The sequence below is a fragment of the Puntigrus tetrazona genome, chromosome 16 (genome assembly GCF_018831695.1).
Source record: "Puntigrus tetrazona isolate hp1 chromosome 16, ASM1883169v1, whole genome shotgun sequence".
Lineage (NCBI taxonomy): Eukaryota > Metazoa > Chordata > Actinopteri > Cypriniformes > Cyprinidae > Puntigrus > Puntigrus tetrazona.
This window is the reverse complement of record NC_056714.1, coordinates 5,648,757-5,792,235: the sequence shown is the minus strand read 5'-3', so window position 1 is coordinate 5,792,235 and position 143,479 is coordinate 5,648,757. Positions and strand designations below refer to the sequence as shown.

The 143,479-nt window shown below is 39.0% G+C and overlaps 6 protein-coding genes and 1 long non-coding RNA gene across 8 annotated transcripts; 1 reads left to right on the top strand and 6 right to left on the bottom strand.

Moving 5' to 3' along the window:
• Nucleotides 1-1,701: 1,701 nt before the first annotated feature.
• On the top strand, nt 1,702-9,569 carry si:dkey-283b15.2 (neuronal pentraxin-1). 2 transcript variants are annotated; one of them, XM_043260424.1, is made up of 6 exons: nt 1,702-1,815; nt 4,132-4,961; nt 6,077-6,623; nt 6,794-7,038; nt 7,890-8,069; nt 8,663-9,569. In XM_043260424.1, the coding sequence occupies exons 2-6, from the start codon at nt 4,359-4,361 to the stop codon at nt 8,870-8,872; spliced, it is 1,785 nt and encodes a 594-aa protein (XP_043116359.1). In that variant the 5' UTR covers nt 1,702-1,815; nt 4,132-4,358; the 3' UTR covers nt 8,873-9,569. The 2 variants fall into 2 exon arrangements, with proteins under 2 accessions (XP_043116359.1, XP_043116358.1); XM_043260423.1 differs by lacking the exon at nt 1,702-1,815 and having other exon boundaries at nt 3,234-4,961.
• Nucleotides 9,570-10,383: 814 nt separating this feature from the next.
• On the bottom strand, nt 10,384-22,544 carry cyth2 (cytohesin 2). The gene is made up of 12 exons (XM_043261343.1): nt 22,366-22,544; nt 20,251-20,401; nt 19,945-20,011; nt 18,940-19,058; nt 18,556-18,636; nt 18,338-18,450; nt 18,022-18,170; nt 17,160-17,271; nt 15,191-15,267; nt 14,531-14,602; nt 14,203-14,357; nt 10,384-13,487 (listed from the first exon to the last, which is right to left on the bottom strand). The coding sequence occupies exons 1-12, from the start codon at nt 22,430-22,432 to the stop codon at nt 13,400-13,402; spliced, it is 1,251 nt and encodes a 416-aa protein (XP_043117278.1). The 5' UTR covers nt 22,433-22,544; the 3' UTR covers nt 10,384-13,399.
• Nucleotides 22,545-23,312: 768 nt separating this feature from the next.
• Nucleotides 23,313-28,625, bottom strand: zgc:91890 (solute carrier family 52, riboflavin transporter, member 3-B). Its single transcript, XM_043260156.1, is given in 8 exon segments — nt 23,313-23,996; nt 24,456-24,579; nt 24,664-25,012; nt 25,015-25,383; nt 25,386-25,475; nt 25,478-25,510; nt 25,513-25,741; nt 28,403-28,625. Coding segments are annotated over 7 exon segments (1,353 nt in total). The 5' UTR covers nt 25,688-25,741; nt 28,403-28,625; the 3' UTR covers nt 23,313-23,783.
• Nucleotides 28,626-34,350: 5,725 nt separating this feature from the next.
• Nucleotides 34,351-36,513, bottom strand: LOC122360095. Its single transcript, XR_006252762.1, has 3 exons — nt 36,447-36,513; nt 36,231-36,342; nt 34,351-35,350 (listed from the first exon to the last, which is right to left on the bottom strand). It is a non-coding gene; the product is annotated as an uncharacterized LOC122360095 (long non-coding RNA).
• A 433-nt stretch (nt 36,514-36,946) lies between these two features.
• LOC122360783 (microtubule-actin cross-linking factor 1-like) lies at nt 36,947-44,650 on the bottom strand (the record flags this gene model as incomplete). Its single annotated transcript, XM_043261651.1, has 13 exons — nt 44,533-44,650; nt 43,473-43,640; nt 42,580-42,739; nt 42,306-42,500; nt 41,534-41,659; nt 41,316-41,459; nt 40,712-40,900; nt 39,795-39,909; nt 39,544-39,710; nt 39,303-39,465; nt 38,385-38,539; nt 38,230-38,304; nt 36,947-36,979 (listed from the first exon to the last, which is right to left on the bottom strand). Coding segments are annotated over exons 2-13 (1,596 nt in total), but the record flags the coding sequence as incomplete, so codon positions are not given.
• A 3,621-nt stretch (nt 44,651-48,271) lies between these two features.
• Nucleotides 48,272-56,015, bottom strand: macf1b (microtubule actin crosslinking factor 1b). Its single transcript, XM_043261650.1, has 16 exons — nt 55,249-56,015; nt 55,041-55,096; nt 53,847-53,992; nt 53,531-53,721; nt 53,345-53,429; nt 53,010-53,251; nt 52,780-52,899; nt 52,573-52,680; nt 52,270-52,488; nt 51,845-52,048; nt 50,298-50,459; nt 49,883-50,134; nt 49,413-49,535; nt 49,219-49,320; nt 48,479-48,568; nt 48,272-48,385 (listed from the first exon to the last, which is right to left on the bottom strand). Exons 1-16 carry the CDS (start codon nt 55,810-55,812, stop codon nt 48,272-48,274), a joined length of 2,778 nt encoding a protein of 925 aa, XP_043117585.1. The 5' UTR covers nt 55,813-56,015.
• A 14,388-nt stretch (nt 56,016-70,403) lies between these two features.
• plecb (plectin b) lies at nt 70,404-133,266 on the bottom strand. The gene is given in 71 exon segments (XM_043261625.1): nt 70,404-71,247; nt 71,249-71,454; nt 71,457-71,550; nt 71,552-71,821; nt 71,823-72,092; nt 72,095-72,406; nt 72,409-72,615; nt 72,617-72,706; nt 72,708-72,806; nt 72,809-73,260; nt 73,263-73,854; nt 73,856-74,383; nt 74,385-74,872; nt 74,875-75,491; nt 75,493-75,966; nt 75,968-76,061; nt 76,064-76,387; nt 76,390-76,803; nt 76,806-76,936; nt 76,938-77,184; nt 77,187-77,331; nt 77,584-78,570; nt 78,572-78,905; nt 78,907-78,974; nt 78,976-79,012; nt 79,014-79,120; nt 79,122-79,196; nt 79,198-79,496; nt 79,499-79,540; nt 79,543-79,587; nt 79,590-79,629; nt 79,632-80,470; nt 80,473-80,700; nt 80,703-80,934; nt 83,013-83,114; nt 83,507-83,611; nt 83,705-83,804; nt 84,394-84,489; nt 84,491-84,569; nt 84,572-84,662; nt 84,664-84,726; nt 85,640-85,671; nt 85,674-85,777; nt 85,894-86,069; nt 86,766-86,875; nt 86,878-86,922; nt 87,734-87,754; nt 87,844-88,027; nt 88,364-88,490; nt 89,530-89,684; nt 89,755-89,904; nt 90,880-91,005; nt 91,102-91,197; nt 91,678-91,782; nt 91,882-92,043; nt 92,118-92,195; nt 93,113-93,440; nt 94,252-94,406; nt 95,074-95,167; nt 96,535-96,662; nt 96,770-96,865; nt 98,944-99,063; nt 100,363-100,469; nt 101,017-101,132; nt 103,050-103,216; nt 104,436-104,528; nt 104,884-104,961; nt 107,160-107,249; nt 108,720-108,734; nt 111,308-111,369; nt 128,804-133,266. Coding segments are annotated over 71 exon segments (17,535 nt in total). The 5' UTR covers nt 132,972-133,266; the 3' UTR covers nt 70,404-71,223.
• Nucleotides 133,267-143,479: the final 10,213 nt, after the last annotated feature.

The window sequence follows — 143,479 nt, the reverse complement described above, 5'->3', positions numbered from 1 at the left end:
TCTGAGCTGATTTCTTCCTGTCTTCCTGGAAACAGAAGCAGAGCTGACACACCACAGGTAACAACAAGCAGGTTAACTAACCTGACTGGAGAACAATGGGATAATGGGACACGTAGTGTACTTTCACGACTTGTTCAGTAGAGTTTCTGAGAGTCGTTTCTTACATTTTTGTGGTAGTTTTTCTCTTTTAAGTCTAGCCACCATATTTCATGTCACCGTTTGTTTTTCCAGTCACTGTTTTACATTTCTGTTCTGTCGAACTGAAAGACGAATAATTTTTTAAGCACAATCCAGTTTTTATCCTCATTGTTTGGCTCCGAATAATGGATTATCACACTGCGGTGTTTTCGGTGATCGTCCAAACTGTCTGTTACATTGTGACTGGACGGTAATTAATGAGTCACTAATGTGAGACAAAGTCTGTCCTGTTCACCTTTCTCTCGGTCTTTCTGTGCTTTGTGTTTGTGCATATTGCCTCTGACCTCAATCAGCGTCCATCTGTCTCGGTGGCTGCTGTGCTGGATTCTGCTCAGACTTTAATTAGGCCGGTTATCTTGTAAAGACCTGTGACAGCATGTGGCAAAACACAGCCTCCAGAGAGGAGCAAAGACTCCACGTCTACGGTCTGATACAGCGTGTCGGCCAAGCTGTGGTTGTGACGTGACTCAGACATATTTACAGGAAGTGTTGCTCGATGCTTCGATACAATAAAATCTATGAAAGCAGAAAAAGATCTCGGTTTGTCGTCTCAAATCCTGCAGCAGAACACGATGGTCAGGATGTATTTATTCAGCTTTTAAATCAAAGGTGAAGCATCGCATTTGTATGTTCATGTATGTTCATTTTTTAAAATTACAATCATGCATTAAGCAGACACTTTTATGCAAAGCGACACACAAAAAGGAACAAAAACTATATGTATAAAAAGTTTAAGCGAAATAAACTAAGAATGAACAATCCTTCTACATAATTTATTAATAGTTACTGCTAATTTCAACATTGACTAATGCATTATTAAAATCACAAGTTGTGTTTGTTAACATTAGTTATTGCTAACATGACGATCAGTGATTGTAGCAATATTAATTAACATTGACAAAGATTAATAAATGGATTGCTCATTGTTTGTTCATGTTAGTTAATACATTAAATGACACCTAAACTGTATATAACTGTATTTAAACTGAATATGTTTAAAAAAACTAAATCAAATGATCATACTAATTTAATATATCATTTAAAACTACAATAATAAAGATAGAAACAAGGTAACAAGGTATTTGCTGCTTCTTAATAGTTACTGCAGTAGTTGTTAGGTTTATGAGTAGAGTTAGTGATGTAGAATAAGGTCATGTAGAATATAACTTAATTAGCACTAATAAATGTCTAATATAATATGCATGCTAATAAGCCACTTATAGGCGTAACCATGTGATAAAATTGCTTATATATAAAGCCTGCTCTCTATATTGTCTCTTTGTCTATGCTCTATAATGTCAAACCTAGCACATCCCAAACATTTCATCTCATCATTTCATCACAACGGTGAAACTCTGTAATGAAATCACTAACTGCAAGCTCCTGAGATAGTCTGGGGTTAACGAGCGCAGGACAAAAGAGACTTTAATTGCTGTTGAGCAGCGGGGGCGACGGAAGAGAAGAGGCGGAGAGGGGCGTGTTAAACACACTCCACTGGATTAAGTCCCTTACAAGCCGTCTGGTGACTGATTTGGACTAACAGTACAGGACAAACCTGCAGGAGTCCACAGATACCCACAGCCTCGACACATCAGCCGCGGCGTCTGCGCTGTTACTGTAAGTCTCTGCTACTGACAGATTGTTTATGGCTGTCATGCACTGTTTGTGTTTTGTTGAGTGGAGATGGAGATGGTCTGATGATCTGATGCATACACTTCAGTTCTCCGATTCTCTCTTTAGATATGATTATATTTCATGAAGATGTATTTGATTGTTTGGCTGCTTATTTTCTTCAGATGCTAGAACTCTTTAGATGTTTTCTTGATCAATTGCGTCTTATTTGAGGTAGTGATTGAGGAGTTAACGATTAAAACATTTGCATTATTGGCACAAATATATATATAATGATCTTGTGTTGAACTTTACAGCACAATTGCAGCTCAACATAACTAATTAAAGTTTTAACTGTAGTGCATAATTCAGTAGTATATTAAAAATTGCAACAATAGCTATTATGATATTACATATAAGTGCTACTTAAATGGATTAAAAACACTCATGAATTACATACATTTTCATTTAATCGTCGATAAAGTTAATTGAATTAATTTCTCTTGGCTATAATTCTGAATGTGCTTTGTAAACGCTCTCAAATATCTGAGAAGAGCATCTGTGATATTTAAGTGAAAAATGACGTATTGCACATGAAATGGCTTTTTTTTATAAAGCAGAATTATCAAGCATCTGAAGATCCAGATGGTTCTTCACTAGACTAGATATAGTTGTTAATACTTTTTTTATGGATTCAGCAGAAAGCGCATTAAACTGCATTGCATGTGTCTGACTTAAAGTTCTGCCTTCATTCGAACCCCACAATCAGGCTAATCGTGTGGAATTAGACAGGAAGATAAACTGAGATGAAGTGAGGATTGAGAGAGAGCTTCACGCTGTTCTCAACCACGTCCATCTGTCACGCTTTCTAAGCTTGTGATCTTCTCACACACACATGCACACGATCTGTGGAGTCCAGATTTGATCATGTGCTTCATAACTCACCAGTCAGATATATATATATATATATGTGCACTTATTGTATATATTGTACTTCTTCCGCTTTCATCAGTGGTTGTCTGTCTCACAGCAGAATCCTTCCACTGTTGAACGCAGACCATTGGCAGACGCTCTCACCTCTTACTAGACAAACCTCAGGCAGAACCCACACTAACCGTCATCCAAGTTGTCTGTTGTGCGTCAGGGATGAGTAACATTGAGATCCAAAGAAAGGACTCTTTTCAGTTGACAAAAACTCTATTTGAATCGCAATGGCCAAACGCAACATATTGTTGAACTGAAGATGGAATTGGAAAGAGCCATTTATTCAAGTGCAGCACAAGGACATTCATCACACACACACACACACACACACACACACACACATATTGTAGACAACTTGTAGGAAGGAATGTAGACATTAAATTTCCATGGTAACAAATATGAACACAACTGATTATTTTAATTCATTTGGTGTTGGATTTTAATTTCAACTTCAATAATGACACAAGAATTAACAGCCATCACAACAAATTTGAATAAATTTGATAAACAGCATCACAAACACTTGCTACTTTTTCAGATAACTAAACAGAAGTACAGATTTCACATTTTAATCAGTTTTTTATACGCTGTTGTTTGGCTCAGACTTGGGTTATACATTATATTAATTGTCTGTTATAATACTTTTTATACACGAGTTTCTCTGCGTTATTTTCTTCAGTTTGAATCCTACTTCTTAATTTCTACATTCTGCATCCTCTTTTCCACTGATGCGGTACAGTCGTACCGAACGCTCCCTCTCTCCTTTACGTTGTGGACAGCGTGTGCGTCCAGCTGTCTTTCTGCCAGCCATCAGTCCGAGCACTTAATTAATCCAATTAATGGGTAAAGTTCAGCAGGTAGAGTAGATACATAACACTCTCTCTCTCTTTCTCAAACACACGCTAATCCTCCGCAGACCGTTGATGACGACTCTTTTCTTGATTTATCCTCATTAGGACAGACTCTGACGTACACACTTCCACTTGCCCGGCGTAAATGCCTGTCCTGTATTAATTTAGTAGCTTCGTGGAACTGATTATCCTGAACTCTTAAATGGAGCGTCCTTCTCGAAGACTCCTTTGAAGGCGTTCTTGGTGTTAAATTACAGATTAGTCCAATAGTTTCTGAGGTTTTTTAAAGTATCAGTAGATGCTTTTTAGAAGAACTAGAAAGTGTTAAAGCAAACTGAAGATCATATAAATATGTACCTACTTAAAATAGGAATTCAATAGAAATGACATTTAAGCAAATTTGTGTTTATGATAGGTCATAGTTTAACGTAAAAGATGTCTTTTGGGAATGTATCATGACAAGGGTTTTCTTGAACTCTTTCTCCAGGTTTCAGTCGGGCGGGATCATCAGACGGATTACATGTAAATACACATGCTCTCTGAACGGCTGGTGACCTTGGAGAGGAGGAGGCTGAGAAACACACAGTGAGCAGCAAGAGACAGGATTTAGACCGAAGAAGGTCTGCGCTCCTTCTCTTGAAGGTACGGATCTAGGAGCTTTAAACATCAAATAGCCGACTATTTGATCAGTTCGGCTGCATTAATCGCACAGAAATGCATCCGGCCAGCTCAAGAAAGAGCGAGGGGCTTTTCTCCTTCTTCTTCTGTGCCATCTGTCTTGCCGTGAGCGCTGGGACAGGAATGCCGGGTTCAGACTACAACCCTCATCCCCGCTTCATCTGCACCCCGATCCCGGCCGATGCCGATCCCGGGTGTTTTCCGTCAGCGGGCGGCCCCGGGGGCCCCGGGGGCCCGGGACACCACGGCGGGAACAGCAACGGCTGGTGGGGGATGTCCGAGGAGGCCAAAGCCACGATCCTGCACCTGCGGGAGAGTCTGGTGCAGCAGAAGGAAACCATCCTGGACCAGAGGGAGACCATCCGGGATCTGACGGCCAAACTGAACCTGTGCGAGGGTCTGAGCCGCACGCCTGCGCAGCTGGCCCATCACGCCCATCACGCCTACCCCACAGCACCCCACGCCGGGCCCCTCGGGCTGGAGCTGGGTCACTACGGCGACGTGGTCGGAGGGCATCACGCCGGGAAAGGTGCTCTGAGTGAGAAGCACGTGACGGAGGAGGTTCCTTCGCCCTCGTCCACGCCGGAGCAGATGAGCAAGATGCTGCAGAGTCTGAAGCAGCGGCTCGACAACCTGCAGGTATTTACAGTAACACACGGTTAATGTACAGTTACACCAGTTATGTTTTTCAAGTAACAAGTGTTCATTTTGCAAGTAATTAATAAGACTGTAGTTACTAATTGCAGTTTTCCCTTGAGAGAAATGTGTGCGCCGTGTGAACGTAATGTTACTGTAGTTATAGACTAAAACCTGTCATAACAATTGGTTCTTCAAATTGAGATTCATACATAATCTGAAAACTGAATAAATAAGCTTAAATAAGCTTTCTGTTAATGTATGGTTCAGTGTTCATCAGAATGAATCAAAACAGTGAAGCTCAGAATATGATGCAAACCTGTTTTATTAAACAATGTGTTTGCTGCTGACCTATATGAACGCAATAATAAGCTTTTTCACACCCTGCACTGTAAAAAATGACCATGATTTTAACAAAAAATGCTTGAGTAAAAACCTATTAAACGTTTAACGGTAAATTCCTAAAACGTAAATGGACTTTTCCAGAATTCCCTGCGTTGTATTTCAAATTTAGTTTGAATTTAATGTTTTTCTTAACAGTTATGTTTATTAGGGGCGAATGTTACATCTAATGTTGTTAAATTCATGTTTATTGCATATTTTAGTTTAATGTGTCTCACCATTATGGTGTTTAGTGTTTGTGTGAATGACACCGAGCACCTTCTATATACGTTCACTTCTAAAAGCTGCTTGTGAAGGAATGATAAGATGACATTGTTTTATTCACCATTCATCCATCGATCATTAAAAGGCAATTTAAAACATACAAGATATCCTCCTTCTATCAACTGCAATCTTCTAGACACATTAAATGTCATTATAGTAATATAATGATATTTAACATTATATTACTATATAATGTTAAATATGATACATTTTACAGCACCATGTGAAATCAAACCTGGAAAGAAACAAGAAGTTGGGGAGGTCTTTTTTGATCTTTTTTTTCACCAGATGGCTACAATTCTGCCCAAATCCATTTCAACTCATAGAACTATAGATTTGTACTGTAGTGAAGGTCCACAAGCTTGTTTATAGAAACGAAGGTAAAACTGAGAAATGCTTTATAATAGCACTGTACTATGCAATTAAAAAAACCTCTGTGATTGTGTTTGCAGACGAGAAACACCTCCAGCAGCTACTCCAGCTCACTGAAGGACCTCCTGCAGAGGAAGATCGGCGCTCTGGAGCAACAGATGCAGCACCATCACTCCACTCACAGCGACCACGAGGAGGATGAGGTCGGTCACCACGGCGACGATCACCATGACGACAGAGACCACGACGACAGCCACAGCGACCACGCCGATCCTCACGACGAGAGCCACCACGCTGATCACCATGATGACGATCACCACGGCGACGATCACCACGATGACGATGATGATCACCATGGCGACGAACACCACGATGGCAATCACCATGGCGACGATCGCTACGATGGCGATCGCTACGATGGCGATCACCATGGCGACGATCGCCACGATGACAGCCACCATGATGACAACAGCCACGACAACGGTCACCATGACAACGAGGCTTCGGAGCACGGCTCCGCGAGGTTGTCGTATAACCTGCAGGGTCACAGAGAAGCACAGGGTGCTGGAGCACACAGTAAACTGGACGCGGTGCTCAGTCAGCTTCAGCACAGGCTCACCGACACGGGTGAGAACCCAGCTTAAGACCACCTTAGTCGGATCAATCAGGCCGGTTTTGGTCCTTAGATGCTCCAGATGTTCATCATCTGGATGATAGACCTAAGTTCACATTTAATTGGTTTGCAAGTCCCTGATAAACTGCACGGTCCTGCCTGACTCTGATCATCATGTCCACAGGTTCTAGAAAGAAGAGCAAAGAGGCTTTCCAGATCGGCTTCCCCATGAGAACTAACTACATGTACGGGCGAGTGAAGCGCACGCTGCTGCACGAGATCTTCTCCTTCACACTGTGTCTGTGGATGAAGGCTGGCATCGCCCCGGGGCTCGGGACACCCTTCTCGTACTCCGTGCCTGGACAGGCCAACGAGCTGGTGCTCATCGAGTGGGGAAACAACCCCATGGAGCTGCTGGTGGATGACAGAGTGAGTGAAACTGCTGACAGTAGGCTTAAAATATTAGCCTGCTCATAGCTAAGGCGAGACAGCTAATTGATAAAAAGATGCAAAAAAAAAATGCTTTATGTTAGGCTTAAATATGCAAATAAGAATTCAAATGTTGTATATAATCAGGAATAAAAATGGAAAAAGTCTGGTGCTACTGAAGTGGAGATTTAAAAAGACTGATTACCCCTTGGCTAACTAGATCACTACAACAATTCATAGGATGTCTCTTGTTCTCAGTTAAGCTGTTACAGCGAAATAATATTGTAATTTAAAATAGCTGTTTTCTATGTGAATAGGCCTATATACGTCTCTAATTTATTCCCGTGATGCGCAGCTGAATTTTCAGGATCATTACTTCAGGCTTCAGTGTCACATGATCTTCAGAAATCAATCTAATATACTGATTCACTGCTTAAGAAACATTTCTTGATTATGTAGTGTTGTCCAGTATTTTTGTGGAAACCATTATGCATTTCATTGTTCGGGATCCACAGATGAACAGAAAGGACAGCAAATACTGTCTAGTTAAATGTCTCAGTTAAATAATGTTCAATATTTAATACACGTCTAAGTAATAAAAAGAATTTCAGTTCATCCAGCAGGATCGTATTTGAATTCAAGAGCATTCTATTTAATCCCATTTGAATCTTTTAAGATTCAACATTCCAAAAATGAGGCCAGTTCACATTCCATTAGGATTTTTTGGACTAGACAGATGGGGAAATAAGAGGAGAGAGAACAGAGCACAAAGATATCTGTGTGTAATACGAGAAGTGATATGCTCTTTGTTCTGGTCTGATGTGTGTGTGTGTGTGTGTGTGTGTTGACAGGCCGTCACTCTTCCGCTCTCAGTGAGTGATGGTAAATGGCACCATGTGTGTGTGACGTGGTCGACGCGGGACGGTCTGTGGGAGGCCTATCAGGACGGAGTGAAGAGAGGATCGGGAGAAAACCTGTCACCCTGGCATCCCATCAAACCTGGAGGAGTCTTCATACTGGGACAGGAGCAGGTAACGTCATATTTAGCCTTTTTCTTTGGATGTTAAGCAAAAGATACGAACACACGAATAGCAACAGCTGGTATATATCGCTGCAAAGGAAGAAAGATGCTAAAGTGTATTTCTTTTTCACAAAATTATTCAAATACTGCATTCGTGAGCCTGGAGAGCAGTCATAAGTAGCACAGGGATATTTGTGGCAATAGCAAAAAATACGTTGTATGGGTCCAAATGATCAACTTGATCCCATGTAAAGCATTTGAAAGGTATTTTGTTTCCTACCATAAATCTATCAAAACTTAATTTTCGATGAGTAATATGCATGGCCAAGATCTTCATTTGGACAGTTTTCTCAATATTTCGATTTTTTTGCATCGTCGGATTTTATATTTTAGTTGTATCTCGGCCAAATGTCATCTTATCCTAACAAACCATACATCAATGGAAAAGTCTTGACTGGTTTTGTGATTAATCGCAAATGTGATTAGTAAGCAAAAAGTTTCATTCATGAAGCTGGCTTTATGTATAAAGTTAGGCGAAGTGCAAGTGTAAGACGCACTAAACTCTGAATCTAATATAACGCTCGCCGATCTCGTTCTGCTTAGGACACACTGGGCGGCCGCTTCGATGCGACGCAGGCGTTCGTTGGTGAAGTCTCAGACGTTCAGATGTGGTCTCACGTTCTCACGCCGCATGACATCTACAGCCTGGCGTCGTGCGGGGGTCACATGACCGGCGACATCATCGCCTGGGCGGAGTCAGTGGTGGAGCTGCACGGCGGGGTCACCAAATACCCCTTCGACCCCTGCCATTAAAGTGCTCTGACGACTCGTAATCCGGTTTCGATGCGAAATTCGTTCATAATCACTTCAAATATATTGCCTTCCGTTTATACAAGAAACTTGAATGACCCCGTGACCTCCAGGATTTCAGCAGGGACCCGTTTTGTATTGTTTTAGTGTTTTGCTCAGAGAATGTTTTCTTACTGAACTTTTATATTTGTATTCTATAAATGGCTTTTCGGTGCCATTGAACGTTCGATGCAAGCATATGCCATATTGTCATAACTTGAATAGAAAAGCGTAGATCACGAATAGGACAGAAGTGCTATGAATGTAGATGTAAAAAAATAGAGAAGAACTCTAGCTGAGCAGTTCAAAGACTGATTTTCTTGTACTGTAAGAAGAATCTGAAGATACAGCGACACCAAAGAGAAGAGTCATGTGTTTGTACATTGTTTTGTTTTTTCTATAATTAAAGTGTAATTGAAATCGGTATTTCCTAGGTTTGACTGTACTGTCCAGACGTTCAAATATTTAGCCACCTCGAAACAGAGCTAAATAAGCAGCTGTTCTGAGATGCTTTACAGATTGTTGTGATTCGATTTAGGTTTAATGTGCTGTTAATTTACTTAAAAGATCATTTTACACTAACGTTTGCGTATCTGTATGTATGTTTTGATTAACCTGTTTTCATTTGTTTACAGTTTTGAAAGCAGAAATGCAATAAAGCAACTAAGACATTTTTTCATAGCAATTTCATGGCTCCTGACCAATTCGTGATTGATTTCCATTGCATTTCTAGAGTGAAGACTTCATGTAGTCCCTTATGTAGACTCTTTAAACTGCTCTTCATTGCTATTATTAGAAACTAAGCTAATTAAGTACGTGGAGCGTTTGATAGGGACCTGCAGAAAATACAGACGCTCTTTTATTTTTGCTGGTGATCACGTTGGTGATTTTTCTGTAAAGCTTCTTAAAAGCCTTCAACACACGGCAATAGCGTTCCAGAAGTAAAAAAAACCCACAATCATTATATATAAAAATGTTTTCTGACATGACGTTGGCAACAGATTTCTTAATAATTTCGTCTGGAAGTGAACTGAAGTGCATGTGTTTGCGTTTACTGTGGCATTATGGGAAGCCTGTGCTCTGCTGAGGAACAGGATAACAAGATTAGGCCGTGCTAATCGTTCTGGTTATCAGTCAGGAAATGAGCTAACAAGCTAAAGCTAAGCAGGATGAAAAACATGACACCACGGTAACACACTTCATGTTCAGACCAATGGAGCAAACATAAGCAACATCATCAACTATCAAGAGCTCGCTTTATATCCGTCTACAGGTGTCCAACACTGAATGATGTAGTTTGCAATAACGTTAAAGTCAAATATATGTCATTTAAATACTCTGACCTGCCAACAATTTGGTGGCAAATTTCGTCACGCATTTGTACGACCAACGCTAAAACCAAAATGAACAAACAAAGCGATAATCATGAGATACAAGACCGATATTTCAATGAATAAAACACACGACGTGAATGCTTTTTGTTTTTTTATCCATTTTGTTTATTAGAGTTGATTGGCACCAGTGTACCATAACTGAGTTTTCATTTTGCTACATGAATTTTCCAACAATCTGTACCATTCTGTGGCCAATCAGAAGCCGGGAGAGAAAACAAAGAGGAGGAAGAGGAAATGCTTTCATTTGTCCTGCTGTACTCACAGACTAGCTGAAAGGCTTTGGCACCTTTGCACTTCTCATCAACAATGCCCCGGATTTCTCCAACACATATTCAAGTCACTCTAGCGTCTTCATCGGACCACGTCATGCTCGAAAGATGAGTTTAAACGCATAGCTTATATCAAGGAATGTACTGTTGCAGTCAGCAGCTGATGCCATTTAACACTTGGAGTCTCTTAGTCACATACGATACAATGTGAAGCAGATCACTTCAAACGATTCGGCACGGATGCTGGATACTGGCATCCTTTACGTGTGCAGCAAAGCTTAAACCAGTTAAGAACTGCAGTGCTAGTTACGCACTCGTAGAGAGGAAAAACGAGTCGTGATTTAGTCGAAACTGTGCTGAACTCTAGTAAAGTGCCATATAAACACGGATTCTAACCCCAAACTATTAAATAGGTCTCAATTACTACAGCCAAGCTTTATATTAATCGGGAAAAATCACAAAAGTCAAGCAAAATGCACTGCTAAACAACTCTCAGTATCGACCGTTTCATAATTAGTATATTTAAATAGAGCGGTTATTATGTTAGACTACAGACGCTATTAGTGTTCCGTATGATCAGTCGTTTTAAAGATCGTTACAGATTGGATTCGTTTGCGATTTTATAATCAGTAGCCTATTTTAACAGCGGTTGCGATTCTTCGAGCGAGTTGAGTTTAGAAATACAGAACGCTAATAGTCGCCCGAAAGACGCTTCGGTTCAGTACAACATGCAACCCCCGTCCTTATTTCTCACATAGAAAGAAAGAACTGAAAAACAATAAATTAAAAAAAACGCTATCGATTCGTGTCGTAAACAAACAGAACAACATGTATTTACAAACGGAAAAGGCAAAATATCATGTACATCGGAAAAAGCTGCCATGGACTCCTCTGGGTACGAGGAGCGACTAGTGTTTCACACAAGCAACAATACAATACAGCTCACCGCATCGTCTGGCACGCATCTTAGGATCGGGGACAAGAAGAAAACATCTTTTCAAAGGGAAAAAGCAGCAAAGACATTCTGAAAGATAGGACTTCAAATTGAAACAGCTCACGCAAAAAGGAACTGAAAATGTACTTCCTCTCACAGATTTGGATCACGGTCCCAGCAATGGATGCCCTGCAGTGAATGGGTGCCGTCAGAACGAGAACCCCCACAATAATCCAGAGTGCTCCAGTTCATCAGTTAACATCTGGAGAAGACAAAAGCTGATACTAATCCAGCACTAAGATGTTTTTAACTACTTTTTATAAATCCATAGTCTACAATTACTGGAAATCCAGCTATACATTTGTTTAGATCTGTTTTGGATCGTAAACGGGGCTTGATTTCTCTCCTTATTCAGACTGATTCACAGCATGAACAGTTTGAAGTCGAACAAATCCATTTCTGATTGACTTTATCGGCTCTTTCTGACGGCACCCATTCACTGCAGAGACACATTTGTACAAATCTGATAAAGAAACATCTTGGACTGTGGGGGAGTACATTTTCATCATGAGCAGTCCTTTAATAACATTTTTAATTCATTAATTTTTTTTTTCTTGTAGTAGGAAATAGTAAGAGAGCAAATCTCACCAAATCTGTCAAGATCATGACTCAAATTTCAAAGAAATAATAATAATAATAATAATAATAATAATAATAAAAAAAGATTTCATTCCACCAAACGCCTGTATGCATCTAGGAGGAAATGTGCTTCGTTATGGAAACAATGCCAAACAATAATAATAAATAAAAATCTTGAAAATCAGCCTTTTTATTACACAAATTCACATTTCTTAGTGTGCTGCATAATCTGGACATGTTTTCGTGAGATTTTCTCTAGAACAGTTTTGCAGCCCCTGTGGTTGAGTTTAAACCTAGTTAGTTTAGTTGAAACACTAGTGTAAGAACATTCAGAAACAGGGCCGAGGGACTTTTAAGGCTCTTTTTTTTTAAGGTGAAGGAGCTTATTCAAGGATTCACAAAAAATGATGAGTGTTTCTCCGGATGTTCTGATGGGTTAGTGAAGTGTAACACGGCCGTGCACAGGAAGTGACATCGCCGGGGGGCCGATACCAACATTAGTGTAACTCGTATCCGGTCTCACAGATATAGTGATATGTCACTAACAGGTAAACGGAAGTGACACGCTGAGCTCAGTAACACTCGATATGTGGCGTGAACAGCAATGACCTTCATGTACATCTTCATTCATAACATGTAAATAAACTCGAAAGAGTCAGAGATAAATAGTGTCAGTTGAGATTAAATAACGTTAAGACGGGCAGCAGAAAAGACTCAGTAAGTCAACAGCGAGGGTCAGCGTGAACAAAACATCCCACTCTTTTCTGCTAAAGCTTCGGTTAGGTCTGCCCCTGGTGGTGATGATGATGATGATGGTGGTGGTGGTGATGAAGAATACGTCAGGCTGTTTGGTCGTCTACCCTGTTTGTGTAAGAACTTCACAGTAAAACGCTGTCAATAGCAGGAGGGAGCGTGAGATGAGGATGGAGCGTTACATGAACGTTAGTGAAGTCCTATAGAAAGTCAGCGTAATATAGTGAGTGTCTGTACAGACTAGCGTGATAGTGAGGAACACTGTAGTGTGCAAGTGTAGGAGAAGTGTGGAAATAAACGATGCAGTCAAGACCACCGAAATCCAAACTGAAGATGATGAAGACGACGAAGGCGATGTTCTGGTTTCCCAATGACATCCATCTCTCCATAAAACCAGAATAACAGATTGATCTGACGAGAGCTACCTTGATGAAGGATCATTGGTTTCCCAGAGAATGGAGGGAGCGCATGGATGGATGGAGTGAGGAGGAACGGGGGACTTTCAGGGCTGCTCTTCTTTCTTCTTTAGGGAAATGCGTTTCTTCCTGGCGGCGAGCATCTCGTAGAAGGGGTCCACGCTCACGGCAGATCTGAAACAAAACACAAGCTCATCTCAGGTGCCATGCCTAAACCTGTAAGGTGTACTGTATCGTGATTCATACGCACGCTTCTGATTCCTCTCGTTTATTTTATCAAGCGAATGCTCTTTTAGTGCAATCGCTTCAGCTGGTGCTTCATGTGTCTTTTTGCTGTAAATCTTGGTTGATGTGTAAGAAAAATGTTATCTTTACATTAAATATGTTTATATATAAATTGACTATAAATATTTACCTGTAAAAATATACTGAATGTGTGTGTCTGTGCAAACATAATGAATATACACATTATGTAAACGGAAACTATTCTGGATGTCATTAATTGTTTGATAGCACTAAACGGTAGTAACATTTACAGATGAGCCCTTACTGAACCGAAGCAGCACGGCTACAGCTATCATTTTCTTCAAAAATATCAGCTCGTCTCAAATCTGATCATCTTTTGAGGGACGTTTACTTGTGCAAGACATTACTGGAGATATAGCGTGCTAACTGACACTTAAATAACTTCATGTAAGTTTCTGCTGTGCTGTTATTGAAGTATCAGAATTAAAATAACTACACCGGCATATATACTGCCATTCCTATCAGGAAATGCAAATATACTTCAGTTATGCAAACATTTGCCCGGGGCTGATAAAAGTCAGGTTTAACTCCTTCCCATGCCTGAGATCGTCATGAAGCCCTTCGGTGCTGGTGGTTTACTCACTTGATGCTGTGGATCCATTCGTCCTTCTCCTCCGGGGTGGGAGCGGAGATCCGGTACACCATGTGGTTTCCCTCCACCACTCGGCCGTCGGCCTCGGTCTTACACGCTTTAATCAGCTGCCCGCGGTTATTAGGGATGTAGAGTTCAAAACAGTTCTGCACAGAAAACACATCTCCGTCAACAAGCGGAGCCCACAAACTGTCTCTGATATACGGCCCAGCCCTGAAGGCCAATAAAGAAACCCGCAGGTGAGCTATAAAAAGTGTCATGGAAACTGTTGTTTAATTAGCTGTATTTGCCTGTTTAATGAGAACCTCAACAGACTTACTGGCTTTCTGGGATCTTCAACCTCTCGAATACTCAGATTCTCCAATGGTATAATGCCTCTGGGCTCCTTATCCTACACACACACACACACACACACACATATATTTTAATGTATATACGGTCACTTTTCACCAATTTAATACATTAATTTCATCTAGTTTATGAACAGTAGCCTAGATAAGTGATAATAAGCAGTTACTACAAGGATCTCTGGATGGTCTCAGATAATTATGCTGAACTGTCTGGAGCTAGGGGTTTCCTATATAGTTATATCTAATCTCTTATATTACCATACAATAGGTTGATGTCCATTTATTTATTCAATTTAATGTCAGGGCCCTACTTTTGATATGACAATTATCATGATTCATTATGCTGCTTCATAAATGGATGATTACCAAAAACCATTTCAGAGAGCTGCACATGAAGAGTTCGTTTGCGAAAACAGATAGCTCCTTTTTAACAATTCTCATTTTTTCATTGTGCATTCCAACTAATCCCAATCAAACCGCAGCCGAGTGATTTTAGGTAAAACAACAACTAATACTAGGGCTAATTAACACAATAATAACATGACAGATTTTAAAAAATTGACTTTTTAAAACAAAGTGATCTGTTTTTGCAAATAAACTGAAATACAGCTGCGTGGTCCTTGACTTACTGTTGTGTATTCAAAGTAATAGAGGCAGTTGTCAGTCAGAATGAACCACCGTCTCTTCCATGTTTTCACACGACCTCCTGAGAAAGAAGATTACATGGATTAGAGGTGTAAACCACACAAGAAATGAATCATTTCCTCTGTCGGCCTGCTGCACCAGACACGTCTACACACGCTACTGCCTTAAAAATCCAAACTCAGTTTCTTCTAGATTCACGTGAGGATTAGGCCTGGACTGGGCCAGCCAACTCTGATCAGGTTCACGTGATTGCCTGAGTACTCGTTAGTTGCTGTTGTTTACTGGTAAAAGTCAAAGAGCTCATCTCCAGGTCTCTGTGAATATTTATGTGATTAAAACATCCTTTATAAACCTTTTGCAGATGATACGTTTTTGAACGCGTAATATACTAAATGCAGTTAAAACGTTAAGTGTCTGTTTAATGTTTTATTTCATTCATTTGTGCTACTGGATAAGGGATATTCAATGGCTAGCCGTGCTTTAAAAGAGTTTAAATGCACAAGGTGGAAGCTAAGATCTGCCCGACGCTAACAGCCAATCAGAATAGAGTATTGTTGTTTTATGCCGCTTCAGTGGTCAAGCCAATGCAAAAATAATAAATTGTCCTTTTTATTATACAAATGTGTCATTAAAATGTACCTTTTTTTTTAAATTGCATTTTTTTATTACATAGAGAATTATAAAAAATTACAATTCCTCCAATTCGGACAATTTGTTGAAAATGAGTTGCCGTATATACAGATGTCACTTCCCACTATGTTTCTTAAATTGTCGTTTTTTTCCACTAACCTTAATGTGTCACATTAAATTCTTGTTTATATTGTTATAATTAGTTTAGAATAAGGCATTGTAGAGCTGTTACCATTCTAATTAAATTAGTATGAAAAAACTGCTGAAACAGAAGCTGCATCTGAAGGACCATTAGATGTATTTAAACAAAGTGTTTGATGAAGCCAGGGTGCCATAAATGGTTACGCTTCAAAATTATGAATGCATAAAGAAGATTGACGTTTTAAATATTTTTTAGACTTACAAATAAGAAATGTGGGGGAAAATGCTATAAAAGTTTTAAATATGAAACCAAACTAGTAGGCAGTACGTGACCGTTTGAATGAGTGAGTCGGTGTATACTGAACAGATTCGTTCAAACAGCTGAATCGTTCAAAAACAAGGCAAGTGACTACTTTATGAATGGGCCACGGAATCATTGACTCAATTGATTCATTCAAAGTCTGGATTCATTCAGTACGGAAAACACCGCCATGCTGCTCTGAGACACAAAACTCTGCCGATTACGACTATTTTTCAATTTTGTGTCCAACTTGTAATTTTAACTTCTTGTTTACAATCAACTGCAATCGTCTTGAGACATTTTCATCATGCAATGTTGCGTAACTAAATAATATTTAGCAAATTCCTTTTTTGTAAGCCTCTATAAGTTTCTGTGAGTGGTGTTGTGCTGATTTGTATGTTTGATGTCAATCGGTGCATCTCGACCACGAATAACGCCATTTAACCTCAATCTGAGACGTCAGAGCTTCTCTGCGAGATGTTCTAGTGAGGGAGAAGAGGCTGTACGTACCTCCTGAAGGGTGGACAGCACCAGCATCAGCAGAGAAATCACAGGTCAAGCAGAGCGGGAGCCAGAAGAGATGGGAAAGAGGGATCACAGGAAACAGAAACACAGAGACACGGGGAGAGGGAAGAAGATTTAAAAGCTTTTAGTGCTTGAGAGATCACAGAGCCGCCATGCAGAAAGAAAGTAAATCTCTGAAAGTGCCAAACACATTAGAAGCCATGTTTCTTTCGCCGTTTCGTTTAGTTTTTTTTTTGGAAAACAGAGCAAAGCACAGCAATGAAATCACAGAAAATCATGCGACGGCAATGATAGAGACCCTGCCAACAACGTGGGTTAAACAGAAACACTCCGGGAGAACATCGGGACGGACTCACCCAGCTTGAGGAGCCAGCCTTCTCTGTCCGGGTTAAAGAAAGTGTGCGTCAGGTCATTCCCATCATCCTCTGGGATCTTGAAGGGCTCGTTCTTGATGCTGTCATACAGATTCTGATGAAAACAATAACAGTCAGCATTTTTTTTTAAAAATCAAACGTAAAGCATTATAATAAAAAAATAATAATTCTCTCACACTGACTGTGATTTGGGGCGACACATGGACCCAAACTCTGCCCAAATTTAGTTAGATTTTTTTCTAATTTTTTTTTTCTTTCATTTTTCTTCAATTTGTTCCCATTGTAATTTTTCTGGACTATATTTTAGCAGTATTTAGTGATCAAAAATCATGTCAAAACTTGTACAACCGGACAACAGTTTATTAAGTTTAACTCTTTTTTTTTTTTTTTTTTGTCCCCGTTTAAAATGTTTGATTCAACTGCAACAAAAAACATTAATTCGTAGAACAATATACAGAATGGTTTATTTTTCAGAAAATGTATGCTGTGTGTTTTAATTTTACCGCATTTAACAAATTTATTACCAAAAATGGTGGTAATCAAATAAAGGCATAAAAAAGTTTTTGAGTATACTGGTAAAATTAAAACATGGAAGAAAATTGTAGGATATTTCTTAAAAATAGTTGATAATTTTTATTGTTATTAATATTATTCTGACTTTGAAAAGCGCATCGTGTCTTTGTGCATTTTAATATTCACTAGACCATAATATCAAGATTTATTTTTCAAATTATTTATGTAAATTCTATTTTTATTACTCAGTGTTCCACATGACAGAAATCAAAGGGCGCTGCTGAAGTCATTTGTGTTCATTACTGTAACATGGTTCAGAACGCTGACTCACTCGGAGCAGCTCCTCCGGTAAATCTCCTCCGTCGTTGATGCCTCTGTTCATGCTGATGAAGCGCTCCACCGTGGGCTTGTCCCGCACGTTGGGGTTGTGCAGGCTGGTGTTCAACATGATGATTGCGAACGACAGCACGTAACAGGTGTCTGCGAGGAGAACACAGACTTCAAGGCCAACTCTCCAATGATAAAACACTCCTGAACCTTTAGCAGAGACAGGTTCTGAAATGTTCTCTGGGCTACACAAGCAGCTGCTCATTCGTGGCTATACCGTGCAGTGTGCGTTTCTGACTAAACATGTCTGCGTGTATGACCTGTGCTCTGGAAGACTCCAGGATTGCAGTGACAGTATCTCTGTGCGAAGGCCTCCATCATCCTGTCGATCTTCTGAGCCTCGCCGGGCAAGCGGAAGCTCCACAGAAACTGCCTGCAGCGAGCAGAAACGCATCAGGAACAAGAGCGCTGCACGACAACTGTATCTTTACGAAGAAACATCCAGAAAAGTTGCAATTGTAAACATCCGCCGACTTACCGAAGTGCTTGTACCAAGTTCAGATCCGTGAATTCGTGAAGATCAACAAAAGCTTGCAATACTTTAATATTGAAGTCATCCCTGAAAGAGAGGGAGTCGTATTTTACCAAGCAAGTAACAAGCAAGGCTAGTTTTATATTATTCAAAAATACTGTAATTAGCATTTAACTCTTTAGCTGTTAGACAGTTTGCAAAACCTTCACAGAAGACCGTCTTTAAATTCATCTCTAATGCACTGCCACTTCTGCACATCAACCATTAGATGCAATGCTTTTTATTTCAACATATAGTTTTTATACAGTTTTGTATGTGTTTGAGACAAAAAACGTCTTTTTTCACCACTTAGAATTTCTTGATTCTTGATAATTGTAGCATGTACAATACCTTTCACCCAGATAGTCTCCTATTGCAGTTTTATTGAGGCCTTCTCCTTTGTAGAGAAACTGGGCGATGTCCTCTGGAGTGTGTCTGAGAAGCTCATTCTCCACTAGGAATACAATGCCCTGGTCACAGAAATAAATAACATTTTAACACGTTTCAATTTAAATAATACCACACAATTTAGCCATTTTTATTGTATTTCTGATCAAATAAATTGCAGGCTCGGTCAGCTAAGGAGACAAAAACATAATAAAAATCTACGTGCACCCTGCAGAATATTAATAATCTTAACAAAATAAGAGGGATCGTAAAAATTGCATTTTATCCTCTACGTAGCACTGTCCCGAATGACATATATTCGCCAAAGGACCTACATTTATAAAAATGGCCCCATTATACCCTTGAATCTTAATAATCTGTGTTTCCCGGATGATTAATGCCTATTTTTATATTTTATGATAGTTGGTCATGAGTCCCTCGCTGGTCCTGAGCAGGTCAACAGTTGGTGTACGAGTCCTTTTTATACAGTCACTGCTGAAAAGGGTTTAATTATGCAGAAGATGCACGCTTTGGAAAACCCAAGAACGTGAAGGAGCTGGGGATTTTTTTAATGGAGAACAGCAGGCACTCGACCTGCTCATAAATCAATAAATCATCCAGGAAACGACGCAGTATTATGATTCACGGCTATGTAGACTTTAGGTTTTTCCTTATTTGCTAAAGATGATTGATTCATTACAGCAGAGCCCAAGATATGGCCATTAAAATAAAAATTAGCAGGGCGTAGGTGTGCAAACTTTTGAACAGGTCTGCTTTTTTATGAATCCAGTTATTACAATGTCTTGTGGAGTACATGTAGATATTCACGACCCCTCTTATTTAGTTTATATACTGCATAAGTTACGAAATCTTACGAGCACAGCTGTGTATATTAAAAGGCAACCCTGTGATATAATTTCTGAGTAAGCGATGGCTCAATTTTTCCTTTTTTAAAACAGCGTGGCTTACCTTTTTCGGGTCCATGTTGAATTTCTTCCTGCCCATGGCCACATGCCGACTCTTCTGTAACGTTTTACTGCGAACAAAAACAGAGAGGAAGTCAATACTGTTTTGTCGTCTGAGGGGAGAAGCACAAGGACCCACTTTGAGCGTCCTACAAACCTACAGCACGCAGAGTTCAAGTTCATGTCAAAGACCGCGCTGTACACACAGCTACTGACAGATAACGTCCGAGTGCTTTTATTCGAGCGCTATCTCTCAGAGGAGGCAAATTGGAGAACAAACCGGTTCCCATCAATAAAATGTGAGCCTCACCTGCCCTCCGTGCTGCTCTCCAGGCCCTCCACCTCTATAATGGCTTCTCTCAGCTCCTCTTTCAGTCTCTGGATCTCCAGAAGCAGCGCTCCTTTCCTGCGGCGGATCTCCTCCAGCTCGGAGCGCTCCTCCGGGCTCAGGTCCGCTGGGACTGTGCAGAGACAGAGAACCCAGCGAAATGAGGACACTGGGTCTGAGCAGGCTTTTCGCTTCCGCTCCCATTCACTATACACCCTGGCCCCTTTCTCTCGCCGCCTGTGTCTAATATCATTCGCTTTACGACGCGAGACGGAAATGCACACACACGATTCAGGGCCGAGCGCATTCGGGAGACATTCATATTCAGATCATCTGCGGGCTAACGGACGACTCCAGCTGGTGTTTGGAGGGTTTAAAAGGAGCAGGCCGGGACAGAACGGAGCCAAACCCACAGCGGCTCGGAAAGCAGCGCCTGCAGGCAGAGACACATACTCTCACGTTCCTTGCAAAACAAATTTTCACAATCTTCAGCTCGAATCCTCAAGCCAAAAGAAAAAAAGACACTATGAGCTCCTGAGTCAGTGAGATACAGTACAATGTTGCGTAACGGATGAGAAATGCTTGCACTTTGCATTTTTCTACTTCTTACAATTTGTTTACACGGCGCTTAAAAGATCAGAATGACAGCTTTGGCATTCTACTAACTATAAGTGACTTCGTAACTACACGTCAACCAGTTCTCACTAACTAACAACTACATGTCTAGTATCTCTCAGAGAAGACTGTTAGGGCTGGTTCAGGGTTAGTAGAAGAAGTTGTATTACATATAATGTAACGTTTCTGACAATCAGTATGATGTGGGCTCATAAAAATAAGTGTTAGAAGACATTAAGCAGACCGTCTACTAATACTCTAATGACTGCTAGTTGACGTGTAGTTAAGAAGTCGTTTACTGTTAGTAGAATATTTTAAGTGGACTACCAAAATAAAGTGTTACAGACCATTTTGTTACAACAGAACTAAACGCACCTAGCCACTTCAACCCCTTTCCTCTAAACTCCACCTTGTTTCAAGCATTTTAATTAAAAAAAGGTCAAATTTAATCCATGTTTTATTCTAAAACAGCAACTTAAAAAAAAAAATCTAATAATCCAAGTTTAATAATGTCATCTTGTCATTTCATCCTAATTTTGCACAAAGACTAAAAAAAGTTCTTTCTTTTCTCTGTGAAAATATAATGAATATATAATTCAGCCAAAAGTACCACCAATCCCTTATTTCTAACTCTGTGTTTTCATTTCAAATAGGAACATTTGAACACACATGTAAACAATTTAGAAGATTTTTTTGTCAGTTTATCATTTCATGTGCAAATTCTACATTTGTACGTATATACTTCATCAAGTTGGATAAATAATAATAACATGAATGTCACGAGGACCACGTTCACCAGCGTCATCTGATCCAAAGATCCTCAACAGAAGAAAATCTCCAAAACAGATCGATCACACCTATTTTCTTCCATCTGATTAGTAACAGAGAAATAAAAGTATTGTGTTCATAACAATGCATCTTTTTTGTTTAAAGTTCAGGTTTTTAATGCGGCCTCGTCACTTTAGGTAGGCCTCCAGCTTATCTTCAAGATCTTCCAGCAAGGTATGAAGCGAGCGTGATGATGACGACAGATGACGAGCACTATCAAGTGAAGATTTCACTAAAAATGAAGGCATGACAAGTCTGCATCTGAATAAGGATCTCAAAAGATACTGTTCAAGAATATCACCTAACAGATACATAATGAACAGCTGAAAAATATAACATGAGGCCTGTAAGACACACAATGTTGACATTAATGTATTCAGGCTCTGATGATAAAACCAAATAGACACATAACAGATGTAAACAACTGAAGGAGGCCAGACATGAATGAATCCATGAACAATGGCTGCTGATGAGAGACTGAATCATATACTGCGGCTGCAGAAACCATAGATGCGACAACAAACCGATTAAATTAGAGTTCAAGCATTTAAAACACCGAAGCATCCTTCTACATTACGCCTTTCCAGAGCTCCTGTGAATAAGGAAACAGTCGTGATGCGGCACTGAACACAACGCTCAAACAGCTTTACTTACTGTAGTCCAGATCATCCATTTTGGGGGCTTTGCTTTTAGGCATATATGTGTCGGAATCGAATGTCATTCAATAACCGAGAGATAAGGATATATAAAAATATACCCCACAAACGAAAAGGAAATAAATAAATAACTAGGCGGAGGACCGAAAGGACTCAGACAAAGGAGGAGTCGAGAGCGGAAGTTGCGACTCAGCCAGTAAAATTCACGACCCGGAAGGGCGGCCATCTTGGTAAGGGCTTCTTCTGTTAATTTAGAGGCAGTTTCTAATCTAAATATTATGTAATAGTATAATTTGTATTACTAGTAGTAAGGTGATAAGACATTTATTTAAATTTGAACATGTTTATTTTTAAAATTTAGCTATTTATTTTGTAAATAAAAAAAATGCCAAACCCCATTAACTCCTTCCCCAGGTCTACAACATTTCAAGGTCTTTGTTTCAAAAAGGTACAAAATACAAAATAAACGTTGTCTGACCTCCCCTATAGGTCTGATTATTTAGTGTGTAGTCCTACTAATTATTATATATAGGCTTACAATAAGAAAAATGTATTGAACCAAATGTTCTAAATAAATATAACAACTTACTGAAATTTAATATATATATTATGTGAGTTGATTATTTAACTAGGTGATTTGTTTTTGTCCAAAATGACCTGTTTGATTCAGGCTTTCTTTCTCATGTCACTCCTTAGGGCTTTTTTAGCTTTTAGCACAAGCTTTTTAGCTTTTGGGCGCTTTTTAGACATTGGCACACTACTCAGGCGTTTGGCTTTTCTAAAGCTAATTTATGTAAATATGTAGAGTTAAAAAGAGCTACATCAAGAGTCTGATGACTTATGGAAATGGAAATTCTGCCACATTTGCCGATATAATGTATGCTGTTTCCCTATTCATCAATTAAATGTTCGAAGAAATCATCATAACACAACTGTATTGTTTGAGAAAAATATTTATTAATTTATTTTACCAATCTTAATAAAGTTTTGAAAACAAAGAAAGGAATAGGATTGGCAAAGCTTATATAAAATCATAAATATGTTCCAATTCTTTAAAAAAAAGTGACCTCTGGCTTTAAAAACAGTTCAATATGATAACATAAACAATACATATCAAGTATAATGACATCAAAAATAACAAAAATGTCATAACTGACAAGTTACACTGTAACTATAAGGCAGTGCCAGATATTACAGAAGGTTATGAAGGTTGTTTTGTCATGATGTAACAGTACTATGAACTATGTGACCATATGATAACCATAAGAAAAGGGTTGTTAGTACATTGGCTGAGATTTGTGTTTTATGTAAATGTGAAAAAAAGTATAATGAGAAAAGGTGTGTGGTCTTATATCTGTGTATTATTCAGCCTTGTTCGCTAACATATTAGTGTTTTACTCTGAATAATGATTGCTTTTATTTAGGGCACTTGGTATTACAGTAATCTCCTGACTGGAAAAGTCTGTAAACACTAACCAAAGGGAACATTGAGAGGGCACCTAACATAGAACCCAGCTGCACCACAGCTCCACACCACACGAGGGCGCTATGGCCTTCATCTCGCAGGATCACTCCAATAATCACCTTCACATAGGACAAAGTCAGGACAAATATGACCCAGGTTATGACCTAAAGATAAAAGTAGAGAGAGAAAATGAAGATTATGTGTGTTTTGTAGGCTTAACATTAAGTGTTTGCTTAAGTATGTAGTAGTATGCACACTTAGTAGTATATGAAGAGTTCAGATGCAAAAGCCTCTAAAGATGAGATAATGATACTGAGTGAATGCTCTCCACACGTAGTATATGTTTATTAAATACTTTCATTTTAAATGCCAGCCTCAAGCCACTGAGAAGTGCTAGCACTTACATGGGAATCTATTTCCAATTAGCCAGAAAGAAATGCTAATTCTAAAGAAAAACATCAGACATATTTAGAGGCTTTTGCATCTGAACTGTGAAGGGGTTTTTATTTTTTATTTTTTGGAATGGTGCTACCTTCTTTTTTAAGAATGTTAATTCTAGTGGCAGTAAATTTACTTTGCTTATGGAACAACCTAGACCAATGAAAAGCGTGTGTGAGTCTTACAATGAGTGCTGCTCCTAGGTCATGATTGATCAGCGGAGGGCAAGGGCTTAGTGCTGCCATTGCCATTATATATGTTGCAAACCCAGTGCCAGTCACTGTCAGAACCCCCATCAGCACCAGAGACCTTTGACAAAGAAAGCATGACAGCCAGTCAAAAGCAATCCAGACATGAAATAGTTGCATGAATTTAGCTCATCATTGTTCTCACCTGATTGGCACAAACATGGCAATGAAGCAAGCCACCGGATTGGCTACCGAAGACAAAGTGGCTGCAAGATGATAGGCCTGATTTCCATATGGCAAACAGGAGTAAGGCTGGACTGAGGGCAAGACTGCATTGGTCAGTGCGTTTACCCAGGCCAGAACTACAAATATGAAGACCAGCTGCATTCTGCTGTAGGTTCCTTTTCCAAACGAACTGTGTCGCTTTAAAACAGGTCCTTCTGTGAAATCCAGCATGGGCTTTTGTTCTGGAGCTTCATTATTTGGGGACTGGCTCATATCAATCTTCTCCACTTGCTGAGAATCATCAGTATAACATTTGCTCTTGTGTTCCGCACCACAGCTGGGTGGAAGTTGAGTAACAAGAAAGCTCCCAGGCACACGAACATCATCGCACTGAGGAACAGGAAGAAACCCTGAGCAGAGAAGTTGGCTGGTTGATATTGTTCCTGAAGTGCTCCATCGAAGCCCCAGGATGAGTTCCCCATGCTAAAGTTTGCATTAGCACTGGCATTTTGCAGTGGATCACCTACGCCTTGGATAAGAGCCACCAGTGCTGGGACCAGGCCACTTAGACCCTCTCCAATGAAGTAGGTGGTGAGGTACCGAGGCTGTAGACGCATCATGAAGGGTAGAAAGGTAACAGACGAGGTGCAGTCTACCACAGACAGCAGGAAGCTGAGGGACAGTAGGGCAGCGCTATGTTTGCCTCCTCAAAAGAAAGCGTGTGGTTCCAGAAGAAGGCCAGGAGGAAGGTGGCCACCAGACCGACCGTCACGATGGTGTAGATAACAGGCGCTCGTCCAGCATGCCCGGTCTGAAGCGGTGCATGGCGTGATGAAGAGAGGCCCGATGTTAGCCATCTGGATAATGATAGTGAGGTAGGAGGGCAGGTACCACCCCTCCGGAATAGAGGGGACGATCAGAGGCAGCTCCACCCACATCCCGTTAATGGCCACCCATGATCCGATGCCAAAGAGACAGGCCAACAAGTGTGTGAACAGTGACATGATGAAGGCACTGAGGTCCACACGCCAAAAAGGCGACTGGTTTTTAAAGGTTATCTGAAACATTAAAGTAAAAGGGAAAAACATTAGTTTTGCAATAGCCATTACATTTCCAATGTGGTCAGAAAACATATATACATGTACTCAAATGAAGCAGTGCTTATACTACTTTAACATCATACTGTGAGGACAGAAGTTGAGAAGCTCAGATTTCATGATACCACAATGGCAGTCTCAGCTGAACATCTGATGCATGTTGCACACACAATAAAGGTACAAATTAGTACTTATTGTTGTATATATTTGAACCTAATAGGTACAGAAGTATACCTTTTGATATATGCAAAGTGACTGTTTTTGTGTACGTCATCAATCGGATTGATTGAATTATACAGGATTTCTGGGAGATGTGTGTGTCGCATAAAACTAAACATGATTGGTTGCTTTATCTGTCTGTTATAAGGTCTCTTGGGCAGTCCTTTCAAAGCAGCCAAGGTTCCCAGACCTACTGTAATCTTGAAGGTCTAGCTGCACAAGACTACCACAATATTATGGTGGTTTCAAGGTGTTTCTAAGTGATTGCTAGGTTTTGTAGAGTGGTTGTTAGTAGGGCTGCAAAATTCTTGCTAAAATGTGAATCACAATTTTTTTTCTCAAAGCGAATTGAGATAACAGTTTACGATTCTCATAAAAAAAAAAATAAAATAAATAATCTATTTCACTCAAGTACAAAAAAACAAAAACCTGTACATTCAGTACAATGAAGTGCTGGAGTAACAAAAAAGAGTATCTTTTAAAGTGAAATGTAAATGCTTTTAACATAAGTTTTTGAACATAAGAGAATGTTAACAATAAAAAAATAAAAATAACTAAACAGAACCTGTTCTTTTTGCTTCTTTTAGACCTTAAAGGTTCTTGCCCAAGAAAACTAACCTATCAACACTTTGAGTTTTCAGGGAGGAACCTCACCTATTTTGTGGTGACAATTGAGATAATTGTATGGATTAGTATTGTTAATCGTCTGTGCATCATCTGCATTATGGGCCTTTCACATAGGATTCAGAATGAACTGGGCCATTCAAGTGTTCTGAACTTTAATGACGATGCAGCGACAAACCGTCTTAGCATAGCGCAAGCCATCGAAATTAATAAGTGAGGGAGAGGAGATATTGATCGATTGGTAAACTCCTGAATGCAGATAAATGCACAGAAGTGAATCGCTATCATTTAGAAATGAGATTGCATTTATGAAATAAATCGAGGTTGTAAATCTTTTTTTCAAGTATTTGTGTAGCCCTAGTTGTTAGCGTGTTATGATTTCTTGGGTGGTTGTAGGCGGTTGCTTGCTATTGCTTACCAGTCTCTCATCTCATGGTAGCTCCTTCAATGTAAATCTTTGTGACTGCTTTTCAGCACTTTTATCCTACATGGGCGTATTTATTGTATAGTCATATGATTTGCTGCTTAGTTACCATTCCATCGTTGTAGGAGAAACCAACTGAGGTGATCTTTTATCACATGCTTAGGTGGTGGAGAACTAGTTAATTTACGCAAACAACAGAAAGCCATTAGTTTTTTTATTAATATGCAGTTTACTTTGATTCAATGAGCATGTGGTTCATCCAGTCAACAGCTCTCTCTGTAACATCATTTCTTTAAGATACTACTGTAAAAAACACGGCATCTGATAACTACTTCAATAATTTTGTTCTCAATTGTTTTCCTTTATTTGATTTTTGATTTATCACAGGATCCCTCTTCACATCATTCTTTCCCTTACACATTTATACACTTGCACACAAATGTTTATGCATGGTAATTTGCATGCAAACATTTAATGGAATGAAACGTGTTATTGAGGGATATCAAATTAATTGTTAGTTTGCTTATTGTGACCTCATGTCACACTCACAAAGAAACTATGCTCCAATTACAGGTCAGGGGCTGTAGCTCAGACCGCACAAGTTTGCCATATGGTTTGTTGAAACTTTGGCTTTGGAAAATATAGAATCTTTAAACTATGTTGGTAATGTAGTCAATACCATAGCTGGCTAACAAAACTTTGACAAACTAATACAAAAATGACAAATTCATCGTCCTGCCGGGTTTAGCTACAAAAAAACACCTGCCTCTAAAAGTCTGCAGTGATCGTGAAGACCTCGATTAGTTGGTTCAGATGTAATTAATCAGGACTGGAGCTAAACTCCAGTGGCCCCCTGGGAGCAAGACTGGACTTTCCTAAGCATAGTGACATTTGCATGTATAAATAATTGCACAAAGATATAATGTATAAAAAAACATTACTTCCCTTTAGCAAGTCTTGTTTTTAGTGTTATTAATTTTTGCAGTTTTATGTTTTTAGTAATGTGGTTTGAAACCACATTCTGAATCAAAAATGTCACATGACCTTTCCCAAACTTACAGTACTAAACAGATTACACATAAACTCACCAGGCTTAATACTACACCAACAGTTCCAGTAATTACCACTGTATTAACTCTCTGCTCACCTTCCTTGTTTTATGACATAAATGTTTCCTTCCGCCTGACTATGTTATCAGTTCACCCCATTCACAACAACCAGTTTGAGCTCATACCAGTGCCTATGGACTCTTCCGTGCCCTTGAATTTCTTTTGGCTCATGGATTATAAAACACCACTTTTTGTTTAAGTGGACTAAACTGGCTAATCTCAAAAACACACACATACACGTCCTACCTGATTGTCTTGAGGTTTCAGTACATTCTGACAGCAGTTTCTTCACCCTTCAGCGTGAGAGTCTGAGCTCTTTATGTTCCAGTTGGCTGTAATATTCACCTGATGGTAATAGGAGCACGCAGGCGCGAGCTGTGTGAAGCAGGGGTCCTTTATCCCAGTGGGCTAACATTCAAAACCATGTGCTTGACTGCCCGGCGGAGAGTGAACGGGGAAGGCAAGAGTAAGCATGACGCAGCGACTCCTCCCCTCTCCTCTCTCTCTCTCTCTCTCTCTCTCTCTCTCTTTCTCTCTCTCTCTAACAACTCTGACGTTGAGCTGAAGCAGGAAGTGACAGAGGCTGGAGCAGCTGACGTTCAAATGATCCTTTAACCCTCACTGTAAACTTTGCACAAATATAATTGAATATTGTTGAATGTGCACTTGTAGTGTACCCCAGATCTTAAAGATAATTAAAAAGCTGTTTTTGCAGAATAAATAACATTAATGAAATAAAAGGCTACTTAAGTAAACTGAAAGAGAGACACTAAAAAGTTAAAAGTATACACTTAAAAGTTAAGAAGTTAAATAAATTATGTTATTCTTTTCTTGGGTTTTAATAAGATACATTTATTTTGATACATTAAATACTAACGCACATGTAAAGTACTTAACTATACATTTTTCAAAATTCTATTTTTAAGATTTAAGCGCACGCACACTCTACGATCAAATCTGCTTTATAAATGAGGCCCTATATCTGTGAATTCTCATACTTATGCAAAAAGAGATTCTTTTTGATAATGGCCTTTAAATTTGAAAATTAGCTCAGAAGAACTGCTTTTATCATCTCAGATCTATAGCAATATTGAAAGGGCTTTTACTTTCTCCAGGCTGGACTAGTAACTAAGTCCTCCCTATCTGCCTTCCAGTAGAACAAAGCCACACTTCTTACTGGAGCTAGAAAAAGGAGCATCTCACCAGCACTGGCTTCTTTTCATTGGCTGCGGTTGAATACCGTGTTAAATTTAAAGGGTCACTTTGTACATGATTGTTTTACCTTTTAGATTGCACTGCACATTGGTCAGCACCTGCTGTTTTAAATGTGTTTTAGAAATAAAATGCCTTGGCTTGTCTTAATGCAAAACTTGTCAGACTTGCATAAGGAAGCTGAAATCCTCCCATCATTGTTTTAATCTCCTGGTATGTTAACTGCTCTGAGGAGACTGCAGAGAGAGGCGTGTGATTTCTAGAAGCAGGCGGAGTCCGAGATGACCGGAGAAAAGTATAGCTTAAAGAATTAGTTCATATGAAACTCATGATGTTTTGTCCCAGACACACAACTTTCTGTCAACTCTTTTAAAACAACTGTTTATAGTTACCATATCTATCAAGCGTCAGTGAGGTAAAAAATAAGTACATGGTGTAAGAAAGAGCACTTGTTATGGAAATAATATACCTTAACAGAATATTCCTAATGCGAACTGTATATATGTTATTTATAATGAAATGAAAATTAAGTATAGCTTAAATTTATGTTAAAATGGCTTAACTATTTTATATGTATTTTCATAATTAGTTCTATTGTTTATTGATATGGTTAAAATTGCTACTACCGAATGCACTGACAGGCATTTATGATGAACGATAATTTATTACTATAATTTGTAACTTTACGTGTGCTCTAGTTAGTTAGTGAAGAAATCACAATAAATGTATTCTTTAAAACATTGCAAAAGATTAATAAAACAAAAAGGTTTTAAAATGTACTTTCTAGTAAAATGATTTAATTTGAAATTGCAATTTTTTTAAAAGGTGTGCTTAAGTGTGTTTAGAAACATGAAACTGTCTATTCTTCACGCAGAGCTATCGTATGACATAGGAAGACGTGTTATATGATATGTTAATGGTGTTTTGGAGCCTAATGGAAGTGGTCTCTCTGAGCTGCCATCGAAAGGCTGTTAGAGGCTTCTCTTTTCAAGGTTTTATGCACTGCATGTTGCCGAATAAATTTCTATGAATTATTTATTTTAACTGTTCTCTTGACGCTGATGTGTTCTTGCTGTGAACTTTTTCTGAACAACTTCTGCCAAGAGTCCAGCTCCGTGGTCACTTGTTAAGACGGGCTCCTTTAAAGGCCTCGCCGTGAGAGCTGTCAACATTTATAATAACCTTGAGCGGCATGGAGTGTAAATCAGTCGTAGCCCGCAGTGTTTGGATTTTGTAAGCACACGAAGAATGTTGAGGCTAGAGAAGATAATTTCAGAAGAAACAATTCTCCAAAAAAACGTAAGCAGCCCAAAATGAACACGTTACATTTAACAACCTTGCAGTGCTGAAGGTTTACAGTGCCATACTGTAAATATATCCTGTCACATGAGGAAAAACATCTTTCAGCTGCACATTTCACAGTTTAAAATGCTAAATTACAAAAAAAAGTTACACTTTCTGCTGAACTATCAAGGCTTCACTGCTATTAAAACCAGTTTTTACTTTTCTAATATACTGACATATAAAACATACAATTAATTAAAACGTATAACGAGTAGCTTTCTCAATAGCTGAGGTAAAGCTGAATAGAATAGAAGGTGCAAATAAACAAAAACAGAACACTAAAATAACATTCAGTCAGCGTTAGCTCACTGCCTAAACATTTTTTGGTAACTTGACAATATATTTCTTGTTGAAACAACTTCTCATTAGTGTGGAATTCAGTTAACCAATATTCTCAAGTTAACTTGACTAATGTTTCTAGTTAACCTAAATCATGTTGTGTCCGTTACGAAACGGACCAAGACACGAAGGTGATTAAAACGATAATGATGTTTATTGATATAAATGTAGCACGGAGATCAATGGCAGGTCAGTAATGGATGTTTGGGGAGTTTAGATGGACGGCGGCCGAGACTCAACTTGGTTTTCGGTCTTCACAGGAACTTGTATCTGAACACGGAGAGACTGGAGCACACAGACAGTGACTGGGAACTGGAGGAGAAGTCAAGAGGTACGTTTTAATAGGCTCAGTCCACTTCGTGTAGCAACAAGACCAAACACTGAAGGAACTGTGATGTGTGCTTTTATGCAGAGCGTTGATGAGCTGGTGATGGGATTCAGGTGCGGCTGGTTAGTATTCAGGTGACAGGAAGCGTTGTGGTTGGCTGGCAGTGGTGCTGGATGGTGGTTGGCTGGTGGAAGAGCCTGGCAGATCTGTAACAGTGCCAACTTGAATTGATAAACAAGCTCATTTGTTACACCACCGCCTTAACATTTTTAAATAATGGTGAAAAAACATTTTTCTTTAATTTATTTAATGATAGAGACAACACTTTCATTCGCATTTTAATTATACAAGCGATTTTCTGTCAACACATCAACTATCAATTGAAAAAAATTGCAAAATACAAACACACACATACACTTATAAAGTACTTAACTGACACTTAAAAGTGTGCCGTTTGCAAAACCTTGGCATGGGACTGAGAAATATTAATAGTTGCATTTCAGTTTGTCACATCAAGGATTATATTTTAATTTTAAGTTTAGACTAAGTAGACCAGATAGAAAATGTTGAACTGGTAGGAAAAGGGAGGCATTTTTTGACCCTTTCAGATTCAATTCTAAAAACAATTGTAAAAGTCAGCATTAACATGCATTTCTGAACTGGACAGGAACATTAGGCATCTGTAGAACTGACAGTAGCTCTCAATGAATTTAGTGCAGAAAGAGGAAATGTTTAATATGTAGATTTATTTTAACCTTCCATTTTCATTATCCGTTAAGGAGGAAAATATCTGTAAAGGAGGATCTTTTGAAAAAGCTGTTTTGGGTTACCATTGACTTCCATAGCATTTTTTTTCCTACTATGGAAGTCGGTGTTGACCCAAAACAGCCTGGTCTAAAATTTTCAGAACATCTTATTTTGTGTTCAGGAGAACAAAGAAACTCATGCAGATGTAGTTCATGCAGACTATACTCAAGGGTGAGTAAATGATGGCAGAATTGACATTTTTGGGTGAACTACTTCTTTAAGTTTAAGCACATTTCCTTTAACGCTAGGGAGGCGATACGTGCCATTTTTTTTCCGATATGTCCTTGCCAGGATTTCTGTGTTGCTTTGATTCAAAGTACCTCAAGAGCATTTGAAAACATAATGGGTCTGCAAGCAAACAAAGACTAAACCTAAGTATTTTAGGCATTATACAAATCCTAGCCACGACTCGTCTGAGAAATATGGCTCTCATGATCACCCTATTCACCACCAAAATACAACATGAAACGTAATCTAAATATGGCAAAACCAGCTGTGAAAAATTAATGTGGAAAATTCTTACCACAGTACATCAGCCTGAGACTTTTCATTTAGAAAAAAAAATCAGTTTATTGACCATTTTTTTACACAACGTTCTATGAAACATTTTATCTGAACAGATTTATAATTACAAGAAATGTTATGATTAGTGTCATTCCACAGCTAGGCCTAAAAGTAATTCAGCGCTGATCAAAAATTCTATGTAACCTTGTTTTACCAGATCAGAAAGGTACAGTAAATAAGCAATAATGCTACTGAACATACCATTATTTACAGCATCAGAGATTTACAGTACAGTAATAGCAGGTGCATAGCAGAAGAGGATCTCTTTCAGAAATGGATCATATAAACCAGCATTTATTAGGTGGTGAATAACAGAAGTGAAATGGATTTTGAGTGTCAAATGGATTTTGCATAGATAATCAATCACTGCCAGACATTATTATTTCTTGCCGGGCAATAAGACAATCATCACAGTCCATTCAACAGCACCGCTCAATCACTAAACGCTGACCAACTCAATATGCAAATATATATGCCATATTTTATCATCAGCGCCTTCATTTAAAGATTCTCAGATGGAGCAGGGAGAAGCAAAGCAAAAAGCTAAAGAAAAGTGTGCCTGCTAAGAAATATACTCTAATGTTGCAATGAACTCAAAACCCATTTCAGCTCTTCAAACTCAAGAGAACCTGAGACCGCGTATGCACAAAATTAAAAGTCACACATATTTGATATGTAATTCCAATCAAATGCTACATCCATAACACTTGGTACAATGGTATAAGAATTTAACCCACAACATTCACAAATAGGTTTAAGGCAAAAAATGAACACAGCAGACTTTGCCCTGAGCAGGACACCGTAAAAAAGCAGGTCGTATCAATGTGGATTTGTTTTGGCTCAAATAAAAGTCAAAAATCAAAGCTGGTGCTGATAAAAGAGCATTTGTGATAAGTATTAATTCAGCTAATCTCATTGAGACCTACACTTTCATATCCTCAAAGGAAGTTATTACGACCGGTAGGCATGATTGTTCAAAATCAAATACGTTTTTTATGGGGAGAAAAACAAACAAATATACTATAGATATATGTCTATATGCTGAAAATTACACTAATATATATTTTACAAACACTGAGGTGTAAAATTAGAGAGACACACAATAAACACAGTGCTAAAAAGCTAAAGAACATCCCTAAAACAGACTCGAAGTATCTAAAGACCTCAAGAAACATCCGTTTAAATCTTCTCTGTTGACTTGTTTGTCCAAGTCATGTTGGAATGATTGTATTCACACAGCGTGAAGTTATAGTTAGCAGGATTTTAAGATCTTAAGATCCAACTTTGTTGAGTTGGTAACGTGTTTATCAAACAATCATGGCAGATGTTTTGTTTTTGATTAGGCTATAATATGACTATGAATATAACACGACTCTGCTTACATTTCTGCAGAACCACATTTGACAGCAGTTTCCAGATGAAATGAACACTAGAGGCAGCGATGGTTCTTCATATCCACACAAATAAAGTTGATGATTGTTAAATAAATGCTTATTTTTGCATGTTGTCTTGCACAATGCTCTGTTATGAATACAGAATACTTTTACCATGGTGCATTATTTATAAACTAATATATTTTGTTATTTCTTGTGATGACAAAATGAATATGCATACATAATCAGCTCCATGTGTGGCATATTTGCTTGAGCCAATGGGTTTTTATCTCACATTTGCTTTTGTAAACAATATATGTTAGATTTTATTGATTAAAAAGGAAGCCACAATATGTACAGCCACCAACGTAATGAAACATTGCCACAGTTACATTTAATTGTTTTGGAGACAAACAAGCTATTTAGCACCAGACACTAGACCTTTCAATTTAAAACTGCCATGAAATGTGCTAACCAACAATATTATTTAGCAATATCAGACCACAACAAGGTTTTTTTCCAGTTTTTCTGTTTGCTATTTACACATTTCAAGAAATGTAGGCATAGTCATGTATTCCTTGAGATCTTTTACCACCGTTAGCCTAGTTGGCTATTTGCTAGTGGAGACGGGTGATATATTTCATGTGGTCTTTAAATCCATACTCTAGACCCTAAAATATTCCAGCACTTCAGACCTGAGGATATAATAGCCACACTTACACAAAACAATCACACGGACCCCAAAAGCTCAGATTATCATAAAGCCTAAACCATAAAACAGCAGTTTTTTGGTTCTGTTTTAACTGTGGGGTGGAACTGATACAAAGGCAGTGGCTTTATTCTTCGGGACGCAGTGTCAGACTGAACATCGTCCCTACATCAGGCAACAACAGAAAATAAAGAGATCTGTGTATATAGTATGCTGTGTAAAGCACTACATAAGCTATTGCTCTTTGATACTACAGGCGCCATGCTGCTCAAACCCATGCAAAACATTCCAGCGGTCTCTCGTTACACACAAAGCGGGGAGTCCGTTGGGTAAAAACAAAGTCTGCGAAGGTAAAAAGTCAGTGTAATGTTATGAAACGGATGGTGTAAGACACCTCAGAGCACTAGGGACCAGCCATGAACGTGGCCTGCTGGGGTGGTTTTCTGTCCATCCGCCTGCCTGGTTGAGCTCGTGGTATGGGACGAGATGTGGTCATGTTGGCGGTCTTTCTGCCTCTTCTGAAGAAAAAAACAAACAAACACAAAATCACTCAATGTGCTAATAATCTAAAGTCACGAAATGTGACAAAATTACCTCTAGACAGTGAAAACAGGACATAATAATCTTGTTTTTCAGTATTATAATATTATTTAAAAGTATGCATGACATGCAGGACAAAAAAAATAAAAAATCTTGCCCATGATTGATTCCTAAATAATTCATTTATCTGTCTTCATTCTCATAAATCGATGTAGATGCCTTTCATTTGATTACCAACTCCAAATAAAACTCAATTAAAGTGTCAATAGCATAACATAACAACTGGAACAGATTATGGTCCCACTTTATATAAAGTGGCCCTAACTATTAAGCAATTACATCAAAAAAATGAGTGAAATGTACTTATTGTAGTCATATTGTATTATTGCTATTGGGGTGAGATACTGGTAAGGTTAGGGACAGGATTGGTGGTATGTTTAAGGGTGGGTTAAGATGTAAGGCATGGGGCTCAACAGTGTAATCCTAAATGTAATTACAGAAATTAATTATATATGTCATTACATATAGCTATTTTTAAAAATATAAGTACAATGTAATAACGTGTGTAAGCAATAAGTGAGCAATAAGTGTGCCAAATGATTCATTTAAATGCATGCACATAGTAGTTAAGGCCACCTAATAAAAGTTGGACCCAAATTATTATTTAGTATGAATGATTTATTACATTGAGACAATGAATTACTAAATTGGGTGTACAGATTACTTTTCCCCCTTTGCATGTCATGGGGTTCTGTGTACAAAAGTATGGGATACTTTATCATTTTGCATCTAGACATTTTTACATGAAAACAAGACAAATATGGTAAATGCAGACTGCAAGCAGGCGCCGAGTTTAACCTGTAGGTGAAGGTGAGTCGATGTCTGCAGAGAAGTGGTCACTTCCTAAAGCTGCAATAGAGCTCCTGGGTCGAATGCACCTCTCACCAGAGAAACTTCTGCGTAGTAATGCCTATATCAGCAAATAAAGAGATGCTTTATACGAATCAGTCTGATCATTGACACACAGAGCATCTCAGTATTGTGTGCTGGTTAGTTAACGGTTAGCTGGTGTACCTTGCGGGTCAGCGGGCTGCTGGGAGCAAGCGCTGCTGTATAAACTCAGGCTGGAGTTGGATCTGCTGGACGGTCAGGCCTTTAGCACTGCCTCTGCGGCCTGGCGCCTCGAACGCGTCCGGAGAGAGATACTTCTCCTTTATCTTCAGGTTCGTGCGTCCCTTTACTGTTTGTGCAAGCAATGATCAAAAGTCTTTACTAACACTAAAATGCAGCCTTGCTGAATAAGTATTATTATTAAACAAGAATTAGGAATTATGGGCAAAAATAAGTAGCTAATAGGGAGAATTAGTCTCAAAATAAAGTGTGAGCCATTAGATAATATTACACAGAAAATAGCAATTTCTTCTAAGCTGTTGACATATTGTTTGTCTTCTGATTTCATCTTTAATAAGAATAGTTGTGAGATATTGACCTCTGCAGGGGTCGTTCTTCACTAGAAACTCATCTAATGCTGTCCATCCACCACCAACTCGCACCATCAGAGTGCTTCTGAGAATCTGAACCATCCATAACTGCTGAGAGTCTCCAAACTGGTGAAAATCATAGAAATATTGTCATGTCCCATTTACACCTGGTACCAACATCTGATTTGAGCATAAGGCTGCGCATACACTCGTTGATTCTGGTTTTAGTGCATTTAATCCTGGGCTGTGTTTCTCAAAAGCTGATCTTAAAGGGTTAGTTTACTCCAAAATGAAAATGTTGTCTTTAATTACTCTCCTCGTGTCGTTTCCAAACCCGTAAGGCCTAAGGTGTCTCTTCAGAACACAAGTAAAGATATTTTAGATTAAATCAGAGAGCTATCTGACCCTCTATAGACAACGATCCCGGATCCAGAAACATAGTAAGTAAACATTTCAAGTGACATCTGTGGCTTAACTTCAGTTTTATGACGCGACGCTAAGAAATTAAAAACAAAAATAACACAATTTACTCAACCATTCTTTCCACCCCAATTCCATTGGTTTATAACACGGCAAGTCTTAATTAACAAATCTAACTCTAGAAACATAGGTCTTATTTATTATCTGTTTAGCAACTGTCTTTAGTAACAAATCTGGGTAATGAGCTTCTGTTCACTCACCCCAGAGGTCACCCACACACCACTGTTGGACTTCATTTCCCATACTCCATTAAATGACACACTCTCACCTGATTACACAGCTGCTTCCAAACAGACTCACTCTATATCAATTACTCCGAGTATTGTTTAGCGTTTATCATTCTGTTGATAGCTACTTTACAGAGCCTGGTCTGTTCATAGTCCTTCCTTTCTATGTTTAGAATATAGCCCGTGCACCATGGATTCTTTCTTCATCTTGCCGTTTGGATTGCGTTTGCAGAAAATAGTTGAATTGCTATTTTTGTTTTCTCTATATTTTTGTATTCTCCTAGCACTGCAACAGTGAAGTTGAGCCACAGATGTCACATGGACTCTTTACTCATGTTTCTGGACCTGGATCATTTCATTTGTATTGCTGTCTATGGAGGGTCAGACAGCAGAGGTATTATGGGTTTGGAATGATATGTGGGTGAGAAATTAATGACAGATTTTTCATTTTTGGGTGAACTAGCCCTTCAAATGTATCCCAACAGACCAACATTTCCTATGATGAGAAGAACCGTATATGCTGGTTCAATCTCGTTTCCTGTTTTGGTTCCTTTAGATGTCTTTGGTCTGTGTCGAACCGCACCAGAATTGTGATCAGATCACCCAAGGCCAGGTGTTAATATTAGCTATAAACCACATTATTTGTACTGAGAGTAGATTTTCACGTACCCTGTAGCGATTTGCGCTTATTTGCTCTACTTGAAATCTCTTTGGGCAGTTGCACTGAGAGACTTGACGACTCACCTGCAGAAATGAGGGTTTTGTTATTCGTCTTACAGAAATACTGAATGCAGGTAAGAAAGTAAAAACAGAGCTACACATGCCTCCTCATTGATTTGGTCTACATCTATCGTCTTTCTGTAAGGGTCTCGGCTTGGATGGAGGGCACTCACAAACTCATAGTAGTCAATGAATCCATCACCGTTAACATCAAATATGTTAGCAACCGCTGTCATTTCCAGGGAGTTGGTGGGAAATTCTGTACATACGCAAAGTCAAATTTAGCAAAGTTACATATATACCCATATACAAGGTGGTTTAAATTTTCACATACTCTCCAGGTGGATGAATATATGCTTATCACATATCTAAAATCATGTACACGATTAGTGATATCTATATGATGATATTTATATAAGCCTTATTATGCAACAATCTATGTCAGGAATATGCACACGCACATATATGTATTTATTTATTTGTAAATAGATGTCTTTTTTTTTATTTACTCATAATATCAAAATGTATTGACTGGTATTAAGATGGACATAAAAATATTCATAGATGTATATATTATCTAATGTATGCTATATATATATATATATATATATATATATATATATATATATATATATATATATATATATATATAGAATACATACACATATTTGTGCTAATGCTGTCAAATGCTAAAAGTTGTTGTTTACATAATATGTAATGAGTGTGTACTGTGTATATTTATTATGCATGTATGTAAATACACACACATGCATGTATATATTTAGGAAAAATATGTTACATTTATACAGTTTATTTCATATTATTTATATATGATATAATTACTACAAACATATACATGTAAATACTAAATACATACAGCAAAATATGCTGTTAGTGTTTATCTTTTACATATATTTACACAGTAAACACATATAGTATGAAAAAATATATATACTTTGGTTAATCGCGATTAATATCTTGAAAGAGCTAAAAAATCAGCAACCAAGAGTTTTAATGCTCACTAGAGGCCAGAACGCTGTCGATGAACTCCTTGTGAGTGATTCGTCCATCCTGGTCTCGATCAATGCTACGGAAAACATCCAGTATCCGGGATTTGAGGTGACTTATCCACTGCATGTATCTTTTTCGCCAGATGTTGAAGTCAAAATTTGCAAACTCCTCCAGCTGCATGTGCCAAAGAGATTCTTAAACAGCCATACGGATTCAGACATAAAGTGGTTGTTTTATAAAAGTCATGATCACCTCTTTCAGCTTCTGCAGATGCTCCTCTAGTCTGCTCTGTCTGCCATGAGCCAGGAGCCAGAGTTTCCTCCATTGACTCACCAGCTGAATCATCATGGGCGTCTGAGGGTCCAGCTTCTCCAGCGGAAGAGGCACTGACGGCGGGGGCTTTGCTGTGCCTCTCCTCCCTTTGTGTTAATACAGTCAACGGAGATTACAGCTGAATACATGCACACAATAATCATAGCAACCAATCACGATGCTTTACTCACTTGCTGGTGCTTTGCGACTCGGGGAAACCTGCTGCTTGGGAACCAGCTTGTGTTTACAGGATTTTGTAGTGTTTTCTATTTCAGGTACCTTCCCTTTGATCTCATTCATGAAATCCTTAAAAAGGAAACAGTAACATTTCTTGACCTTCATCGTGGTTTTGTTTTTTTAGAGGCAGATCTGCTCTGATTTTTAAAGTACTTACTAACTAAATATTAACCAAGTATTTAATATAGGGTTTAGTATAGATTTAAGGTTATTGCATGCAGTTGTGAATCATTTTGTGCTAATACCATAGTAATTATGTGTAACAACAATGGCTTAAAAATGTTGTGTCTATGTCTTCATGTTAATGTTCCATTTTCATTTTAATATGTCTATATAGTTGTTATTGATATAGCTTTAGTCGTTTTATAACTAGTTTATTTAGTTATTTTAAGCTAAACGAAAAATAAGTCTTAGGCAGTTAGCTGAAATTAAACAAGATACTTTTTATTTTATTTTAGTTAACATTTATTATATTTCAAGAAAAAAAATAGCAAAACAGTTTTATATAATTTTAGTCAAATAATAACTGTGATGCACATATGCATCCGATATTTTGTGTATCAATATTAATTTTCTGATTTTTAAAGTAAAAAAAAAAAAAACTTGACAGGACCTTCAGGATAAAAACTGGTTGATTTTTTTTGCTGATTTTATAAAGGGTTTTTGAAATAGATACACAGATGTCAAACCTTATGAAAACTTGTCAGGACATTGCAGTATATTCTTAAAGGGACAGTTCACTCAGAAATGAAAATTCTGTCATCATTTACTCAGCTTTATGTTGTTTCAAAATTGCATTTTTACAGCAGAAGAAAGTAAGTGAGTAAATTAGGACAGAATTGTTGAATCTGAATAGATTGGCTATTATTACCGTGTGCTGAGTGATGAGCTCTGCAGTGAGCTCTAGGTCTTCAGGCAGCGGCTCCTGCTCCTTCAGATTGAGAGACTCTTCAGCAGACGAGATCCAGTCCAGTAATCTCTGTATCTCCTCTCTCTCTGCCTCGAGAGCAGACAGTGTGCTCTGGATCCTCTCGGCCTGCTGCTTCGCCCACGTCTGGACCTGAGCCGTCAAATCACACATATACCATTATTCTGTATTCAGCTCTAAAGCAGCTCAGCTTTACTTTATTATCTACACGTTTATTTTTTTTTTAAGGGAGTCTCAAATATGATCAACAGGTTTTTAAAAAAAATTTATTTTGCTCATTTCTCATTGTGTTGCATTGCATTATATGTGTTGATAATTAAACTATCATCTTACTAGTGACTGATTTTTATCTGAAGTACTGTTATAAACATCTTTTTCATTTACGTGACAAGATATTCATCATTGTGTTGATTCCATCACTTCAATTACCATGCCTTTATAGAAGAAAATGAGTGAGACTTCCAGAGCCTGATGGTTCTGTTCAACCACAACTCTCAACAGATTTCAACTGATTAACATCTAGTGATCATAGTCTAACTGGACTCACCTCTTCATAGCGAGTCTTTGTGATGCTGATCCATGATTTGATGGTGATGACCGAGTCTGGATGGCAGGACGACAGAATCTCCTCACCCAGTTTGCGAATGTTCTCAAGTGCTGTCTGCTGAGCGTTTAAAAAACTCATCGACTCCTGCAGATCACAAAGACCATGAAGTAATAAGATACCAATCTCTGGAATAATAAATGAGTCCATATCCACCTTACCTGATGACAGCTACGAAATGCCAGAAGAGCCTGCTCTTCCTCAGGCAGCACTCCATACTTTAGGACCCTCTCAACATCAGAAAGATGATCCAGAAACGAGTGAACCATTCCATCAAACTCTTCTGCCTGAGAACAAATATGTTGTGAATATCAAATATGTGTGAATGTACAACCCAAATGTTGGGCTGTTATTAAATTTAAATAAAATGTAGACTTAAAGACTTTCACGTGCGAATGTTTAAACTGAGAAATTTTACACTTTTATCCACTAAATGAGCTCATTTCAAATTTGATGCCTGCTACAAAAAAGTTGGCATGGTGGCAACAAAGGAATTTGGAAAAGATTCAGCTTGGAGAACATCTACCAACTACTTGAGTCAACTGGCATCAGGTCTGTATCATAATTTGCTACAAAAGGGTCTTAGAAAGGCAGAGTCTCTCAGAAGTACAGATAGTCAGAGGCTATCAACGTTCAAGGTCAGACCGCAAAGGCTTGGCAAATCTCAACGTCTATAGTGCAACATCATCAAAAGATTCAGAGAAACTGGAGAAATCTCAGTGTAAGGGAGAAAGCCCAAGATCTCTGTTGGATGCCCATGGTCTCAGGCCCTCATACAACACTCATCACTCATGATTCTGTCATTGACATTACTGAATGGGACCAGAAACCACTGTCGGTAAACACATTCCTCCGCACCATCTACAAATGGCAACTAAAACTTGTGAACTTGTGAATGAAGGTCCTGTCATTATCAACGATGTATGCTAGTACCTGTTGCAGCGCGGCCTCTAGTCGAGTCTGTCTGGACACCGAGAGCTTGCACACGGACTCCCAGCGGCCCTCCAGCTCCTCCATCTGCTCCTGCAGCCAGTGAGCATCGGCCGTGCTGCTCCGAGTCAGATCCCTGACCGAGCGCTTCAGCGTGCGGATACAGCTGGCACGCTTCCCGAGCTCCCGCTGGAACACCTGTGCGTCAGAGGAGTACAGAGCTCACCTGTAGCACACTATAACACTCCTAGTTTGTATATCCTGAGATGTGCTGTACCTTGTGCTTGTCAATCAGATTGTTGATCAGGTCTTTTTCACCGCAGACAGGCACATCTTCAGCCAGCTGTGGCTCGGCTCTGTACAGCCAATCATTAAGAGCCTGCAGAGCGTCAGTGAATCTGCCTGAAAACAGCAGAGCCTCTTCCAGCTTGTGTTGCCTTGGGACAAAAAAGCAGTTAGAGCTAAAATAAAATAAAATGACAATCACAAAATGACTTAAAAAATACAGTGCAATCAGTTCGTCACAGATGCACAGCTAAACAGATGGGCTTTGAGTCTGGATTTAAATGTGAATGTGTTAGCACGTCTGATCTCTTCTGGTTTCAACTGCAAGCAGCATAATAGCTAAAAGCAGACTTCCCCTGTTTTGTGAGAACCCTTGGTATTTCTAACTGACTCGATCCTAATGAATTCAGTGGTCTGTTTATATTCAGTGAGCATATATGCAATGTATTTAGGTCCTACGTTTTGGTACATCCAACTGTTAATTTCATCAGTGCATTGGCAGAGGGAATCAATTGGGATGTAGTCATTTGGAGATAAGGCTTGGTAAAGCTGGGTGTCAACTACATAGCTGTGATAGGCAGTTTGGTTCTTTCTCATTATATGACTTAGGCTAAACAGGAGAGGTGCTAGAACTGAGCCTTGTGGGACTCCGCATGTCATGGACCTCCACTTAGACTTATGCACTCCTAAACTCACATAATAACCTCTCCCTTCTAAATATAACCTGAACTATTTGAATTAAAGCAAATCTAATTTATTATCTTTATGAGCGCTGTCTCTGTGCTGTGATGCAGTCAGAAAACAAATTAAAAATTGTCCAGGTATCCATTTGGGTTTAAGTAGTTGTTCAGCTGATTAAAAACTACAAAGCTCCCATAGCCTCACCTCTCGCTGGATTTGCCGCTGATGGTGTCCCATGAGTCTCTGAGCTCAGACACCATGTTCTCCAGGTGCTGCATGTCTTGAGAACTCTGAGCTTTCTCCTGCAGCGGCGGCCACTCTTCAGACAGGCCTCGTACATCGGCGCTTTGAGCGGAGCAGTTTCTGGAACTCCTGAAAACATAAATTCACCTTATAAATGAACTGACTCAACTGACTGCTTCTGTGGTGAAATTTCCAGTGTGGTTTATACGTTTTGTTTTACTGTACTGAGAAGTTTTACAGCAAATTTGAATGTGCCATCATCAGAAATAACATCTTAGGTATCTGTTAGTTTACATCTTGATTTATTTTATTTTTATTTTTGGATATTTCAATTTTTATTATTTTTTACAAAAGGTTACTGCAACTTTTTATTTCACAGCTTGGATATATTTTCTTACATTTGCAAGGTTACGTTTATATCTTACAGTTCTGACAGTTTGAGAGTTTGTATCATTCTCTCTCTAATTCTCTCTAATTCCTTTTAATTTTAGAGAGTTAAAATTAATAAATTATTACACTGTCAGCTGACATTGATATTTGTTGTTTTTAGCTTGTGTAACCAAAATCAAACATTAAGTCAATGTCAAATTGGTGTCAAATACTGAATTAAACCCAATTTTCATTCTCAGCAAAATGCAACATCAACCTGACGTTATATTGATGTCCTATGCCTGTTGAGAAGTGACACTGTTATCTGATATTTTCTTTTAGTTGGGACGCTGATTGAGCAACTATTAATATGATAATGCGTTATTGCTTTAACTAGACCCTGAAGGCTGATAGATCAAATAATTGCTTTTACTGGTTGACATCGATTATTGGCTGATACACTGATGAGTTCCTAATTCATTTTCAATCCTACACCATGTAAAATATCAAAGAATACCAAAGTTTGCCATAAATTATTATTATTATCAGTGTCAGTGTAGCACTGGCCTAAAGACCAAACTGTCACCTGACTCCGAAACTCTCTGACACTGGCCAGCAGACCATTGTTGCCGAGTCCTGAGATGTGAAGTACCTTTTGTTCAGTGAGCTGCTGTTTGATCTCTTCCTGTGACACTGCAATCTCTTTGTGTGTATCCAGTGTCTGTTCGACCTCCGTCATCCAGTCCACCAGTAGGTGCCATGACTCATTGAACTGTGGAGGAGAAAAGCACAGAAGCTTAGTATTTGCCAAATGATTTCCTAAGAAAAAAGGTCTTTCTGTCAGTGTTTTAGCTCTTATGCGAAGTCAATACCTGTTTAGCTTGTCTTTTGATGTCCTCGAGTGTTTTCCCCCTGTCTGTGGTGTGCTGGAGGAGTTTCTTGTATCTGTCCTGGACGGTCATGATCAAGTTCTGGACCACATCGCAGTCTTCCTTCCTGCTGAGCTCTGTCAGACGCATGGCAGCGGTTTCCACACTCGTCTTCCTCTCCCCATAAGACTGCACCTCACCTATCAGCACCTAGAAACCACAGGACTGAATCACACAGACGCTCACCTCAGCGCACACACACACACACACACACACACACACATACCCTGTGCTCCTGAAGCTGAGAGCAGACGGTGTCCAGGATGAAGCTGGGAGCAGGCAGAGTGTTTATAGTCTCCTCACACTTGGCCATTTTGGTCAGCAGGTCCTGGACATTACTGTTAAACTCCTTTGCAAGACCAAGTCCCTCTGTTAACTTTGCCTAAAAAACAGGTACATTATAGTGACAGATTTAACTGAAATAAACTAGTTGATGTAGTTACTTATAGTTAGTAGAATGTGCAAACTGGACTATCAAGTTTAACCAAGCATTCAGTAAATGTTAATGTCAAAAGTGATACCTTTTAATATTATTTATTCCTTTAGACTGACACAAATAGTAGTATTTTTAACTAAAATTAATGGAACTAATCTTAATAAAGATGGGTAAATGCTGAAACAAATGCATTGCTTATTGTAGTTTTTGTTAGTTAATTTATCTATTAATATTAACTAATGGAACCATAATGTAAAGTGTTAACCTAATTTATAATTTGGTCACACTTTGTTTGAGCTCCATTCTATTAACTATGACTATCATAATTATCTGTTTATTAAGTTTAACCAAGCATTCAGTAAATGTTAATGTCAGAAGTGATAACCTTTTAATATTATTATTATTCCTTTGGCATGAGCCTGTAGATGGCTATAATTATGCAGAATATCACCTTTCTTTCTTGCATTTTAGCATAGACAGCGCTCCACTTCTGCTCCAGTATGCATAAGCTGTGCTCTGTGCTGGAGCCCGGGACACTTCTCTGCCCTCCAGCATCCTGTGGATGGCGTTGCGCACATTTGTGTAGGCGTGCATTTTGGAATCCATCTCATTACACAACTCCTGCAAGATACAGAAACGAGACTTCAGTGTAGGATCAAGTTTTCTAAACACAGCTTGCAGGGTTAAGTCTCCACGTTCAGCACTCAGCATTCGAGTTCTCCTTACCAAATGAGCATTCAGTCTTTCATTGGCAGAGTCTGGCATTCCCCACACCGTCTTACTGGACGACAGCCTCAGGTCTGTGTGCTCCAGCCACTGCAGGAGATCCTGGATCTCCATGGTTACGTCCTGAACCTGCAATCCAGTTATAAGGGTTTATGACACACACACACACACACACACACACATACAAATTTCTATTGCATTTCATTGAATCCTCTCACATGTAAATATAAAAAATTATTTGATTTCTCATTTCATGACCCATTTGACTGGAGACTCATTTTGACTCTAGAACAGCTGTAATCAGATCATGAATAAATCACTCAATGCAACTTTTGACCTGGAGAGGAATTTATTTTTCAGCTACTGTATGTTATTGCATTGGACTCAGTGAATTAGTTCAAGCACAACTTCACTCTCAAAGAAATTGGTTAATGTTAGGTGTTCCTTTTAAATATCTCACTATGCTGCGTTCTGCCAAATATTCATTTGAATCCTTTTGTCACAGGTTTTACTTCATTTTGGAACTAAGTTTGAGTGATAATATAGCATAATAAAATATTTAAAAGCAAATGCCAGTCATTTTTGACTGAGCACCAAATAATACTCAGCACAGCACAAGGGTTATGGATTATATCTCTATAATGAGACCAACTAAAACCATTCTGTTTTCATGAATTCTGTAATCTGGCGTGTTCTCTGGTGTTTGTGGTCACCTGACTGAGGTTATTCTCCAGCTCTAGCTGTCTGCGCTCTGTCTCACAGCGCACAAATTCCCAGTGTTCGTTCAGCTGTTCCAGACGAGTCTGCAGGACATGTGAGCTGTCTCCTGCCCCAGACTCCATCAGGTTTCTGCCGGCCTGGTTCAGAGAGTCTACCGTCTGGACATGTGACATCACATCATTCCGCAAAACCTAAAGACACATGACAACGACCGCTTCTGTTTTAAAAGCAGCAGCCAGTATACAGTACTGTCAATACAGTCTGTGTAAAAACTGATGCGGTTAGAGTCAGCACGACTTCAAGTTCAACATTATAGTTCACTAATCCCAAGCGAGGCATGAAGGACATGTCAGATTTAAGATTTCAACAAGGGTTGCATGCTTTTGGTGGGACAATCTGAATAATTTATAGGGATTTCTCTTGTTCTGATTGGATGAGGATGTAATCACATAATGATGTTCCAACCATGTAAGTTATCTGTTTGTGTTCTTCCAGAGAATTGTTTATAAAACATCACGTAATCTGAAGAACCTTCTTTTGCCATAAAGCACTTTTTGTGAAACAGAACAATTTAGACAAAAAGGTTCTTCTATGGCACCATGAATCACCTTTTTTTAAGAGTGTAGGGCTAGGGTAAGGTCTATGGTTCATTCAGGAACATGTTTTACATTGCCCATACTATTTTTTAAAGCAAAAATATGTTTAATGATGTTTATAACAGTTAGTGATAAGGTAGTAATTTAATTATGTTTTAAAACTTTTATTTTTATATGAACATTAAAAGGAAACATGCAAACATTTTAGATTTTTTTCAACAAGTACACTGAAAATTTTGTGTTATTGAATTTATTAAATGTTTTTAAGTGGTTGTAATCTACTTATTTTAGCTACATTTAAATAAACTAATTTAGTTCAACATTCTTTTTATTTAAATGTAGCTAAAATAATTTCTTTGCAACCTTTCCTTAAAAAATTATCTTTTTTCTTACTTATAGTATATAAAAAAAAATGCTAGAACATCCGACTAAAATGTTTCTGAAATGAAACAACATTCCATGAGTTTTTAGATGTGTCACACTGTTCATAACTCTGAGAGAACCTTTATAGAACGTTAGGTTATAAAATTCTAGCATAACTTGTGAGTTGGGATACAGTAGATCTATGCAGCATTCAGTAAGCTGTACAGTAGTGTTTCATTTGAAATTAGCAAAAATCACTGCGAAAGTGAGGACACGTCATGGCCAAGAATGTGCATACATAAACATGCCATGGACAACTTGTAGTGTGTGTTTGTACCTTGTGCTTGGCTAGCTCTATCTCACAGGTTTGCAGGTCAATGCTGATTGGCTGAGAGGCCTGCAGTAGGTCAGCCGTGTGGGCGAGCCAGGCGTGCAGCTCATCAAGAGTGTTCTGGAACTGACCCAAGCCCAGCAGTGCACACTCCAGCTGGTGCTGCTCGAAAACACAGTGCTCTCTGTGAAGCACCATTATGATAAAATGTTATTTATATTTTAATTTAGCAGAGATTTTACCTGTCTGCTGACAGTCTCTGACTCAGATTGTCCCATCGCTGCCGGAAGTCACACAGTGAGAAATGGACCCAGGCCGCTCAGTGCCCGGGGAAAGCGGCACACAAAGCGATGGTTGAGACTTTCAATCTCGATCTTCTTCTGATAGAGCTCTCGCTTAAATTCCTGAAAAGAGAGGCAATGGCATCACCACAGATTTGTTTGTGATACATTTTCGGGTTCTCAAGGTATGTTTGCGTGGTCTTACCTTCAGGTCACATAGCTGCTCTTTAACTGATCCCAGGTCAGATCCACTGAGAACTCCTTGGTGGATTTCAGCTCTGCAGACTTCAGCCACTCAAAGAGTCCCTTCAAGAGAAGGTCATACGTATTTATAGATTTGCTTATGCTTTGTTCTCCTGAACTACTCTACAGTATATGAATATTCATAAGTGCACATTGTCAGTTTCTTCTATTGTCTCATGAAGTCAGCACAACCAAGAAGAGGATTCACTGAAATATGCTGACTTTAATCCAAATTTTATATAGCGAACATTGGTCTCTCTAGAAGGGCATCCAAAAGTCCTGCCAATTGGCAGGAAGTTGCCAGTCTGTTAGAGACTCATCGCTACAACCACATGGAGGCATGAAAACTGAAATACTATAACTGTAGACTACCAGCACCACTTGATGAGACAAGACAGAAAAAGTAACAAATAGACCATTCTTTGTGATTGTGTTTGGAAGTTTCTACAGTAGGTACAAACTTTATTAGGAAGGGTGACATTACATGCTTTTTCTAAACTGCTATTATAAATGTCTTGGTTTTACTATTGTTTCATGCATGCATAAAATTTATGAGGTCAGTAAAAAGAACATCAAATAAATGAAAATAAATCTAAACCCTGGAAATTATAGAAAACAGTTTCAGAGCATGTCTATTCTGGAAAATTTAGGTCAACCTAGATTAGGAATAGAAAGTTAAAGGAATTGAAACTTGTTTCTTGCTGCTAACTCACCTGCATACTGTCCTTATAATGGAGCGCCACTCGTAGACATTCTTCTAACTTACTGTTGCACTCTGTCCAAATCTTACTGAGATTGTTCCATGTGCCATAAAGCTGCAGAAAACAAACAGCTGGATAGTGAGATGTCAACAAATGACTACACAATGACTGCAAGAATTAGTCACAATTTAGTTTTAAATACAAACCTCATCCAAACATTTGGTGACCTCTGGCTTGTCTGTGTCACCACAAGCTGACATGAGTTCCATTCCCAGAATTCCTAGTGTGTCCAGGTCACCTTGCAGAGAATCAATATCCTCCCTCAATGTCTGAGAAGGAAGCATAAGAGAGTTTGGATGGTATGAGGCTTTGCATTGATTCAAAACTTTCAAAAAGCAATGAGGAAATATCCTTAAATAACCCGTTGAAAGAACAAAGCCAAGTAATGAGCACAGTTCTGGGCGCTGGTCCTTCTAAAAGCTGCTAAAATGAAATATATATATATATATATAACATAACAATATACATAACAATATATATAACAATATTACATAGGTCAACCAGCTTCTCCAGCATTTCTGGTTTACCAGCTAGATCAACACTACACCAGCAAGAGCCAGCCTGGATCAGCATAGAGCAGAGAAGCACTGGCCACAGTATCATTTTTGTAGCCTACCTGCATGGTCTCCAAGCTCTGTCGAATGGTCTCTGAATCTGATCGACTAGAGTTGAGGTCCAGAACAGCTTGCTGGGCGTCATTAAGTCCAGATGTCATGTAACTCACATCATTCCAGAACCTGACTGCCAAATCTAGAAGATTGAGAAGCCACTTCTCCCTCTCCTGAGCTTGCCTTTGAGCCTCCTCCCAGCGGCTTGTTAGACTGCAAACCCGGTCTTTAATAGCTGAAATTACCAAGATCATGACAGACTGACCAGTGTTATGAAACAAAAGTGTTTATCAAAAGTTTTAGGATATAAAGCTGTATGTGCTCAAAGATGTATGCAGTTCCTGTTTAAGGTACCTGTGCAAATGGAACTGTCCCCAAGAGCCCCTGTGTTGGTCAGGAGCTCCTGAGCCTGTGTCCTCACACTGCCAAGGTCCAGATCCATTTTGAGAGCTCAGACAATGTGTGCTTGTTGTCCTGTAGCTGCTCCTGTATTCGTGGGGTGAGGCCTTGAAGAGCCATTGAGGCCTGCAGGTGACTACACAGACGCGCCAGTCTCTCTCCAATCAGTGTAATCCTCTCATTAAGCTGACATGGACATACAGAGTTTCAAAAGTGAGCTTGTATTTATGCAGCTAAAATGTGGAGATTTTGTCTTTCTATACTACTTTAGCAATGTAAAACTGATATACTGTAAGTTATGAAAAAGCTTTTAATAACAGGTTAATCTTTTAAACATTCTTTTAAACAAGTGTACAGTAAACTAGTCTCAGCATATACATTGTAGTTGGGGAATTCATCAAACTAACTTTTTCGACCTCTGATTTATAGCTACAGACCATGGCAAACCAGATTTAAGCATAAGAATCCATTGTTGCTGGATTCTCCAGTATGTGTTATGGAGAAAACGCTTCTCTGTCTTGCAAAAGGATGCTGATTGAGGCACAGTTCAAGAAGTCAAAACTGGACTTTACTGCAAAAAGACAAATCTGAGACCTGTGCAGAACATCTGACTTACTCACAGCTCATCCTTATTGCAGATGTTCTCCTCCCAATACTCCCTAACTCTTCACCTCATGAAATGGTCTCTTGTTCTTTTGTAAAGGGTGGCAGACTATGTAGAAACATATCACAAAGTGACTATTTGTTGTATTTGCCTCTTTTTTATCTAAAAACATGTTGAAGGCCATGTAGCTGAAATTTATTATCACTGTGGATGCCAAAGAGCCAAAGGATTCCATGAGCCAAAATCCCATTCTTTCCCATGCAACTTCTCCAACAGTCATGTAGACCAAGAGGCCTTTAAAACACATCAGTTTTACAGTATTCAAACTACAATTCTACAACTGGACAACAGCATAAACAAACGTTACTTTGCATGCATGCTTTTGTGTCCCTAACTTAACTTCAGGTAGACATCGCAATAGTATCAGTAACAACAGTTAAATCCTTCTAGAGTAGATTTTTTACTTGATAACAAGCAAAATATGTTTGCCACGTAAATCAGACAGATTTATTAAAAATGCTAATTCATTCTCTGCCAGCAGGGACGTGCTTTAAGTGTGAGAAATAGAGGTTTCCCTTGTAAGGGCTGTAGACAAAGCAGCTATGAGCTTACAAGCGCTGAGCTTACAAACATGCAAAATAAAATTCAAATTAAATTTTCTAAAGACAGTCTTCCTTCAGAAATACAATGATATAGAAATGCCTTGGTTTGATTTTTAAACCTGCATTATGTGCACATGTTTATTTAACAAAGCCTTTTAAAAAATTGGTCAGTTTTGATATTGTGGCAGGTCGCCACAAATAAATAATTGTATTGAACACATCCTACAGCACAATAATCTGAGAGACCAACTTGTATTGCTCATCATTAGCTGCATTTGTTGCTGGCAGCATTAACCACACCGATAAATACAGACCAGAAGTTAAATTAGGGCCAGGCGCATGTGCAAATACGAATCGTGTGTTACCTGTGTATAGCGGGGCAGAGACTCCTCCAGTACTCCAGCAGCTTCTCGAACCCTATCTCTGATGGCAAGGTGTTGCTCTTCAGTGTCCCTGGCTTTCTGGCAGAACTCCTCTCCCTGAACTGCATTCAGGTCGGATAGACGCTGGGCCAACATGATCAGCCGTGCTATCAGAGGCTTATGCTCTGCTATGGACTCCCTGATGCTCTATTTGGAAGTTATGGAGCAACATGGTCAAACATTGATATATGTATTAGTTTATCTAAAACAATGAATTAAGACCAATGATCACAATACAAAGTTAATGTATTGAACAGTGTGATGACTTTTAAGATTCAATTTGTTTGAACTTGTACTATATGAAATGGGAGTAAAAAAATAGCATCTGTTGTTAATATCTAGCTCTGAAGAAGCAAGTTTATAAGTACCTGTAAGAGGTCCTGTTGTTCTCGGAAAGCCTCATAGCTGATGTTGTTCAGGGTAAACTGGCCAATAAGGGCTTTGGTTTCCTGTAACCATGGTAACACCTCAGCAAAGCCCTCTGAGAACTGAGACAAGAGCGACTGAGCATGCTCCAGTTGAAGTAAGACTTGGGAATTAGTGGCAGTAGTGACCTGGCACTGCTCTTGTAAAGTGTCTAGGGAAGACTTTGGGGAGGGAAAGAAAGTGATATTATCTTAGTTCTTATGTCAATATATAAAAAAAGGTATAAAGAATGAATATTAGCTTACCTCAAGTGTCAGTGTCTTCCCATCCTCAGTGTACATCTGCAGAAGTTCCAAAATCTTCACCATTTTCTCAATGTTAAATTTGTGCTGCAGAATCTCTACAGCAAGTATCTACAAAAAAAAGAGACATTACAAAGATTATTCTGAAGAATTTTACAGAATTTCTAGTATATGCACGAAGAACATCATTGTGAATGTGCAGCATCTCACTTTTTGCTCATTGAGCTGGGATGCAATGATGTCTGGTTCCAGATTAATGGCTCTGAGTTCTTCCAGTGCCAGGGAGGTATCTCTAAACCAAGACAACTCCTTCTCAACGGCCTGTTCCAGCTGATCAAATGCAAATAGGCTGATAGGTAAGCAGGCATTTAGCAGCTGTATTTGTCCAAAGTGACATACAGTACATTTCAAGCAATCCAATATCTCCACCTTTCTCTTACCTTCTGCCTCTCAGAAGAACACAAGACTGCATCCACAGCCTGATTCTGGGCAGCAGGAGCCAGCAGCTCTCTCTCTATTCTACCAAGCCACAGGTGGAGGTCTTCTTGACTGGAGGTACATCGACTAGATGCCTCCAAAGCCTGTTCCAGTCTCTGCAAGACATCAGCACTACCCAGACTCATCACAGAGTACCGGATACGCAGACTGTCTACTCGCTCCTGCACCAGCTGGGTTTCCTCCTCTTTAGATAAGCATGAGAAAGATTGAAACATGCTTGAAACTTGTCCTTGTGGGCTTAAAGTTTTAAATAGCTCAAAATAGGATGAAACACCACCTGAAATATTTTCCATGAGCTCATGAGCACATTGTTGGAGTTTCCCCAGGTCGATACTCTTAGCTTTTATCTCTTCCATGATTGCCTAAAAGTTGATCGAGAAAGGCAAGTTCATTCCGCACTAAAATCTTGTAGTATACAAATTTATTAATGGATAAACAAAACCTTTTCTAATGTTTTGGTGACCTTTGCCTGTCCTGTGGCTTCTTGCAGATGGAGCATCCCTCTCTCTGCAGAACGGAGCTCAGCTAAGTCCTGATCCACAGATATAAGCCATTGCTGTAGTCTGTCTGTCTTCTCCTGGAATAGCTGAGCTCTTGGCAAAATGTCCTCCAGAATCATGTGTCTGTGAATTGTCAAAACAAAACGTTCCTTTACTAATGTCAGATTAAAAGCATCAGGTAAAAAAGATTGCTGCTAGCTTTTTATTTCTGCCAAACAGCCCCATTTAAGTGAGTCTTCCTGGGACCAAATTGTGAACCAAAGTGTTAACTAGACTGACCTGCTGCTGGCACCTGAAGTAGAGCCTCCCACTTGAGCTTGAGCTGAGCAAGCTGCACTTTGGTCTTTTCACTGTCATTTCCTGAAGCCCCTCTGCCAGGTTTGGACCCTCCTGCATCATGGTCTCCATACTGGGTCTCCTGTCCGCTAGGAGGCTGTGTAAGAGCTGCATGACAACAAATAAAACTATTATGTTTATTATGCTTTCTCCAAGGGCAAGGACCAGCAAGAAAGTAGTTCTCAATCTTGGGATGCTTCTTATTATTTATTTTCCTTGCTTTTTCGTCCATGAACCTGTATCTTGAAGGACATCTCAATTCCTTTGAGTAAAGAAGCTTCCAGAGGAGCTATGAGCTAGGATACATAAGTATGTCCTATGTGGGAGTCCTGACGCAGGAAAATGTGCTGTTGTTGATAGGACCACAACTTTAGTAGACTCTCTTATGGGTCGTATTTCAGGAAAGCAACAAACGACCAATACAGTTAGAGGACATGTTGGGAACTGGCTTGATAGAACACCCTCTTTTGCGTCTTCAAAGATGCTTTGTATGAGGAAATAGAAATAGAGGTGTCATAGAGGTTCTCCATATGAGAATCTAAAAGATTTATAATGCACCTTGTTCTCTCTTTGTGGTACTTAAGCCAAACACTTGTATCATGTGTCAGAAGATCATTGTGGACATTCAGGTGTGTTTTACCTTACTCACTAAGCTAACAAAGATCTCAAAAAGGTGAATTTCTTTTCCCCCACCTATTCCCATATCATACACAAAGGCATTCAAAACTTAAATGAATGAACTTATACAGTATGCTTCTCAGTTTAAAGATGGGGTAAGAAATGACATAACAAGGGTTTAAAATAGCCTTTTATCAATACTTAATGTGAATAATAATGTATTAATATATTATTTGTTTGTTTATATAGCAACAGCTGGGTTTTTAACATACCTTCTGTTCTTGCAGCTGTGCTTTCACCACTTTAAACTCTGAGGATGGTGGTTTTGATTAGCTGTGAGCTCCTCAATCTACGCAGACCCACGTCAGTAGCGTTTCCAGATATTGCTGGAATTTCAGCGGATCCCTGAACTCATCTTTCAGAGCCAAAACACTTCTGCCATCCTTGACACAAGATCAGACATATGCTATTACGTTTTCTTAAAAAGTTACAGGTTAAGGAAAGATCAGTGAACTGTACCTTCCATTGATCAGACTTGATTCCTGGTCTGAACTTGATTGACCGTCACTCTGCAGCTGTGAATCGGAACAATTTTAAATTGGAAAAAGAATAAATTGGTTAATCATTGTTGACTCATTGACTTCAAAATCAGTTAAATGAAAATGGTAGTGATGGTAAAAAAAATATAAAGAAAAACATTAAATTAAAATAAATGAAATTGAGTAACCTCTGCAAGTTCCTCAGCAGCTCCAGTAAGGACTCTAACAGTTCTAGTAACAATAGGGTCACCTCCTTTCCCTGCAGGAGGATACTCTGTCACCTCTACAATCTCGGTAACAATTGTCTCTGTCACTTCTGTGACCTCAGTAACCTCTCGAGTGTTCAGAGGCTTCCAGGACCAGGGACTTCCAGAATCCCTTCTCTGGAGGCTGGCTCTCCTGTCCACAGATCCATACTGACTCAGAGGGGATCTTCTATACTCTGGAACATTACACCTTCTCGGCAAAGACCCATTTCGTGGTGTTTTTACTGGGGACGGAGTGCTTCGCCAGGCATTGTCCAGAGTGCTGGTAGTGGTGACAGTAGGAGCAGGGGAACTCCTTTGCTTGTCCGGTGTCGGAGTTTGTTGAAGAACCTCTTCCTCATCTTCCTTCTTTGTTTCTTCTCTAGGAGGCTCTGGGAGCGGCCATTCTCTCCGTTGCTGGTAGCACTCTTTCAAGACGCTTTCCTCTGACTTAACTTGTTTGGACTTTTGTCCCAAACAGCTAGGTCTGCTAATGAGGTTACCCATGATTCTTCAATCCACGGGTTAATTGGGTCTCTTTGCCATACATACAGGCATCACCTAAACTACCTACAACACAAGGAAGGTCAAAGTGAGAAGACGCTCTTTAAACACCTATACCCTTTTGAGGAAATAGTAGCCCAATAGTTTCCAGTTTCCACTGGAGTCTTCAAAAGACATTCATCCAGCTCTGACAAAGACCACTAAGCTTAAATCTCAATTAGATTCCTTGCTGTCCTACAAAGGAGAGTGTTTTACCACTTTCACGCCAACAAACACCACCGCCATTATTTATACGGTAGAGATGGTAATACTTGACTGAGGCTCTGTCCTGACCAAGAGGGGCCAGATTACTGCTGGAAAAGTACAATATGAACACAGAATTGCTAGTACTATCCATACAAATGCAAGTGACAAGCCTGTTTATGAGGGCAGTCTCCTCCAGGATACCCACGGCTCCTCCTGGCAGCCATAGCCACTGTTCTCTGCCAAGACTATCTGCGGGATGGCCTGGAAACCATTTAGCTACTGATCAGATATGACAGGCATGGAAATGCTGCTTCATTTCTTTGCCACAAAAGAAAGAACAGTGTTTTTTTAGTGCACGTGTTCACGGTTTACTGGGAAACACAGACTGCATGCCTAAGGAGCGGGACAGCGATGAACACGTAGACACACACCGAATTTAATGTTAGAAAGACTTTTGTAAATATATATTTTTACTTAAGGTGTATGTGTGTGGTTGAAATTTAGTGGTCATTGCTGGTTAAATTACTGTCCTGATGAATAGGAAATGTGTATATTAGTAAAATAAAAGATTACAGGCTGCTTTGTGTGGATTACAATGGCGCAGTAAAAAAGCAGTGCTATTTCAGTGCTGACATAATCTGCCTGAAGATTGCAGGTGTTTAGTGAATAAGCACCTGTTTAGTGAAGAATGATTGCTTTAGTGATGTCAAACACACTGATCACATCTAAAATAAAAGTTTTTGTTTACGTAATATGTGAGCATGTACTATGTATATTTATTATATATCCAAACACATGCATGTATATATGTTTATATATTGAATATATTTATATATAATATTAAATATAATAATATAAACATATACATTTGTATGCTTGTAAAAATTTTCTAAAATATATGCTAAATAAACACAGTACATATACAAAAATTTTAATTTTGGATTTAATTAATGGATAGATGTACTCTGACTGGTTTCCTGAAATGCATAGTGTCTGAAATCTCAGAATTTCATAATATCTGTGCAAAGTTTGTGATTTTGTGGAGATTTCTTCTGAAACTACAGGAGACGTGAGCTTACTGGGGTCTAATCAAAAGAAAATTCTCTTTTAAATCAATTTTAATATCATTCCTGTCTAGGAGACATATCTAATTTCTGATTTATTTTTTCCTTATGGATTAAAAAAGCTAAATGATTTAAACTTAAATTTGCAAATCTTATATTTAAAGAATGCAAATGACATGTTAACCTTTGGGCTGATGGTTTTGTTTGTCCAGGAAATACAAAGCTCTGTTGAATCCAGATAAGCGAGCATGTTAATTGCACAGGTGATCTGGGTCAGTCCAGGTCATTGTGGTTCACTGCATGCTAATGGCGAGTGCTGAGGATCTGGCTCCAGACAGCAGACAGACTCAGTGTTTCTAGACCACTGGAGCAGAAGACTTAGTATCAGCCCACATTCTAGCAGAGTGGATTAGCTTGTATAATGTGTGAATTGAGATTGCTAAAACGTGACAGGAAATACTGTAATGATGAGTTGGATGCCCTGATTAATCTAAAGAATCTCTATGAAATTGCTTGATTTATACTCATTGTTCATGTTTTTACAACACTACAGCAGATATACTGGTGAATATTACATTTTCATTCATTTGGTTTCCATCTTATAAAATCTATATAACAGTACTGTCAAACGATTATGTGTTTAATCACATTCAAAAATCAAAAGTTTTTTTGTTTAAACAATATATGTATGTGTACTGTGCATAATTATAATTCTATACAAATGCACACATACAGTAAATATAAAATCATTATTATATATTATATATAAATATATTTAAAATGTACACATTTCCATAAATATATACATACATGTGCATGTATTTATATATACATAAAAATATACACGTATACAAACACATATATTATGCAAACAAAAACGTTGATTTTGGATGTGATTAATCGTGATTAATCATTTGACAGCACTAATACGTAATCAATCTGAACAATATCACCATCGACAAATGCACTTCCTCAAATCAAGTTTAATTATATTACATCTCACTCCCAGCCTACATGCTTGATGGATTACACAAGCTGAAACAGTCAGTGAAGCTTTGCCATTTTGAATATAAAGGTTTGCAAGCATCATCACACCTGGAATGGCTGTTTCTATGGTGTTAGAGTTGACACAACATTTCACACCTCAGTGCTGAACATTTCAATAGAGGTGCTGTTATTTTCCGCATCTGATCGTCAAAACACTAGTTTAGGGTATAGTATAATATCCAGGCTGGTTTATCTTGGTGCTGTTGTAACTGGTGTAAAAATGAGCTAGCGATGTCAGTCAGTCTAGAAGGTTTAGCATCAAACTAAGATCTCAAAACCGAAACATACAGAGCGATGGTGACTGAACAGATTAAGCGTAATTGTCCAAAGCTTGAGATAAAGCGATACCGATTGATTTTCCTTTGCTTGTTTATCAAGGTTTATCTGAAGCAGCCGCCCTCTTAACCAAAGCCTAAAGTATTCTTTGATTTAAGACCACCCCGTGTAGCCTCTTGATATTGATTTATGAGGCATGTCACAGACTGACCCCCGGTGAGCTAGATTAACCTCTGTGATGGACAGCTTTGTGCATCAACAATCCATAAAGGATGATTAATATAGTTGAAACAATTGACTCAAATGGGAAAGATTCTTGCCTTATTCTAATGAGCGATATGTCAAAGAAAGAAAGTGGCAGAGATGCTCGATGGTGTGGGTACTGTCAGAGAGCTCCATGACAATACCCTTTCCTAATCTGACCTCAATATGGCAGACAGGCAGCGTATACTGGTGTCATGCCATGCTCTGCTGGTGGAGTAACTTCGTATATGCAGCAGCAAGAGGGTGTGTTCATGTCTTTTATGGATTTCGGAATAGTCATAAATCAACGTTCTCTGTGTGAGCAAATTTGTGCCCTGATCATGAGAATGGTTTCTCTAATTAACAGTGCATAACAATGCATAACATAAATAAACTGTATAACTACTATACTGTATTTTAGTTGCACTGATGTGCAGGAAATATACAATTATATTATATATTTAGCAGTAGCAATGAATATATGTGAGCCTGTGGAACATTCTTAAATATACAGGTGTATATATATATATATATATATATTGTTGAGTCAAATATATATATTTATTGAGTGAAAATAAAATGGACATTTTTCATTTAGGCCAAAATCATTAGGATATTAAGTAAAGATAATGTTCCAATCATGTAAAATACATCTAAACTAAAGTAACAGTTAAATAGTTGTATCTCAGCCAAATATTGTCCAATCCTAACAAACCATCAATGAAACTTATTCAGCGTTTAGATCATGCATTTAAAAAGGATTCTAATGACTGGTTTTGTGGTCCATAGCCACATATATCACATGCATGTATTAATTCAATATAAATAAATACTCACAGTACAGTGAAATGACCTAATTACATCCAAATCCCCACTTTCAGTGGTATTCAAGTGGTTCTGATAGCATCACTGTCCGGCCGCATCCAAAGCAGCTGCTGGTTTCAGTGAGAAACACAGATGAGTCCAGAAAGAGCTGGTGGTTGTGGCGGTTGGGGTGCATACTTACCCCGTGCATAGAGGAGGACAAGCGGCCAAGCGAGACAATTCCACAAGTTCCTCCGTCATCATTCAAGCAGGAGAACAAAAAACCTGTCTTCTCTCAGCATCCTTTCAGAGGCCTTCCTTTTCCAGGCGTATAAACATCAGAAACCTTCACATTCACTTGCTCAAACAGGACCTCACTTGCTCACAAATCCCGGTTTAAACACACACACACTCACACACACACACACACACACACACACACAGTTTATGCAAGATGACCCATGCTTTTCCGTCGCCCAGACCACAAGCAAACAATGTCCCTCTCTCCCTCCGGCTGCCCCTCCCGTCAAGCGGTATTCTCTCTCTCCTGCCTTTGTTGTGCACGGTCCCGTAGAGAATTCCTTGCTGGGGCGACCCACAGGATGTTCATCTGCTGGAAAAGTCCCGTATACCGTGTTCTCTGAGCTCCAGGGTGGCAGTGTTCCCCGTGCTGGTTTTGCTATGGAGTTAAGGCAGGTCTGTAAGTCGGCAGCCTGTTGTGTGAACTCTTGTGCCAGACATTTTAGACAGAGGGAGCAGTGCCTTCCCTCCCAGCCTTAGCCCCTCCCCCAGCTCCTCTTTTGGCTCACAAACTCTGCTTCAAATGAAAACGAGGAGATAAAAAGCTTTCTAAAGACCACGGGCTGCTCCCGAACATTCACATGTTAAGTGACAGCTGCCTCAGCCCCTCGGCTCTCGTTTTCCTCTCCTCCTCCGGGGCAGGCGAGGCGGGCTACAAAGGAGCCAACCATCCGCACAAAGCCCCCAGCACCATTCAGCCCCATGCCACGGCCACAAAGGCGACTAAGTACTGTAAGACATCTCTGATTACTTTTCACGTCACTTTCGCTCCCAAAATCCCCAAACAAACAAGAACAGTAGAGAAACCAGCAGAGCGGAGGTTTTCACCGCGGGACTTGCAGTGATGCTCCGTCTCCAGCTTTAGAGAATAGAGCAGCTGCGTTAGAATGGGCTTCTATCGCCACTATGTCTATGGGTGTCAGGTCTCAAATAATCCCACTCTGATTGGTTCCCGTGGGGCGAGGAGGAGAGTGACAGGTGTGTGTATAGCAGGTGCAGTGAGAGACTCAGGTGTGTAAGATACACAATCGCCTCTTTCTTTCACCACACAAAAGACTCCCAGCAGCACCTGCATACTTAACCTTCAGCCAGCTCACATGAGAAGCCTTTCGATTGCACAATAGAACAGGTCACTAACTTTTACGGGTTTATTATAGAAGTATTACACAGATGACAAAACCTGGCACTTCTTTTACACTGTGCAATTATATACTTTCAATTCTATACTCATCCAGTTACAACTGGTAATATATCATTACATTTTGACCACATAATTGTGACCTTTTACGACTTTTTGTAGACCGTGCAGGTGTTTTGTGTGTCAGGGTGCAGAGTGTTCCCGTCAATATAGTCATCTCTGTTTCATAAATGATCACAGAGACAGCGGTGTATTTGACCTTGGGTAACCCAGTAGGCCGGGTGGCCAGCGGAGAGAGACAGCGGGACACACCCCCAGACTGAAGTGAAAACAGAGGAGAATGAAGAAGAGCGGCAGAGGCACATCCACTTTGCGATACAGATATACCTCAAATTCAGTAAGGGACCTGCAGAAGAGGACAACAGCACTACACTAACCACAACGCTTCAATTATTACTTGGCCCATCCCCGCCTGGGCAGCAAAATAACACAGACAATAAGAGAGAGACCAAGAAAAAGAAGGAGCAGCAACCAATGCCTCTCACCCTGACTGTCCTGAGAGGGAATTCAGTGCAGGCAGGAGGTCAAGATATTTAACCTGAGCAAGGTCAGCCAAACAGTGTCTGAGTTATGCTCCTAAGACAAGACCACCTCCGGAAATCTGAAAATATAATCTCTGAAAAGGTTTTTGTAGTGTATATGAACACAAATTTGGGTAACAAATCATATATATATATAGGAGTATTTTTTTAAATAGTCAGAACTGCTAAAATAACACCAAATTGCAATTTGCATGACACTTAAAAGCATAAAAATTATTTTTTATTAGTTTTATATATTATATATATATATATATATATATATATATATATATATATATATATATATATATTTTTTTTTTTTTTTGCTTGTTTATCAATCATAATATATCTCATGCATAAAGTGCACATAATATCATGCTCATAATCAACTTGCAAAAGATTTCTAATCCAAATAGTACTATTACTTTCTATCCATCAAAAACCTAAAAAACTGCATCATAGAAGCAAATCAACGTATTAGAATAATTTCTGAAGGGCATGTGGATGTTTTTATCAAAGAATACATTTACATTTCAATGTACAGTATATTCCCACATAGAAAAACTATATGATATATATATATATATATATATATATATATATATATATATATATATATATATATAAGCCAAGAGATACAAAATCATCAGTTGTCCATTTGGCTGTGCTGAACTGCCATTATATGACAGAAAGGCCTGGTTACTCACAGGGAAAATCTAATTGTCCTCCCGTTTCATTTTAGCAGTGTATAAATCATATAACATTCAAGGCGATTTTTACTCATATAGCAATGTAATCTTACAAATTCAGCTTATATACTTATGAGTTCCTCCAAAATCCTATTACTTAAAATGCCCTACCCAGTTCATGCATATATATACTGTATATATTGGGCTTAATGGACTGTATAAACTCACAATCCCGAGTAATATATCAGCCTGGATCTGTGTGTACTGCACATGTAGCTTGTATGTTCAGAGAGCAGCAGATGAATCAGCGTAATGCCAAATGTCTTGCAGATGTGGCCAAATGTGATCACGGGTCCCCTGTGTGCAAGCTACCCAGAGAGAGCCTAAAGTGGATTAATCCACAGACGTTCTCCTCCCCATACTCTGCTTCAAATCAATAACACACAGGCTCCTCTGGTATATAATTGCTTTTACTCTGTCCGTGTTTTCACGACGACTACCACACTCGTCCACTATACGACTGAAAATATCAAACCTGGCGGTGTATCACAGTAACGGTCACTTCCGCTGACGCTCATTGCTTAAAGAGCTTCCCTGCTGGGATACTGAAATGAACCCATCACAGAGGATCAAACACAAAAGAAGCTGACAGAGTAAACCACAGTCCTATTAACCTTTTGATGGAGCAGTTATTATGCAATCAATCACAGTCTCTGCATAAGCCCGAGCTAGTAAAAGGGGCAATAATCTTTTAAAATAATCAGAAAAGTCTTTATCTCATGCGAAACAATGAGGATTCGTGTGTGAGAAGGTTCTTCAGCAACTCCACAGAAGAATCATTTTAGAATCATCCAGGTCAAAAAGAAACCATCTCTTTCTTACCTTTTTATAATCTGGAGAACAGACAAAAGGAGTTCTTCAGATATTAAAGGTTCTTTATGGAACCATTCAGACAAAAATGTTCTTCTATGACACTGTGTTTTCAAACTCAACGAATCGTATTTCAAATAAACTCATTTATTGCGAAATACCTGACTTCTAATAAAAACTACAACATGACCAGCCACTGAATCGCCTTTTGAGACGGCCTTCATTTATGGGTTGTCAGAAACAACCAAAAGACCAGGACAGCCCTAAGAAATCTTTAGGAACTAGAATTATTTGCATAATGCTGGGACGAGTATGATGAGTATTTAATTATTATCTAGTTGATATTGAATACACATTTTAATATATGAAGTACTATGCAACACACAACAATAAAATGCAATGGTATGCTATATTGTTGTTATATGTTCATGCTGAATGTATAATTCAGCAAAAGCATTAAATTATGACACAATACATTGACTGAAAGCAACTTCTTTTTGCACACGTGTTTAGTCATAGCTCCTTACTGGAAAAGTTGTGTATTGAAAATTATTTTGAGAAACATCAATGATACTTAAAGTAGTTAAGTTAGTAAGTGCCTAGTAAGTGTTAAAGAGCCATACCGGTCATACATTTATTTTGTTGATGTAACCTGAATTTAACGATGTTAAATAATTACATTAAAAACAATTCATTATTAATGCAGTTTTATATTATCGGTGTACTTTACAGAAAGCTGATCATTAGCGACGCATCTAAAAGCTGATCTGATACACAGATGTGAATATGGTAATTAAAGAGACTAGACACACCTGAGTCGATGGCCAGGTGCCAGACAGAGTCCCCAGAATACTGACAGTGTGAACACAAGCACTTCTAGTGTGCATTACCAGGACACGATTACCTTAAAGATGCTAGATTCCCTCAAAATTAAAACCTGTCATCGCTCACTCTTGCACAAACCGGCACAAACCCCTTTCCCCAATTTTTTAAAAATATCTGGCCAATGACAGGATTTTCATTCTTAGACTTTACGTGATTGATTATGCACAGATGTGTATGATGTGCGGCATTATGAATAATATGATGATAAAAAATTTGTGGTAGCACTTTTAAAATAAGGTTCCATGTGTTAGTGTTAGTTAACAACACCAGGTCACGTAAACGAATGATGAAAAATAATTCTACACCATTTATTAGTTATTGCCAATTTAAACTTACATTGAATAATTGTAACAAAAATGAACAAACAATAAATAATGCCATACTGTAAAAGTGGTACACCTTATTTTACCGTCTCCTATTAACTTCATTAGCATGCAGTTCCCTTAATCCTTAAATTCCATACTAAACCTAACAACTACTTTACTAACTACTTAGGTTACACTTTATTTTGTTAGTCCAATTTAGACATTCTGCTAGCTATACTATAAGTAGCTAATTTAATAGACCAATTCTCCTTTCATTTGCAACTACTAACTCTCAGAGTAACTGTTTAGGGTTAGTAGTTTAGGGTTAGTAGAATAAGTTGACTCTATACTTGTGAAGTTTCTGATTGTATGTAGTATGCTGTGCTAGGAGATATTAAGCAGACAGTCTACAAATACTCTGCTAGTTGACGTGTAGTTACTTACTGTTAGTAGAATACTTGAAGTGGACTATTGATGTAAAGTGTTTTGGAAAAAGTTGGCATTTACTGAGGCAAAAGTCAACAGTGAGAATCAATTTTCTTTTAACAGTGTATGAAGCTTAACATCACTGTGTGTGTGCCAAGTTCATTAAGAGTTCTCATATTAAGAGTAAAAATAAACAGGCTCTCTTACTGAAAGAGTAAAACACTTGAGAAGAAATGAGAAGAAAAAGCGTGTTTGTCTGAGGAGCTCTAAGCAGAGGAGGAGGCTGTCATTAGAAGGGTCCGGTCGGGGAGAAGGAGACCATGCTGTGCCGTGACCCTTCACCCCGCTCCATCACGGCTCTGTTTACAGGTTATGTGTGCGAGGCTCATTTGAGATGCAGAGTTTGCCACAGGCTCAGGATAAAGACACACAGACACACAAAGACTTCACCGTTAGTAGGAAGCAGCGGATGAGGCCCTGGGCAAGAGTCAGAGCTGCAGACTCCACACTGAAAGACAAAACCAAAACTCAAAATAAAGCTTGCTACAAGTGAATAACTCATACTGATACTAACCTAAGGATGTTCACCTGTAAACCAAACACCAGGTGAAATCGAAACAATATACCTGCAACAGTCCCACAGACTGAGACAGAAGGAGGGGCCCGAGCCATGTTTGGGAACCAGACCAGATCACAGATACTCTATATCTGTTTTATTACCAGATAATAAAAATTAATAAATAATTGCTACATTTTATCTTTCAGTTTGGGCCTTTTCTCATAATTATGTTTTTTCTTACGGTTGCACATTTATATCTCAAATTAGATTTTTTTTCTTAGATTGAGAGATGAACATTTTTAATTGCGAGTCACTAAAGTTCAATTCTGATGAAAAGAAATGTCCTTTTAATTAGAATTCATGTCAGCAATTTCCTTTTTATTTCATTTTTATTTTGTGTTTTTACACAGTGACAGAAACGCTCCATGCGTATTCACCACGAGATAAAAAGCTGATTTAAAATCACGATTTGGCCTTTTTTTTTTGGCAATTCAGAATTGTGAAATTTAAACGTACCTTATTTAAGCGTAAAAGTCGAATTATGAGATTAATAACTGCAAATTACAATTGTTATTTTTTTTCTTGCAAGGTGTTTTTGTTGCAACTCACTTTATAAGAATTGCGAATATACTGCATTCCGGTATATGTGAAAAACGGTGAAATTATGAATTGCAATTACCTTTTGAATTTAATACTTTTTAAATATATTCTGAATTTGATCAGTTTCTCGCAATTTGAGATTAAAGCCACGCAATGACTCTCATCCTAAGCCACGATCTTTCTTCAGATCAGTTATCATTTACCTGAGCGAGACACTGAGGGATAAAGCAGAGAGAGGAGTGTTACAACATTTCCATTGTGGACAGATAAGAGAAGGTTCACTGTAAGACGCTGTGTTTTCCTGCGGTCCGTCAGCGGCTCATCGGAGTCTAATGTGCTTTCAGAGTGCTCTCTCATGTGTGCCCGGGGCCCCTCACAAACCTGGAGCCCGCTCTCCTCCAACAAAAGAGCTGTCCTCTGAGGAGTTTCTCCTCTCGCAGGGCTCGCCGATTTATGGCCATAGCTCAAGCATATTCTTTGAGCATATTTGATAAGGATGCTTATCCCAGCACCATGGGGACAGTGTGTGCTACAAGCTCTCTAGCACCGCCGCTTTGATCAGCTTTTTTCTCATCAAAAAAGGCCCTGCCCATACAATTACCACTCAACAAAGAGGCCGGCGTGAGTCCGGACTCGCTTTTTTCTTCCCAGGTGGTCACGATGAAGAATACCACATTGCATAAACGTCTCTCCACTTTTCTCCAAACCTTAATGTTCTTCTCCTTACAGTGTGATGTCACGAGAAGTGAGATGTACTTCATCACAAGACAAAAGAATGGAAAGCCTGGGTGGAGACGGTTAAAAAGACTCGGTAGCGGAACAAAAGAAACTCGAGGTTATTCGATATTCCGATAGGAAGTCGTAACAGAAGATAATAAAGCGACAACCGTGAAAGGTATGTTTTGTATGAAGAGGATACAGTGGATCACCACCGCAGCAAATCAAATTTCACATCACATTTGTTTAGCAATTGAAAATGCAATAATGGTTTCTTACTAAATTTGTAGTATCTATTCAAGCATCAAACTTTCTCACAAAATATGGGGCTTTTTGTCGAAATGTTGTTGCTTTTACCATTTTGTTATTGCTGTCTTCCTCTGAGCGTGTGATGTTTATTGGGGCATTCTCTAATAAAAACAATTCAATATTTTGAAATAAATACATCTCTCTCTGTCTCTCTCTCTCTCTCTCTCTCTCTCTCTCTCTCTCTCTCTCTCTCTCTCTCTCTCTCTCTCTCTCTCTCTCTCTCTCTCTCTCTCTCTCTCTCTCTCTCTCTCTCTCTCTCTCTCTCTCTCTCTCTCTCTCTCTCTCTCTGTCTCTCTGTCTCTCTCTCTCTGTCTCTCTCTCTCTCTCTCTCTCTCTCTCTCTCTCTCTCTGTTCCCTCTCTCTCTCTCTCTGTCTCTCCTGCCCGGGGGTGTACAGGTTGTAAGAGACTCACAGCAGGGTCGAGCTGGAGGGAGTTCCCTTTCTCCATGGTCTTCAGCCAGTGTCTCAGAGCCCTGATCTGGACTCCTCTCTGAACTCACTCTGCCACTGACTCCACTCCTCTGCATCCATCCTACAACAGTACAAGAACACAGACCGATACATGTATATCAAATCATAAATATCAAATACATATAGAATTTTATGTTTTAGTCACTACATCGGAATGATATTTCATGTGTGTTTCTATTGCTCTTAAAATGTAGAAAATATCTTATGCATGCTGAGAGGAACAATATCTGAGTGACATTATGAGTGTTCCTTTTTGGCCATGCTTTTGTGAAGGTCTCGCCTTTAACAATCCATTAACTACGATTTTTGCTTCAAAGTCCTAATTCGCTGCTTATTAATATTTAGTAATAGGGTGGTTATTAAATTTAGGTATTGGGCAGATTAGTGTTAGTAGAAAATGGTTGTGTAGCATTAAGCATTAATAAACAGCACTAAGCATGCTAATAAGCAAACTTAGAAGCTATTATTGGTTCCTATATTAAAGTATCGTTTCATATTTTATAGATATTTTGACAACAGGCCCTTTAATGTGTCATAACAGAATTAGAATAACTGTATTGTGAATTTTGTTAGTCGTGACAGAGAGTGGAGTGACTATATATTCAGCTTTGCCTTAATAATTTAATACAATTATAACACAGGGCTTTCTTTGGACATGTGAAAAGTCCTGCTGGAAGAAGAAGAAGAAGAAAAGAGCAGGCTGAGATGGCTTGCTGATCTTAGTTGTAGTTTTGTCTGGTCTTGCTGGTCTCAGTTTCAGAGAGCCGGGTAAGACCAGACAATCAATCTAAGGTTTCTTTAGGCTGGATTTTCAGCAGGTGTATCATAGCTGTTATATCATGGATTTTGAGAGCTGGCAGAGCTTGCATCTAAAACATGTCAGTAATATTAATGTGTAAATAACATCAGTTTAGGTGAAATCTCCATCAATGAGTTAAAGCCTGTAAATCACAATCACTGTGAAGATGAATTCAATGGAAAAGCATAATGATCATCTCATAATATAATATAATATGAGTCTATAGTCTTTAGCCCAGACATGACCTACAGCCTTTGTGGAATGTAATTGAAAATATACTGGGGTTTATTATTAAATTAAAATATAAAATGGCAAAAATGAACATTAGGCCTATATGTTTAATTCAACCGATTGCACTGCCTTTCTTTCTTGGAGCAGCTGCTTCCTGAAACACAGGGACATCAACCGAACACACGCTTATTGATTCATTCACAATGAACTATTGATTGCATAAGAAACATTTTCAAATAACCTTTTTAAACGACTTTAAGAAGATTAATTCTATTTTTTGTGCTGATCTGAAGACGTACCACAGAGCCACCATCATGCACGGGCACAGTTAATGCAGGAGGAGCAGAGAGGCTGTCGGATGTGTAATGGCACAAAGGAAGGCCATCCATAAGTGTGTCTCCTTCTGGGTTCTGTCTTTCATCCTAAAGATTTAACATAATGTCATCTGAACCCGTCATTCCACTTCCCCACCACCAGAGGACAGCATGCACAGAACACTGACTGTTTCTCTGATTAGCAACATACTTCCTGTCTGTATAATGTAATATATAGTCTGGCGATTACTTATTTTGTAAAAGTATTCAGATATACGATTGCTAGAAATATGTGTAATGTATTGTTTTTTACATGTCATAGTGACATGGATGATGATTTCGACTAAAAACAAGATAAAAGATAAACACAAACTCTACAAAGTCTGGAACTGATTTTTCCAAAATATATTTATTTACACTTGAGTATAGTGTTATTAACTCACACTTTATTACCAGCATTTCTAAAGGAAAAAGTTCATCCACCAGTTAGTATTTCATACATCTTTTACTCATATAATCTTCCATATATTTAATTGTAAATTCAAAAATCTATTCTTCATCTTTTAGAACACTTTATAGCAAGTTAGTAAAACATGCAAAAATATATTTTATATATACAACATCAAAAAGAAAAACAAACAAAAGCAAAAGAAAGAAAAAATCAAGTACAATTAATATAAAAACAAGCAAAGAAATACATAGGAGGAAAAAATGAGCAAAATGCGTTGTTGCTGTTTTTTTGTGGCACAGGAAATGTAAAAATAACAAAATTAATTGCCATACACTTAATGAGCCTCTAAATACATTCAGTCAAAGATGTAATCTGTATTTATTTGTATTATGTAAATGTGCAATGCAGTACGATGGTTTGCATACTGTATCTAATGCATTGAGTGCTTTATTAAAATCTCATATTGGGGCTAAAATCAATATATGCAATAGAACTAAATAAAAGTCCATATTAAGGTCAATTTAATGGATCCAATTCTTGTGTTTGAATGATTTTGTGTAACTCCAAAGTCCAGCTCCCAGCTGATGTCCACTAAAGTGTCAGTTCTTGATATGATATCCAAGGCAAACTTCAAGGTAGCCCTAGCTGCCTAGTGTCTTCATGCAAATGGCAGATGCAATGGAAGGAGGAAACCCTCAGTGAGACTCTAAAAACAACATTGAAAATATACTGTGAAGCTAAACAAAATGACAAAAGGGCAACAAAACAGTGAATGAAGGGAAACTAAAATATCAAACGTAGGTACATACAAGGCAAAATAATAGAGAGATGGTGAATTTTGAATGAATACCTGAATGTGTAAGAATGTGGGCTGCTGATGAGCATCATTCACCTCCAGAAGTTGTCCATAACTAGTAACCGATGATCTCTCATGAGAAAAAAACACAACAAAACAGACACTAGCATTTTAGAAGCATACATACGGTATTGCATTCAATTTTTATACAAAAAAAGACTGATAGGTGTTGAGACAATGAAAATAATATATAAAAGTAAAATCAATGTGCTCATTAGGAATCAGCGACAATATACGTAAATTTAGTTCAACTTACAAGTACTACATTTCATCCAGCTCTGCCCAGATGTTATGAGTGAGGTATGGATCAGACACCTGAGACATCTGAAATCTTCACTGGATATCACATCAGTGGAGGACTGAGAGTAAATCTGGGCCTTGAGGACTCCTTTATAGGGTAGTCAGGAGCATTAAAAAGGACTTTGGAGATGGACTGGATCCAGTAAATGTAAAATGGACTTTCATAACAAAAATAACATTTTGTTTTAGGGGACTTTAAAATTGGCCTGTTGTACAAAGTGCTTGCTCCTCCTTTAGTGTGTATGTATGTTAAATGCATAGGTGTAGTGTTTTTACATTCTGCTAAAACCAGCGGCATCTTTTATTTGATATGATGGCTAGCATCCTCTAATATATCCATCTATCAAATCTATACAAGTATGTAAAAACAACCACACTTTGTCTACTGACTTTTTTTTTTTTGTAAAACTTGGTATATTTTTCTGGTACATTATGCTTAAATAAACTTAAGTACAAAAAGAATTTCCTAAAATAACATGTAGAAATGTAATAGTAAGTAAATACAGTCTAATTAGAGTTTGACAAAAAAAAATAAAAATCTCCAAAATGTAATTTGCTGAATTTTTTACGTTTCAGATTTTAGATGATGTAATTAAGTATAAAAAGAAAGAAAAAAATATCAATTTCAAAATATGCAGTATCTTTATGAACTGAAATAAATCAAAACTAGACAACTACTGTATGATTAAAGATAACCAGGTAATGGTTCTCAGGCATCCAAAATACATAAAATGGGAACTTAACCATCGCCAGACAGATACTGGTAGTTTTTGGAATGCATTTTCCTATACCAAACACATGCAAAGCAGAATAAAGTGATTCTTTTTTTTTTCTTTGAATTATTTCTGTGTCTTATGTAACTGTAGTGTATAAAGTCAGCATTGAATATGAAAGCTGCAGGACCATGTGGTAGGTTTGTTGTAAGGTCCGGCTTTAAAATCTGCGGCTGTAACTAGAGGGAAGTATACGAGGATGAGGAGATGTTCATGCTGAATCCAGAGCCAGTAGCATCAAAGCTGCCTCTTCTTGAACCTGACCTAGAGCCTGTCCTGGATCCAGACCGAGAACCAGAAGCAGATGCAGCACCACTGACATTGTAAGGGCTGTAAAGACCTTTACTGGATACTGAGGAAGCTTCCAGAAGCCTAAGACCAGATCCCTCTCAACCATGCTTCTGTCCATGGCATCTTTGTAGGAGATCTTCAGTTTGGTTTTAGGGCACGTAAGGTATTTTGTGTAAGCACTCACATCTCTGAGCTTTTTGTGCTGTACGGCCATCAATAGCAGCTTTTCTGATCGCCTCCTCAAGGGAGATTCGTCCCTCAACCTCTGGCTCAATTAGACCACCAGTAAGATACTGCACTTCCAGGAAACGTTGCCCTGCCTCATAGTAAAGCCAGCCTTTCTTGAGAGCCTGAGCAGCAGACATTCTGACTTTTGTACGAGGATCCTCAAACCCATGGAAAGCTTTCTGGGCCAAGTTGAGTCTGTCAACCATTATCTTGTCAATAAGACCCTTCTCTGTGGCTTCCGGCAACTGAGAATTTCTCTCCAGTAGATGGGTCTATTATGCCACCAGTGCAAGCCTGTGCCTCCAACAGTCTCTGGCCAGTTATAGAATCCACTAAGTTCCTACGCATGGCTTCAGTGACAGAAACTTTTTCTAGACTATCTGTATCAAGGATTCCAGCCACAGGACCAGTCTCCTCAGTTGGATCATTCCATACAGTTGCAGGAGTTTTGATGGAAGGTATGGGGCTCATTGGAAAAGAGGAGGTGGATCCAAAAGAGGAGGAGCGAGGAACGTGAAGCCACTCATGTTTCCAGATAACATATCAGCAAATTCTGTGATAGAGAGGGTGCCAGCACGGTACTGCTCAATTGCACTCTGGTCAATAAGACCTCTTGAGATAGCATCATCAATGTCATACTGGCGACCTGATCTTCGGTCAATGAGTATAGACTTTTCAACCCCTTCTGAAGATGTCATTGTGATTTCTTCCCACTCACATTCCTGCTCTGAAAGTTCAATGTAAGTCTGATGGTCAATTAGTCCTTTGCGGTAGGCTTCATACACAGACATCTCTTTGCCTGAGTCAGGATCAACAATGACTACTTCTGCGCTTGCGTAACAGAGGATTTAGAAGAAGTCTTTCTCTCACGCTTTTCTTTAAGGAGCAAGAGCACAAGACCTGTGTCTGGGTCAACAATGCACCTGTCCATCAGTTGCAGGTAGGTAAGATTCTCCTCTGTGTTTGGGTCAAAGAAGCCCTTTGTGTCATCCGATGGGTCACTGAGGATCTCATTCATCTCCTCATCGAAAAAAGCCTCGGTTGTAAGCCACTTCAACTGGCAGTCGGTGACTCTGCTCAGGGTCAATGATTCCTCCAGTAGCAATCTGGGCCTCAAGAAGACGGCAATCCATGGTCTCTCAAAATCAGGCCCTTTTTCATGGCCTGAAACAGTGAAATCATTTTGCCTGTATATGGATCTCTATAGCCAGTCACAGCCCTCTCTCAGCAGACAGGAGCTTGTCTTTGAACTCTGGACCGACGATTCCCATCTTGACTGCTTCATTTACAGTTAACTTGAGGTTCTTAATAGGGTCAATGATATAACCTGTGGCTGCTTGGGCTTCCAGCAACTCAAAAGCAGTGCCTGGCCTAATCATATTCTTTTTCATGGCTTGGTAGATAGATAGTCTGTCTTTAGTAGACTCCACAAACACACCAGCAATACAGCTTGAGCCTTCAAGATATTTTCGCAAGCTATCGCTCACCTCCTCCACCGTTAGTAGTCCCTCATTAAGCTTGCTGACTGTTTGTTAAGTCTATGATTTTTGAGCGAATAACTCTTCTATTGTTATTTCTTTTCTGAGACCTTTGAAGAGCAGTCTTTTGTCTCCTAGAGACAACAAATATTGCCCATCTTTGTCTACCTTGCATCTTTTCAGAAGCTGAGAATATGAAACTTTTCATCAGTCAATGGGTCGACGTATCCTTTAACCTCATCGGAGAGCTTTTCATTTATCTCTTTGTTAATATATCCACGTTGTGTGGCAATCTCTGTTGGCAAGTGGAAGTTATATTCTGGATCAATGATGCCACCTGTTGCTGTTTGAGCTTCAAGAAGTTTTAGGGCATAGTCCTCTGGGACAAGGTCCTTTTTCATTGCTTGGAAGAGGGAGATAACCTTTCCACTATATGGGTCCTTATAGCCAGTGACTGCTCTCTCTGCAGACAGGAGCTTATCATGAAGTTCTGGGCCCACTACGCCTTTACGCACTGCTTCATCTACAGTGAGCATTTCATTTCTGACAGGATCAATTATAAATCCAGTGGCTGCTTGAGCCTCCAAGAGGCCATTGCAATGTCTGGCTTCATCAGCTCTCTTCATTGCTTGATAAATGCTCATCTTGGCATTTGAATCAGTCACCACACCAGCAACACTGCCAGTTCCATACAAATACTGCTTAACACTTTGCAACTCCATTACATCACGCATAGTCTTATTCTCTTTCTTTAGCAGGTTGTAAGTCTCAAGGTCGATGATACGAGCATTGTAAAAGATCTTCAATAGTGATTTGACGTCTTCTTGTGCTCCCAGTCTGGGTGCCCCCCTGTAATTATTTTCTCTGCTCCAGAATCTCAATTATAATGATAATCATTCGTTCCTTTGTTAAATTGCCAGAACGATATTCTTCTAGAAGCCGAGCCCTCTGATCCTCAGGTATTAGATTTGAATTCATGACATCCCAGAGAGACATAGAGCCCTGACCTTCGATAGGTAGGTCAATCTGGGTATTGGATAGATCACTCTGGGTTTGTTCTTCACTGTAAAGGTATGTCTTCTCCACAACTGTTGGGGCCTGTGGTTTGGAGAGCTTCAGTAGATGTAAGCCTGTATTGGAATCTGTCATGCACTTGTCTTTCAACTGTTTGTATGATACACTCTCATCAGATGCAGGGTCAGAGAAGTACTTGCTTTCAGCGATGCTGCTGGCCAGCTGTTTGGTAACATACCCACGCTGGATTGCGTTTTCAACAGGAATGCGATGACTGTTTACTGGATCAATAATTCCACCAGATGCCAGTTTGCGCCTCCAAGAGAGGCATAGCATGTTCTTTGGGGATGAGGTCTTTGTCCATAGCTTGATATAGGGAGATCTTATTGCCCGTGAATGGGTCTTTATATCCAGTGACGGCTTTTTCAGCAGAGAGAAGTTTCTCATGAAGCTCTGGGCCAACAAGACCTGCTTTAACAGCATCATCCACAGTGAGACATTCATTTCTTGATGGATCCACAATAAATCCTGTGGCAGCTTGAGCTTCAAGCAAGGAAATACCTGTGTTCTGTCTGAGGAATTTCCTTTTCATTGCTTGATAGATGCTAATTTTCTCTTTTGTAGGCTCAAGGTAAACTCCAGCAATGCTCTCAGAGCCTTGAAGATACTTGTTGACTGATGCATTTTTGCTGACCTCCTTTGGAGACTTTTTACCTTGTTCGAGCAAATCAAAGGTAGACTTATCAATGATTTTGGAGTCAAATAATGACTTAGCTGGAACTGGTGCCCTAAGTCCTTAAAGCAGCCCTCTTCTTGCTTCTTGGCCTCTGTCTTGGTAACAATTTCAATTAAAATCTTTATAATCTTCTCAATTGTCATTTTCCCAGATCTGTATTGTCTTATTAGGTCAAGCCTTTGCTCTTCAGTGATATAGTCAAAGTTAATGAGCTCCCATAAGGTAATTTTTCTCCCTTTGAACGGTCCACTTTGAAGTTCAACAGTTGCCTGAGTCATTGCATCCTTGGTCTGGGCATCAGTGTACTTCATCTCCTCTTTGGCATTGATCGCTTGTTCAGACAAAGGCAGAAGCTGAAAACCAGTCTTTTTGTCAGTGACACAACGTTTATATAGCTGTGGATATGTCAGATATTCCTGAGTGTTTGGGTCAAAGTATCCCTTAACTTCATCACTTTGGCTGCTCAAAAACTTTTGGGTTGCATCATCAAAGCAGCCCTTTGCGCAGGAAATGTCATGTGGAATACGGTGACTTTGAACGGGATCAATGATGCCTCCGGGTTGCGAAGCAGCGTCAAGCAGTCGGATTCCTTGTTCCTTCATGATCAGATCTTTCTTCATAGCCTCAAACAGAGAAATAGTTTTTCCAGTGTAAGGATCTTTATAGCCTGTGACAGCTCTCTGCAGACAGTAGTTTTTCATGAAGTTCTGGACCTACAACACCTGCCTTGACAGCTTCATCTACAGTAAGTTTTTGGTTTTTAACAGGATCTACGACATATCCAGTGGCAGCTTGCGCTTCCAAGAGATTTAGAGCAGGCCCAGGTCTCATCATGTCTCTTTTCATGGCATCATAAAATGACATTGTTTGTTTGGTTGAGTCAATAATTACTCCAGCAATGCAGTTAGTGCCCTTTAAGGCATTGCGCACATGCTCCATCTCAGACACGTCTTTTACCAGAAGTTGTCCTTTCTGCAATTTGTTATAGAGGTCTTTGTCAATAACTTTTGTTTCAAGAAGTTTTGAAGCAGGTACAGGTGCTCTCAGACCATCAAATGCAAGCTCATTCTTTTTCTCTTTTTCCTCTGCCACCGTTAGGACAATTTTGATGATCTTTTCAACTGTAATTTTTCCCGTTTTGTACTGGCGGATAAGATCTTTTCTGGTCTTCAGTGAAGTACTCTGAGTTTATAATCTCCCATATGGTCACAGTCTTTCCTTTTAAACGGCCAAATGGCACAGACACAGTTGTCTTGTCAAAACATCTCTTGTTTCCTCGTCTGTGAATATCCTGGCATTTTGAGCAGCCTCCTCAGAAATTGGCAAAAGAAGAATTCCTGTCCCTGGATCACTGACACACCTTTCTAGTAGTTGTTGGTACATCAGATTTTCTTGGGTGTTTGGATCATAAAATCCTTTGACATCATCGGTTGGATTTTGTAGGACTTTATTGGTGGCTGCATCAAACTGACCCTGCTTATAAGCTATTTCATTTGGCACACGGTGACTATTGACTGGATCAATAATGCCACCTGTTGCTATCTGAGCCTCAAGCAACCTGATGGCATGATCCTCCCAATGAGACCCTTCTTCATAGCTTCAAAGAGGGAGATCTTTGCCTCTGTGTATGGATCCTTGTAGCCAGTGACAGCTCTCTCTGCAGACAACATCTTGTTGTGAAGTTCAGGTCCAATTAAACCTTCTTTAACTGCTTCATTGACAGAGAGTTTCTTGCTTTGAACTGGGTCTATTATGTATCCAGAAGCAGCCTGTGCCTCCAGCAGCACTAGCCCTGTCCCAGGAGCAATCTTCTTCTCCTTGACAGCTTGATAGATGGGCATTTTTTGATTTGGATGCACAAGCAGGCCACCAATGCAGTTTTTGCCCTGAAGAACTGTTTTAAGTTTGTCTGTCTTGCTAAGTTCTTCGACTGTGGTTTCACCGTTCTGAAGCTTATCATAATCCGATTTGCTTAAAAGTCCTACTTCAAAAGTCTACTTGCAGGGACCTTCTCACGAATGCCATCGAAGGATAATGGAGAGAAACCATGTGTGCTGTCAACCTCATCAGTAATACTTTGACCATTAAGGACTTTTTGCATTCTGTCTGGATGTGAATCTCCTGGGTGATTTTTGAGCAACCTCCATCTGCTGAAGTTTCTCACGTAGTTTCTGGTTTTCTTCAGCAAGAACCCTCTCTTGTTCAAGCCTTTTCCTCTCAATTTCTTGCATCTCTTTCTGCTTAATGAGCATCTCTTGTTCGGCCTCTTTCTGTTTGATCAGAGCAGCATTCATAGTTGCCTTCAGTTTCATCTTTTCATCCTCCATTTGTTTTCTTTGTCGTTCCTGCTCATCCTTAAGGGCTTTTGACTTTTGACCTCTTCTTCAAATTGGCTCTCTAACTTCTTCTTTTCATCCTCAATTTGTTTTTCCTTCTTCAACAGCATCTCCTTTTCTGACAAAAATGTCTGTTGGAGAATTGTTTTCTCCTGTTTAATTTGTTCTTGCTGAGCATTCGCCATCTATAAAAGAAGAAACAATAAACAAAGTTAAAACAATGTAAAAACGCCAAAACACTAATAACACTAACAACGAAAGACAAATAATTTTCAATGATGGAAATATACAATTTTAAGATTAATGAGAAATCAATAGGGAATATAATCAAAGATTGGAACAATTGTAACAAAAAGCTGTTTTAAAGCAATGTTAGTTTTCGGAGAGAGGGTTAACAATGACATGAGCAGCAATTTATGCCATCTTTCACACAATACCTCTTTGGACTTTTTCTGTAACTCTTCAGCCTCTTTTTTCAATTTTGCCTTCTCTTTCTCAAGATCAGTAATGGATTTGCGCAAGTCATCGGCTTCTTTGTTACTGCTTAATCTCTGTATTTCCAGTGTTTCAACAATTGTCATTTTCTCTTTGGTAGCAAGCTCTGTGTCATGAAGTCGGGCACTTATCTCATCTGCCTGCTTCCTGAATTTCTTGGCTTCCTCCTCAGCTCTTGACTGGGCATCACTGAGCCGGGACACCTGAAGTCTAAGTTTCTCTGCCTCTGCTGTTATCTCCAACTGTCTTCTGCGCTCAGCCTCCAATGATTTTTGGAAGCCCTCGGTTTCCTCCTCCAGTCGTTGCTGCATCAGTTGGTTGTCTTCAAGTAGCTTTTGAGCTTGCTCTTGGGCAAGGTCTTTCTGCCTCTGTAGCATTTCTGCCTCTGCTTTAAGTCTAGAGGCTTCCTGAATGGCTTGCATCTTTTCTTTAAGCATCTTTTCAGCAAGTGCTCTTTGTTCAGCAAGGTCAGTCTCTGCAATGTGTCTCATGCGAGCAGTCTCCTGGGCCTCTATACTAAGCCTAGCTGCATCTTCTGCAAGCTTTTTCATGTTCTCAGCCTCCTCAGCCAAGAACTTTTGAGTATTATCTTTGTCCTTCTGGATGAGGCGTTGGTTCTCCTCTTCAATTCTAAGCTTGAGTTTAATGAGCTCCTCCATTTGAATCTTGACTTTGAACAGTTCCTCCTCTACCTGGGCTTTCTGTTTAACGGCGTCACCAACCTCATCCTTCAGGCGATGAAGCTCATCATCCAGGAGAGTCTTCTGTTTGTCAGTGTCATCCAACCGCAGTTTCACTTTAGCAAGCTCTTGCTCAACCTGAGATTTCTGCTTAAGTGTTTGCTCTGCAAGTGTCTTGTGCCTAGCCATCTCCTCATCAGCCAGCTGTTTCTGTTTCAGCGCTGCTGCCTCTGCCTGGGCACGCTTTTTCTGCCTCTAGCTCTGCCTCTTTTCTGAGCCTCTCAGCAGCCTCTTGGGCTTTGGCCTGATTGGCTGCCTCAACCTCAGCGGCCTGACGCTGACGCTCTGCATCTTCTGCTTGTTGGCGGAGCAGGGCAGCCTCTTTTTCTGCCTTATCTTTGGCCTTTCCTGCTTCTTACTTGCAAGCTTTTGGCTTTTCAAACTCTTCCTTGAGCCTTTTCTGTACCAAGCTGTCCTCTTTCTGCTGAACAAGAACACTTTGAACTTGCTGTTCAGCTGTAATTGCTTTCTCAGCAGCTTCTTGGGCAGCATGTATTTGCCTTTCAGCTTCTTTGTCAGCATCTTCTTTTGCTTTCTGGCCTCATCTGCTTTCTTTTGAGACGCTCAACTTCATCTTGAGCAGCCTGGCGCTGTCAGAGCTGCCTCCTGCTCTGCAGCAGTAATCTTTTCAGTTTTCTTCAGCCTCCTTCTTCTGTTTTTCTTCCTCAAGGGCAAGCTTGCGCAGTTTCTCAGCTTCCTCCTCAGCTCGCAGTTTGCTTTGTTGTGTTTCCTCTGCAATGTTCTTTCAGCTTATTCAGTTCAAGCTCCAAATCAAGCTTGCCGGATGAAGCCTTCTCAAAGTTCACTTTCAAGATACTGAATCTCCTCCTCAACTATTCGTTTCTGTTTAAGAGTTTCATCCACAATTGATTTCTGTCTGTCTAGTTCCATTTCAGAGGACTTCTTGAGCTGTTCAATCTTCTGATCAATGTCTTGCTTGTGCTGGCTTGCCTGATCTTCAAGAGCTTTTCTCTGGTAAGCCTCATCCTCAGCTTTCCTTCTCAGGCGTTCATTTTCGGCCTCTTTTTCTTTTAGAGCTATCTCTGCTTCTGTTTTCAAGCGAGTGGCCTCATTAATGGCAGCAAGTTTCTCTTTGAGTATTCTCTCAGCTTCGCTCTCTGTCTCGCTGCTTCTTCCTCAGCTACCTGCCTCTGCCTTTTGCCTCTTCAGCAATGGCACGGAGTTTGGCTGCTTCATCTGCAAGATCCTCAGTTTAGCAGCTTCTGCTTCCAGGAGTTGTTTACTCTTTTTTCGGTGGTGGACATGCTGTCCTTTTCAGCTTTAGACTTCAGCTGCAAAAGTATGTCCATTTCACTTCTAACTTTAGAAAGCTCATCTTCAAGCTGCTTTCTCTGCTGCTCTGCAGCACTAACCTCATTCTTAAGACGGTACAGTTCATCGTCGAGCAGTGATCTCTGTTGCTCGGCATGATCAAAATCAGCTCTCAAGCGGATCAGCTCTTGCTCTGCAGAAAGCTTCTGTTGCGCTGTGCTTTCTGCAAGCTTCCTCTGCCTCTCCAGCTCTTGCTCAGCCATGTCTTTCTGTTTGAGGGCAGACTCTTCAGCTTTGGCTCGTTTTTTGGCCTCACGCTCAGCTTCGTCTTTTTGTTTTTCAGCATCTTCCTGTGCAAGACTCTTTTTGTGGGCTTCTTCCTCTGCCTGGAGCCTTAGACGAAGGGCCTCATTGGCTTTTTGCCTCCACTTTTCAAGCTCCTTCTCAGCCTCCTCTCTTGCTTTGTCTGCCTCTTCCTGTTGCTTCTTGAGGCGTTCTGCCTCCTCCTGCAGTTGCATGACAGTTCCATGCTTTTCTCTGAGCGATTCCTCAAGTTTAGAGGTCTTCTCAACAAAGGACATACGCTTACTTTGCAGCTCAGCAGCGGCACTTTTCTGAGCTGCGTCTTGAGCGAGCTTGATTTGTCTGTCTTTTTCGATCTCAGCCTGCTTCATGTGTCTTTCTGCCTCCTCGGCCTGCATCTTGAGTTTCCCAAGGTCATCCAGGGCTTTCTGCTTCTGTCTGGCAGCCTCTTTCTCTGCTTCAAACTTCAGCTTCAACTCTTCCTCTGCCACCCGCTTCTTCTGGGTCTCTCGTTAACCTGCTTGCGAAGTTTCTCAGCCTCTTCCTGAGCAGCTTTGCGAAGTCTCTCCGCCTCTGCAGCCTTGTCTCTAAGCTGTCTGAGCTCATCCTCTGCAGTTGACTTTTGCTTCACTGTAGTTTCCAGCTGAAGTCTTATGATGCGGATCTCTTCCTCTATTTTGGACCGGCTTAGCAGAGCATCCTCCACTTGTTGACTCTTTGATTTGATCTGTTGTTCTGAGAGGTTTTGAGCTCATGCAGCTCTAACTGGATGTACTGTTTTTGTCTTTCAGCATCCACAGCAACAATCTCTCGTTTGCTAACCTCCTCTTGCATCATGAGCTTGAGCTCTTGTGCCTCTTTTTCAGCTTTGGCAATGGCCTTGGCATGAGCTTCAGCTAGCTGCTTCTGTTTCTCTAACTCTGCCTGCATCTCAGCCATTTTTTTCCTCTCTTCTGCTTTAAGTTTCTCAGCAGCTTTCTGTATTAGTGGAAGTAAATCGTAAAGAAAATCATGATTAAGATAAAGCATGACCAGGTGTTAAAGGAGAAGTTTACCCAAAAATGAAAATTCTGTTATTATTTACTCACCCTGTCATTCCAAAACTGTACTGACAATTTTTTTACTTTCTTCTATGGAACACAAAAGGTGATGTGTGGGATACGAACACACACACATATATACATGCATATGATGTATCTCTGCCACTTTTTAAAAATAATAAGTAAATGATAACAGCAGAACTGTCAAATGTAATAAAGATGATGATGCTAGCTTTGTTTGAGGTGCAGATCATCAATCAGCAAGTTGCTATTCACTAGAATATGTTTTACAGAATACATTTTAACCTAATTGAATATCTTAAAAAAAAAATTTGTGGAGGACTGTTTGATCACTTTTGAAGTTTGATAGCGTCAGATCCAATTCATTATTGAATGTTCCTTTTATGTTCCATGGAAGCAAGACATTTAGGGTTTGGAATAACATGAGGATGAGCAAATGATGAAAGAAGTTTGCATTTTCAGTGAACTAATTCTTTAAGTGTTAAAGTGATTATTTGGCTCAAAGAAAGACAGGCTTGGATGCAATCATGACAAACGGGGTTAAGATAAATTAACAGTGAAAAATCATATGCAATCATTTGGATCATGGCAAGATGATATAATTAATGTATGGAGACACAAGACATTGGTTTATAACACTACACTCTCACAACATGCAAAAACAATTGCATTATGAAAACATTTTACTGCATTCCAGTTAAACAAAGTGATTTAAAAGCAAAATCTCTGGAATAGAATGTATAGTCTATTCAATATGCTGTTGCTATAAACTAAATGTCTGGATGAAAACTGAGTACTCAATTAATACAAACTTCTAGTGTGTCAAAACAATTCTGCCTTCCTAAAGATTTATCATTGTTAAGTATAAGAACTTGATTTGGTGGCCTGAAAAATGGTGAGAAAAACAGAACAACTAAATACTCACAGTGCAAGCAAGTACTGTAGTTAGCAATGCAAAATGAACTACAAGTGTTAAAAGAAATGATTCAGGCAGACAAGCAGGTCCTTATCCACAGAAAAGAAAATTATCTAAAAAACATTAAAATATAAAAAAGGAAAGTAGGAATCTGATTCTCAAATAAGATTATTTACACATATACAGTATTACAACAAAATAATTAAAATACACAAATATATTAAATATAAACGTAATTGTGTTAATTGCAGCTACTTACTACTTATTACATTTAAGCTATGTATATGAAGTTATTAAGTTATTGAGGTATTGTGGAGACCGTTTAAGGTCATTAAAAATAAATAATTTTTAATCTACCATATGAGCAATGAGAATCAGAAAACTACAATGAACAAAAGTATCATAACGTTTACTAGAAAGGGTAAATCAAAAAAGCTTGATGAAAGAAAATGCTGAATATTCATGAAGAAGGATACTGGAATATTGGTATGAAACTACTATAGCATAATAAAAAAGTTTTACCTCTTTAGAGCCCAAAAAAGTTCAAGCAATCATCAAGACAAAGCACTGGCAAGCAGTTAAGAGAAGCAAAGAAATCAAAGGTTAGGGTTTGAAAGACATACAGTAGTGAGAAAAGAGAAAAGTATATAGGAAAGTTGGGCCTCATATGACATGCTCTTGTGTATGAGATACTGTCTGATTTTTATAACATTTACTGTTCTGTTAAAATATGTATTTGCAAATTAATCATCATAAGCTATTTCTTTCTTATATTTTTGCAAAAAAAAATAAAAATAAAATAAATAGCCCTTAACAGATAAAGTGATTATTAATCCTTTATATTGCATGATTAGCAGAGGATGTATTCAAATGTGTTCTACCTGTCACATATATCTATTTCTGATTCCTATAGCTAGGATACTATTGGAAATAATTTTATTTGTGCCCAAAATGACATGTCGAGTCAACCATACATGAATTATATCTAGATGTTTTTTTCTGATGAGTGGTTGGTTGGGTTGGTTAATGTTAGGTGTTGGATTAGTTTGGTATGAACAGGGTCCCCTGATGTCACGCACCTCCTCGTCCCCTCGCGCGCCACAGCATATGTCTGTGATGAACTTGATGTACTGACTGGTCAGCGTCATCAGTTCACTATAGCGGGTTCTCAGAGTGACATACTACAGAAAACACACAGAATATTGGAAAATTACAAAACATTTAAATCAAAGTTGTTAGGAACACAGATCTACGGCTGGGTTGTTCCCGTGACAACGAATGCAGCATGATGTGTGTTCATTTATTTACATTTTTATATATATATAAAAAGCGTCTTATTATATTAGCATAATTTAAAATATAAAATTCATGTTTATTTGCAACAGTTGTCATTATCTGAAGACGATGAGGAAATTACCTCGCTCCCTAAGTGCTTTTTAAACTACTAAATAATGACACTCATGTGCTCTGCTCACTCAAGTATATATGATCGCTTTGATTTGGAAAATGACCATACATGAACATCCCTACAAATAATGCAAATGTGTAAGAAGTGATCTGAGCTCTTGCTAACCTCTTGAATGATGTTATCAGAGGCAGACTCCATCTTGGTTTTCTTCAAAGGAGAAGTCAGAGGTTCGACCTGAGCTTTGTAGGCAACCAACTGAAGTTCATAGTCCTGGAAAAAAAATGAAGACTGTAGCACTCCAACCGCAAACTGTAGATAGATAATAAATAAGTGTGTACACTCTCTCTTATTGAACTGTCTTACCTTAATGGTATCGATGTAAGCTTTGGCGTACTTCTGGCATTCATCAACTTTCTCTTTGTTTTTCTCAATCTCTTCAAGCAGTTTCTTTGAAAAAAAAACCCTGCATATTATACCTTTGCAGCAGGTTAACAAAAATAATCTCATCGCAATGTATGTCAGACAACTAATGCACTTAAATTAATATTATTCTGAATATTTTTCCATTTCTATAACTTGTTCTCTTTCTGTATAAATTCAGTCACTTAAATCAACCTCTGTCACATACTACACAAAATAATACTTTATTTACTATATTTGATGTCACTGGTTCTTTGAAATTTGTAATTGAAACTGAAACGAGCTTAATGATAAATATCTGATGACATAAAGTGAGGCATTTAATAAGTTGGTGTTGGGTATAACTTGTCATAGCATTAATGCTGTCTACCTTTGGATAGTAGGGCTGGGACAATACATCGATTGTGGATCGATTTTAGGTGTAACGATTTGGAACCAAGCCGAGCACGGCGCTGAATATAATGCATTCGTAAAATGTCTTAATCGATGCTGAAAAATTTCACGATTTGCGATGCACCGATGTATTGTCCCATCCCTATTGGATAGGCAACTTAGATGATCGCTAAAAAAGCACGAAGAATTCACTATCTGTTAACCCAGGGTTAAGTTCAGTACCTTCTCCTGGAGCCAGCTGCTCTTTGAGCGTCTTGCTGTCGATGATGGGCACGGCCTGGATCTTCTCCTGCCGCTGCTTGGCGTCTGCGATCCAGCGGATGAGCCAGTCGTAGCTCTCTGTAGTAGCCCAGCTGCCGGCCCAGCTGCTCCAGCTCACGCTGCCGGAGGTCGATCTGAGCGAGACGGCGCGCCAGCGGTCCTGCAGGCTGCCCAGGAGCTGCCGGTAGTGATCTAGCTCTGCGTCCCGCTCGCTGTGAACCTGAGCCATGCGCTGGCTGACCGCCGTGGGCCTTGGACAGCTCGCTCTCCATGTCATCAAACACGGGCCGCTGGGTTTCTGCGCATGCACGCTGAAACGCATAACGCTGAACACAAGAGAACAAGTTGCCTTAATCCCAAATTTGTTGTAACAATGGCATTATGCAGCAACAGTAGACTAGCAGGTACAGCAGGTAAAATAAGTACTAAACACGTCAGTAAATATATTTCTAATGGAACTGTCGACTTGATTTCCATATCAGTAACAACTCAAGTAATCCAAGACAAATAAGTTCAGAAATTAAGCTATGTGTAATAAAATAAAATGACTGTTCACCAAACCAATGGCAGAGTGGGAAACCTGTTGAACAACAGTCATTATTTTTGCACTTGCATTCAGTGTCGGAGATATAGTACATTTAACCATTAATATCTTCTAAGCTCAGCCTTTTAAACACAGTTTTACACTAATTTGTCTTACTCATACATCTACATCAGTGGTTCTAAAGAGACTTGAATGCTTTCTTTATTATAAAATACTACAAAACAAGCATTAAAATACGATAAAACAAAACTGAGATTATTTTAATTACTAAAATAGCAGCTAAAATTAGGCTATATGAGGAAGCCTCATTTTAAAAGTGTTAAAGGATTTCTAAAGCTGGCTCCATAGACATTTTTATAAAGAATATACATTTTGTATTTATGCCAAGCACTAAATGTCATTTAAGGTAAATTGTGAGTACACTTTTTTTTAATCCCTACCCTTTATGCTTGTCCAGTAAACCACAAACAACTGGAAACATCACATAAATTAATTGGTTAAAAGATCAGGATCCTCAAAGAACATTCAGCTCTTAAAACCTCGGAAATGCTCAAATTTAATTTAACTAGAAATGTCAGGAACATTTTTGTGGACAACGGAGGGCCTAAAGGATGAGAACCACTGACCTACATCTTTGTACATAATGCTAGCATTATAGAAAACAAAGCTTCAAGCATTACCTTGAGCTCGGAGCAGTAGTTCTCCACCTCCTGGACGTTTGTGGGACCGTGTGAACCTCACGCAGAGCGGTTCTCATATTTCTTCACCACATCTTCTGTCCCCTGCGTGTTCGGATCACAACCTCTATTGTCTTCAGTCTACAAAAAAAAAAAAAAAGAATCAAATGATTAGGATTTTTAGCACATAAAATGAATAAGAGCATGAAGGACAAGCGGCAGTAGATTTGCTGTGCACAGGTGAGAGCGCTCCGTGCTTCTCCAGGTAGATGGAGGACAGGTTGTAGGTTTGGTCCATCTTCTGCAGGGCGATGTCCAGCTCCGAGCGCAGGACTGGAGAGCTGGACTGCTCTGGAGAGGACAGCACCTCCTCAGCTTTCTGAGACACTCGGTCCAGGTTCTTCTTAATTCCGTCCAGCTCTATCTGCACTTTCTGTTTGAGACAGAAACCAAAAACACAAGGATTCATTTGGTTAAACACCACAAAGAACATGGTCATAATTCATATCATAATCAAAATATAGAATTATATTCAGAGGTAATGTTAATTACAACTAAAACTCATACTGTTAAAACTAAAATTGTTGCTTGGAATAAAATAAATATAAACTGATCAAAAAAAAAAAAAAAAAAAAAATATATATATATATTATTTTCAATATAATATTTTCATTTTTAGTTTAATTTTTTAGTTTAAAGGTAAAAATGACTAAAACTCAAATAAAAACATCTAAAATCTCTATAGACAGTGGCAAAACCCAACAAAATTACTATAATTTTAACAAAATGAAAATGGAAATATGATTCGAAATATTAATAAAAATATTAATAAAACTGTAATAGTAAAAACACTAAAATAACACTGATTATATCGTGAGACATTTAAGCACAAATTTCAATACTGTAACTTGAGGTAAAATCTAATCACTCTAATTTATTGATATCTAATATTGTTGTATTTTAGATTGTGTTACAGCAATAAGCATTACAATAATCACAATAAATCGCAATGAAAAACATGTATCATCTCAGTCAAATGTGCTTAAATGGCACAAAAATGATATCGCAAAGCAAAAAATGTTAATGTTCATAAATTGTGATTGTAAATAAGGAGGGTTTTGTGGCATACTCTCTGATCAGCGGTCTTCTGCAGGCAGTCTCTGAGAGCATCTTTATCCACTGGCTGCGGATACGGGCCACTGTCACGAGACTCGCAGTCTTCGATCTGCAGCCGCAGGTTTTGATTTGGGTGATGTATGACTTGCATATGGATTCATCCTGCTCCCTTTAAACAAGAAAAGATTTGTTATTACACTTTTCTAACAACACCAAAGGGGGTTTATTTCTCCATTTATCTGTCTGCTGCAGCCAGCATTCATGACACTTCACACACATTCCGTCTGTGTTAGTGGCTCACATTTCATCCCAAAATCAAAAGAAAAAAAAAAGACAAACATTTAATGTGCAAGAAGAAAATGAGGCATATTTCAAGGAACCCTTACAGCTTATACCAGTAAAATATACAACAAGCACTACCATGATGCAAAATACTACACAGAATATAGACAACTTCAATAAAATAGCTCATATGGGTCAATTTTGTAAAAATGTTTCCATTGATGTATGGTTTGTTAGGATAGGACAATATTAGGAAATATTGAGAAAATAACTTTAAAGTTGTCCAGATGTTGTCCAGATGTCCTCAGCAATGCATATTGCTACTCAAAAACTAAGTTGTGATATATTAAAAATAGGAAAAGTACAAAATATCTTCATGGAATATATTTTTTTCTTATTATCCTAACGATTTTTTGCATAAAAGAAAAATCTATAATTCTGACTCATAAAATTAAGATTGTTTCTGTGCTCCTGGCTCACATACATACAAAAAAGTGACATTAGCGCAATTTAAAAAATATGTTTTGTCATCTAAGTGAAAACTACAGTTTGCCCAGCTATACGACTATGATACGACTGTGTTGAATGTTTCGGCACATGCACACTCTGTAGAGATGAGCACAGGAAACAAACGGCGACACAAGCCGACACTACATGTTTTTCCATCCTAGAGCGGCTCATCCACGATAACGAACTCACCCTGCGCTCTGACAGCTGCTCCTGAAACGTGAATTCAACAGTTACCCGACATCAACAGAAAGGCCACCCTCATGTGTGAGTCTCTGGCGTCGTCAGTAATGTGTCCGTACCTTTCTCCAGGGTGCGGAGCAGGCTGTCGTAATGCTGCACGGTCTCCTTGTAGTCCCTCTCGATCTGCATGCTGTCGTTGGCATCGAAGAGCTCGGAGTCCTGGCTGTCTTTCAGGAAGTCCTGGTAATGCAGCTGGAGGTTCCTCAGCATCAGCTGGTACTCGTCTGGCTTCATCGTCTTGAACTGAAACGTACGAGACACACGTGGCTACTTTTACAATCGAAATGGATCTTTTACAATAGCGCTTAATAATCGTGATCTAGCCTCTTCTTAAAACTGTTTTCAGATGTTAAAACAGCAGAGTCACGTCTGCTCTTTAATTCGTTTAGAAGAGCTCTTGAAGGTCTTGTTATTCAATGAAGCAATTTTGCTAGTTTCCTAAATATAACCCGCTCCGTCTGCATCCTAACAATCAGGTTACTGGTAAAAGCCCATGTTGTTTACCGTGTTTTTTTCTTTCAGAGTCAAATTAAGTTTCACAGCATATATGCACTGATCTCTTTGAGCAGCAGAACGCACCATGGTGATGTTCCACGAGCGGATGAGGTGGATGTCTTTCATCAGGTATTGCCAGGAGAGCAGACTCCTGAGGTCCACGTGAAGCTTCTGCCACAGAGACAGAGTCTGCTGGTGACCGGCCTCCAGACTGACAGAAACAAGAAGAAAACACCACGTCAAAACCTTACAACACGGTTCAGGTCATACTGCGTGCCAAGGGAAGACAAATCTCTTATCTTACGTTTATTTATTTCAGCCGGTTGCCAAGGCAACATTTCCCTCGCTTTTAGTTTAACTTCAATTATTTCAAAAACTACCACTGATACAGAAAATAATAAGTAAACATAAAAATAAATAGAGTACTTTTTTCAGCTAGTTTCCTTTTTATTTCAGCTAGTTGCCTAGGGAACATTTCTAAAATATATATGGGTCAAAGACGAAAAAAATTAACTGCAATTTTATTTTTGTTTTTCTGAGCCAAAAATAAATAAATCACACATTTTCCCCGATTTACTAAATTTACCGTCATTCGGTCTATCAATCTCAACATGCACATTTACAACAAAAATTCATTTGTGACACACTAAAAGATAAATTAATTACTATTTGTAAATTTTTTTTATTTGCCACTATCCTCACGTTTAACTCTATTCATCAGTATTTTATGTCCAAATCAGAATGAGCATGTTTGCATTTTCTGCATAAATATTATGTTACACTGAATGAAAATGTAACATTATTTCAACCAAATTTGACATTTTATTCTCCAAAGATTTATGGAAAACTTTAAAAGTAAACACTTTACTTAGCTTTCTATGGGCCTAAAATCACTTTTGTGACATCTTAACATCTTTGACCCACATACATGTTTAACACTAATAAAATGAAACGAATACAGAACAAACTTGAAAACTAAAAAATTAAAATGGGATTCACTCGTATGGTAAGATAACACTGCTATACAGGTTGGTGCTCCAGGAAACGCTCTTTCTCTAACGTTCATTGTTTTCATGTCTTTTTTTTGTAGTTCGACCACAGATTTCTCTGTCTGTGTGTTACGTTTTGATTGTTTTGTTTTTGTTCCTGTGTTCTCATTAATTGGTTCCCGTGCATTGTTTGATACAACAGCCCCGATGTCGCCCTTGTTGTTGGTGCAGTATTGAACTGTGTTTCTGTGTGTAACGCACCTGGACACGTTCTCGACAGCCTCCTTGTTGAGGGGCGGCACGAGGAAGCAGATGGACGGCACCACGGCCTCGTTTCCCGAGCGGTTCAGGACCTTCCACTTGAAGGGCTGTGAGTTGTTGATGAGCGCGCACTCGTCGCCCTTGTGCATGGTGATCTGTGACGAGAAACAGGGCTTAAGCGTGGCGCCAGCGCAGCGTGTGTGTGTGTGCCCGGCGAGCCTCTACCTCCATCTGTTTGAAGTCACACACGGCCTGGATGGGCAGCTTCCTCTGAAGGGGTTGTAGGTTGCGTGGCTTCAGCTGGACGATGGACTTGGCTCTCTTGTTCAGGCCGGAGATGTCCGACTTGAACTCGTTCAGCTGCTCTCTTTCCTCCTGCGTTCAAACTCACTCAGTCAGCCTAACCTTAAAAATCTTACTTCTTCATTTTAATACTGTTATAAGAAATGCTTTTGCTTTGAAATGAAATCTTTAAAAGACAGCCATAATTAATAGTGATATAATTTTGTAGATGTAATATTAAATGAATAAAAATAATAATATCTATTTTTTATTTTACTAAACTATTGCAATACTTTTATTTCTTAATGTTTCAATTTAGTCATTTTTTATTTAATATTACTACTACCACTTATTATTATTATTACTATTTATTATTATGTAATGTCCTTTTAGTGAATTATTATTTATTTTTAAATTGTATCTGGCTGTTTTTGTGTACATTGCTTTTCACGATACAAATCGTTGCAAATCAGCTTTACAGAAAATGTTATGTTTATACTATATTTAGGAGTGGGTTATTAGAGGTGATTATGGCAGAAATGTACAGTAGAAATCATGCTGTTCTTTACAAATTACATGTAATTAACTGCAATGTTTATATATGTTATGATTAAACTTTGCCCTTTCATTTTAATTATTTTATTTTATTTATATTAAATATATTAATTTTAGTCTATTTTATTTTTAATAACAGCATGTTAGCAAAACTGAAAAAAAAAAAAAAAAAAAAATCTGTAGAATTTCCAGCAAAAACAGCTGCTATTGTTGCCGGAATTTGATTTTAAAAAATACGGTAACAACATTTTAGGTTTTACGGTTTTAAGTTAAATTTACATTTAATTACCGTAATTGAATTAACTGACATAACGTTAATATACCAAACTATTAAAGTACTGAAATCTGTTTTGTACCTTTGAAATGTACTGATAACCACCAAAAAGCAGGTGGTGATGAAAAAGTCACAAGCACAAGCAGCTTTTAAATACGAACATATATAGAAGGCCCACAGTATCAGTATTTTTTACAGTTAAAAACATGGCCATCTTTACAGTTTGGTTTATAACTCACGACAGCGTCCTGCAGCAGGTCCTCCAGGCGAGTGGCAGTGGTGCTCCGGTCACACATGTACTTCTTCTTCATGGTCTCCTGCATCTTCTTCATCCTCTCCTCAGCATCTCTCACATCAGCAAAGAACTACGGGCAGAACAGGAGGAGACAGAGAAGCACGCTGCTTATACACGACTGACCGACACAGAACTGCACACGGTTGCAGAGATACCGACGCTGTACCTGGAAGTATGCAGTGTTTTCTTTCAGATGAGTTTCGATGCAACAGCACACCTGCAGGATCCAGCTCCACTGCGTCTGCAGAGCTGCGGTGAACGCCTGCACATCGACACAACACACATCTCACACTCACTAGCGTTCAGAACCGTTCAGAATCACCACAGATGCCCGAGCTGATTTCTGAAGATCATGTGACACTGAAGACTGGAGTAACGAAGCTGAAAAATCAGCTCTGCGTCCCAAAAATAAATGAATGTTTAACAGACATTCATACAGAAAATAGCTGTTTTAAATTGTAATAATATTACTTTTAATCAAATAAATGCAGCCTCGATAAGCAGAAGCGTCTTTGGTAACGCTTTACTTCAATGCATTATAAAAGTAGTTTAATGCATTCATCATGCCTTGCAGATCTTTTGATTAATTATATTAATCACAGGAAGTGTAGTAATTGCACTGTGCATTTTAAAATAGTTAATAATTATTTTCAACAAGATAGAATGCGTCACAATGCACATTATGAAGTATTATGAAGTGTTAGCATTTCTTCTTTTAATGACATGAATGTTGACTCTGTACCTCAACAGTCTTCTTGCCCGGATGTCCGTCTTTAATGAGTCGGTCTCCAGTTGCCTGGATGTCGTTGATCTTCTTCTCTCTAAGTTCCAGTTCTCGCATGAGTCCCTGAGGAATTAATTAGACCATGAAAAACAAGCTTTACGCCAGGTTCAACTCTAACGAGCGACAGGCAAAGCCTCATGAAATGCTGGTTTTGGCTCTTACTGAGTAGTTCTCTTTCTTCGCAGCCATGTTGGTGTTGCGCTCGCTCCAGTCGTAGTTGGTCTCCTCCTCCTCTTTGTCATTGAGCCACATCAGTTCTTTGGTGGCGGCGCTGACGAAGTTGTACAGCTGGTCAAGGTTTCTCAGACGGGACTTGGAGGAGTTCTGGAGAGAAGAGGAGTATGCTGACACTCCGCAAGCCCTAGTGATTTTTACTAGCTGCCAGTTAAAAGACTCACCAGTAGTTTGGTGTACTGCAGATCCAGTTTGCCCAGATATTCTCTGTATGTGCCTTTACTAGCAGGAGAGAGCTGGCTCTGAAACACACACAGAGGAAGAGATGTCATCTAAAGCATCTAATTTATTTGTATTGAGATTTCATGCCTTATGGGCTGCTCACACCAACTATCAAGTTTTTAGTATTGTTGTAATTTGATGAGAACATCATAGTCTCCACAACATTTAAAACGATTGCGAGAAAGAGCGAGATATCAGAGATATCAGATATCACCATCCTGCTTTAAAGAGCTTCACTATTTAAAGCGGCAGGCAACAAAACTACAGCTTATAATAAACAGATGATTAATAAACGGTATATTTGTTGGTAAAAATGAACGTTTATATCTTCAACTTTAAATATAGAGCTATGCAAAAAAAAAAAGTTTATATTTTGTGACAGTATAAACAATAAGCAGTTGAGATTTGCATAATAATTGTACATATTTACATCAGTATACAGTATAAACGCAGGTAAAGTTGAATAGATTTATAGTAGTTTAGTAGGAGTAATTATTTAAAATAAGAATTCATTTGTAAATTACTTTTAATTATTCATACTATTTTTTTACTAGAATTTTAAACAAACTCGATAATTTCTCATTTCTTTGCTTATATGGTATATGGTTATATGGTAGTGGCTATATTCCATGAAACAGAAATAAAAATGAAATGAAGGGTAAATTAAAAAAAAAAAATATATATATATATATATATATATATATATATATATATATATATATATAATATAAAAAAATAAAAAAAAAAAAAGATAAAAAAAAACTACCACAAAAAATTTTCATAAAAGTCTAATAGAAAGTCCAAGAGGAGTCTATTAAAATATGCTTCAAAGATAATGGGCTTTAGCATACAGGAGATATTTCATACGAAAAGTAGTCCAAAGTAGCACGAAAACGTAAGTCAACCTGTGAGATAAAAAGTGAAGAATCTGAAGTACCTGCGTCTGTTAAATGCGCTCGTCGATCTTAGCCTTGAAGTCCTCGATGGTTTGGTGAAGTCCTCTGTGGCTGCCCAGCTGAGACTCCACCGAGGGCAGATCGATGCCCCACTCGGCCGAGTCGATCCTGCGCTGGTTCTCCTCCACCCACGCCAGCAGGTCCTGCGCGTAACGCAGCGTGACCTCATCCAGCTCGGGCCGCGCACGCTGCACGGGCTTCTGGGAAATGTGTGTGATGGAGACGTGAGAGGCCGTGCTGACGCTGGGCTTAAGCCTCAGATTATAGTCGCTGCGCAAGTTCACCAAGCGCTCGTGTAAGCGGTAGACCCTGAGAAAAGAAAACCGGTGCGCTTAAATTATTTGTTGATTTCAGTGTCGTTTCATCCAGAAGAATTACTTACTAGAATAGAAATATCCCTTTTAACTCTTTCCCCTCCAGTAAAATATTTTGACCCCCACAACATCTGAAACATCTGAACATGAGGAGTTTAATGGTTCACAAAACTCACGGTTCAGTTTAATTGAATACGATACGGGGTAACTGTTTACTATGGAAATTAATAGACATAACTGCTTATGTTGAAAATATTTAAACCATGAATCAGATTAACATCAATTGATATCACGTAACCAACGAGCAAACTTGGCACAAGATTATGCCGCAATGAACATTATGTCTCATACCAATTCATCTCTTTTAATAGGATTAGCCCAACGAATCATGAATACTTAAATGATGGTAAGGTTCATAAAAAAAGAAACATTTTGAGCAACATCTGGATCGTTTTCGGAGCAAAGATGCAGTAGATGGTTTCCATCATCACCACTAATGCTTGCACAGTCCTTTATTAATTTCTGGATCCACATTTCACTCTATAACATTAGGCAGTTTTCATTTATATGCTGCTTATTATTGATGATTGCATTATTTGTGATGTACATATGCACACTGCTTGTTTCTGCGTCTTCCTCGTCCGTGTTCTTGATCGGCCCTTTCTAGACTTATTCATGAGACGCATAATAACACCCCTTAGAGTACAACAGGAAGCCAGAAGATTGGAGGAAAAAAAGAAGATTGGAGGAGAAAGAGTTAATGCACTGAAGTCTACAGTAGTGGTACTGTAGTAGTACGGACTGACCTGCGATACATCTGCTCGGCCTGCAGGTGGCGCCCGTCTTTGAGCAGCTGAACGTCGTTGAAGAGGAGCCGGATCATGCCGTCGGCTTTGTCCAGATCCCTCTCCACCTCGACCGTGTGCTGCGCTGGTTTCCCGGCACTCAGGAGACGGAGATCCTGCACGGAAGCGAAGGTCACTACAGCTCACAGTTTACACCTTTTACACTTTTTATTGTTACTTTTTTTTCTGAATGAATTGATGTACGTTGTAAGGACAGGACAATAATTGGGTAATATTTAAAAATCTGGAATCAAATCTCGAAAAAAATATATTGAAAAAAATCGACTGCTTTTAAGTTTTGATGTATTTGCGGTTGGAAATATACAAAATATCTTCAAGAAACATGATCTTTAATTAATATCCTAATGTTTTTTGGCATAAATATAAAAATATATCATTTCAACCATACCCTGGACAGGTTTTGTGCTCCAGACTCACAGCAGTCTGTTACGCCACCAGTTTATGCCACTGAATGCATAATTATTATATAACAGCATAATAATGCAAGAACTCCTACACACTTTCAAATTACAAAAAAAAAATCTAAATATTTAGCTCATGGAAATGAAGTATCAAAAGATCTCTGTATGCACAAAAAACTGAACGAGCGCCTCATGGCTAAAGCACATTATGTAAGAGAAGCTGCGAAAGGCATAGGAACAAGTGGAATGCAACATTTTTTTATAATGTTTTTTATGTAAATATAACGGGCGATATATTGCATACGATTGAGGTCATGTACATATATTGATTATTGTGATTATTGAGGATGTATAATCTCACCGTCTGCAGGAGGGACTCGGTCTGGTTGAGCTGTTCCTCGCACATGCCTGACTCCATCTGCACTTTACTGACGATCTGCTGGAGACGCTCCAACCTGCAAACAATCACAGACAATTCAAAATTCTAATTCATTTTTATTTTCGAAATTGGCAGCGCTACGCCGATTAGTCAAAGGTCTGAGACTATTACGCAACGACTGGAAGATTTTTCAATAAAACGAAGCGACAGGACTAAAATAATACGAACAATACGACGAGTGCGACAAATCCCCCGGACGTGAGCCGCTTACAAATAATTGGAAAAAACCAAAAACAAGCAGGTAACTCACAGTTTTCCACGACGAAGCAAATACTCTAAACGATACGGGTCTGTCACAAAGGCCATTTTTTACAGTCCGACAGCACGCAAGACTCCCCAAAATGAATAAAAAACATGTTTTTCTTGTTATAATTCTGTCATGGGACTCGGACAGACCAAACCACAGCCAGGATGCAGTTGTTGTGGCTCACAGTCCATAAAGAAACAGCGTGCTGCGTATTACTCAAGAAGCAGCATTGTCTTGTGACAGGGGACGTGTCCTGGTGCGGACGATACTCCCTCTCCTTCAAGACGTGGACATCGACGACCATCCCTTTTTTTTATTCAAATCAGAATTGAATCACAGCATTCTTTTTCAGGTCTGAACGAAATCGCTAAACTGCTTCCCAGAAACTGAAGAAAAGAATCAGTACTTTTACTTGGAAATCACTCATGCGATTAAAAGATTAAAAGGCAGAATTCATAAAGTCTGGAGTGTCCTTAGGACTATAATAATCACACAAAAGCAAAATCTAAACTGAAAAACTAAACGCTTTTCTCCATTCTCCTTTATTTCTTGCATCAAAACAGCTAGAATTTACTCAGTTCTGTAATAGAGATATCTATACTGTACTGTATATTATCTCAGTTATGACTGTATAAAAACACTTTGCAGTTCATTCATTAGAGTAATAAATATGTAAATATAGTTCATGATTATGGCAGTTTTGAAAGATTAAACAAAAAGTGATGGGAAAACACACGAACAGGGTTTCGACTTGTTTATATGTGCTGGGACCAACTAAAAATCACCAAAACAGCAGCTGATTACAAGTCACTAAGCAAAATCGAAGAAGAAGAGCGAAGAAAGAAGCTCTGTTTGTGGATACCAGTTTTTGATAATAGATATCTTGTATCAAATGCAATAAAACGCATGCATTTTTAGCGCTGAAGTGATACGTCTGGTTCTCACGCAGCTCTCATTAGTCTAGAATGGCCCTCATTGTGTTATAACGGCTGATGTGATGTCAGATTTTGGACTGGCAGGCGGCTCTATTCCAGTCAGGTTGTCATTTCGTCACACACCCGTTACATTCCCATATTCTCAATGACCACAGAAACAAAACCATGACCAAACCAGGATAGGTCTGACGGCTTGCTCACCTCTCAAACTCTATCCGGAGAAGTCTCTCCCTCTCCAGGATAGCCACATGTAGACGGCCCCATTCCTTCTCAACGTCAATGGGATGATAACCAGGAGGAACCTTGACCTGACCAGCGTGGACCGCGCTCTGTGAGGAGATGGTGGCGAATGGTGATAAACACTTAAACTACTTTCACATTTCATGATTCAACCTCCATGACTGTAGCGTAATACATTCTGTTCTTGTGTACGAACCTCGAAGGTCTGGTAGAGGTGTTTGGAGCGGCTCTTGTCCAGTTCTTTTGTGGGAAGCTCGGTTTCTTTGAATTTCAGAAATTGACGCCACAGAATCTGAAAAATAGCCACACGAGCAAATGAATAAAAACACACAGATATCTAACATGGTGCAAGAGACTAGTCCTGGACTACAATAGAAGTCTGAGCTGTTTTAACCGAAAAGGAACTTGATCTTGAAGTATATCAGTGCGTTTGTTTTGTCTCGAGATGAACACCAGTAATGATTTCCTGCTAAGGCGTGATTTTAAAAATGACTTAAATGTCTAAATTGAAGTACAGTCTAATCCTGGATTAGACTAAGACTAAACTAAGACTAAAACAAAAACCATACTAAAACCACATCTTCAATCATTTCAATAAAATAAACTGTAACTGTAATAAAATGTAAAATTATAAAAAAGAAACCATTTTATTGTAGCTGAAGTACTAAATAACAAACCAAACTAAAACTTAAAAACTATTAGGCCATTTAAAGATCTGTTGTAACGCTTTATAACCTAACATCCTCAGTTAACCTTAGCTAACTACGTAAGTTAACTGAGGCAAAAGTCTTAATAGTGAGAATTGGTCGCCAAACAGAAGTGTGGTGCATATTTAATGAACCGGAGCTAACAGGAACAAACAATGAACAGGCGTATTTTTATTAACTAACATTAACAAAGATTCAGAAGTGCTGCAACAAATGTATTGTTCGTTGTCAGTTAATGCTAGTTAACTAAGGAGGGTCATTGTAAAAAGTGTTAAAAGTGACAAAAACACAACAAAATTACTAAACCTTTAACTGAAATTTAAATGAAACCTGAATATATCAAAAAAATCAGAAAAACTACAAGAGTACACCAATGACAGTAAAATAACACTATAGGGAGCAGGGTGGTATATGACTGAAATATAAAGCATGTAAAGAGCAGCGTGACCCTCGATGACCCCAGGAAGATAGATCTGGATAGTTCAGTGAGTATTTGTCAAGGGCCAGCTTTGTTATTCCTCCAGCATGGAGTGACATGACTGAGGACAAGCTTCACGAAGCTGGTAATATAAGTAGCTGTTTTCAGATCAAGATGATACGCATCACACAGCCGCCACACCCAGAGACACAGCCATACAAACTCAGACAAAGCAGAGCCGTGATGCGGTGTCATGTGACATGACTCATGCTCCGCAGAGAAGGGTTTCCTCCGATAACATGCCCTCGGATGAGGAGGAATAGATCTCTCTCTGTTATTAGCAGAGCTGGGATCAACTTTTAGGTTGTTCGCCAAGCTACAGGTTCCTCAAAGCTAGCCTGTTTTTTAAAAAAAGTATATTTTAAGTATAAAAACTATATTTAAACAAATATATTTAAACTCCTTTTGGAGGTGGGTTCAAACATGCATAAAGAATGGTTTTGGCTCTTTTACCGTTCTTTTTTGTTGTAAATGACATATTATCATTATTTCTAGAGATATCGAGGGAAATATTTTTGGGGTTTTTTTCTTTCGCATGCTTTTACAGGGTGTGACAACACCAGCATCAACACTTACAGATAGTGTTATGTTTTCTTCATTTACTTTTTCCTTATTTATTTATGTTTATTTATTATTGCTTATGTGCTGCTTGTGTTTTTTTATTTGAAGACGATTCATGTGACGATATATTAAAAACATGCTGTTAACTTGGAAAGCATACTGTTATGTTAATATTGATTAAACGTGTCAAAACATTTAATGAAATTAAATAAATGCTTATATTTTTGTTTGAAATATGAAATGTCACATCAAATATAAGACTATTAAATAATGAAATACAAAAAAGCTAAATAATAAACAATACATTTGTAATAGTACTAAATGCAATAACACAATTCTATTTGAGTTATAATAGTTACTATCATTTGGTCTAATTGTTAAATCAGCATTACCATGCATCTGACCAGCGAAATCTATAGGTTAAAACTGGTCGACCAGCATGGATTTTGCTGGCTAAACTAGTTAGAACTCAAGCATTCGATGCACTCTCCAATTCTGGTCCTTTAAAGGACATTGACCCAGATATAATTCAACACAAAACCAACACCCAGCTCTCAGACAGGACAGCACGACAGACAGTCTGCAATTCATTCAATAACCGAACTAGCAGCAACCCAGACTCACCTCGACCTCCTCATAGCTGCTGGGAAACTTCCTCTCCTCGAAGATGAGAACGTGATGTCTGATCCACTGGAGAAGAACGCTGACCAGCTCGTAATACTCCTGCCAGCGCAGCTCCAGCTCCTGCAAGACCGAACAAAAATGGAACAGGAACTCTAAGTCACTTACCACATTCACTCAATTAGGTGTCAACAGTAGCAGCCTTGTCTGATAACAGCATATGAAGGGAGGGACCAATCAAAGCACAGAAATAGCTGATCCAGGTTTATTGATGGTTTGTGACACATCTCACAGATCATCTAATTCTCTTCTCATAACAGATGCTGACGGCGTGAAGGAGGAATGAAATAAACTGCCTCTGACAGCAGCTGGAGGCTGTTATATAAGGGCAGATGGCAGAGATCCAGATCACACAACATCTATTACCTCTTCAAGTTTATATTCTTAATCCTTTTAGCCTCATTAAAGGTGTAAACAAGGACTGAAAGAGGAGCCTTCTGTCATTTTGTAAAGCCATTGAGGGTCAAAAAGGGTCACGATTCACTATATTTGAATGTAAGCAAATTTAACAATTGTTAATCATTTAATTTTGAGCCCTTTCTTAATAAAGCTTTTTCAGATTAACATCCATGGAACACTTTTATTGCACAAAAGGCTCCTTGTAGCGAAAAAGGTTCTTCAGATTATTAAAAATATTTTCCACACTGAGAAAAAAATTGTGTTTTTTAAGAGCTGTCCACTGGATAATTCTTTAGGAAGCCAAAACTGATTCTTTATCACTGAAAAAAATATATAGTTCTTGGAATATAAATATTAACAAATTTAGGAGCTCAATAGCAATAACAATAGTGAAATTTGGGCTAAACTTGCATGCAAAAATGATCAATTGTTTACTGTTACGCAGTCAAACCATGGATCTTTCTGTTGATGAAGGCGTTGAAGCATTGAGGTGTCTTAAATGTCAGCACAACCTGAGTGGAAGACTTTTCATCTTCACACAGAACTCAAGACTGTTTAGATTCCTCTTAAAGTAACTGGATTTTGCTCATGAAGTAAATGTGAGCACACCTTTAGTCCCCATTCACTGTAGCTGTATTGCAAAGAGCAGCATGAACATTCTCCTAAACCTCTCTTTTTGTGTTCGAATGAAATAAACTCATGATGTTTGGAATGCGTTTCTGAGTACATGACGATCATCTTATCGTTGTCAGCGAGGCTGGACACAGATGCTATTCAGCAGTAGTGTGGGAGCTTTTACAGGCAAGGAAACCTTAAGAAACCTCATTCATAAAAATTCTTCATTAGCTTTATTAGATTTGGTTCGTTGGCATATTAACTGGACTATGTGCTGACTGCCTAAATCTGGAACTGGGTCGTTAAGTGGCACTTACGCCATTTTAAAATGATGAGACAAATACTCACATTGGCTTTGACGCCATCCTGGACATCTGGGATGCGGGGCATAGCATCGTAAAGGGAGGACACATAGGTGATGATGGACTTCTCATCAGGATGAGACACATCTACATCTGCAAAGGAAAGAATTGTAGATTAATCTTCATTGTTTCATTCAGTGTGTTCAATAAAGACATGAAAACGTATGATTGTTTCTGTGTCATTTGTTTAGGCAGCTTTAATTGTCTACTGCAGCTTTATGAAAGAGCAGATCAAATTTCAACCAAACAACTTTGATTTTTAGTCAGCATGAAATGGAAACTTTTCTTCTCCACCGTGATGTATATCCAAGTGAAATATCTTCTTGAATGTGTAAAAAAAGATTTTGTCCATCAGGAAATAGTGGATGGTTTAGTGGTTTAGTTCCATTTTGTTTGCTAATTTCTGCAAACTTGCACCGGTTGTTAATGTTTTTAATTAAGGATAATGATGAGCATGAATTATAATAAACACTGCAGTATGCATGTAAATTCAGAGAGGGTCACATACTTTTGACACTTTCAATTTCAATCCTAAACTCAAATGAAAGATCAACCTAAAGTGTTGTGGGACTGAATTAATACATTTAATCAGGATTTAGCTCCAGTACTTGGTGTTAATATCTAAAAACTTTAACCTTACCCTCTGGGTCAAGCAGTCGTGTGACACCAAGGTCTCGCTCTGCCACTGAAAAGGCCTGTTCCAGGTTCTCCAGGTTGGATTGGCGGTACACTTTCCCCATGTCAATAAGCCTGGGCCTGGTGAAATGAAGAGAAACAAAACCATCAGCCTCAGAAAATCGGTAATAAATGCAGCTTACAAAGTTTAAATCACTGGATCAATTAACCCAAAAAATGCCAATGTTATTAACCAATGAATGTCAATGTTAAGAAATTGAACCTTAGTGCGAAGTGTTACCAAAACACAATGTATAATGAAATGAGATGAAAAACATTTTGGTTAATTGGAGTAAGTGGATTTGAATACTGCACAATATATAATAAGTATAAATGTCAGAGACGCGGTTAAAAGTGACCACCTGCTCCATAAATCCAAATAACATCTGTCTCCTGAGGGATGGAGCCATAACTCACATACCATGAATACCCAGAAATGGGAGCGGCTCCAAACAACAAAGAGCGAGCAAACTACATGCATTCACACCGATAGATTCAAAACATCAAAATTCTGCACCATAGAAAAAGTGTTATAAATGAAGCAAGCACCCAGTCATCTCTGTGAAATGTATGCCGGAAGGCATGGTGTAAAATTCTCCAGCATGGTATTGAGCATCTACCACCGTGCTCAGATCATCCATCCTGAAGCCTCCATGGATCTGCATCACGTCTCTCTCTGGTAAATAGCCCACAGAGCTCCAGTCCGGCCCATATCCCATCTGAGAGTCTCCACTGGAGCGGGCCCCTGGACTCTGGGAGCCCCGGCCGGAGTCCAGGGAGCTCTCGGAGGGAATATCCTCGCACAACATCACCACACGATCCTCCAAGTCACTCGCAGAAGCCATGGTGCTGCTGGAGCTGGTCCGACGCTTCTTGAAGGACAGGCGCCTCTTCATGTTGAGCATCATCGTGGCCCAAAATGTGCTTCCACCCGATGCAACTCCAATTATATAGTTCTTGAAATTCCAAGGACCAATTTCTCCTTTGCATTACTTTTCAGTTTCTCAAAATTTGTCACAGAGAGCTCCAAAACAGAGAGCAAACTGCGGATTTCTGTCATGCAGCTGGTGCCTGTAAAAGCCTCTTCCTCATTTCTGAAAGGAGGCAGCTCTGACAAATCCTATGGGTGTTCCTGGCTGACAAAAGCATCAAATCCTCTCTCTTCATGTCAGGGTCAGTTGGGCGTTGCCAAGTTTTGCAGATACATGTTAATGTTTGAGAAAAGCTGCCCCGCGGGAAGGACTGTCTCCGTTCCGACAGGCACCACACCTCGCTGTATTTATCTTTTCAGCCTTCATTGTACATTTCTTATAAAACATTTTTTTCATTCTCCTTTTGTGCTTCTTCATACAGAACACACCCTCATTACAGAAAAACTGCTTTCAGTTGGTCTGGATCTGTGTGGCATGTGTAGACGATAGCTTCCCACTGTATCGTTCATTTAATAGTTGATGCTCATATCGTTCCAAACTTATGTGTGACACAAAAGAAGATTCTGCTGCTCTTATATGTCACTCTTTCTTATGCAATAATTTTGGACACCAAACTCCAAAAACTAAAATGACATTTCAATGACTGTTTCATGAAACCCATTATAACTATACACCACTGTATAATTAAGAACTAATTATACATATATATAAAGGTAAACTGCTCCCAAAAGACCTTTAAAATATTGAAACGTCAAAAGGTAATTAAAGTGTAAGACTGCTCAGAGTGTACAGCGCTGATTTGACGCATCTCTGCTCAGGGCATTTGTCTTCACAAAAATATGTGCTGAATTCAGATCAGAACATTTCACTTCAAGACATCAAGGACAAGTCTGTTCAAGAGTAAAGCTCAAACTTGAGTCAGGTTACACATTTATAGATTTTTCAACATTGCTATTGCTAGGCTAACTATCAGACTAAACATTTCATTAAACGCCAAACAAAATATGGTGACTACTACTTTCACAAGCCAACCCGCAATCTTGAGATGTAGTACAGAGGCACTTACTCGTGTTTGTGTATAACAGCGTTGAAGAGCTTTCCGTCCCTCCAGCTAGTGGTGAAGTTATCGCAGCGGATCCCAGGATAACCCTCCACCATACGCTGAGACCAGAGGAGCAGCTTCTCCTTCGCTGACATATCATCTGACTGACCGTTCACCTGTATATCTGAAATCTACCGACCCACAAAAATGAGTTTCATGGAATTAATGACATGTGGCAGCAGTAGCCACATGTTTATCATATGCAAATCAATCAAAGTGGTTGATTTCGCACACAAATTTCAGTCATGCACTACAAACAAACTCAGCCCCACTGAATACCATTGACCTCCTAAAACCCCTCTGAATTGGTTGGGTAAGTTGTATACTTAAACTGTAGCTTGCCAAGCTCTAAGCTGCTAAATTACAGCATCTGCCAAAAAAAAGCTATACTTTTGGTAAAACTGAATCAGACTCACATCTGAGAAACATCTGGCTTTAATAAATCTATTATAAAACAAACAAACAGCTTACCTAAATGAAAGTCAGGCTTCCAGGCAATAAAGTCATAGAGTGTGTTTGAATATTGCTTTTCAGTATTGTAATTGTTCATGTACAATACCACATGCCATTGAAAACAGTCCACCTTTTCTACCTACAAAGTTATTTAATAAAGCTTTTCTGAAACCTCAGTACATATCAAGCAGAAGTTTGGCACTTTCTAAAACCTGGTCATGAGACTCTATTTTCGGTCAGGCTACCTCTAGAAAGAAAAAGCTCTTTTATTTCTCGTGGAGGTGGGTAGAAGCCCATACGCCACATCTCTGCATAAATCTCTATGTCACTGTTGGATGAACAAAAAGTCCTGCCAATGTATTCGATCAATCCAAGGAAATCAAATTCCCTCAAACACTGGAAGGACATATTCAAGCATTACAACGTGTGCCAGTCTCCTGGCTGCTGTAATGTGACTGAGTTTAATTGTTTGAGGTGGACTAAATCAGTGAGTGGTTGTAATTAAACACCTTGAAGAACAGATTCACATAATTTAGATCTACCAAACAGCCTGGATATTAGATTATGAAATTAGATTAGATGCCTCATGGCGAGGCACTGAATAGATTTGTGTAGAGAATCAAACAGACTGCTTCATTTTTACATTCTGCAACTTAATGAATATTACTGATCATTTTTTAAAATGCATGATTTAGCATGAGGCAGATACTGGTTTGAAGCAAAAACGATTGACCTCGTTGATGTTTGATTGGAAAGCGTAAAATCGACCCAAGACACCCAAAGAATTAAATTAACCAGTGATTGACCCAGACCGAAGTGATTGATCAGACCGATCTTGAGCCCAGGAGGAGGAGGAGGTAAATGGTATGGGAACTCAACACTGACAGAATAGGAGACCTGGAAGTGCAGGATAATGGTCCATATTAGACCCAGCGTCAGCTTTGGGTTTCCGTCTGCAATGTCATCGTTCCTGATATTCACCAGCTTGACCTGTGATTTACAGAGAAGAACAATTACTTTTTCAATGAAAATACTCAAGGAGGCACTTAAAGCAAAACGTCTATGCTGCTCTTTTCCTCACTACGATGACTGAAGATGTGCAAATTGTCTAGATGACTTTTTGTAATGCTCTGATGGTCAGTTTTGCCGTGGCCAGACAGCGCTTTCAATTAACTAAAGCTTCATGTAAGGGAGCAGCTTGGACATTCTGCTAAATGTCTCCTTTGATAATCCACAGATGAATGAAAATACACAGGTTTGTAAAACAACAAGGTTAAATGAGGCCCGTAAGGACAACTATAATTGTTGGACAAACTCTAGTTTGTAAGCTGAGCTGTTCTCGTACCTGCCGGTGTCTGAGGAAATCCAGCGCTATCTGCACATTCTGCAGTTTGTGGAATCGCATGCGTCCTCTCTCACGAGGCTGTGGAGACAGACAAGACACACAAGACTGTTTAAAGAAGAGACCAGACTGAGACGTGTCCTTGAGAGTCCAGAGAAACTTCTTTGGAAGAATGAAGAACAATTGGGACCTTGTAGTGAGGCTACAGTGCAATTTTTATGAACACTAATAATGCAAAGAAAAGACATTAAAGACCCCACGAAATCAAAATGTTTAGTCTATATCTGTATGCTAGGTGACAGAAAAGCTAAATGTCAATTTAAAATATACATTTTTAATAATCTGATTCACGTTGTGATCAGGAGCGTACACAGATTTTTGCCCAATAATCTATACGCAAGAATGAGTATGTTCTCTACGTAAATAAAACCTGCTGTGACAGGCCATGCCCCAGCTTCCTGTTTCAATGCATTAACACAAAAAATGCAAAGAACAAACAAACAAACAAATAAAATGCATATCGATTCACTTCATGGGGTCTTTAAGCTTATTTGGCAGAAGTGATGGTCTTGTGGCTTTAGGGATGTAACGTGGTATAATATTGGGAATGAATGCTAAATAACGACTGAATGCTAAAAACACACACAAAAACCATTCTGTATTATTGGAAACAACCCAAAACATTTGGGACTCCCCAAACACACTTCAAGAGTTCGCAGATATCATTTTGTGACCCAAACAATTTTAACTTAAAAAAGCATGTCTTGCACAAACTTAGAATCAGTAATATTTTGCTTCAAATGAAAGATATCACTAATTCGCTATATATCGGTCACACACCCAAACTGTGACGAGGTTCAGATAGATGACGTCATAAAGAGAAACAGCATCAGTCATGCGCGAGCGAAACCCCAGGCTACTACAATATTATTCATAATAGTCAAATTCCAGAATAAAAGTCCCAAATTAGAAGCAAAAACATGCTTTATTAAGACAGATATGTTGTTTTATTATCTTAAAACTTTAAAAAACATCTTCCAATATTGTTGTATTACTGTATGAAGAGTGAATGAAACTGCTACTGTACTGCTTCCTAATAGTGAACCTCCAAAATAAAATTAGAAAAGCAATGTTTTTTGCTTATCTTAAAATTTTTTATTTTTTTACATTTAGAATTCTTCATAAGCCTTTCAACATTTAGACACCAACCTACTTAACAATTATCTTGTAATCTTTATTTTAAAGTGCCCCTAGTAGGGATTGTTTTTAAATGAACTTTCACGTAGTGTGAAGTGAATGAAAACATCCTGCAAGTTTAAAATCTGAAAATGCACCATGTATAAAATTATTGTCTCTCAAAAGAGAGGTTTGACTCAGAATCATTGGAATTAGTCTTTTTTTAGACATTTTTTATGTCAACATGAAACCTAGCATATTGCTGCCTACTCTTTGGTCTTTCCGCGTTGGTCTGAATGAAAATGCAGATTCATTCTTCGCTTTTGGAGTAGCAATTTCTCCGGTAGCGCTGTACACAAAGCAACACTTACAGGCGTGATGAGATGAAAATGAGTCGTTTGGGAGCTGTTGAGCAAATAAGGTACAAATAAATGCATTTTTTTTTGACCTTACATGAATGACAACCTGTTGCTGGGGAACCCATAATAGAGGCACTTTAATCAGCTGAAATACCTAGCCTGTTTTAACCGTGAGACACACAGTAGCATTGAAGTAACTCAAATAACAAATGAAAGCAAGACTACAGCAAGTCTGGCGGACGTGACATCATGCGCAGGCCAGCCACAGTGAGTGACCCATGCCAATGAAGCATCTGCATCACTCACCAACCGCACGCTCCGCACAACGTCCCGCTCCCTCGGCTTGACCAGCAGGAGAAGTGCAAAGAGAGCAGACAGAAGTCAGCAAAGAGATGGGTCAGGGTCAAAGGAAGGTGGGATGAAAGGCAGAGAAAGAGTCAAAGAGGAGCCACACAGATTCAAAAGAAAAGCCAAAGAGTGACGTTAATGTCCGAGCTACAGCCAAGAAACCAAGCCGTTTGATGGGAAGATGTCAAGAATTTGCCTGGAATATCTGAACCCAGTGTTTTGGGTGCGATTCAACAAAACGTATTTCGAATTTAGAGACGTCGGATGAGGACTTTGCATTTGTGTGAAGGCTGAGGGTAAGCTTGGAGGTGGAGAGGTAGACTGGGGTTAGAGATGAGTCTTCTCTTGCCGGCTGAGGAGCTGCTTTAGTGGAGGAAGAAGCTCGGTTACACTCACCAGTGTCTCTCCAGAGAGGACCTCCAGAAGAGAGATCAGGTTATGCCCATCTCGGAGGTCTTCATACAGGTCATTCACATGGCGCTGAGTCTGAGGGAGGAAAAAAAGCAAAGATGAGTTTATGAGAGTAACATCAATTAGTTTGGAGGACAAAATCACTTTTGGTCATTTTGTCATAATTTATCCCTCCTCGTGTATGTTTTTCCCCTCGCCAGATATTGGGCAAAAAGAGTTTTTACATTTGAGAAGTTACAACTCTAAAAGCCATCTTGGTAAAAAATGAGATACTGAGTGAATACTCTCATGCGCTAAATGCCAGCCTCAAGCCAAAGTTAGAAAGCTCTAAAAGCTATATCAGAAAGACAAAATGAGATTGACTGTCACTTGAAATGTTCTCTTTCAGCACAGACACGTATTTTCTAAAATCTAATTTTGTGTTAAATTCAGAACAACTTATCAAGGCCAGGTATCTGAAACAGTTAAGAGTCCAAAACTGAACTCTAAGCACAAGCAAGTCTCCTGTTCAGAAATGAAAAAACTGAAGTGATTTATTTGTGTGTTTCTGCTCAACGAGTACAGGACAGGGCACGGCTGCAGGCAGAAGAGCGGCTCACCTGCATTTCAAAAATGCTGATTTACTGAGTGACCTACTTCATTACATCAACTCAGTCACTGTACAGCTGGTTTATAAAACCTTGTTGAGTCAGATCTCAGCTTCAATAATAAAAGCGCACAGATTTTCTGGGCTTCCTCAGGTACTGTATTTATCATGCAGCTCTACGATCAACATGCAAACGTTAAAATCCTTAAAGTACAGCGATAGTTCTGTGATCATTTATTCATCCTCATGTTGTTGCAAACACATTCCAGCCTGTGATATTTCATCATCATTGATCAATATTGCAGGATTCGTAATTTGTTAATTATTTTGAGTTATCTATTAGATTTTTAGTCATTTTGTGGTTTTATTTTTTTTATTAAGTTTAATGTTTATTTGTTTAGTTATCAGCTATTTTTAGTACCAAACTGAAATGAGAACTGTTGAGAAATGTAGCTGAAATATATATTTTTTTGCTTGTTTTGTACTCTTTTAAGTTTAACTATATAACCCTGTTTCCGAACAAATCTTTATTTTTCTACTATAATGACAATCAATTCTGTCAAGTTTCAGGACGTATAAAATAAATGCATAAATGAATAAATAAAACAGCATATGGGTTTGGAAGAACATGACAGGTGAGTGTATGATGACAGGATTTTATGATCAATTACTCTTTAACTAATAGTGCAACACACCTTTTCACAATTTATACATTTACTGGCATCGCTTCCCATAATAATCCACGTATAACGACAAAGCTGTCACTGTACATACAGCATGTGAGTGTGCTGAGGCAGTGCTTTTGCTGCATTTCCTTTCCTCTTTGTGCTGCAGTGAATGAGCTAACGTCAAGCAATGGGCCGTTTTAAAGCTCAAGCTGCGAGCGTGTTTCTGCATTCCTCCTGAGCATGCGTGTGAGAGAGCAGAGCCTGCTGGGACACGCTGACAGATGGACCTACCTCAGCTCTCTGGTGCTGGACGAGACGAGACGAGAGCACAGAGATGAATGGAGTTACATCGGTCAGAAATGGAAGGAAGAAGTGAAATGAGATTTAATGAAATCAGTTGTATTGCTATGTTCAAAACCTGCCATTTACGTTTTCCCACAGTTGGAAATGAATACATGAAGGCTTCAGATTAAAAAAGCACTTCATATGCACGAGTGATGATAATTTTTGGTTATGGCTTGCACTTGATTTGTATGGAAAAAGCAGCCTGGATGTTCTACCAAATAACTAATTTTGACTTTCATGGAAAGAGAAAAATCAAAGCGGTTTTGCAATGATATGAGAGCAAGTCCCATCCTGTAAACGTGATATCTTATTTGGTTAAATGTTTTTATACATCACTGAAAATCATTTTCAGATTTTTTGTTACAAATATCACATAGCAAATATTCAGAATGGCCCTTTCTCTGGGAATAAAGTGTAATATAAATGCAATTATATTCATGCCTTTTAAAAGTCTTAATACAAAGCATTTGTAAGCTGCATAAACGTCTGCTGTAGCAGAAGACAATGAAAGAATAATAGACAGAAGCTACTGAAGTCTAAAGATGAGCCAAACTGGCATTACTTCTGAAGCTCTGCACAATAAAATCAAACGAATGAAACCTCCAGCCTCTTCTCTTTCACAGGAACATCTATTCATCTAACTGAAAGTCAGAGTGAAGTGAAAACCAGGCAGAGCTCATATTGAGCCGCTAGAGGTCTCTGTTGATGCATTCAATTTATGATTGTAATGAACTTCATCACAACCAATGACTCTTTGTGAGAATGTATTGAACGTATGTGTTCCAGTCACACACTGGCAAAACACCCATCCAGACCCAAGCAATCTGTGCAGTCTATCTTCATCTATTAGACCATGAGCCCATGTTTTCCCATACTCCGCTCAATCAGCACAAAGCAATAGCAGCATCTAATAAAGCCCTAGATAACATCTGATGACAGGGACAAACCACGGCGCAAACTGTTTATGTGATCTCTAGGTGTTCGTCAAGGTCATACTCAAACATTCAGTCAGCAAACATAGTTGTGTCGGTGTCGATTATTATAAAATAAGGGCATTTGATGGTATAAAGAGTGAAAATATACTCAGTGTTTGTACAATCGCTGCCAAGTACAGTTATAGGTATATGTGCTCTGGATGCACATCGTAAAATTACTTTGTAAAAAAGAGGTATGTATGTATTAAATTGCATTTAATTAATTTATCGTACAATATATAAAATAATAATAATACTCTCAACTTCTCGTATACATGGACCTAATGTGAAAAAGAGGCAAAACATTAAAAGATTACATTTAAAACAGCTGTTCATTCGTTCTGTAATTTTTAGCAAAGCTGTGAGAAAAAAGTGTGTTTTTGTTTAATGACAGATAAAGGGCTTTAAATCAGACCGATCTCTATGTTATCTAATGCTGCTGAAGGGTTAAGACGAGCAGATAACCCCATCCAAACATCTGCGGCACATGTGCTACTGTTGGCTGAACCGAAGTGTTTATACCCTGAACACGACATGAATGCTGCAAAATGAATCCAGATGTTCCTGACATGCGGGTTTGTCTTATATCAACTCTTTTGTTCCAAAGGGGTCTGTTTTTTTTTACCTCCTCTCCCGTGAATGAACAGGCTTGATGGATTTGTACGAATGCTAATAACTTCCAGTCTTGTCCAGTCATTATCTTTTGTTTGCATCTTCAACACACCCCTTTCTGCCTAAATACTGGACCCTTTACGCTGGATGATGATAAACGAGCTGTGTGTACATGTATAACATGTGTGGACAGGATATGATCCGCTTCTCTACAAATATCTGTCCTTAACTAAGAATCCCAAGACGGATACAAACAGAAATCGTGTTCACCCCAACAGCTGTTGTCTCCCCAAATGGAAAAGGCTTTAAGATGAGTACACTAGTTTCTAAACCGGGTGTTGTGACAGAGAGGTTAAAAACTGCATTGCTAACTATTAGTAGCGGTATGTGTGAGCAATACACTGGGAGATATGATAAACTGGAAAGTTTATCTGTCCGTGACATTGCAGTGCTCCACTGTAACAAAAGATCATGCGTTTAAGCCTTTCTTAAAGCGGTTTACATCACTGAAGCGCAATGAAACACGAAAGAACGTAATTTGATACGCACACACCGTTCTGACTCTGATTGTTATAAGCTGACTGAAACTAAAACTAAATGGAAAAAAAGTAGCCTGAAATGGTGTTTTTTAGCTTTTGTCCTCTCATATTGATGTAGTAAAAGAGCTACAATGCACACAGACAAATAGACATATTTACAAAAATATTTAAAAAAATCGTAATTACTTAGCTTTTTACATTGTGAAATTAAAATGAAAATAAAAACTTTTGAAATAGTGGTTTAAAAAAAAAATAGTATGATACTAAAATACACACTTTTGAATGTAAGCACACAGTTCTTTTTGATGGTCTTAGATTTAACCGTTTATTAGGCTATTCATGACAACAACATATAACCTATGATACCGGTGCTGAAAAGGTGCATAGTAAGTATGAAGTGTTCAAGTACCTTTATTAAGTGTTTGTTCACCCATTTTGTGAAAGTCTTCTTCTGCACTCTGTCCCGTTCATCTGCGAAAAAAAAAAAAAAAAAAAGAAAATTCAACACACTTAATAGCTTTCAGAGTAAATGCCTGGAGTGATTAAATATAGCTGATTATTAAAATAGTGCTTTGATGTTAAATGCTAAATAATCAATATTAATAAGCAATTCAAAGGTTTATTCATTTCAATTAAAAAACATGCAATAGTGTCTCTGTGATGCTTTTGAATCATTAATCTGTTGATTTAATAGTCGCTCCCATGAGACTGATGCAACCACTATTGTGTGTGTGTGTGTGTGTTTCCAACCAGACTGTTTAATAAAGAAACCACCAAAATGCATTTGAAGTGCAACACGTGAAAACCGGAGAAGGTTCTTAAATCAGCTCTTTTTGCGCACCTCCTACCAAACACCCCCCAGGCACACCCGAGTGAGACACCAGGTAAAGCCGGAGAGTAATGACCGCAGGAGATGTCTAGACAGCTCCGCCGTCAAGTAAAGACGGAGAGCAGGTTCGGAAAGAAGAAAACGCCACGCAGTGTGAGGCCTCGGGCTGGGAAAATTCAGCAGAGCCGTGTATCACTCATGACTAACCCAACACCACAGACACACCCACAGCCTGCAGAATCATGTTCCTGCAGCAGCGACAAACACAAATTACCTACACTTCATCTGTCATCATTACTGGAGAACTTGCAAAGCACCAGAGTAATCACGTGTACAGTTGAAGTGACCACAAATTTTCTCAAATTGAGATTCATACGTCATCTGAAACCTGAATGAATCAACTTTCCATCAACGTATGGTTTCTGGTAGGACGGTATTATGAACTGTGCACCGAACCACTCGATACGTGCATGTTGGTGCATTGCAATTACATCTGAAGTACTTGTACTTAATTAACGTGTCATTACACGTTAACTTTATCCCTTTCTGTAACTCAACCCTTACCGCAAAACTTTACTCCCAAACCTAACCGTAGCTAAGCTCATTAGAAGAAAATGCGTCAATTTTTTCAGAACAACATGTAGTTACACAGCAAACTCATTATCTTGCAGTTATCGAATGCTATTTTATAGTAGTTAAGGCCACCTAATATATTGTAAAGTGTAGAAAATAGATCATTTGTGTATAAAATACACAAAACAGCATGCAGCAGCATGAGAAATAATCAATGATAGAGATTTCAATACACCACTTTCTGGCAGCCAGTGCAAGAAGTAAACTGCTAAAAACGAATGATATCTCAGACAGAATTTGTTTTGCATCAGGAGACAATCAACGATGCCATTTTGCAGCAATGACTGAAAAACGTTTAAAACCACCATTACCAATCAATCTCAAAGAAACGCACGAGCCAAAACAGAGCAAAAGCCCAACTTGAGTGGCTCGTCCAGTCGAATCCCAACACCTCAATCCACTTCATTCCTGCTTCTGAGGAATCAAATGCATAACAGAATATACAACTGAAAGTACTGAGACGCCCAGCGATTGTCGAGTGTGGAGGGAACAGCTTCTGCTTCTGCTGGGTGGAGTGTGACGAGATGATTGTGAAATATCACCGCTATGGTGACTATCTTGGGTGGAGGCAGTAAACCTTGACCTGTCATTAATGTAAGACTTGCTTTAGTGTTTGAAGAGTCCTGCTGCGAGGAGCTTTACGGGGGTCGTCAGCTGACCTCTGACCACCTTTCACTGCTCTCTATCCTCTCACATGTATAGAGTCACAGCGCTAATGTTTAAACCAACGCCCTTGTGATTCAGAGCACAACTCCTGCTCTCTGGGGTAGGTGAGGCATGCAAAACATTCATTTTTTATCTATAAAATTACATTTTATCTTGTGTTACTGTACACTAGAGTATCCAACACACTTTTTGCTAATGAATGAGCCAATCAAGTGCAGGACGCTGATGAACGCCCCACTTAACTCATTATACACTGGTAAATATATGTCATCTATTTAAATAGTGGTCAGGTGAGGCAGCTTCTGTGTGAACCTTTTAAGAGCGTGATTTAAAGGCACCTGGGTAGTTGTTTACTGCTTTACTAAAAAACTTAATTTAAAATGGTAACACTTTGAAACTGGGAACACTTATTCACTATTAACTATGACTCTTCCTTTAATAAATTCCTAATTTGCTGCTTATTAATAGTTAGTGTGGCAGTTGTTAAATTTAGGTATTGGGTAGGATTAGGGATGTAGAATAATACATTAATATGTGCTTAATTACTAATAATAAATGGATAATATTCTAGTAATATAAATGCCAATAAGCAACTATTTAAGAGACCATAAAATAAACTCCTACCAAAAACCTGACTTACATGCAGTTTCTTAATAATGAGATATCTGATGTCAGTATAATCTTCTAAAATAATCCTGTTTTCTTACAAGATTGCATTGAAATGGCAAATATTATTCTCATGGTTTTCTCATTAATGCAAGAACTATGATTATGTATACATGTAATATCATAACAGTAAAATCCTAGATCCTGGACTAACGTTAAAGAAGAAACCTAAGCCATATACACTGCAAATAATAATACTAATACTCATACTACTACTACTAAAAATAATAATAAACAATGTTTTCCAGTAAAATAAGATACGTTGAGCAAATCTGCATATGTTGCTTTTCTATTTCTCAGAGAATACATAATGAAAGAAACTCTTGAATGAAAGAGTTTCTGTATTTACGCTGAAATCTTAATCTCTTACGGTTTCACGACTCAATTAAATCTTGTTTTATGAACGTGTTACACTTTTACTGATAGTTCACTTTAGAAATTCTGCTCGCTCGACTACATGTCAGTGAACTCATTAGAGTTACATTTTAGTGTTATTCATAGTTCATAGTAGAATGAACATCTAAATAAAGCGTTAGCTAAAAATGCTTTCAAAACCAAAACACTGCTTAAGATCAAAGATGAGTTTCAATGTACGTCTGTGAAGTTCATACGGCAATCATTACTAGCGATCTGACTTCTATGAAGAAGAGCTTTCTCTTGCATCCCGAGCAGGTGCATCAGACAGCTCTCCTAAATACCTTTCCTGCCTTCCAAGGCTTTCAGCATTCCCTGATAGTGTAAGTCATCTGAAGGGATCCTGTCCCTCTCCAGGCTGTCGGTGGAGTATTCCCTCCGTCTCTGCTGAGTACTCATCTCCTCTACGTCACGCTAACACAGAGTCCCAAACCTCAGCTCCTTATCTTAGCTTGTCCGAATGGAAAATTGCAACGATGTTCCTGTTCTGCTTTCTTTCTGCTCAGCTCCTGCCGTCCATGTCCTAGCTCCTCTAAACGATGCCACGAGCTACAGGTTGTGGGCCTGCTCTTGCTCTGACTGCACAGAGACATGGAGGTTGGAGGGCATTGCAGGAAACGCTAGGCTCCGCCTCGGCCCTAAATTGTCATGTTGGTGGAGCCGAGGCAGGAAGAAGAAGAAGGGGTGGAATCAGGGAAAGTGAGTGGGAAGGTGTGTCCGCCAGCATGCCTCATCTAGAATCCCACACCCTCTCCAAACACACACATACACACACTAAACCATCACGGGCTCAACAGGAAGAGCGTTAAAACAGCGGCTGAGAGTTGTGCAACGAGTGCACAGAACCATTACAGGAAGATGGTTACACAATCACGCTCATGCCCATAAACACACACACATATACTGTATACGCCTCTCTAATGATTAACCACCGTGACATACCTGAGCGGTTGGGCAAGTATGACTAACTGAGAGGCTGCGCTCTGCCAGCGAGGCAGGGTGAGGCTCTGGGATGGGCCGCTCAGGTCTACACACGCAGTCCAGACCAACCCCAGGAAAATACATAACCAGAGGCTGCAGAATCAACAGCCACAAACACAAAGAATATTCTTCATGAGACTCATCTCACTTTCTCGCGTGCATGAGTCTGTGTATATGTGGTCATGCTCAACCGGCTCCATCATGTACAACCAAACTAGATATGTCTACAATCTTTTTCATCAACATTTCAACCATGTATAACATAAACGTAACCCAAACAAGAAACAAAGAATTCACAATTCATTAATAATTTGCACTACGACATACCAAAAATTGTAGATATTACTTAAAGAAGCATCGATAAAATCCAGGTATGGAGTCCAAACTGTAGATACATGAGTAACAAAAGTTAAGAAATTCAAGGGAATCATTCTGTCGAGTGTTGGATTTGTTCATCAAGCATCCAATCAGGAGACCAGACAAATGTTGCTCATGTCATACAGACGTAAACCTAGAGCAGAAGATGAGGATGAGGCCTTCATCGCAGGCTCCTCATCTGAACAGACCCGCGCCAGAAGCTGCTCTTTTGGTAACCTGTTCAGGCTCGCAGGGAACTATAACAGCCTGAACTTGACAGTGTTTGCAATGCTTTACGATGCTCCTCAGCAGATATGGAAGCTGACACCTTTATTTTATAGACGTCTAAATGTCTGTTGGTACAGGAGAAGTATGAAGGTGTGGCACACCAAAAAACTACCAACACCTATAATAGCATTTACAACCATTTGTTTTCTATGATTTCAAATCTGCCCTACCTACTGTAATTTTAAGTAATCTTAAATTTGAAGAATGATTTGTGTATGTATTTATGTTTTATGGTTTTAAATGAATCAAAAGAGACAGTAAAGACCTTCTTTTCAGTTAAATGCTGTTCCTTTGAATCTTCTATTCATCAAAGATTCCTGAAAAACAAAATGCATCCTGATTTCCTCAGACATATTGAAGCAGCACAACTGTTTTCAACATCGATGATAATCAGAGATGTTTCTCGAGCTGCAAATTTCTGAAGGATCACGTGACACTGAAGAATAGAGTAATGATGAAAACTCAGCTTGATCGCAAGAATAAATGACATTTTACAAGATATCCACAGCTATTTTAAATTGTAATAACATTTCCCCATTACCTTATAATACTGACTGACTACTTTTTTATGTAACCTCATATTAGCTTTGATCATCCTTGTTTAATTATGGTGCTCATTAACTGATAATTAACTAATAATTAGATCATTATTGCAGACGCAGTTGCTCATTCACATACATAATTATCATAAGAATTTATTAAAATTGGCGAATCATATAACGATAAACGTTGGAGTTTTCTGCTGATTGCAAAAATACATTGATGTGATGCTCTTTTAATGTGTTTTAGCTCACAGGATCATCAGATGTTTCCATACGACATAACATCATTCACAGACCAGCTGATACTTACAGTAACTTGATTGGCTGGATCAATAATAAGACATGAGCTCACAAGACACACAGCATTATACAAATACAGCCTTTGAAGATATTCAAGAGCTTTGTTTGAGACACGTGATATCCAAAACGTGATATCCTTGAGCACACCCTTATATTTAGATGAACTTGCCCTTAAATGACATTTTAACAAAAGAATGCGCTTGGTTCTCGGCCAGAGCCGCGATATGGACCAGGCTTGATTCCAGCAGTCGAGTCAAGTCTGCACAAGACAAATCATTCATGATCCTCCACACGCGCAGAGTGAAGCATGATGGGCCTTTTGAATCAATATCAAGTATTTATCTTGATTAACCTCCCATGAACACACCCCAGATCTCTCTATGAACCACATGCACCAAAAAATGCTCTTGATCTGAGGTCAGATGAGAAGATGGATGAATGAACTGTTATTGTGGGTGATAATGAACCCTGTAAAGCCTGACCGAAACAAGCAACAAATACATAAAATCCTTTGAAATAGAACAGTATATGGAATCTTTAGATAAAATGCAAAAACAAAAATGCATCAGGCTTTTATGACTCTTCATGACTTTATCTCCACTAATAGGACTTGGAAAGATGATATTTAAATGCTTAGTTGATCAAAACCTATAATGCAGTGCAATCCAATGATGATTGAGGGATGAAGCTCATATGATGGCTCACTGAGTTTTCTAGATAGACAAGTACAGGCCCGGCTGCTTCAGTCCGGTAAGTGTTCATCTAGAATCTTATTACAACCGATATCAAAGTCAAGTAAAAATCTGACAACAGAGAGAGAGAGAGAGAGAGAGAGAGAGAGACATGATGCAGGAGCTGAAGGTGTCTAAACTATCAGTCTGAGACATTCTCCTGCAGCACAGGCAAAGATGAGAAGAACACGACAGATCAGACTGAAGCTTGTCTTCAAAGATAATGAGACTGATTGTTTGAAGAACAGTAACTCCTCACATTCCCGGGTTAGGCGTAACCAAACTGCACAAGCAGAGAAAGCGCCTCCCGATCCCGACTTTCCCTCTGCGTGTGAGAGCGTGTGGAGGGACGTCTGCTTTGATCCACCTGACACACCCTGTCCTATCCAACACCTCTCCCTCGCGTGCTTGTTACTGGAAGCCATGATTATGTGGCTTTCAGAGAGCTAGGAGGATTAATACAGTGATCTGTGCTCATCTATATGTTGCGCTGGGCCGGTCAGAGCCGGACCGGTCAGGAGATTCACAACAGCAGCAGCCGGTGTCCTCCGGAGATGCCTTGGATTGCTATCTTTGTTCTGACCGGTACGATCGTTGTCTCAGCCCTAATAAAACTACCGCACACGGATTCTAACAACGCCTCTGCGTCTCCGTTACAGTCATCTTTAATCCGCACGTAAAAACTTGCTCTAAAACAACTTCATTCTTCCACTGAAGCCAATCTGATTGTTAAAGTCAAACATGTTTCAGTGAATCATGCGTTTCTTCAGATAAAAGTCTGCAAACTAACCTGGTCGTGACCTGCAAAGCATTAAATAATCATTAAGCAAGCATTAGATAATCTAAAAGAAAATGTAGGTACATGCTCAAAATATTTTAGATAATCACATTTAAAATATTCTACACTTGCTAGATTAGTGCATACAAAATGATTAAATATCTCCATTAGGGTTTATGCAAACCTCATTTAAAAATGTCATGCATCCTGTTCTGTGCACTATTTATTGGTGAATTATTAAGTTCGCTCACGGTTTATTTAACTAGCTCTTTCTCGACTACTTGATTTTAGCTATCGCATTCATAAATATGAAAATAAAAAGTGCTTTGGTGTTTCAAGCGGACGTCGATGAATAATTTGTCTCCCTCTCCTGGCCAATAATTAGGACATAATCATAAAACCTGACAGGTAATTTCACAATAGCTGAGGTGTCTGAACAGCTGAGGGAAGCATCATCTATAAAAGATGAACATGACGCACGTTGCTTGATGAGATCAGCAGAGAACTATGACAGCGCTTCTGCTTTCGACTGCATTGCCTTAGTGACATAATAAGTGCCTCCATCTGAGACGCTGACGGCGCAGATACGACGGACATCTGAGAAGAGTTGTCCAAACACACAGTAGCCATGGCAGCCGATGAGAAGAACACACTCTTACTCATCTCTGTATATATAGTCTGAACACAAGTCATTCAAAGGAAGGGGCTGAGCTGAAATTACTTCATAAATCTAAGAGCCTCCCGATCACATCAGCAATCAAAAACTGCTCATGAGTAATAGATAAACATGTAAGCGTGGGCCTTTCCCGCGTGAATCCCCGGCTTTCTGATGCCTGTGTTATTAAATAGCGATGGCTGTTGTAAAAAGAGGATGAGAATAATGCCGGGTGATCATTTCACCATTAACTTCGGTAAAAGTGAAGGAATGCGTCGTTTGTCTTGTTTCATGCTGCATCACATCTTCAGTGAAAGTTATAGAAGTGAGACATTTAACACTAGATGGCGGCAAAACACAGCGTGAGAGAGAAATATGCGTACGTTATGTATTTGCTATAAATATTTCTTTGAGAAATGCCGTGTGTCACACTAACTGAAGAAGATTAAGGGAATGACCGACTAGAAACTGTGTGTGAATCAATCATCTTGCTGACATCAGATTGGCTCCTGCGTCTTTAAAGGGCGGGGTTATGGATCCTCTGATTGAATGGATGGGCGGGGATTAAAACAGTAGCATGCTGCACTGTTGTCACGTGACCTCAACATAGAGTCATTTTAGATTAGTTTGCGTAGTGAAGTAAGAGCAGTGTGAACATAACATTCATTCAGTAAAGTGCCAGTTGCCTAATAAATGAATTATTATAATTAAAAATAGCTATAATATTTCAAATGTATTATTATGAATCAGGCCATGAACATGTAGGATAACTACGCAAGAACTGAAATAAGTATAAGTGCATGTTATTCAGAATGCCTATTGCATAACACACTGGCACCAGACTGCCAAAGTAAAGTGATTTAAGTGATTTATAGTTTCAGCATCAGGATTGAGATGATTAGAGCAGCCAGACATTACATAACAGGCGATGATGTGAATGAAAGTCTCTAACGGTGATGGGATCCAGTGACTGAAAGAAGCTGCTCTGTATCAGACTCACCGACACAACACATCTGACTGTACAGCAGCTCCAGTCTTTCTCCATAACGGCTCTGAGAAATATTTCCATCACTGCGACTGTTACAGCGCAAAACATCCTGAGACATGGCCAGCGATTCCTGCAGTCATCCTTAAAGACTGCTAATGACTTCCCGTGCCTCTCCTGACCTTTAGTCACGGGCCATAAACAAACTATATGGCCTCCATTATCCAATAGCAAAGCTGCCTGGGTCACCTGTTTACAGAAGACTTGCATTTAAATAAAACAGAATTACAGATATGTCATGCAACTTTTTTTTTTTTAAATGTAACTTTTCCAACAGATCTTGTAAAGCTATTATAATTTGATCTTTTAGTAAAGTTTTAATAATTTTTTTTTTTTATATATATATATATATATATATATATATATATATATATATATTTTTTTTAATTTTTTTTTTTTTTTTTTTTTTTTTTTTGTTAATAATAACCTGGGACATGACACAATGACACACAGACAAGTGACTATAATACATTTCTTACTGTACAAAGTTTATTATTTTTAATCACTAATGATTTGGTAATAGACCAAATCACCAACCTAATGAACACTGAGGCCACTGAACTTTCCATAATTCCTTGATGGTGTAAAAAATAAAAAGGAAATTGCAACTTTTTCACAATTCAAAATTTAGCAATTCTTAAGAATGCAATATTTAGGTTAGATCTCACAACTCAATTTCAACATATAAACCAAATTATGAGATGCAGAATTGCAAGAAAAAACTCTAAACTTCCATCTTTTAATTCTAAGTTCATATTTATAATAAATTCTGAGCTTTTTATTCCATGGCAGAAGCCGTGAATTCCACTGCACGTGCATATAGAGATGCATTATTAATAAAAACAAATGCAGAAGTAATTGGTTGAGACCCAGTTAAGATGTGCCACAGTATGTAATAAACCTCGTTTACGAGCGGATGGTTAAAAATAACAGCCGAGCTCAAGCAGAAGCATCCCTTTGGTCCATAAAAGCACATAAAGCATGTCTAAAGAGCAGCGGCAGCCTCTTTATGGCTCCTGGAGGCCAGTCCCAGCACACATCTTCTACATGCCCTTCTGCTCCCTGAAGAAAACACACATCCAGCATCATACAGGATCCCGGAGAGCGGAGACGCCTCTGGAACTTTCCATTATAGTGGTCTTAAGAGTCAAGAGACTATGTATGTGCTGATGGAAGGATCCTATATTGGGAACCGTTTCTGATGTACTTCAGCTCAGAAGTGCTTTTTATTCAATGCACACGTGGAAAAACTAGGCCTCTGGACGTCCATTTGTTATTCAAAGTTTTCATGCCATTTGCCATTCAAAGTCTGAATTACAGTGTTCACATCAGAACAATACAGGCTTTAGTTAATTATTATCTGATGAGTAGACTACAGATACAACACTTTAATACTATAGTCAGAGTCAAACCTAATCAAAGCAGCACTGATAAGCTAATGGTGTCATAATTTATCCTACCAAAACTTAATATACTACTATATACAATAATATTTATCCTGAAACTTAATATACTTATTAATATGAATGTCCTCTTATTAGTAGAGTTTACAAATCAATTAATAAATATTATATTTATTATTATTTTATGCAACCGTTTATTTTGTACCGACAACTTCATTATTAGTGCAAATGGAATGAATAATAATATATTATTAGAATGAATGAATAAATTCACATTTTGTGTATAATTACGGCATCTTATTAGGATTATTCACATGAATAAATAAATTGTAATGACACCTGCATAATCAGTGTAAAATTAGCAAAGTATTACTAATATTAGTAATCTTACTAGTACTAATACTAACGCTAATATAAGCAATCGCTGTAAAATCATTTAAAAAAACATGAATAAATGTGAATTATTTAACGTAATAAAACATCATTTTCATTTATTCCATTTTATTATTTATTATAGACATTTTGTCCTTCATATAACAGATCTGGTCTATCGTTATTAAAGGGTTAAGGGTTAAGATGCACCTGGTAGATGCACAAAGGGTTCAGTTTAAGGGTGGAAAGAGGTCAGATTTTCTCTTACATGTAGAATGAACCAGAGTCATACAACACCATCATTCTCCTCTTACAAAACCCACAGCCCACAGGAGGAAGAGATTCATCTGCCGTCTATTTCTTACATAGCAATCATCTGTAATAAGATCTGCGCCGTCCTGTATTAGAGGTTTATGATCAAACAAACAATGACGGAGGAGGACGAGAGGAACATCTGTGATCAGAGACAGACACCTCCTGAAAAAACCCTGCTGAGAAGATCTCCACATCTCAGTCAGCTGACAAAACATCTGAAGATCCTTAACTTAAGATGCATTTACTTGGTAAGCAAAACAACAGAACTTTGCCGAATGCATTTTACTTTTAACAAGCTTTTAAGATCATTTTACTTCTTTTAAGTTCAAAGTTATCAAACATTATCGAGATGAAAGTTCTGACACAGTTTAACTCTGAGTTCTTGTCATATTTACTATACCGAATAAACTGAATGTTGAAGGTATTTGTTGATGCTAGTCTTAGACAAGATGCCTATCCTTATGATAAACTTCATGCAACTTGGCAAAGCAGAATGAACCTCATAAGCACTCCCCTTTCTCATCTCACGCTCTGTTACTGGAAACAAAGGGTTAATCTCCCTGCCCACAAAGTCACGCCAGGGCGAGAGAAGGAGACTAGCCTCCTCAAGACGAAACGAGAACATGAGAACAACTCGCTGCTGCCGTGAAACCTCTGACCTTCGTCTCAGTGTTTCCTCAAAACACCAGACCGAGATCGGCGTGACAACATGCCCCAGCAGCAGAAGAGGAGAAACAGGTGGAGCCGAGGGCCGGCGAAAAACAGCAGGAAACATGAAGACAACAGAGATCTATCCAGTACCTCCATCGGTGTGCTTTCAGTCACGCTCTGCTTCCTCACTATAATCTCGATCAGGTTTCAATATAGTTGAGTAAAGCGTGTTTGAACATTTAACATCACTCCAGGGTTCGCAGGAACCCGTTGAGTCTGGAACCAGAAGACACACCTAGTCTCTTTTAGGACAAACTAGTTAAAGCATTTCATTAATCTAAAGATAATGACACACCTAAAGGCAAAAGTAAGTGTATGCACTTTTGCAAGTGTGTCAACTAATTCTACTAACCCTAACCGTGTACTAGTCTACTGAGACTGAGACTGTAATGAGAGGTAGTTGATATGTTGACAAGTACTTATAGCTACATGGACTATCGAAATGAAATGTACCCATCAGCGTGTTAATTTAATTTACTTTGTCTCTGCAACGTGTTGTTGTCATCGCGGATTATTTATTTTTCAACCCCTCAAGCCTTTGGCTCGGATGCGGTATGTAGTGCCCACTTGGGTTGTAAATGATGTTGACTTTCAGTTCTATTGATAGCATCTGTTCTACGTATGTTGTTAAAACTAAAACGATCAAAAACACTTTCACTGGCTGAAACACGGCTGAAGTAAAATACATTTTAAATATAAATATCAGACGAAAAACTCGAAATACTTAATTTAAAATAAAAAAGGTTGACTTGGCAGATAAAAAATATTATAAGCACTAAAAGTGAAATAAAAATAAATTCAAGCTGAATAAAAATATTCAACTATATAAAATGGAAAGTAAAACAACTAAACTTAAAACAGTGTTCATATTTTAAGTACTGAAAAACTGAATTTAAGCGGAATCAAAAAATATAGAGCTACATAAAATAGAAAATAAAACTAAAATTAAAAAAAGGTGAAAATACATCAAATAAAAACGAATTAAAAATGTTAGTAAATACTCGATTAACTATTTAATACTAATAAAATTACACATGCTGTTGATTGCCACAGACAAAAATTTTGACTTGCACTTAATTAAAAAAATAATAATAAAATGTGTTTGACAGCTGCAATGCAAAGTTCACACATTTAGCCTTGTCTTTACAAAGAAGTCATCCTATACTGACCACGAAGACCAAACATAGACTGAATAATCAGTTTCTTCCGTAGATTTGAATACACAGTAAGGTTCAGCATTATGTTTTGAAACCAAAGCAACTTTGTAGTTACAGTACGGCTCTATTATTACAGCGCCAGAGAAGCCTGCTTCGAGCCCCAAACAGGTGGAAGCGTTTTTACAGCCCTCAAAAATAGCGCCGATACGGGACACCTCACATTCCCGTGCAGACACAGAGAATTTCCTTCTGAAATCCAACTCTCGCCCCGTTTTTCTACCCGCCCACCGCGTTCTACCCGGGCGAACACGTAACTCCTCCAGGTAGAGCTCGACCCACATCCACAAAAATAACAAACTAAAACTACGACACCTCGCAGATAACCGAAGTCTATTACGCAATAGCATTTTTGTATGTCAGCACTGAGGCTTTCCCCTCCCGCCTCCACCAACAAGCAAACATATATTAAAAGTCACAATAAAACTCTTGACTCTTTGACCTACCAGGTATGATCTTCATGAAGTTTGAGGAACAGCAAAGCGAGAGAAGAGCGAGAACTTGCCAATCGAGAAAGAAAGAGAGTCTGGGTTTGTTTGGTGGCCACAGTGCCCTTCTTATTTTTGACGGCCCATGCCTGCTGTTTGGATATGTCAGAGCTGCCCCCGGTGGCTTTGCAATTAGGTGGGCGGAGGCTGAGGGTCGGGACGGGACGGGGCGAGGGAGGAAGGGGAGAACAGCTCACTGTGGATATAAATATCAGCTCACACTGGCACAGATAGAAACCGATGAAACCCGCGCTGGCCTCTTTGAACAGAGATCAGTTTGTTCCTGGATGATGATGGAGTTATTCTGTGATATTGCATCACAGTCTCTTGACTCTCCCTCAGCGTTTGCTTCAGTCACTAAGGGCCAGGTTTACTAGCTTGTGCCAGCGCAAACCATCTTTTGGCATTAAAATAGTGCTGACGGGATTTACTAAAGACGTTACTTATCAATGATTGCACTTATTTAACACCCTAAAGAGCTTATACTATTAATTCTTAAACAATTTTTCGCTTTGTTGAATAGAAAGTGTGTGGTAGAAGTGTGGTATATTAACTTTAATATATTCTAATTAATATATAGTCCTGTTCTGGAACTGCGCTCTCATGCTAATTTGCCCTGTTTGGTAAATATGACCCTAAGACGGCAGTTTCATTAGCATTTGTGAGGAATGATTGGCATGAAATGGCAAAATAAAATGAAATTAACTAATAGAACGTACCCTTGTGAAAAAGAGTACAAATCTTAAAAACATAGCTTGAAAAAAAGGTACTAGCTGATAACTTAACACACTTAAGCTTAAATAGTAACTTTTCAAGTACACTTGTAAGTAAAAGCTTTTAAATAACTGAATGATTAATCATATAAAAATCTTGTGTGATGTTTTGACTAACATACTAAAACACTTGAAGATTATTATTTTAACTAAAGGGGTTATTCTATATATAATTTAAAGTTTAGCATTTAGCAGTAACACTTTTAGCATATGTCAGAGATATATATTTTAAATATATTTAAAGGTCCCTGCTCATAAGTTGTTATTTAAAATAATTGCATTTTTTTATACATTTAAAAATGTACATTTATCTGCATTTAAGTATATTCTTAAAAATAATGTTATTTCCTTAATAAATACTTCTTTAAAAGTGTGCTACAGTAAAGTGTACTACTTTTCATACTTGGAGAAGCGCATGAGTGACAGGGTTCGTGTTTTTTCATTTATATATGGAACGGGATTCCTGGCATGACTGGAAATCTCTTGTGCCATATCGCAAGCCACCCACGAAGCCAGATAGAAACTAAATATAGTCGAGTTTTACACAGCAATCCACTGAAATTAGCATATGGCATTGGGAATTACGGTGTTGACAGAGTGTCAATTTCATTTTCCCCACATGTTTACAGCGCTTATGACTGTGATTAAGTGTAGTATTTGTAGGCATCTAATTTGCAGGACTTGGCATGTGAACTATTTGGAAACTAAGATGAGCCCTGACTGATCAAAACTAGTAATCAGGCCCAGACTGACTCCACTGAGGCTGATTAATACATTATAAATAGGTCTGACAAAGAGCAGGTCAGCTTTCATCCTGACTTAGCATGTAAATGACAGACTAATAAAAATCGACTTTTTTGAATAATCACGTGACCAATCAAATACTGCTTCATTATGGTAGGACCTCTTATTGTCAGTCAACAAACACATAAATAAATCATCATGGCTGCTAATTTCCATAATGCTTCATCCACACCAGCAGGTGTCAGGAGTGTAATCTCAGAGACTCCTTTTTTATACTGAAAAAAACGTGGTGTATGATTTTTTTTAAATAACTCAAAAAACTTGAACATGAATTTTATAAATAATTCCAAAGAAATGGCAAGTAACACGTTGATTTAAAAAAAACTGAAATTATTACGTAGAAAGACTGAAATAGTATTTTCTTGTAAAATGTACTCCATCGAATCTTTGTTTTACTTACAATTTTATACGATCATTTGTATGAAGCGGTCATCCAACAAAACAAAAATGCAGCATAGAGGAAAACCAGTTCCTTAGTAAAAAGTTCTTGTGTGTCATTATACATTCACCTGGGGCTTTTTGAATCATGTTGACAGAAAAGACTCTGTGGCATCCAAACAACTTATTTCAAAGGAATGCATCATACATCTTTTAAATATTTCTGTCAGTAGAAGCACTGACGGTTTACTGAGGAATATGGCTAGATCTTGGACCATTACATTTTTCATGAAAAGTAGGCTGTTTATCCCATGTCCGGCTTAGTTTCCTAATTCAGAACGTTGACATATTAATATAGTTTAATGGGTTTATTATCTCTGTCTGAGCCTGTGCATAATCTCTAGCTTTAGGCAAGACAGCATAAAGCAACAATAAAGACAGAGCAAACAATTTTATACATGCATGCTGCAAATCAACATTAGCTGACAGCTATAAGGCTATAATCCTACCAGGTGTTAGAGAATACCATCCATTGATACCTCATAAAGGTTAAACAAGAAAGCAGATGTAGGGGAGACCGGTGTTAGTCTTCACATGAAGAAACTATACATGGTATAATAATAACTAAAATATTGAGGGTCAAAAATCAAGCGAACAATGAAATTGTGAACTTTTAAGATCAAGTGTCTAAACTGAATCAGACTTTCTAATATAACCCAACTGGAGTCAAAAGTATGGCAACTAGTCTGAATTACATCTATATCAAGAATACAGACACATCTCTACAAAAGATCTCCGTTCACAAGAGGTGAAGGGCCAGTTATAGGAGTCACAGCACCAGACACTGCAAGAATGTGTCCGATAAAACTTCTTAAAGGTCAGATTAATTCGGCTCCTCTGAAATGACTGCATGACTCATGAACTGCACCACAATCATGTGGCATTGAGAACATCAGAGAGCGCCTGTCACAACATCACAAACATGTAGGAATTTATGGTGGAGGCGGACAGAAATACTTGCACAACACTCTGCTGCTTGAACAGAGAACAGTGCAAACCTCTGCTCATACATGTCCAAAGTATTACTAAAGGATTACTAATGAATAAAGCATTGCTTCTAAGCCATTACAGAAAAACAAAAAACTACTAGGTACAGAAAATCATTTCCTTCCTAGCTGCAGGTTGAAATTTCACTTAACACCACATGACTGAACTTCTATTGAAGAGATCTGCTGAAGGTGATCCAAAGAGACGGATCTGTAGAGATACAGTAGGGGGCAGCAGAAAATTACACAGATGAAACCTCAAGCACATCTGACTCGAGTTAGTTAGCCTGAGCGCAATATTTCTGAGCATAAAATTCTTTTTACTCTTCAAATCTGAATATATTGAAATATGGGAATGTGGCTTCTCAAAAGACCTATCAGGATGAAGTGACTAACAAAACCTTCAAACAAAAGGCTAATTGTTTTTGGATCGTTTCTCTGTGCTACACCTACTGAACACACCCATGAGACTGTGCAAACTCTTTAACTACTTGCTGTCATTTCTTAATGCATATACCCAGATACACAAGCACTACAAATCTGGGCATTTATGCCAGCATAAAGAGAAATGCACAGCTATGCAAACTACAAAACTATATGCAACATTGAACACATTCCAGAGATCTCTGTGGCACCAGGGGAGGAAGACAATAGTGGAATTTGGGATGGACAGCTGTATCTGTGGTATGGCCCATTACATAATAACCAAAGTGACAAAGCAGAAGTCTCCAGTTAATAGCTGACCACTGGAAACCAGATGCGAAGGGTACCAAACCACAGGAAATAACCAAACACACGTGCTTCCTGCAGAAGTGGCACACAGGGTCCTCTAAGTGCAGCATTGATTTCTAGAGGAGCTCTTTTTTCCCTATTCAGAGAACTGAAAAACTATAGCTGTGGTTTGTGTTTGGCAGCAGGGAGTGGAGAACTGACTCCAAACATTGTTGTATTGTCAGAAACACTGTGCTGCTTAACTGCTCATTACCGGCAGTCTGGTATTCCCCCTGAAAAGAATAAAAACTTGCAACAGAATCACTAGCCAGTCCCAATATGCTACAGAGCAAAAGGGTGGTTGCGAAACATTGCACACATAATTTGATGTTTTGGGTGTGGATGTGGCATGAATCACTGCGAGAGGTTAATTTCTCAAAATAACTGGAACAAACATACTGAGATTTGTGTTTGTGGAAAGCAGGAGTGACACAAAATGCACAATGTTGCATGGACGAAACATGTTTTATAAAAAAGCTCCACAGTTTTTGATACAAGTTGCCAGCAATGCAGTCTCTGCAAAACCTACTTATTAACGCTTAATTCACTTAACGTAACGCTCAGGCACTGTTCACTCAACAAGTATAAAGTTACACGCCTATCAAGCAAAGCATGCTCAACCGTCTAATAACAGCACAACTATTCCAACACCACACCAGTCACCTTGAACCTCCCACACAGCAAATACGGATGGAAACCGGAGCAGTGCAACCAACATCAAAGCACGTTGAGAAAAGGCTCATACCTTCTATGAAGTTGGGGAAGGTTTTCTCCTCAGGCTCTTGGAGTGAATGATCCCAGCAAGTCTCTTCAACAGGACTCTGCAGGAGGCCACGCTCTATGGCCAGTTCCTCCAAGACATCGTAGTCCAGATCATCTCCTGCGATCTCTGTTACTGGGGGTGTAACAGGTTGGTCTGCAACAGGACTGGCAATCTGTTGCACTTCAATCACTTCCTCCACCACAACGATCTTCTTCCGCATGGCGTCGTCTAGGGACTGCTCTTGCGCGTCGCAGTTATTCTTGTCGCCAGGGATGACAGGCTGCGCAGGGGCCTTGCTATCCGAGAGCCTGCTCTGCTTCTCTGAGCTCTGCTGTGTGTCAGGAGCAGGCGTGTGTTGTGCAAGGCTGGGAGGTTCCCCCTGCTCGGGGAGGGGGGTGAGCTGGGCCGAGGCTGAGGCTGCCGGTGCTTCCCACTGTCTCTGCGAGGAGGATGTTTTTCCTTTCAGAACCTCCCGTTTTTCAGGCAAGGGCTGCACAGGCTCCACCTCCCCTTTGTGAGCCGGGGCCTCATTCTGTACAGCTGCTGACTGCACGCTCTCCACAGAGTGCTTTCCCTTAGGGGATGTCTTTGCAGAATCATTTGTCGGGCTCTCGACCTTAAGAAGATCAACCTGATCGGCATTCTCCGTGTTTAGCTCTTTCACCTTTGTCTCAGCTATAGGCGGTGGGACTTGTTTTGCAACTAAAGCTTTGTTTGCAGATTTCTTTTTCTTCTTTCCTTTCGAAGGCTTTGAGACATCCTCTGTATCTTCGTCTTTTGCAGCTGTAAGTTCCTCAGTTAGCTTTGCTGGTGATGGCTTCAATTGCACAGAATCTGTATCAGATTCCAATTTCTTAGGCGTTTGCTTGAGGACTTCTGAGGTTTTGCTGGGGTCAGCTGTGGTAGTCTTTACTAGATCGGACTTGTGACCTTTAACCTCTGCTTTGACCTCAGCTGTAGAAACAGCACAAGGAATCTCCACCTTTTCGTGAACTTTCAAAGGACGGGTGTTGTCATGTTTAGGTGTTTCTTGGACATTCTTGGTTTTCTGTTGTTTGTCAATCATTTGAACAGTGCTAGATGCTGTCTTCTCCACAGAGACTTGCAGTGGCAGATTAATCTCGGATTTCTTTTCAGCAATGTGTTTGTACAAATCGTCTTTCTTGGGCAGAGGTGGCACTGCTGATTCTACAGATTTGACAGAAACCTGGGTGCTAACGGAGGTAGTTAAATTAATTTTATTGGCATTAACAACAGGCACTTCATGCAGTACAGTAGAGGTCTGATTTGTATTGTCCATCTTGATTGGTTGTTCTTGCACATTTTTCTGTGCTTTCTCCACTTTTGGTTTTGATGAAGAAGAAGGAGGAGCATCATTATGTAATTTGCTATCACTTGTGGATGTGGTATCTACAGAGACATTTATACAAACATCTTCTTTGACTTCAGTAGAGGCAGAAACTACAGAGGATTGTACTGTTGTTACCTCCACTGTTGACAAAAGAGTTGATATATCCTTCACATTTTTGTTTTTTGTGGTTTTCTGCTTTTTCTCCACTTTTGTTTTTGATGCAGTATGATGAGAAGCATCCTTATCCTCTTTGCCATCATCTTTGGATGTGGTTTCCAGAGAGACACTGACACACACTTCTTCTTTGGGCTTTTCTTTGACTGCTTCAGACAGATCCTGCATATTTTTAGTTTTCTGTGTTTTCTCCACCTTTGATTTTGGTGGAGTAGTATAAGGAGCATCCTTAGCCATTTTGCCATCATCAGTTACTGTGAAAACAGCTTCCTTCGAGACTTTCATACAGACACCTTCCTTTGACTTTTCTTTGACTGCTTCAGCAGAGACAGAAAAAACAGTGGATTGCACTTTTGTTGCCTCCACCGTTGACAAAACATTTGGTATTTCCTGTCCATTTTTGGTCTTTGTGGTTTTCTGCTTTTTATCCACTTTTGTTTTTGATGCAGTATGACAAGAAGCATCCTTATCTATTTTGTCATCACCTTTGGGTGTGGCTTCCAGGGAGACACTGACACACATTTCTTCTTTAGGCTTTTCTTCGACTGCTTTAGCAGAGACAGATGATTTCACTGCACTTTTACTGCTGATCTCTGATGCTGATAAAACAGTTACAACATCCTGCACATTTCTGCTTGCAGTGGCTTGCTGTGTTATCTCCACCTTTGATTTTGACAGAGTAGGACAAGTAGCATCCTTATCTATTTTGATATCACCTTGGGGTGTGATTTCCACATTTTCTTTGCTTTTTTCTTCAGCTGATTTAGCAGCGACAGGAAATATAATGGACTGCACAGCTGTTGCCTCCACAGTTGGTATATCCTGCCCATTTTTGGTCTTTTGGTCTTTTTTCTCCACTTTTGGCTTCAGTGGAACATCCTTATCTGATTTGCTATCCTTATCTTTTTTGGAAGTGATTTGAGAGACTTTGATACACACTTCTTCTTTGGCTGCTTCAGTACAGACAGATATTACAGAGGTTTCCACTGCTGATAAAACAGCAGGTACATCCTGCGCATTTTTCATCACAGGGGTTTTCTGTGTTTTCTCCACCTTAGTCTTTGAAAGAGTAGGATGATGAGAATCCTTAGCCGTTTTACCATCTCCAGCTGCTGTGGATGCGGTTTCACGTGAGACCTTCATAGACACTTCTTTTTTGGGCTTTTCTTTGATTGCTTCAGTAGAGATGGACGATTTCAGCGCAGTTGTCTCTACTTTTGATGAAACAGCTGGCAAATTTTTTGTCACCAAAGTTTGCTGTGTTACCTCCACCTTCAGCTCTGAGGGAGTAGGTCGAGAGGCATCTTTAGCCATTTTGCTATTATCTGCAACTGTAGATGTGATTTTCTTAATAACCACCTCTTCCTTGGGCTTTTCCTTTGCTGCTTCATCTGACACAGAGGATTCACCTGATGTTGCCTTAACTGTTGACAAAGCCTCCTGCACATTTTTGGCCACAGTAGTTTTCTGTGTTTTCTCCACCTTCAGTTTTGAGGCAGTGGGTTGAGGAGCATCTTTAGGTGTTTCAGTGGATGTGGTTTGCTGGAACACCTTGACAAACACCTCTTCCTTGGGTTTTGCTTCAGTATGGACTGAAAATACAGAGGTTTCTACTGCAGATGAAACAGTAGGCACATCCTGCACACTTTTCGTCACAAGGGTTTTTTCCTCTTTCAGTTTTAATGGAGGAGGATGACGAGCATCCTTAACCCATTTGCTCTCTCCAGCTGCTGTGGATGATGTTTCACGTGAGACCTTGATAGACACTTCTTCTTTGGGCTTCTCTTTGACTGCTTCAGCACAGACAGAAAACAAAGAGGATTCCGCTGCTGTTGCGCCTACGTTTGAAGAAATAGCTGGCACATCTCGGCTCACATGAACCTTTTGTGTTTTCTGAATGAATGCTGTCTTAGTGCATTCCTTGAATTCAACCATCTTTTCTTGTTCAACTGGCTTGGCATGGTACTTTTCGATAGGAGGCGTATGGGAGGCAGAATGGATAGCGACTTTCCTCCTAACACTTGGTTCCATCTCTTTGGCGTAATCGCGGGTTTCAAAAAGCATGGCCTGCTCTCTGGATTCCCTGGGTCTGGTCTGAGCGCCAGCCATTGGACGACCTCTAAATCTTGGAGTTCTCTCACTGGTTTCATTCATTTCGGCCTCATCCCTGCTCGCCATTTTGCGACGATACTCCTGACGATCCAGCAAAGCCTCTTGCTTTTCTGCACCCATCCTGCCGGGTTTGGGAACATAAGAAGTTGGACCCTGAACCGCTTGAACATGTTCTGCCCTGCGGGCGATGGCCAAAGTGGCAGCTGGTCGTTTTACTCTCTGCAGCGGCGTAGGAACAATCTCAGGAGGCAAATGCAGATAATCGCGCAAGTAGACAATCCCTTCGTTAGTGAGGTACCAGTAATAATGCCTCCACGTAAAGGTCTCTCTCACATACCCCCTGGACTTCAGCGAGCCCATGGCTCTTATCACCTGCAGGTTATCCACACCAGGAATCTCAGGGTGCTTGGTCTGAGGCCGCTTGTCTTTCTTGGCCACCATGACGCCATCCCGGAACAGATGCTCATAGATGGCCCTCAGGTTGTCCAGGGGCATTACCATTCCAGCAACCATTGTGCTTCCTTAGTCGTGCAGCGTCTGAACAAACAGGAACAGCTTTGCCAAGTAAGAATAAATCACTGAATGACCTCAGTCCTGTGGCAGAGCCTGCTGCCACGTGCTACCAATTCAATCAAAAAAGACGCTAAAAATAAATACAACCTGCTACTCTGTGTTCGTCCGCTGTTGTTTAGCTAACTTCTCTCCTAATCAAAAGTGTTTCTTCTTTCTTCTCAAACTTTCTCAGAGGCAAAGGAAAAACTCAGAAAAGGAAAACTGTGCTCTCCTTTACTCAGCCTTCCTTGGAAGTGAGCATAGTCCGGACTGGCAGAGCTGCAATGAGAGGGGGTGTGTGTAAAAGAGAGAAAGAGGGAGAGTACTATGATCCCATCGGTCCCTCCCACCTCACTCAAGCAACGAGGAAACTGTTAGAATCAAACTGCTCGGTCGGCAGACTCTCAACAGTTGTGAAACAAACACTTGCAAAGACAATCAGCAAAAGTGCAGCGAGCAAAAAATAGAAGTCTAAGAATAGAGAAAAACTGATCCTGTTTAGCACACCTAGGTCTTAGGCATATGCACAGAAAGGGCTGAGGAACCACCCATGGTGGTGCTCTGCACACGTTACACACCTCCGGGTGTGTTGAACTATCTCACGAGAGAGAGAGAGAGAGAGAGAGAGTAGTTTGGTCTAGCAGAGCTGGTTAGGAGAAAAGGAGACACCTTTCATGTATGTCATCCAATAGGTACGATTATTATACCCACCCTAAGCAAGCGAAGTTTACACACTTCATATCATGTGACTGGACACTCCTTTTGCCCTACAGACACTTGAATTCCTCAAAACATTCCTTACAGCAAGTCCTTTGGAAACGAGATTAATAAGTTGACACAGAACATTTGAATAACCATAACTGACTTAACTGATGAATCACAGCACGGATACTGCACAGGAAGAAAGCATGATGTAGCATGTGGGGGAAAAGTGTCATGTCCATTGTTCATGTTATTATAAGTGCAAACACAATACATATGGTATGGTTCAGCTTTTTTAATGAGCAGCTGGTTAATGTTTTGCGTAATGACACATTTGTATATGTCCATACATCTTTGATTACAGTGTTTAAAAGACTGCTCACAGCAGTACGCTAAGCACGTTTTCACAAGCACTGCTGGCAGGACAGCGACATTACGCAACGCACTGAAACAGCGGTCGGAGAATTCATCTCAAGCTCTATATATCTCAATCTCAATATAGCTGCTGAATTTGAGTTTCCTATGAGAGAGTCAACTAAATAAAGCTCTGTGCTTTACTGCTAACCTTTCGAAGGAACCAGGAACGCGGCGTGTGTGATTTGAGAATCAGAGTAAGGCAGGGATAGACACAGACAGATGCAGATACACGAAGCAGAAAGTGAGAGGGGTAGAGTTGCACTGATTGTCTCTAATGCCTTCTGGAAAAACTGAACGGATACTTCTTAATGACCGCAGCAATTACCAATTTTCTGAGTGTATCTGGTAGGAATGAGTGGTAGGGATATGCCATACGCAGCACTTCATACCTCAAACGGACAAATGTTTTTGTTTTAGTCGCCATGGAAACGGACAGACAGTGTGTCAGTTCCGGGAAACTCAAATATCCACTTTCACGTCACTCCGGTGACATGAAAATAACTTCTGGGCAGCTGTGTGGGACATCTCAAACAGGAAAAACCTATCTGTCAGATTCAGCGCAGATGAAAGTTGGTATAGGACCAGATAAAAAATGATTTGCACTCATTAAAGACATATTAAGCTACTACATTTTGTGTAGAACTTAATACAGAATTTTTCGTTTAAATGTTTTAATGTTTCATTATAATTTATATTTATTCCTATTTATTTTGATAAGTATTATAAATTTGCGACTAGACAAAGGCTTGGGTAAGTAGAATATTTTTTGTAATTATTCAACAATGAATGGATCAAAAATGACAGTAAATAAATAATGTTACAAAAGATTGCTATTTCAAATAAATGTTCTTTCGAACTTTCTATTTATTAAAGGGTTCTAAAAAAGGTTTACACAAATACATGAAGCAGCGCATTCGTTTTCAACATAATAATCTGGGGGGGGTTTCGTTTGTTCTTGAGCAGCAAATTTTATGAAAATGAATGGAGACTGGAGTAATAAGCCTGAGAATTCAAAATCAAAATACACTCACATAGAAAACAATTTTTTAAATTATAATAATGTTTCACAATATTAGTGTTTTTCTGCATTTGTGCTCAAATGAATGCAGCCTTGGTGAGCAGAAGAGACTTCTTAAAACCGCTGAAAAATCTTACGGACCACAAACTTCTGAACTTCTGTCATTTAAAATATGATTAGCTGTACGTCTACAATGTTAATGTTAATAAAATGTTCTTGACCTAGAAAACCTAGGGATCTCTCGCTCTCTCTCTCTCTCTCTCTCTCTCTCTCTCTCGTCTTGGCTGTTTGTCAAAAGCTACTTAAAGAGCCACTTTTGCGTCTCTCAGGTTCTGACCGGGCTCAGCCAGAATGATCTGAATTATTTTTATAAACAACTGAGGCTGTAAAACAAAAGATGTGCTCCATTTTATAACAGTATACATTTTAAGACTCGTTTCCAGGTGCACCTAAAAAGTCCCAGCGTTTGTTTGAAAGGTTCCACTAGCTCAAGACTCAAATCCATCTTCAGATAATCAGTCAGAGTTAGCAACTGCACACAATCACAATAAACATAACCTCTACTGATGAAAAAAAAAAGATCCTCCAGAAGTGAAATTTCTTCTTAATGAATAAGCAGTGGTGATTCACTGATTGTTCCTCAACTGTTTCTATGTGAGTCATTAGAGGGACTTTGATTCACATTGTAATGGTATTCAGTGCAGAAAACCTCTTTATTTATCATTAAAGAGAAGATAAGCGACAAAGAGGCTGTAGAATGAGTTTGAGGTCACCTAATAGAATTTAGTAAAGAATCCAACTCTCCGTTTCAGCTTTTTGTACGTGTGCCCAGTTTGCCCAGAATAGATATGATCTGGCTGTCTTCCCACTGTAAAGTGTTCACTAGTGCTCAGAAACACGTGCCTTCCTCCTTCAGCCCGCTCACAAAGGTCAACATGCCCCAGAGGTCAGATTTGCATGTGTTCCTGGCAACAGATAGACAAGCCAGCTGGAATATAATTAAAGAAAGTCTTCCTCTTTTAAAGTACTTGTATTAGATTTCATTTTAGCGTTCACGTGAAAATGTCCGAGTCACTTTCAGTCCTAGAAAAGATTCAGATTGTGACTCGAAATCTCGCTGTGATCAGATACGACTGGAAGATGCAAGAAACACATGAGTGCCACGTGAGAATGTCAGCGTCGTATGGAAATGAGAACAAAGTTTGTGTGTGATTTATATTAAGCTCATGTTCTGAAGAATCTACTGTTGAATGAACAGGGTTAAATGTGATTTGCAATAATGACGGGGAATGCAAATCGATCTGAGCACACAGAACACACCCTTCCTATTAACAGCCTCTCTAAAGTACACACTGCAGGTCTCATAGCCTGTATTTGCTCACACTGAAAAGTTTTTTTCTTTTTCCATTAGGGATAGTTTAGGGTATTACTATCAACCTGAGCTAACGCGAACCATTTTTGGCGTTAAAATATTACTTTCAGGATTTACAAAAGACCCGAGGAGAAGAATAAGCGCTGAAAAGGTTATTTACTGACTTTTAGGCTCAAAATTTATGGGTGTAAAGTATTCAAATGCATCACGCAATGCGTTTAATGTTTGTGCTCGTCAAATTTATGGTATTCGTGCAATCCTTTAACACCCAAAGAAAGTGAACTAAACTAGTTTGTGCTGGAAATGGTGGAGGCATGGAGAGGATTCTTTTTTTTCCGCACGTAATGCAAGAAAAGCACCAAAATATAATTTATCAAGCCATGTTATTTTTTAGTTGCTTCAGAAAATAAAAGCAACTTGTAAACCTCAACTAGGAGTTTTTCAGCCTTCAGCTTTTCAGCATACTACGGGTTCTTTATTTCCTGATTCTCTATTTGCGACTATGCTAATCTGCGTCGCATTTGGTATATTGCATTGGGTGCTAATTTGCCCTGTTTATTAAAACTGGCCCATGGTCTCTTATCGATTACTCAAATAAATGAACCTAAGCATTAGAAGCGGTCCTTTTTAACATTCGGACATATAAAGTTCAGTCTCTAAGTGCAGTAAAGATTGGAGACAGGGCTTCAGCTGTCATATACAACACCACGGTCCCGTCAGAAGGACACAGTGTCACCTCTAACCTTCAGCACCTGTTCACAACCAGAGGAAACCCAACCTCACTTGGTTCTCAGCTGATCAGGAACCATACATGGACGGAGTGAAGGAGTTCTGATACACCTGGAGAGCTCAAATACAATCCCAATTTCGTTAACTGCCACAACTTACTTATCTAGTTCTGTAGTTTATTTTATGACCGTAAGGAAGTAAACATCATTAGCGACATTAAAAAAAAAAAAAATCGCCCCAAGTGTATTTGTGTTGAACCAGCTCCAGCTAACTCTTCTTATCACGCTGTCTTTTAATTTCCTGTTGTGCTTATACTCCCACTTGCAACACTCAAAACAACCAATATCACAGTCATTCGGCGCTAAATGAGGCATACAGCGACAGTGTTAGCGATTCTTGCCTCACTAAGCATCTAAATAGACCATGCTCATCTGCTTGAAGCATCTGAGGTGAACAAACAAAAATGGCTAACCGGCGCTCAAGGGCAATCATGGGATGATGCAGAAAAATTCAACCATGATGCACAAGATTCCTCTATTGGCACGAGCAAAAACCTACAGAACAGAATGTGAGCAGAAACTTAAGAAAGTCAGAACAAAGAGAACTTACTTACCAGCATTTAAAAGAGAAATAAAGTGCCTTATATTTATGACATTTTTTTTTTGAAGCAAAAATATTTGTGTATTGGCATTCAAAAAATAAGCAAAAAACAGTTTGTGCGCTCTACGATCCAGAGGACCATGCACAGTAAATGCTAATAATGAGCTTTTTTCTGCCAGACCTGGTCCAAGCCAAAGAGTTGCTCCAAAATGAAGCTCATAAATATTTGTGAAATGCTGGCTAATTTTTATAATGAACTATTGCAGTTGCACTTTAGCTTTCTTCCCAAAAAGTTTTTGATCCATCCATTCTAACCATCTATTTGTTCTCCAAACCGCTTATGCTCTGTCGGGCGGCGAGAGAAATTCTGATGTTAACGACAAATACAATTTGATTTTGGCAGCTACAAACAACTAGTTTGGAGACCTAAAGCATGTAAAAGGCGTACAAGTAGAAACCAGCATTTTGTACCTGAACCATACAGGCTTTTTGAATTCTCCAAAACATTTTCCTCACTTTCTTAAACAGAGCCACATTGTTTCAGGTATGACTCATGAAGCTCTCAGCACTACTGTTTGTGGGTTTTTCTGTAAAATCTCTTCACGTTTAAGCGAGGCACACAGCTCTGACGTCCGAAGCAGTGCAAGCTCCGTCTCTCACGGGCCACACGTGTCTATGGGAAAGTAGTAAAATTATGTAACATGGCAAAAATGACAAGTCTCCCTTGTGTTCTCCACAGCATGAGTCATGGATCGCTCCAGCTTGTCCATTTCCTAAGTGGAAAGAAACACAAAGTCTCTGATTATCCCTCGCTGAGCACCGTCAACCGTCTGGCCAACACCCAGAGCCTCAGCGAACCTCCTTCAGCTCACCAAAACAATACGGATATCAAAAACTGCTCATTCAAGTCCACGTTTTCAGCTATTTAATCTGATCTTCTGTTACATTTCTACTAATGGAACCCAGGTTTGGAGTTGGAACATGATAGCGTGGAAGCAAAGCGCAAGAATGCTTTAGGAGCTGTAAACAGCTCCAGAGGAAAAACTCCCAATTGAGGTTGATGGGAATTCAAAACAGGCCTGATTTCCCAGCTGCCCCTGGGAGCGCAGTAGGAGACTCAGATCAGTGAGGTGGAGGAAAAGATCCAGATCCATTAGAAAAAGACCAGTCAGACAGCTCCAGGCCAACTGGAACTGTGCGTTTAATGCTCGCCATTATTAGCACGCGGCATTAGCAAAATGAAGACCAAAGCTGGTAGTTAGCAGCACACGTTCTGACTCCTTCATGACCTTAACTAAACTGGTCTGAGCAAATGAAATCATTTCTGAAGCGTTTCATACAGTACAGAGCAGCTTTTCAGCAATAAACAAGTAAATAAGTAAATAACTGAATAAATGCAAATTTCAAACACGGGACAAATTCAAACTCAGCTCTCAAAAGAAGCTCGGTTCATTATATATTTCGAATTAATGCAAATCTGACCGTAAAATTCAATTATGAAACTAAAAGTTCTTTACAAAGTTCTTACCAAAATAAAAGTTTGGTTTAACATGAAGAAATTATGACAGAAACATATTTACATTTTTTAAATCTACAACTTCTAACAATGATATTTGTTAAAGCTGTTAAAGTTTAATTGTAATTTTTTTTTTGGACATTATTTTGGATCAAAATTAAATTGCAGCATATCTGCGAACTTTAGAATGAAAGTAACTTACAAGCATACAAGACGAAACAAATATTGTGATAAATATTAATATTGTATGAAAAAATAGAAACTATTTTTATCCGTGTTTCCCAGCCCTGTTTAGGGTAGTTGCCACAGTGTTGCTAAACACATTTCTGTGTGGTTGCTAGGCGGTTCAACGCTGGCCCGAGTCAAACACCCGTCTCCGAAATGAGTCAGCTTCCTTCAAATGTTCGGTAAACACTATTAATATACTCACGCGCTCACCTGAAGTGCAGAAACACAAACACAACTTTTCAAGTATTTCGTACCAGAAAGCTCTCGCGCCTCATTCGTACCTTTCTTGCTGCTGCGCCAGAATCGATCTCCCAGAATATCGCCCACGTCCAGACTCATCGCACCACCACGTCTTCCCCATGTGGACCACGTCGCCCCATCTGAAACCCGCTCCCCGAAACGCCGGGGAGAAACAACAGCCTCTTTTCATGTTCTGCCCACAAACACACAAAGTCGTGGAGTCCATAAATCTTCTATTCTCCCAGAGTCCCATACATCTGCCCCGCTCCAGCAACGCTCGCTCCCACACAAACACGGGCCTGTTCTGCCACGCCAACTAATTTAGCCTGGAATCAATGGGACGAGGTTTACCGATCCTAGCCGCGGCAGCACAACTGAATAAACCTCTCTTTAAGAGGACGAATGGATCTCCACCATTAACCAAAACCGGGCAGTTCGGGGGATAAGACTAATAACCAGTTGCTGGCTGGGTCAGTGTCTGGGATAACAGGGTGGAGAAGTGGAGAAGTGCATTATTAAGAGAGAAGGCCTTACAGACTCAGTGTCCTTCCCATAGCAACTCCACACCCAGACCCTGATTTACTGACGCTTTCAGCTTTTGTGTCACTTTAAGTGGTTTGCTTGGTCTTCAGTAAGACGACTATGGTAGATGTTCCTGTTCAGATGAATCTTGAGAAGACTTTGGGCTTCTTTATTCACATTGCTGTTCTTAAGGTGTTTATAACATTTCTGAAAAGCTTTTAATTTGATTCTCAAATGGTTTTCACTTCAGGACCAAGATTTTTTACTGGACCCCAACAAAATGATTTATCATATATAACAAAAATGTTTAACATGGGGTAAATAGCGGGGCAAATACCCTACTTCCCATATTTAATAAAGTAAAAGAATTGGCATCGAAATACTTTAAAGTATGATTGTGTTTTCTCCTCCCAGTTAAAAGTCTATGAATTGTAGTATGCCAGTTATTAATGATTATATGGGTGAGAACAAGTTATTATTTGCATTCTTTTTAGATTTTCATTAGGTCAGAAATGAATATGAATATTTAACACCATTACTCATTGACATCCTGCATTTATTGAAAAAAAAGCTTTTTAACTACTTTCCTTAACTTTAAATATAATTATACATTACATTAACTATTCTAATAAAAAATTAAAACAAGTATGGAAACAAGCCAATAATTGGCACCACCTTTGCACAGGCCTTAATGAACGTGAAAAAAATTGTTTTACTTTGATTTGACTGTTGTCATCATTGGAAGCCAGAGTTATGTTGTAACTGAAAGTAGAAATTGATTGATCGGAGTGACCTATGAGAAAATATATTTTCTATAGCACCCACTAGCTCAAGCACTAAAGTTATCGCTGTTTTCAGGATAAACAAACTTCCTGTTAGTCGACGGTGTACGTACAGCTACAGATGGGCCGATGAGATAAACTATCCACGGGAAACATTAGACTTAAAACGGCTAAGTAAATGACTGTTTAGCAGTAACGTGAGGTGCGGTTCATCTTCACCAGTAAAAACACATCAGAGATGCTTCAGATTCCTGTCTACACATGTTACTCATTTTACAGCGACATGCATTGTGAAATCCAAAATACTTTTGCAAAGATGGTTTGCAGGACATTTCATCAAATCTGTACTAGCATACTAAATCTATTCATCTGTTCAATTGGACTTAGTGTCATTTGTAGTAGAATTTATTATTGTATGTTTTAGCCTGTGGTTACCATAAAAAGTTAAACTACATACTACCAACTGTGCCTATTGCCTATAAAAAAGTAACACTTACACTGCAAAAAACAGCCACAATCTACTTTTTTTAAGTAAAATATAAGTATGGAATTTAGTACAATCTACTTAACTAAGTTATGTAAAGTTGGCAAATAAAATAAGTAAGTTTAAAATGGCCGCTTAGAGTTTGATGAGTCGTTTCTACTTAATTATTTTAATGTTAAATCCGCGACGCTGAAGTCAATTTCACACAGTCATGGTTTTTTAACTTTCGACACAAACTCAAGCGTTAAAAACGCATGCCATTAAAGCATGTGGTTCACTTACAAGCACGTAAGCAAGCAAGCAGACAGCTTGCGATCTGTTTTAAGATAATATATCTGACCGATAGAGTTAACAGTCCAATAAACACAGAGCTCAGTACTTGGTACTCGATACACAATGATGGAAACAAGCAGTGGTTAGTGTCCGAGTATGAATTTAAATAGAAAATTAATTCCAGATGTTACTAAACCTAACAACAAAAGCGTCTATAAAACAGTGTAAAAACAACTCAAAACTGTGAAAATATAATGTTATTATAATACTTGCCCCAATGCATGATGGGAACAGCAGGATCATAACTTGATATTTACTTTAAAGAATCCTTGTAAACATAACAAACAAATCCTATTCAATTTTAATGTTAATTTCTACAAATTGAGTATATAAAATTAACTTTTTTATTCTTTTGAAATTATATTTATCTTTTAGTAGTATTTACTTCACAACAAAATAATTTTATCTTAATTTTTAGAAAAAAAAAAAATATATATATATATATATATATATATATATATATATTTTTCAAGTTTTCCAAGTTCTTGAATAATATTAATATTTTGCTTAAAACATTATAACTAATTTATGTAAAATTATCAAAGTAAATAAGTATTTCTTCTTAATTATTTTAAGTTTACCCTGCAATACTGAAGCACATTTCACTCACGCTTTGTAAACTTTACTCAAACAGCACAAATGCCAATAAAGTATATGGTGACAATCATGTATGTAAGCAAGACGGCTTGTTATTCTCTTTAAGATAATAGGTGTACTCAGTACAGTATTAACTGAATGAACACAAAGAGCTGAATACTTCCTACACAATCAGTGAATAGACTGAACGGTCATTTTGAGTAACATTTTAACTCCATATCTAAGAAAAGCAACCATAAAACAGTTTAAATACATCTCGAAAACACCTTAGTACACTCAAGTACGTAAAAATCTCTTCGTAAAAAAACAACAGTTCCAATTCAAATATACTTATAAGATCAAACTTTAAATTCTACAAGCTTGCGCTAATATTGAATTCGCTACTTTTTAAATTCTGAATGATTTAACATAGAAGTGAGACTTGTATTTCTGCAGGATTTCCTTCCCTAGCGTAGGTAGTGCAGGCAGCAGAGAGCATGTCTGAGGTGTGAGTCAGCGGGACACATCAGGGTGTGGTCAGCCGGCCCTGCGGTCGCCACGGCAACGGGACTCACAGACGGCCCGTCTGCTGTAAACACACCGTCTGCGCTGGACTTAGGTCGGGGGTTGCCCGGCAACAGCAAAACTCACCCGGGCAGAGGCTCCTGTGCATTTGCATCCCGACTGAACACCAGCTTAACCGGAGGCACGTACATAAACACTCCATAAAACATTAGCATGCATAACGTACTGTACAGCATGCGTTAAAGTGATTTCCGCTCATTAAAAACCAGCGCAGTTCTTTCCAGAAGAATATCAGGTTTTATTCATCCGAGAAAGATATAATTTTACTGTCAGACATTATCAGCCGTCTCTCTGCTGTCCGTTCTGTAGATTGACCGCAGAGTTTTAGTTCGGTTTGTTTGCCCGGGGGAAATGAAACACAGCAC

Coding starts and splice junctions, on each gene's coding strand:
- si:dkey-283b15.2 (XM_043260424.1), top strand. CDS start 4,359: ATGCATCCGGCCAGCTCAAGAAAGAGCGAGGGGCTTTTCTCCTTCTTC. Junction 4,962..6,076: donor AGCGGCTCGACAACCTGCAG/GTATTTACAGTA, acceptor TTGTGTTTGCAG/ACGAGAAACACCTCCAGCAG. Junction 6,624..6,793: donor GCACAGGCTCACCGACACGG/GTGAGAACCCAG, acceptor TCATGTCCACAG/GTTCTAGAAAGAAGAGCAAA.
- cyth2 (XM_043261343.1), bottom strand. CDS start 22,432: ATGACATTCGATTCCGACACATATATGCCTAAAAGCAAAGCCCCCAAA. Junction 19,059..19,944: donor TCAACATGGACCCGAAAAAG/GTAAGCCACGCT, acceptor TTCTGTGACCAG/GGCATTGTATTCCTAGTGGA. Junction 15,268..17,159: donor AGGCTGGCTCCTCAAGCTGG/GTGAGTCCGTCC, acceptor CTTCTTTCTCAG/GAGGTCGTGTGAAAACATGG.
- macf1b (XM_043261650.1), bottom strand. CDS start 55,812: ATGGGTAACCTCATTAGCAGACCTAGCTGTTTGGGACAAAAGTCCAAA. Junction 49,321..49,412: donor TCACCAAATGTTTGGATGAG/GTTTGTATTTAA, acceptor TGTTTTCTGCAG/CTTTATGGCACATGGAACAA. Junction 48,386..48,478: donor ATCAGTTAAAGAGCAGCTAT/GTGACCTGAAGG, acceptor CTCTCTTTTCAG/GAATTTAAGCGAGAGCTCTA.